General features: G+C 38.0%; 2 protein-coding genes across 4 annotated transcripts; both read left to right on the forward strand.

Moving 5' to 3' along the window:
* Positions 1 to 9473: 9473 nt before the first annotated feature.
* On the forward strand, positions 9474 to 17664 carry ZNF770 (zinc finger protein 770). 3 transcript variants are annotated; one of them, XM_061157629.1, is made up of 2 exons: positions 9474 to 9583; positions 13722 to 17664. In XM_061157629.1, the coding sequence occupies exon 2, from the start codon at positions 13778 to 13780 to the stop codon at positions 15854 to 15856; it is 2079 nt and encodes a 692-aa protein (XP_061013612.1). In that variant the 5' UTR covers positions 9474 to 9583; positions 13722 to 13777; the 3' UTR covers positions 15857 to 17664. The 3 variants fall into 3 exon arrangements, with proteins under 3 accessions (XP_061013612.1, XP_061013613.1, XP_061013614.1); XM_061157630.1 differs by having other exon boundaries at positions 9503 to 9611; XM_061157631.1 differs by having other exon boundaries at positions 9507 to 9639.
* Positions 17665 to 26088: 8424 nt separating this feature from the next.
* On the forward strand, positions 26089 to 106549 carry AQR (aquarius intron-binding spliceosomal factor). Its single transcript, XM_061157632.1, has 35 exons — positions 26089 to 26371; positions 29668 to 29724; positions 31815 to 31855; positions 34969 to 35004; positions 40460 to 40580; positions 42625 to 42765; positions 44448 to 44516; positions 45742 to 45842; positions 48560 to 48636; positions 51422 to 51486; positions 52649 to 52765; positions 54500 to 54613; positions 56150 to 56253; positions 58438 to 58540; positions 61029 to 61149; positions 63055 to 63196; positions 66342 to 66520; positions 69459 to 69626; positions 70694 to 70863; positions 71924 to 72165; positions 73967 to 74113; positions 74863 to 74932; positions 77222 to 77332; positions 79958 to 80067; positions 82697 to 82832; positions 84906 to 85115; positions 87213 to 87350; positions 89876 to 89947; positions 90926 to 91113; positions 91816 to 91987; positions 93244 to 93414; positions 95288 to 95373; positions 100024 to 100198; positions 100867 to 100980; positions 104214 to 106549. The coding sequence occupies exons 1-35, from the start codon at positions 26297 to 26299 to the stop codon at positions 104523 to 104525; spliced, it is 4455 nt and encodes a 1484-aa protein (XP_061013615.1). The 5' UTR covers positions 26089 to 26296; the 3' UTR covers positions 104526 to 106549.
* Positions 106550 to 144179: the final 37630 nt, after the last annotated feature.

A 144179-nucleotide genomic window follows, 5' to 3' on the forward strand; every position in this document is an offset into this window, starting at 1 on the left:
TCCTGTCACGGCTACAGTCCATTTTTTCAGTCTCTTCTCCTGCTTCCTAACTCCCAGCATACAAAATCTTCTAGTCATATGGAAATGTCTCCAGTTTCCTGTCTGTAAGTATTCACTTAATAGAAACCCCAGAGACCACAAGTGTTTCATAATTCATATTTTTTATATTTTCAACAGGTAATCCCATGCCTCTGTGTGTGTGTTACATAACACCCCAGGTTGTCTAAGGCATCAGCTCACTTCAAACACATGAATATTTCTGCAGCAAACCTAGAATATTCACATTAAGTGTATTAAGATCACAAGTGGCCTCAATCAGTTGGGTCTGGCTTTGCCACTGAGTTACTTCCCTTGGCTCCTCCATATTTTTTCCACTTGCTCTGTGCCTAGAAAACTAACCTATCTGGGCTTCAGGCCCATACCCCATTGCCCCAGGATTCTAGTAAGATACAGCCAATGAGTAGCCCTGCAGGCTATCTGGGAACCTGGGGTGTTTCCTTCTCCTGAAGCACAGTCCCCTGGAGGCAGCTGCTCTTGAGGCAGTCTTCTTCCCATGACTCCTTCCTTCTGGCCTCCAAGAACCACTCTCTCCTCTCGTCTCCTAGGACGTGTCTCTTGGCATCATCACAGCTCTGCTATCCCACTATCACATTCCCATCTCTTGTACCAGCACTCCACCCACACCTTTGAGGGAGTCTCTCTTTATTAAACCTTCTTTCAATGATTCCAATCTGAGAATATCATCTGTTTCCTGATGGATCTATGACAAATGCTACACACCAATGCATTCAGATTGAGGCAGGTTCTCCTGCCTAATGGATTAAGAAAAAGCTTTGAGCTTTTAAAACTTTCTGGACTTAATAATATAAGATATTGTAAACCCATCCATTTTATTGTTTCTTCTGTTTAATATATACTGCTACTTCTACCTGGAATGCCCTTTCCTCCTTGTCCAATTGGCTAACTTCAATTTAGTCTTTATACACCATGTGAACTTCCAGTGAACTTCAAGGGTGAACTAGCCATTGACCAATCCCCTGTAGACAACACCTCATCCAATAGTCCTGGACACGTGTAAAGTCCCTGGAATAGCCTTGGAAAACTTATTTGAGTTGGGGCTTGAAGGGAAAACCCCATTGAAGGAGGTGATGGCCTTACAAGTACTGTTACTGTTACATACATTAAACACATGATGAACAAAAGACTTAACATTTCTTAATATTACTGCATGATTCTAGAAACACTGGGTGAGTGCAGTCACAAACAATTAAAATTTACTGATTTTAAATTTCCATTATTCACCCTCTTGTGCCAAAGACTCATGCACAAAACACAAACAAATTTTTGAAAAATACTCTCCCTTAGCATGTGCAATGTACTCTGACATTTTCTAGCCTCTTGTAGTCAATATCGCTTTTCAAGAATATTGTTCAACCCTAGAAACATGTCATACAATGCACAGTGTGAAAGACACCAAAAGAAAAAAACAATACAAATGCTTCCAAACTTTGTCAAACAACCAAAAAACGTTAACTACAATTGGAACCACACTTTAGTTTTTTGCCATTTAAACTTTCAGGTTGTTACCCCCATTTTCAGAGTCCCTTGGACTGCAAGGAGATCAAACCAGTCCATCCCAAAGGAGATCAGCCCTGAATATTCACTGGAAGGACCGATGCTGAAGCTTCAGTACTTTGGCCACCTGATGCCAAGAACTGATTCATTGGAAAAGACCCTGATGCTGGGAAAGATTGAAGGTGGGAGGAGAAGGGGAAGACAGAGGATGAGATGGTTGGATGGCATCACCAACTAGACGGACATGAGCTTGAGCAAGCTCTGGGGGATGGTGATGGACAGGGAAGCCTGGCATGCTGCAGTCCATGGGGTCGCAAAGAGTCAGACATGACTGAGCGACTGAACTAAACTGACCCCCATTTTTAGTGATTTGCTCTCCTGAACAGAGCCCAGGGATTCCTGTCCTAAAGTTGGATGACATCTGGCTAGACCACATGACGTGTGCTGAGACAGAAACCAGACCAGCAGGCAATCTGGGAGTTAGGACTGTCTTAGCCAATTTTGGAAATTTGGTCACCTTATCTGAGATTACATGTAAACTTAATTTTTTCAGTCTCTCAGGCAGCTTTTATTGTGTAATTTTAAAAGAATTTTTTCCCTGTGTTGTTTAATGATTTGTATTAATTTTAAACAAGGGTTTAGGAAATGTGAGCTAGTGCCAAGAAAATGTGGATCAATTGTTGCTTCCCTAGAGAAAGTAGAGGTGCTTTTAATAATAGATTCTAGTAAAGTATCTATAATTCTTTTAGAACTTTAAAGGCAAAATATGGGTTGGTAGAGGGATTTTTTTTTTATGTGTGGGTGTGTATATAGACAATATACACAGGCTTGACCAAGAAAAAAAAATTGTTCTAATTAGACTATTGTTTGCACCAAGCAGGCATTCATTTAGATACCCTTGAAAAAAAAGGAGTTAATTATATGGACAGTGCTTTACTTAGGATTAACATTGGCTACATGTGATAGAAATAGAAAATAGTGGTGGATACTAATCTTGTATCAGATAAAATAGTTTTTAGCTCTCTTGTAAAAGACACGAAGTAGGAAGTCCAGAGCTGGCACAGCTTGATGACATCAATGGATCAGGATCCTTTCTGCTGCCTACTACCGAGATTGTCAACACATACAAATTCTAGACAGCCAGAATGAGGAAGGGAAGAGGAATGGCATGACCCATTCCTTTAAGGTCCATGCCCAGCAAATTACAGACAAAATGTTCCCGACAGCCCCACTAAATGAAATGTCATCACATGGCTATACTTAGCTGCATGGAAGGTAAGGAAGTGTAGACCAGATCTGAGGTCCAGATATTGTCCCAGGCCAGTAAGATGAGCCAGCAGATTACAGCAAAGTGGGTGCGTTGCAGTGGGGCCTTGTGCCCTGCTCTGACCTTTCAAGTGTAAAAGCAATAGGCTACTGCTTCCTTTCTGCCTTCCGAATAGCATCCTAAATGCTCCTTGTGAGGCTCAGCAACCCTGAGTCTCTCAGGGAGGGGAATTCTGGGAAACATCTTATCCTGGTGGCTCAGATGGCAAAGAATCTGCCTGCAATGCCGGAGACCCAGGTTTAATCCCTAGGTGGGGAAGATCCCCTGGAGAAGGGAATGGCAACACACTCCAGTATTCTTGCCTGGAGAATCCCATGGACAGATGAGCCTGGTGGGCCACAGCCCATGAGGTCGCAAAGAGTCAGACACGACTGAGAGACGAACACTTTTACTTTCTTTAACTCAGGATTAGCTAAACTGACATCATACATATTCTCCAAAACCCTTCACTTGACTCTAATGTAGCAGCAATAAATATCATTTAAAAATTCAAATCATACCATTTTTTCTTCCTAAAGCCTTCCAGATGCTTTCTCCTGCATCTAGAATAAAAACCAAACTCTTGACCATAGTTTACAAGGCTGCATTACATCTGATGCCTCCCATTCTCTGAGCTCATTTCATCTTGCCCTACTTCCTCCTTGAACACCATTCCTGAGCCACTAGCCTTCTACTTGCTCCTCAAATACATGGAGGTCTTTCCTGCCTTCATCTTCTCATGGCCTTCTTCTGTGTGTCTGTGTGTCTCTGTTCCCTTTCCTTAAAAGACCAATCATCACTGGATTTAGGGTTTACCTTAAACCCAAGATAGTTTCACATCAAAATCATTCATTACATCTGGAAAGACCCTATTTCCAAACAAAGTCCCGTTCACAGGTTCCCAGGGTTAGGACTTGAACATATCTTTTCAGGGAACACAATGCACCTTATCACAAGGCTAATGAAAGGTTCCTACTATGCCTGCTTCTTCTGGGACAGGATTCTTTGGAGATCAGAACCTGGGACTGATTAGTAGGACCCCAACTAAATGGTACATGCCACAAGAAATATAGACATTTTCAGGTTATGCAGAAAGGAGGATTTTTACATTCCCTGAACTATTAGAGGCATGACAGTTGGGATATGGACAATAATTAACTGAAAGTTTGCAGAATCCAGAATTAGAAATTTATGTGATTACAAAGTTTCCCATGCATCCCTTGGAGTACACTGGGTAGCTGAGTGCTTAACAATACTTTTGTTGTTTAGTCATTCCGTTTTGTCTGACTCTTTGCGACCCCATGGATGGTAGCCCACCAGGATCCTCTTCCATAAGATTTCCCAGTCAAAAATACTGGAGTGGGTTGCCAATTCCTTCTCCAAGGGACCTTCCCCACCCAGGGATGGAATCTGCGTCTCCTGTTTGGCAGAGGGATTCTTTACCCCTGACCCTCTGGCAAGCCCCCTAACAATATGTGACAATGTGGTAAACTATCTGGATTTGTAAGTTGGATTTTTTACAATTTAAGAGCTGAAAGGAGAAATGACCTTTGCAGTTGTGTTAAAACTTAAGCAGCTCTTGCCACAAAGCATCCATGTTGCTATTGGAAAGCAGTTTGGAACACTCAGGCTTATTGGAGAAAGTTGCTATCAGAGGATTTTAAAGCAAAACATTACAGGAGAAGCTCAGAACTTCCTGTGAAAATGTGAGCTACCCTTCCCACCCCTTGCTCTTAAAGAAGTTTTCCAAGGGGAAGAAGAGAAGGAATGTTCAGGTTTAGAAATAAGGGCACATATCCAGCCATATAGGTACACATCAGCCCCTCAAGTTCAGGTTTCTACCTTCCAAAGCCCCCTGACTATGGGATAAGTGACTTCCTCACTCTGGGTTAGAGAACACACTAGAAAAAAATCCCTGGGCCTTAAATCTGAACCACGACTACTGAATTTTTATCTAGTTGGGAAGCCAGATCCTAAACAAGAGATCAGTAATATCTCACATATTTGCCCCTGGAATCTAGCAGCCACTTCCCTGCTGCTTCCCTGGTGGCTCAGGCAGTAAAGAATCTGCCTGCAATGCAGGAGACCTGGGTTTGATCCCTGGGTTGGGAAGATCCCCTGGAGAAGGGAATAGCAACCCACTCCAGCATTCTTGCCTAGAGAATTCCATGGACAGAGGAGCCTGGCGGGCTATGGTCCATGGGGTTATGAAGAGCTGGACACAACTGAATGACTATTTATTATTATTATCTAGCAGCCACTGAAGACAACTTTAATATCCAGAGCACCCCTTGGGAGTGGAGACTAAGAAGAGAAATACCTCCATATGTTCCAATTCTTGTGGACATGGGCACTTTTTGGTGGAATGTGCTTGTGAGAAGAGGAGGACAGAGCAACTCGCTCCAGTATTCTTGCCCGGAAAATCCTCGTGAACAGAGGAGCCTGGCAGGCTACAATCCATAGCATCACAAAGAGTCGGACATGACTGAGCAACTTAGCATGCACACTTGTTAGAACTGTCCACCAGAAATTAAGATCCAGAGACAAGAGAAAGATCTCAGTGTTAAGCTCTCCTGACCCCATAAACAAAAAATCTTGGTAGATACCACACCCCTGCCTTCCCTCCTTGGTTAGCCTCCACCCTGGTATTAAAATAGTTGGAGGGATCTCCATAGTCATGAGGCTCCAATGGTCAGCCCTGACTTAAGGGTGAACAAATGTGATCAAAGTCCTACATTGAGAACCCTGCCTGCTTTATGGTAACCCTAGAACCCCTGTACTACTGAATTTAAACTATAGAGAGTGGGGTGGGATGATGCTACCTAACTAGATCCAGAAATCCAACAGGCATTATCAGCAATGGAGCTTTAGAGGAAAACTTCCAGCAACAATTAGGAAATTGATAACTAGCCTATGAGTTGGAGATTGTTCAACTACTTTAAGTAAAATACTGCTGTACTGCAATACTGCTGTATTTAAGTAAATACTATATTAAATACCAGAGAAGGCAATGGCACCCCACTCCAGTACTCTTGCCTGGAAAATCCCATGGACGGAGGAGCCTAGTGGGCTGCAGTCCATGGGGTGGCTACAAGTCGGACACAAATGAGCGACTTCACTTTCACTTTTCACTTTCATGCACTGGAGGAGGTAATGGCAACCCACTCCAGGGTTCTTGCATGGAGAATCCCAAGGACAGCAGAGCCTGGTGGGCTGCCATCTATGGGGTCACACAGAGTCAGACATGACTGAAAGACCTTAGCAGCAGCAGCAGCATATTTCATACCATACTGTACTTAATACCATATTTAAATACCGCATTTAATACTGTATTTAAATAAAATACTGCTGTACTGTAAAATACCTTCTGACCCCAACTGACCATTTCACAACCCCAGCATCAGCCACCCTTCCTTCAGAAATCATGTAGCAAAACATAAAGAGACTGCAAATATTTTTCTTGAGGAAATACAAAATGAGAAGGAGACTGTAGTCACCAAAAGTCTTAGAAAGGGAGAGCTGTCTTTATTAGAAAAATTCTTTGAAAAATACCATTTCAAAAGGACATATGCACCCAATGTTCATTGCACCATTGTTTATGGAAGCAACCCAAGCATACACCAAGAGATGAATGAATAAAGAAGATGTGGCATATGTATTCAATGGAATATTACTCAGCCATAAAAGAATGAAATTTTGCCATTGTGATAACATGGATGGACCTGGAGGGAACAATACCTAGTGAAATAATTCATACAGGGAGAGAATAAAACTATCTCTTCAGTGATATGTAAAATCTAAAAAATAAAACAAATGAACAGTTGTAACATAACAGAAACAGACTGACAGAAACAGAGAACAAATTAGTCATTACCAGAGGTGGGAGTGGTGGAAAGACAAGAGGTACAAACTACTAGGTATAAAATTAGTAAGTTACAAGGATGCAATATACAACACTGGGAATATAATCAATATTTTATAATAACTTTGTATGGAGTATAATCTTATCAAATTATTATGATACACACTGGAAACTAATAAAATATGGTAAATCAACTATACTTCAATAATAAAAACATTCTTTGATAATTGTTTGGGAGTAGTAACTGACACCTGAGGGATACAGATTTTGGTGGATTAGCTGCAGGTGGCAAGATGGTTTTATTGGTCACTCAACAGGAGGAGGAGGAAGAGGAGAGAGGCAAGTTACAAGGTGGAATGAAAGCAACAAATGCAAGCTCTCTGCTAGGCCAATCACTTGGGGGCAGGAGGAGGCTTTAAAAAGCATTAGAACTCAATGGGAAAAATATTTGCAAATAATGTGACCAACAAGGGGTTAATATCCAAAATATATAAATAGCTCATACTACTCAATATTAAAAAAAAAAACAACGACAAAAACAACCCAATCATAAAATGGGCGGAAGAGCTGAATAGACATTTTTCTGAAGAAAGACATACATATGGCTAACAATCACAGGAAAAGATGCTCAACATCACTGATTATTAAAGAAACACAAATCCTGCTTCCCATTCCTTCCCTGTACATATCCTCTCTTAACATATTGTACTTCTTTATATGTTGAGCTGAAAACTACATAGAAGTCAAGGGCCTAAGTTTCATTTAGGAATATTTAGAAGTGAGTCCTTTGTGTTTGGTACATGATATTCATTGAATAAATGAACAAATGATTATATCCTTACTTTAAAGATAAGGAAAATAAGGTTTAGAATGGTTAAGTCACTTCTAAGGACACACACTAGTAAGCTACAGAGGTAAGATACTAACTCAAAAGTATGCCGAGCTATTCCTTTGTTTTCCTCATCACTACTACAATCTCTCCCTACAACGTTCTATCTTGTCCCACATTTTCTATTATTCATATTGTACACATTGTGTCTCTGTTCAAATCTCGGCTATTCAATGAACTCTTCCAGATGACTCTTATACACAGTAATTTCTCCCTTTTTTATATGGATGTTTCCTGAAATAGTTCTCATGGTAAATGGGGGAGGTGATGAGACAAGGTATGTGACCTTGGAGAACAGCCCATCCACTTTTGTTCCACACTCCATATTTCTCAGGTTCTTGGTGCAAGGGCCTATCTATTTTTGCAGGTAATGCACCTTTCATTGGTCCCCAACCTCAGGTAATAGTCTTTCATGATCTTTACATCTCTCCTAAAGATTTATATGGCTGGTGATGGATGCAATTGTTTCCTTAATTTGACTGAACTGAGCTTCCAAAAGAAGCTGCAGAAGCAACCGAGTCTAGATAATCCACATCCCCACCCTGGGATCAGCACTCAGGACACATAAAGCTCTTCCTCTCTGCTTGAGCTGCAAGTTAAGGGCTTCAACCTTCTCAAATGTGACTCTTCCAAGGTTGCTTCCTGAGAAGCAAAAGCTTTTTCCTATTATCCATTTCCCCAAGTTACATCAAAAATAGAGACTTTTCATTGGCCCAATGTCTCCCTTTTTAAATACAGGCGCATATACCAATATCAGAAATAACAATTTTTGTTTGCAATGGCTCTTGAAAAGTAATGTAAAAAGATACTCACAGGTGAAAAATGCACTTGTTACTTGTTCTCATTTCCTCGCCTCTTAAGCTGAGACAGTTACAATCAGAACCTGCAAAAGTCACAACAAATTCTCCTCTGATGTCTTTTGTACTTAAAATCTTCAATAGATATTCAAGCATCTTAGTTAGTAATAATGTGCCACCCTAGTTTGCAACTACACTACAACACGTAGTCCTTAACTGTGCCTACATAATGTTGGGATGTCTACAATTTGGGGGCAGTAGTGAATTAAAAGGACTACCTCGTGTTCAAATCCCACTGCCATCATTTATCAGCTGTGCGAAATTCAGCTCCTTAACGTCTCGGTCTCATTTCTCTCATTTTACAATGGGATACTTTTACTTCATAAAGTTGTTGTCTTTAAAATAAAAATAGTAACTAATAAATGATCATAGTTATTTGGGGGTTTATTATGCACCGGGCATTCCAATGAGCACTTTACATCCATTTCATCTGTCAAATCTGAAGAAACTAACAGTCTGAGCATAGGTCTTCGTACACTGCAGACGACCCGAAATAACACTGAAGGAATGCTCAAAGAAGCTCAAAGAGCCCGCTGCTAGCAGGATGTTAGCAGAGCCGAGAGTGAAGCCCAGGTCCCTGACCGCTGCGCTATAGTCTGACGACGTGCAGAGTACTCAGCACAGTGGAGGCACAGAAAGTTCTGACTCAGGGCGTTTTATCACCGGCCCTTTTCTCTCGCATTAGAGAGGACTAGAAGAGTGGGCTTTGAACACGGGCTCACCAGCTTCCAGTAGAGCCTTGAGCCCACCGGTCAAGACTATGTAGTTTTCCTAGTCAAGCACTGAACTGAAACGGAGAATACACCCTTCTTTACTCTCTTCCCCCCGACAACTTCAGTGCCTGGTGAGCAGCGACGGGGTCAGAAACATCGCTGGAGCCGCATTTCACGCTGAAGACTTTCAGAAAAGCCCAAGCGACTGCGGCCCTGGGCTGGGGGGGAGCCTGTTTCCAGTCGGACCGCGTCCGGAGGCTCTCCCGAGTCCCGCGCTTGCGCACTCAGTCCATCGCCGCGCCGGCCCGGAGGACGTGCGCACGCTGCCTTTGCGGCTCCTGGCCCCGAGATGCGCGGCTCCCGGGCCCGTGCCAGCTGCAGGTGCGTGAGGAAGAATTCAGGAATTCAGGTGTGAGGTGGAGCGACCCACGGGAAAGGTCGGGCCTGCCTCAGTCCCTCCAAGGTGCCCGGGGACCCAGAATGGGGGAACCAGGAACTCAGCTCAATTGATTTTCTCGTTTCCCCAACTCCTGACTTCGTCTCCGGGGGAGCAGAAATCTCTGAAAGGAAAATGCAAAAAAGCATACTTTCCCCTGCAGTGAATCGTATCACGTGCGGCATTCCCTCCCCCTGCCCCACCGTGGCCAAAGCAGTTTTCACCCTTGGCTTGCCTTTCCTGCTGTGGGGTTTTGCAGTCTCTGGACTCTCGTTCGACTCCTAGCTGCTTACTGGTTGTGGACGATTAAGACGAGGGCCAGTTGTGAGGGCCATGTGTCCTGTGCACCCCCGCCCAACCCCCTTAGGAGGAAGAGGTGATGGTTCAAGGGCAAGAGAGTGGGCCAAGGGAAGTAGAGCAGAAGCTACAAAGAGGGAAAGGCTGTGATAAATGTCGCCAAAGATTATTCCCTAACTGAAAGTTCTCTAAGTTTTTCTCAGTTCTTGTGTTTTTTGTTCAATGATTTTTATGATATCCTCATTTCCTTTTAATGGTGTTGTTTGAGACTGGAAAGCCAGTCTTAAAGTTTCAGCCTTAAAGTTTCGTTGGAATTTTTTGAGATCAGTTTTTTCAGTCTTCCACCTGTAGGAGTATTTTGCTGTTGTCAGGATAATCTTGGGGTTGAACCATTGAGATTTGCCGTTTTTTAAATTTTTACTTGAGCGTAGGAAAAATTACACAATGTTGGTTTGTTTTTTAAAATATTATCGACCAAAAAAAAAAATCAGTTGAGAACACAAGATCCAGTTGAAGTGGGATTTGGAGTTCTATCAAATTAATGTGCATGTGCTTAAGTACATGTGGGACTGCACTTGGAGCTTGGGGATCCCTGAGCTGTCACTTATAAATAGCAGATGAGATCACTGCTTGCCACCAATGATTCTAACAATATAGAGCTTCCAGTCAGTGCTTTCCCACATGATGTGGACGAAAGTGACAGTAGTACCCAGGCTTAGGGCTAGTGTCAGATGATAATCCATGGTCTCTTTTTGGCACAGTAACTGTAGGTAGTCAATTCCTGTTATAATCAGAAATGGTTGTCATGTGTGTAGTTCTAGCGTGGCATTTTTTGCCAGCGTTCCAAAGAAACTATTAAAGGAAAGAAGAAATAGACAATAGGAGTGGAGGAACCTGGCTTCAGGCCAAAGTACTATGTGTGATCTTTCAGGCCCAACGGTAGACAATGGCATGGCTTTGCCTGGCCGGCCTCATCAGGGGAAGCTGCTCTCGCAACACTAGACCTTGTGCACTGCAGTTTTGTGGAGGGAGTTGCAGTCGAGGACTCACCACTTCCCTCCCACTAGCCATGCTCATATTTTTCTGCATTCCTGGTTCAGGTACCTCCATTCTGAGGCCCAGGTACTTCCCAACTGCCTCCACCCATACCTCCTTATTGCATAGGGAGGGAATGTGGAAGAGGCACCCTTGGCTGAGGTACTTTCCTCCATTTTGACTCAGGATCTTTCTACCTGTAGCCCTTCCTTCCTCCACCCCTGGCTCACAGGTCCATAAAGAGCCAGTAGCCTTTTTTTTCAGTCTCCTCCCCTGGGATATGACTGTGTGCACTGCATCTACCCAACCCTAACCTAGTGTTGTTCTGTTTAATTGACCACTGGGTGACCAGTACTTTTTCAGCCTCTTGCTTGCACTGTTGCATAAGTGAATAAAGATTTGTTAATTACTTGCAGTTTGGCTCATTGTCCTAATTGACACCTCAATACCTGACAGGAATTAAATAAGTTGCCAAATTTTGGCCAATTCACCTAATTGTAATCTTCATAACTGCTGCTGTGTTAGCATGTTAGGGATATGGAGGCTGTTCACCTGTAATTTCTCTAACTCAGTGTTGTGAAAATGCATACTAATAGTACCAACAGCTGATTGTTGCTAACATGGATATCTGGGTTATAGGGTGTAGTTTATAAATTTATAATGGAATGGCTTGCAGTCAGACTATTTTGTGTGCCATATTACCTTTGAACTCTAATTAAATTTTTTGGTAATATTTTGGGGTTTTTTGGGTCAATTGAAGAAAATTAGTAATCCTTAGAAACTCCTGTCTTGTCCTATGGGCCCCAGTCTTACCTAATGGATTACTTGGCCACTTTTGGATAAAGTGATTGATTTGTTGTGGGTTCCTCTGTCTCCTGTGTGAAGAAATATGCAAGGGAACAGGTTTCACAAAGTTTATCTCTTCCTATAGAAGTTTCACAAAACACTGTCCTTACCGTATGTTACGTAATCTGATATTTTCTAATCTATTTTATTAAACAAAAATGCAGATCATGACCCATTAAATTTATTTCACAATCCATTAATGGATAGTGACTTGGAGATTGGAGAACACTATGATAAAACAACTAGTAGAAGATAATTTGCTCAATAAATGATTTTTTTCCTATTTTTACATCATTGCTGAAGAGCACTACAGTGGGTGTGTTTGAGATTTTGTGTTTAAGGTGTTTTCTAGACATCTTAAACACAAAAACAGATAATAGCACACAGCACATATGCCAGATTGTCAGTAAAAGTGAAAGTGAAAGTTGCTTGGTCGTGTCAGACCCTTTGTGGCCCCATGGACTGTAGCTCACCAAGCTCCTCTGTCCATGGAATTCTCCAGGCAAAAATACTGGAGTGGGGTGCTAGTCCCTTCTCCAGGGGATCTTCCCAACCCAAGGATCAAACCCAAGTCTCCCGCATTGCAGGCAGATTCTTTACTATCTGAGCCACCAGGGAAGCTCAGATATTCCCTTAAGTCATCTGACAAAAAAAAAACAGTGAGTCTCTTATCTCAACTTTTAGGATGAGAGAGCTGGAACACCTTTTTATAATCTCTGGCTTCCTTATTTAAAGAAAAGGGATTAGTAGAAGAAGGATGAGAAGAAAATTGGCTTTTCAGATGGAATATATGGTATAAAATGGTTGTGAAAGTTCCTCATAAGCTTTTGCATGTGTCCCATAGAGGCATATTAGAGAAAGTGTTTTTATCTTTTTAATAACTCTTAAGATAAAAATGAACTTTTAATTATATTGCCTGAAAGTGAACTGTACTCAACATGCAATTACTGAGCCATAGATAAATATGTAAGTAGCCACTGTGTCAACCTTATTGCCTCTATACTTGTCTTTTAGGACTTCCACAACAAAGTGGAAAGGAGAAATAAAAAGAACTATACATTTAGTGTGTTTATCTCTTAGTTAGAAACCGTAAAAATATTAAGTAGATTAAGTTTTTAAGTTTGATTAGTGTCGAGCTAAATAATACCTTACATTTATATACTGCTTTAGTTTTCCAACACCTTCATATGCATCATCTCCATTAATTCTCACAACACCTTGATTGTGGTAGGCAGGCCAGGAGGCACTTTCCCTGACGTAGAGCTGAGGAGTCTATATATTTCCTTGCCACCAAGGTCATATGGTAGCAAATCCAGGACTAAAATTCAGGTTTCCTGGAACGTTTTTTTCCAGTTGTCTGTGTTATCTTTGTTGGTCCAAAGAAGTAATTTAGAGTAAATATACTAACAATGTGGCTAAGAATTTTGATAACTGAAACATTCAATTCTCAGATCATATCCAAGGAGTGCTATAATTGGATGCAGATATGTCTTGTCTAGTTTTTAGTATTATATTTCTTAAGAGTCTTTACCTTTCTAGTCCAGTTTTTTAAAATGGCAAGTCTACTTAATAGTGAACTAAGAAAATTGGAATTAAAAGGTCTATTTAATATTCAGAAATCCAACTCAGTCTCTTTACTGTATTATCTCAACTAATTAGAAATACAGCTTAAGATTATATACATTTTAAAGTATTTCTTTTGAAGACTCCTTATTTCTCTATATGTGTGAAACTAGTTTAATGATTCTAAAGTATCTAAAATGGTTATTAACTTACTGTTAAACACAGGAAAAGTTCATGTTCCTTATTTCCTTTAATATCTTTAGCCAAAGGACATTTTAAATTATCTCTTTTCACATGAATAAGTAGTTTTTAAATTAATACATTTTTATTTTTAATTTTTAGACATCTGTGGAGTTTAAGAACACTATGGAGCTCATCAGAGTTTATCACTGAAGAATATGATGGCTGAAAACAATTTTAAAATGCTAAAGATTCAGCAGTGTGTAGCAGCCAACAAGCTACCTAGAAACAGGCCATATATTTGCAATATTTGCTTCAAGCATTTTGAAACACCATCGAAATTAGCTAGGCATTATCTCATTCATACTGGTCAGAAGCCATTTGAATGTGATGTGTGTCATAAAACCTTTAGGCAACTAGTTCACCTGGAAAGACATCAACTAACTCATAATCTGCCTTTTAAATGTAGTATTTGTCAACGCCACTTTAAGAATCTGAAGACATTTGTGAAGCACCAACAGCTTCACGATGAAACGTACCAGAATGATGTTAAGCAGGTCAGAAGATTGTTGGAGGCCAAGCAAGAAAAGCCAGTGTATGGAATGTATCATACTTTTACCCCAGAGGAGAGATGGGCATTACACCCATGCTCCAAGTCTGATCCTACATACAGCCCTTCAAAGAAAAAAAAGGATATTCATGCATGTACAATCTGTGGCAAGATGTTTCCATCACAGTCAAAACTTGATAGGCATGCTCTCATTCATACTGGTCAGAGGCCTTTTAAATGTGTCCTGTGCAGTAAGTCTTTTCGACAGTCAACTCACTTAAAAATCCACCAACTCACACATTCAGAAGAAAGACCTTTTCAGTGTTGTTTCTGTCAAAAAGGATTTAAGATTCAAAGCAAACTTCTGAAGCATAAACAAATCCATACCAGGAATAAGACTTTTCAGACTCTTTCATTAAAGGTGAAGAGTTCAGAATCATGCTCCCTGCCTAATAAATTAAATGCAAAGCAGGATGGCTTTGAAAATGGTGATATAGGTAAATCTGAAGAGAATAATCAACTTGATGTCCACTCTGTTTATATTGTCCCTTTTCAGTGTCCTGAGTGTGAAGAATGTTTTGAATCAGAGCAGATTCTCAATGGACACAAGTGTTTTCCTGCCAGAAGTGGCAAAATTCCAAGCAAGCTCAAAAGAAGCTGCAACTATAAAACCATTGTTAAAAAAATCCTGGCTAAGCTTAAACGTGCTGGGGGTAAGAAATTAGATAATTTTCGATCTGATAAAAAAGTATTTAAAAACACTTTCATGAAAAATTGTGATCTTATTTCTGGTGAGCAGAGGCCTGAACAAACCCAGAGAACATGTCTGAGTTCTCTTGGCAAGCATGGAACATATAAGACAGTCGGCAATAAAAAGAAAACATTGACTTTGCCGTTTTCTTGGCCAAAGCACTGCCAGAGCCAACATATGGGGAAAAACGTAAAAGGTATTCTTACACCAGAAAACATGTTAACTATGGATAATCCTATGCATAAAAAAGACATATCTATCTATGGTTCATCAGGTGAGGAATTCTTTGAAAACTGTCAGATGCTCCGGTGTGGCTTTTCAGTTCCAAGTGGAAACATACATACTGGACATAAGATGTGTCCTTGTGACAAATGTGAGAAAGTGTTTCCTTCTGTATCTAAACTACAAAGACACTATTTAATTCATACTGGACAGAGGCCTTTTGGCTGTAATGTTTGTGGGAAATCTTTTAGACAGTCAGCTCACTTGAAAAGACATAAACTAACTCATATTGATAAGCTTCCCTGTAGAAAATCTCTTTGCCAAGTAGAATTGGAAGATTTTAACAAACTTTTCATTCACCAGGGTGATAATGTTAGCTACAGTGCTTCCCAACAATGTCAGACTCTTGGTTTTCAAAAATACAAGGTCTCAGAGTCAGATCAAATATCAGAAACAAAAGTTAAGGCAGAATCAGAGGATTTCATTCCTGGTGCCCCCTGTGGGAACAGAGAGCCCTGCCTCTCTAGCATACTTCTGGGATCAGAGCAGAGCCATCATAGTCATTACTGTCGTTATTCAGGGCGTGCCGAGAGGAGTGATGGCCTTCTTTACCAATGCAGTGTTTGTTCTAAAAGTTTTAGATCCCCGTCTAAACTGGAAAGACACTATCTAATCCATGCGGGGCAGAAACCATTTGAATGCTCAGTTTGTGGCAAAACATTCAGACAGGCTCCTCACTGGAAGAGACATCAACTTACTCACTTTAAGGAATGACCACAAGAGAAAATGGGTATCCTAAATTCAGTTATGAAACTGACAGAACCACTGATAGTTTGTGGTGTCTCTGGTGACCTTGTTCTTTAGCCTGTATCATTTAAAATGTATTTTTATCAAAAGGCCTGCATTAGATTGAATTATTTCATAAGCAGTTGCTTGTCCTGCATACAAAGAGGTAAGATACATAGACATTTAATACAGTGTTTTAGGAGCAGCTGAATTAATTTTTAGAGGGAAAAATATTTGATGTCATAAAGCAAGCATTTATTTTGACATATATTTTGGCTGTATTGAAAATGTTGTAAATCCATGGCATGGTACAAATAATTCAGCCTAATTTTTGAAGGAATTATTCCTTAAGACATATGATCTCTTTTTATATATACTCAAAAGACAGGCAAAAATTGGTTTTCAGCTGCAGCAGACAGCATGACTAGATTTCATTTATTTCATAGATTTTAGGTCTATGGTTCAAATTCAGTTGGGAAATTTTTTATTAAAAGCTAAAAAATATAAAGCCAATAAAAGTGAAGGTAGATGAGAAAATAATAACATTATTTTTGTTGGTCTTTTCCAAGCTGTTTTTTCATAGGACTCTGGTAACTTCACATCCTGTTCTATGGGTGATTGGGTTTTTGTTTGTTTGTTTTGCTCAGCCTGCTGTTGTCTCCCTCCAAAATTTAAAAGGAAGAAAGAGCCTAGTATGTACCTCTGTACATTTACCATGTTTACTCATTAAATAGTGTTCAAGTGCCATAATCATTTTGTTAATGTGAATGTAGTGTCATCTTTTCAGAGGAATGAATGTAAATCATCTACATACTTTTTCATAATTGATAGCAGTAGACTTAAGCTCACTTGTAGATTCCATCTCCACAAGACTTTTACATTTACTTTAGTAAACTTTCTTTTAATACCTCTTTAATTGAGTGATTCTATGACTTAACTAAATCTATTAAATTTAATCAAATGGCTGTGACTAGATCTAGTTTTTATTCCTGTTTTTTGCAAGGTTCTAATGCTAAACAATGTTATTTTGATCATTAGTGAATTGTTATTTTAATTGGTAAAGTAATCTTGTACAGAAATAAGATCTTTATGGAATTGAGAGTGTCATTCTAAGCAGTTCTGTCATGATTTGAGAAATATTTAATCAAACTGTGAAAGAGTTATAATCACACATTGTCCTTCATATTTGCCATTTTAAATGAAAATCCTTCAGTCCATTCAGTCGCTCAGTCATGTCCAACTCTTTGAGACCCCATGGACTGCAGCATGCCAGGCTTCCCTGTCCATCACCAACTCCTGGAGCTTGCTCAAACTCATGTCTGTTGAGTCAGTGATGCCATCCAACCATCTCATCCTCTGTTATCCCCTTCTGCCTTCAATGTCTCCCAGCATCAGGGTCTTTTCCAGTGAGTCAGTTCTTTGCATCAGGTGGCCAAAGTATTGGGGTTTCAGCTTCAGCATCAGTCCTTCCAAAGAATATTCAGGACTGATCTCCTTTAGGATGGACTGGTTTGATCTCCTTGCAGTCCAAGGGACTCTCAAGAGTCTTCTCCAACACCATGGTTCAAAAGCATCAATTCTTCAGCACTCAGTTTTCTTTATAGTCCAACTCTCACATCTGTACATGACTACTGGAAAAGCTGTAGCTCTGACTAGTTGGACTTTTGTTGGCAAAGTAATGTCTGCTTTTTAATACGCTCTCTAGGTTGGTCATAGTTTTTCTTCCAAGGAGCAAGCATCTTTTAATTTCAGGGCTGCAGTCACCATTTGCAGTGATTTTGGAACCCCCCCCCCCCCCCCAAAATAAAGTCTGTCACTGTTTCCATATCTATTTGCCATGAAGCTAATCTAAAAATCCTTAAGAATGACATTTCCTAGTAATAAGATAAAATAGCCATAATCTTTCTAAGGTGAAAAGAATGGGTGGGTATTTATCCTAACATACTCAGATATACTTGGTGACAGGCCCTCTATTAAAATAGACAAGTGAACAATTTTACATCCCACTGTAAGAACTCTCTTTGTGGGGTGGGGAGAAAAAGTTGGTCTGCTGCTTTTTACAAGTGAATTTTGAGAAACCTGGGTTTGATTCACAAGAGGTTAAACAACAGTACAGATAAAATCCCAACAATTTACAAACATACAGGAGAGTCATGTTTTAAAGAGTAATTTCTTTATTCTTGAGATATGTTCCTCAAGTGCAAGTAAGATGCTGGTTTATAGAATTTACTTTACACAAGAACATTTCTGTTAGGTAAAAGCAAAGGACAACCAGTTCATCTTTTCCAAGAATAAAAGTTCAAGGTTTTTTCTTTAATATGTCTGAAATTATCCATTTGGGGATTTTCCTAAGCTATTTATGTAATTTTATTTGAACTTAATGATTTATATACTCCTTTCCCAGCCCTAACAGAGAATCCTAACAGTGTTGTGTTTGTGTGATTATTAGATTTTGTTTGCCCAGATGATACTACTATACATTTTTTTTTTGCCCACGCCTTTTTAAGCTGTTTCATATTGAAAGTTGGAATATTGTAAAAATTTTGTCAAAGATGTACTGTGTAGTGCTATTTGAAGTACCTTTAATTAAATACATTTATTATCACTACACTCTTCTTGTGGGAACTTTATAGGGATGAAAATAAACTGTCTACATCATGATAAGAAGATTAAACATTAGATGTTAAATGATTTGCTGCATGCTCCAACTGTTATTATTGTTGAATCAATTACTTCAGTTTTCTGAAAAAAATAAAGTTTTAAATATCTTTAAACAAAAGTAGAAGAATTTTTCATTTAGACAGGAGCAGGCTGTAGCATGATTATTTACTGAGATAGTTTGACTGAGTTAGTGGAATTATTGTTTTGTACTGCCATAGGGCCTATGAGGAGCTTCCCTAGTGGCACGGTGGTAAAGAATCTGCCTGCCAATGCAGGAAATGTAAAAGACATGGGTTTGAGCCCTGGGTTGGGAAGATCCCCTGGAGTAGTAAATGACAACCCACTCCAGTATCCTTCCCTGGACGCTTCCATGGACAGAGGAGCCTGGTAGGCTATCGTGCATGGGGTCACATCTGTGACTGAGCACACACACGGGGCCTATTAGAAAATGTATGTGGAGGAAAAGATGAAGATTCTTGAAAAATTCAAATTTCAGAATATTTTTAACGTTTGAAATTGTACAGTTTGGACTTTTTTTTAAAAGGGAAGATCATATAGAATAGAAACAAGGTACTGATAGGCAAACACTCCTGGGCCCACTCCAATCTGCCTTTTCCACTGAACTTTCTAACATAGTTCATTGTTTGCTTCCTTCTTCATAATAAGTTTCTTTGACAGCTTCTTATCACTTGCAAAAGGATATGTTAACTGCCTTCCATGTCACATGATATCTTGTTCATTTATCCTCCTCACTGGCCTCCCTCTCCAGATTTGTACTGAAGGAACAAAGTTATTTCCCCCAATACATGTTCTTGTTACTCCTGATTCCATCTTACCTACATAAGAGCGGTGGCTGCACGGCGCTGGAGCGGCAGGTGGCTGAGGAGATACCCCACGTCCAAGGTCACAGAAACCCCAGTAAGACGGTAGGCGCCGAGAGAGGGCATCAGAGGGCAGACAGACTGAAACCACAATCACAGAAAACTAACCACTCTAATCACATGGACCACAGCCTTCTAACTCAGTGAAACTATGAGCCACACTGTGTAGGGCCACCCAGGACAGACTGGTCATGGTGGAGACTTCTGACAGGGTGTGGTCTGCTGGAGAAGGGAATTCTTGTCTTGAGAACCCCATGAACAGTATGAAAAGGCAAAAAGATAGGACACTGAATGATGAAGTTCCCAGGTAGGAAGGTGCCCAATGTGATACTGGCGATCTGTGGAGAAATAACTCCAGAAAGAATGAAGAGATGGAGCCAAAGCAAAAACAACACCCAGTTGTGGATGTGACTGGTGATGGAAGTAAGTCAGATGCGGTAAAGAGCAATATTGCATAGGAACCTGGAATGTTAGGTCAACCTTGATTCATGAATCAAGGCAAGCTGAAAGTGGTCAAACAGGAGATGGCAAGTGTGAACGTTGACATTTTAGGAATCAGCGAACTAGAATGGACTGGAATGGGTGAATTTGACTCAGATGACCATTGTATCTACTACTGTGGGCAAGAATCCCTTAGAAGAAATGGAGTAGCCATCATAATCAACAAGAGTCCAAAATGCAGTACTTGGATTCAATCTCAAAAATGACAGAATGATCTCTGTTCATTTCCAAGGCAAACCATTCAATATCATGGTAATCCAAGCCTATGCCCCTCATTGAAGAAGCTGAAATTGAACAGTTCTATGAAGACCTACAAGACCTTTTAGAACTAACACCCAAAAAAGATGTTCTTTTCATTATAGGGGACTGGAATGCAAAAGTAGGAAGTCAAGAGTACTCCAAGCCTGGAGTAACAGGCAAATTTGGCCTTGGAGTATGGAATGAAGCAGGGCAAAGGCTGATAGAGTTTTGCCAAGAGAGTGCACTGGTCATAGCAAACACCCCTTTCCAACAACAGAAGAGAAGACTCTACACATGGATATCAACAGATGGTCAACACTGAAATCTGATTGATTATATTCTTTGCAGTCAAAGATAGAGAAGCTCTATACAGTCAGCAAAAACAAGACCGGGATCTGACTGTGGCTCAGATCATGAACTCCATTATTGCCAAATTCAGACTTAAATGAAGAAAGTAGGGAACACCACTAGACCATGCAGTTATGACCTAAATCAAATCCCTTACGATTATACAGTGGAAGTGAGAAATAGATTCAAGGGACTAGATCTGATAGACAGAGTGCCTGATGAACTATGGACAGAGGTTCATAACATTGTACAGGAGACAGGGATCAAGACCATCCCCAAGAAAAAGAAATGCAAAAGAGCAAAATGGCTCTCTGAGGAGGACTTCAAATAGCTGTGAAAAGAAGAGAAGCAAAAAGCAAAAGAGAAAAGGAAAAATAAACCCATTTGAATGCAAAGTTCCAAAGAATAGCAAGGAGAGATAGGAAAGCCTTCCTCAGCGATCAGTGCAAAGAAATAGAGGAAAACAATAGAATGGGAAAGACTAGAGATCTCTTCAAGAAAGTGAGAGCTACCTAGGGAACATTTCATGCAAAGATGGGCTCAATAAAGGACAGAAATGGTATGGACCTAACAGAAGCAGAAGATATTAGAAAGAGGTGGCAAGAATACACCGAAGAACTGTACAAAAAAGATGTTCACAACCCAGATAATCACAATGGTGTGATCACTCACCTAGAGCCAGACATCCTGGAATGTGAAGTCAAGTGGGCCTTAGGAAGCATCAGTACGAACAAAGCTAATGGAGGAGATGGAATTTGAGCTATTTCAAATCCCGAAAGATGATGCTGTGAAAGTGCTGCATTCAACATGCCAGCAAATTTGGAAAACTCAGCAGTGGCCACAGGACTGGAAAAGATCAGTTTTCATTCCAATCCCAAGGAAAGGCAATGCCAAAGAATGCTCAAACTACCGCACAATTGCACTCATCTCACACTCTAGTAAAGTAATGCTCCAAATTCTCCAAGCCTTCAACAATACGTGAACCGTGAGCTTCCAGATGTTCAAGATGGTTTTAGAAGAGGCAGAGGAACCAGAGATCAAATTGCCAACATCAAAAAAGCAAGAGAGTTCCAGAAAAACATTTACTTCTGCTTTTGTGACTATGCCAAAGCATTTGACTGTGTGGCTCTCAAAGAACTGTGGAAAATTCTGAAAGAGATGGGAATACCAGACCACTGACCTGCCTCTTGAGAAATCTATATGCAGGTCAGGAAGCAACAGTTAAAAATGGACATGGAATAACAGACTGGTTCCAAATAGGAAAGGAGTACGTCAAGGCTGTATATTGTCACCCTGCTTATTTAACGTATATGCAGAGTACATCATGAGAAACACTGGGCAGGATGGAGCACACACAACCTGGAATCAAGATTTCCAGGAGAAATATCAACAACCTCAGATACGTAGATGACACTACCCTTATTGCAGAAAGTGAAGAAGAACTAAAGAGCCTCTTAATTAAAGAGGAGAGTGAAAAAGTTGGCTTAAAGCTCAACATTCAGAAAACTAAGTTCGTGGTATCCAGTCGCATCCCTTCATGGCAAATAGATGAGGAAACAGTGGCATATGTTATTTTGGGGGGCTCCAAAATCACTGCAGATGGTGACTGCAGCCCTGAAATTAAAAGACACCTGCTCCTTGGAAGAAAAGCTATGACCAACCTAGACGGCATATTAAAATGCAGAGACATTACTTTGCCAACAAAAGTCCATCTAGTCAGAGCTATGGTTTTTCCAGTAGTCATGTATGGATGTGAGAGTTGGACTATAAAGAAAGCTGAGAGCCAAAGAATTGATGCTTTTGAACTGTGGCGTTGGAGAAGACTCTTGAGAGTCCCTTGGACTGCAAGGAGATCCAACCAGTCCATCCTAAAGGAGATCAGTCCTGAGTGTTCACTGCAAGGACCGATGCTGAAGCTGAAACTCCAATACTTTGGCCACCTGATGCGAAGAGCTGACTCATTTGACCTGACCTCAAAGACCCTGATGATGGGAAAGATTAAAGGTGGGGGGAGAAGGGGACGACAGAGCATAAGATGGTTGGATGGCATCACCAACTCAAGGGACATGAGTTTGGGTAAACTCTGGGATTTGATGATGGACAGGGAGGCCTGGCATGCTGCAGTCCATGGGGTCGCAAAGAGTCAGACATAACTGAGTGACTGAACTGACTGAACTGACCTTACCTACATAATATGAATTTAAATTAGATACAAACTTTCATACTCTATTCAAAGTAGAGATTTATTTGAGCCAGGTTTAATTTGTTTTTATTCCATCATTATGCAAAGAAACTAAAGTTTAATGTGCAGAAATCAGATTTCAATTTACACTATGTAAGATAACCGATGATAATTGCACATTTTTTTAAGGGGATAGCACCATGTTTGAAGTCTGCCTGTCTTTTAAGAATCCTTTATTAGAAGTGATGTTGGCTAGGACTGTTTCACACAGAGAGCTGCTCTTCAGAAGCGGTGAAAGGACACACTAATTCCTTTCTTGTTGAGGTTTCTCTTATTGTCAGGTAGGAGGGTTAGAATTTCAGGGCTAACTGCTGGAATTCTATTAGCACTATTCCATTAGAGAAACAGAATTCTATTAGAGGAAAAAAGAGAACTAAACTGAAAAAGAAAAGTGGTACAATGGTGTTATTAAACAACATGGAACATGTAATATTTTACATCTGTATTGACTAACTTCTATTCATTCTCTGAAGTTTAAGCTTAAACACTTCTTCCTCTGGAAGGCTTTTTGATTTACCCTAGCACTCCATTTCCAGGGATCCCACTGCTTTTTGTTCTTAACTATGTTAATTGTCCCTGTTGATTAGTCGTTTTCAAACTTTAGTGTGCACTGGAATCTTCTAGAGGGCTTGTTAAAAGCGAGATTGATGAGCTGCACCCTCAGAGTTTCTGATTCAGTATTTGGGGCTGGGCCTGAAAATTTGCACTTAAACAAGTTATGTTATTGCTTTATTGAAACTACACTTTGCGAACCATTGAGTTAAAGTGTTGTTAGCAATACATGTTTCTGGAAACCAAGAGAAGGCATGATTTTATGTTTTATAAATAAAACAGTATCTAATGTTGGTACATTCTCAAATGTTTACTGAATATTTAATGAAAGAAATGAATGGAGTCATCATTACAAGCTCTTATATTATCTGTAAATCTCTATTTTCATTTAGAGCCTTTCATTCACTCTTGGAATGAGTTTGCCTTCTAATGTGTTGAGGTCCCTCCCTGATGTTTTTGATTGTCAAAATCTTATCTACCTTTCAACTCTCATCATAAAAGCTTTTCAGAAAATCTTATTTTACCTTTTGTTTTATACACTTTATTTGTAATTAAAGTGTAATTAGATACTTTATGTATTCAAAATCTGTTGCATTTAAAATTATGATCATGCAAATCATCTTTAGTTCTAAAAACAAACTTTATACCATATAAATTAGGAGAAGAAAAGGACTCCATATTTAATTTTCATATTTACAGACACTTTTGTTTTTCCTTCACAACTGTTTATTTTCAAACAAGGCTATAGATATTACAAAATTCAAATGTTTCAAAAGGGTGAAAAATGTAAAATAAGACTTCCCTTGCTCCTGTTCTTCCCTCCCCCAGTACTTCCTCCCTAGAGGCAACTGTGTTACCAGTTTCTTGCCTATGGTAATCCACGCAAGGTTTACTAGAGGCACATGTTTAATTTTTGAATGGATTTGTTAGTGGTAGAAGTATGCATCCAAACTCAATGATAAGATAAAACTAGCAATTCGATTAAAAATTGGGCAAACAACTTGAATAGAGGATTCCACAATCATAAATGTCAAAGAAGCACAGGGACACTCAACATCATTAGTCATTAGGGTAATACAAATTAAAGTTACAATGAGATATGCCACATAACTATTAAAATGGCAAAAATTAAAAAGACTATACCAACTGTGGATGAGAAAGAAGTGGAATTGGAACTCTCATACACTGCTGTTGTGAATATAAACTACTTAAGAAAATAGGCAGTTTCTTAAAAATTTAAGCATACACCTACCATATGACCCAACTATTCCACTCCTACGTATTTACTTGAGAAAGGGAAACACATGTCTACATTAAGAATGCTCTTAGTGCATTATTTGGAACAGTCAAGAACTGGAAACAATTGAAATGCTCATCCATAGATGTGTAGGTTAACAAACAGTGCTATGTCCATAAAATAGACTAGTACTCAGCAATAAAAAGGAATGAACTATTAATACATGCATCAACGTGGATGAACCTCAAGATCATTATGTTGGACTTCCCTGGTGGTACGATGGATGAGAATCCAGTTGCCAATTCAGGGGCCACTGGTTCAGTTCCTGGTCCGGGGAGATTCCCCGTGCTCTGGAGAAGCTAAGCCTACGCACCGCAACTACTGATCCCATACTCTAGGGCTTTCCAGTCACAACTACTGAGCCCAGACGCTACAACTACTGAAGCTCGTGTGCTTAGAGTCTGCGCTCTGAAACAAGAGAAGCTTCTACAAAGAGAAGCCTGTGCACTGCAAAAAAATAGCCTCTGCTTACCACAACTAGAGAAAGCCCAAGAACAGCAACAAAGACCCAGCTCAGCCAGTAAGATAAATAAATAATAAAAATCATTATGTTGAGTGAAAAAAAAGAAAGAAAAATGTACATACTATATTATTTCATATTTGTAAAATCTTATTAAAAGTATATTAATCTGTAGATTAATATACTTTAGATTAATAGATTAGACTGTAGATTAACATACATTAATATACATTATATATTAATCTGTAAGTTAATATACTTTTAATAGGATTTTACAAAAATGAAATAATATAGTATATACCTTTTTATTTAGTGACAGAGGGGCTTTCGAGGTTGCTCAGTGGTAAACAATCTACCTGCCAGTGCAGGAGATGCTGAGACACAGGTTTGATCCCTGGGTTGGGAAGATCCCCTGGAGAAGGAAATGGCAACCCACTCCAGTATTCTTGCCTGGGAAATCCCATGGACAGAGGAGCCTGGTGGGCTGCAGTCCATGGGGTCTCAAAGAGTTGGACATGACTGAAGTGGCTTAGCATGCATAGTGACAAAAAGATCAGTGCGAATGGATGGGTAGAAGAGGGATACGAGTGGATCGCAAAGGAGTAGTAGGAAACTTTTAGGGACACTGGATACGCTTATTATTATGACTTTGGTAATGGCTTCACAGATGTGTGCCTATGAAAAAAAGATCAAATTTCACACAAAATATGTGCAGTTCATTATAGACTAATTTATATTTCCATGAATCGGTTTAAAAAGTTAAAATCAAGCGTTGCCTCCAGGTCTAATTTTTTTTCACTACTACTTTTTTTTTTTCTTTCTTTTTTTTTTTTTTTTAGGGTTGAAAGAAATCCCAAGTCTCCCTCTTCCTCCCCAACGCTAACAACAAAACCTCCACCAACACCGTCTATCAGGCCACTGAGACATCAATCCAGTCTCGTTGGTGTTTTTCTGTCGGTTTCCCACTAGGGGGCAGAAGCGGGAGAGGCCGAAGCTCTTTTGCTTCTCTAGCTCAGAGCCGACACTTCGCATGCACTTCCGGCCTTGTTGTGTTCCGCTTCCCGAAGAATGTACAAGCTGCGGTACGCGTTCCCAGCGAGACTGTAAACCCTGAGGATCTTCAGCCCCGCCGAATTTTTGCATCTCGGAATCAGGCAGCTGCAATCGCCTCTTAGGGGAAGTTCATCGGATTCACCGCTGCTCGGAGCGGTCCTTTCTTTTCCACTGGAGCGGAGAGAGTGCTGCCATGACGGCCCCTGCTCAGCCCAAGAAAATCGTGGCCCCTACGGTGTCCCAGATCAACGCGGAGTTCGTGACCCAGGTGGGCTAGGGCGAGTCTGGTGTGTGTGAAGGGATGAGGACTCTGAGGCTGTGAGGCCAGGGGGTGGAATTTTCCTCGGGAGGGGAGCACCCAGGAGGCATTTGTTCATCAATTCATTAACTCAGGTCTTTTTACTAGAGTGTATGTGCTGTGTGCCAGCTACCGTACTAGCTCTTGGGGAAACAGTGGTTAAAGAGGCTCTGCCCTGAGGAGTTCACATTCCAGGGGATACAGAAACATGAAAAGAACGCTTTTATGCTAGAGTTTGTCGCTGGAGCGATGAATTCGCAGAAGGAACACCCCAGTCTACCTGAGACTGGCAAGATTTCGTAGCAGAGGTGATGCTGAAATGAGGGTTGAAGGAGGGATAGGCTTATTCTTCTCCTTAGAGTAACCTCGATCTTTGAGCGGGGTGATGAGAATCAGACAAGAGACTTGCTCCAAATAAATGCGTCTAGGAAGAGCAGTCTCCGATGCTAATGTGTGAGTGTTCCTCTAGAACCCATTACTGTGTTTTATTGTGAACCGCGGTTGGCTTTGAACAGGGAAATACAATCCCGGTAGCTCTTAGCAACATTCCTAATCCTTATTTGTTGTTTGGGGTATTGACTAACAGTGCAAGTAGCTCAAAGTAGAACTTACTACTCACCAACTTCTTTCTTCTCTGTGCCCTGTCTCAGCAGATTTGCCAAGGCAGAAGCATAGGAGTCACTTTGAGTCCTTCTTTTTCTAGCCTGCACTTTGCTACATTCTAAGTGTCTCTTAAATCTGTCTGCTTTCTGTGCCCTAAGCCAGGTTTCCATGGTTTTCTTCCTGGACCTAGGTATCCTAACCTGTGTTGCTGTCTTTCCACTTGCTCTCCTCAAGTTCATTTTTCATATTGCTGTCAGAGTTATTTTACCCAAGTACAGATCTGATCACCTCACTTATCTTCTTAAAATTTCTAATGAGTTCTAATTGCCCTTAGGATAATGACTGGAATCATCCCGTGTTTTATAATCTAGCCTGTGCTTATATCCAGTTTTGTCTGTTATTTCCCCGTTTCTAATTGTGTTTTAGCCATACTGAACTGCACTTAATTTGCTGTGTTATCTTTCACCTCCTGGCCTTTCAACATTGTTCCCTCTACTTAGAATCCTAATCCTCTCTGCCCCCCCCCCCCCCACCATTTTCTTATATGGTTAATTCATTGTCATTAATCTACATTAATTTGGAGAGGTTTTTGCGGACAACTTAGACTAGATGTTATGGTTGTTCAGTCGCTAAGTTCTGTCCAACTCTTTGCAACCCCGTGAACTGCAGCACACCAGGCTTCCCTGTCCTTCACTACCTCCCATTGGTTGAATTCATGTCCAGTGAGTTGCTGATGCCATCCAACCATCTCATCCTCTTGTTACCCCTTCTCCACCTGCCTTCAGTCTTTGGATCTTTGGAAGACTCATTAGAGTCTTCCAATGAGCTGGCTCTTCGCATCAGATGGCCAAAATATTGGAGCTTCAGCTTTAGCATCAGTCCTTCCAGTGAATATTCAAGATTGATTTCCTTTAGGATTGACTGGTTGGATCTCCTTGCTGTCCAAGGGATCTCAAGAGTCTTCTCCAGGACCACAATTCAAAAGCAACAGTTTTTAGGCTCTCAGCCTTCTTTATGGTCCCAACTCTCACTTCTATACATGACTGCTGGAAAAACCATAGCTTTGACTATACGGACCTTTGTCAGCAAAGTGATGTCTCTGCTTTTTAATATGCTGTTTGGTTTGTCATAGCTCCAGACTAGATTAGAACCCTCTTTTCACATATACTTGAAATTTTTGGTAGAAGTTATTAGTTTCCTTGCCTCAGGGAGCTTACAGTTTAGAGATGAGTCAGTAAATGAACAGGGTAGTTTCAGACAGTGATTATTGCTATCAGGAAAATGAAATGGCATTGTGACAGAGCAGATGGAGTGTATAAAAGCAGTCGGGAAAGTCCTCTCTGAGGTGATTTTGACCTGAGACCTGAATGCCAAAAAAGGAGCCAGTTGGGGAAGAGCAGGGAAACAGTCTGGGGAGGAGCAAGTGCAGATGCCTTATGGTGTGTATGTAAAGAACCCAGGAGAGCGAACTTGTGAAAGGAAGGATGGTAGAAGTGGAGACAGAGAGTATGTAGGCACAGTACCATTTCCCTGCCCCTCCTCCATGATTTCTGGGCACCTGGGGTACCTGACCAGAGAAGGTGCTTTCTAATGATTATTGAGTGAATGAGGTGTAGACGTTAAATTTTAGTTATAAAGAAGATCAGAGATCTGAATTCTGTGACCTCACTTTTTTAATGATAAGCATTTTTTAGCAATAAAGTATTCTTAAAGTATGTACATTGTTTCTTTTGAGACATAATGTTATCCTCTTAACAGACTACTGTTATTGTTATGTCTGACTCTTTTGTGACCCAGTGGACTGAGCCCGCCAGGTTCCTCTGTCCATGGGATTTCCCAGGCAAGAATACTGGAGTGGGTTGCCATTTCCTTCTCCAGGGGATCTTCCTGACGAAAGGATTGAAACCTAGTTTCCTGCATTGGAGCCTTTGGCCACCTGATTCGAAGAACTGACTTATTAGAAAAGACCCTGATGCTGGGAAAGATTGAGGGCAGGAGGAGAAGAGGACGACAGAGGATGAGATGGTTGGATGGTTATCACTGACTTGATGGACATGAGTTTGAGCAAGCTCTAGGAGTTGGTGATGGACACGGAGGCCTGGTGTGCTGCAGTCCATGTGTTCGCAAAGAGTTGGACATGACTAAGCGACTAAACTGACTGACTCCTGCATTGGCAGGCTGATTCTTTACCACTGAGCCACCAGGGAAACCCTCCTGAGTGTGTGCTAATCACTTAAAGATTTATTGTTTTGCAGATCAGCATTCCTGAGGACTTTGAATCTGGTGTTTAGTACTGGCTCACTTGTTAACATTTTATTGTGGGCAGCTTATTTAATTTTTCTAAACCTGGGTTTCCTTAGCTCTATGCTGAAGATGTTTGACTGTGGTTATTAACTTTCTCCTAGGGGTAATTAGAAAGGTATGTTTTGTTTTGTTTTTAAAATCACAGTAGCAGGGTGCCATGCAGGGCATTACTGACATTCAGTGGATTGTGGCCGAAGATGCTAACTGGTCTGCAAGCCCAGGTAGTCCCCTTAGTAAGTAAATGACTCTTATCCAACGTGGCCCTGTGCCAGAAGTGCTTGTTACTGAATGATCTTGGTCTTTTAGCTCTACAGCGGTATGTGTATATGACTTACTATTTATACTGTTTACTTTTGCAGTTAGCATGTAAATATTGGGCACCCCATATCAAGAAAAAGTCCCCCTTTGATATAAAGGTAAGTACTTTTGATTTGCAGCATCCTTTTCAAATAAGTATGCTCTTTGTGTCTCTTCTTCAAGAGCTGATTCATCGAAAGCTTTGCACTTTTTTTAAAAGTTAAAATGAATGGTTTTCTAAACTAATGATTACTCATAAGAGAAAATTTGAAAAATACAGAGGCTACACATAGGGGAATAAAAGATCATTACTCAGTGATCACCTCTACTATCATTTGTTGTGTTTCCTTTAAGCATTTTAAAAAGTGTGTGTGGATTTTCCTGTTCATAGATTCTTAGATTGTTTTTGATTTATCCTTATTAGATGACCATGTAATGAATATCTTTGTAAATATACAGCAGTTTTCCTACAGTTTTTTTTGACAGTTCACCTAGGATAGAATCTATTGTTTTCTGGTTGTTGAACTGCAATAAAGATCTGCAGTAATGGTGGAAGAGAGGTGACTTGTTTAGTGTATAGAATGGGCTTAGGATTCATGTGACACAGTTTAGAATAATTGAAAAGGAAAAAGCCTAAACGTAAGATTAATTCTTACTGAAATAGGTTCTTAAAAAGAGGTCCTTACATGAAATAGAGCTGACATATTGCATGCCACTTAACGTGTAGTAAAGACTGACATAAAGCTTTGCCATTATAAATCGAATTGTGGTACTTTAGGCACTCTTAGTAAAACTGAACCCCAAATTTCTTATTATTTGAGCTTAAACGTTTTATCTATAAATATATTTGTTTTGCCAGCAATCCCATTTTATTCATTAGGAAGATATTAAACTTGACATACATTAGTTACTCTTAATTATTGGCCAGGTTGCTTTATCTTACTTTATGTTGTCTGTATATGTTTATACTTGTATATGTTGGGTCTGGGGGTTCCTAGAGTCATTTTTCATTGATAACAAAATTATCTTGATGACGCTACTCGATTGAGTTGAACCTAATTAGATCAAGATTTTTAAAGATTAAATTTTAGTTAATCATTTAGATCGTTTTAGTTAATACTAGAGATAATTCTAGATAAAGCTATGTATGCCTGTTGAGAAAAATTTTATTTTAACTTGGTATTTAAAGATGATTATACCCTTCATTTTATTATTTTTTAATAAGTTAGATTTTGATAAAAAGAAAGCAGAAGGAAACAGAAATTTCATATAAATTCAAGATTTGCTTGCCTCATTGTCTTCCTGCCTTTACCACCCACAAACATTTATTTGACAGATACACTCTGAGCAATTAAAAGATATCATAGTTACCATAAAATTATATTATACCATGTTAAAGCACTTCCTAATTTTAGCTTTATTTTAAACTACTCTGTCACTAGCACTACTATTACTTCTGCTACTGTTAACTGTTATTAAAGGCTCACCATGTGCAAGGACCTGGGCTGAGTTCTTTATGTGTGTTGTCTTTTAGCAAACCCATGGGGTACTTACTCACTAGTATAATTAGATCCTTTTTGTATTCTGGGAAACAGCCTTAGTAGCAGTCATGCACTTGCAGAAGTTGTCGCCATCGGCAGTGAAGGTGACTGCTTTGAATCAGGCTTCCAACTCCGGAACCTGAATTCTTAGGGATCATACCATCTTACCCCACCTAACCCGAGTAAGTGGAAATCTGAGGTTTTATCATGCATCTGGAAAACGGAATGTAACGATTGGCCTTTGTTTCTGTTGTCTCTTTGTCCTTTCACTTTGCTTTCTGATTTTTGAAAACACATTGTTAAAACTCTGAGATGAAGCCCGGTAACATTTAGTATACTTTGTTAAAACTATGTTTTAAAAATTATCCTGATCTCGTGAATTTTTGTTTTCCCTAGAAATGAAATAAATACATCATTTTAATAATTATTTCTATGATTATTTTTATGTAGGCATATTTATTTTTTCTACTCCTTCGCTTTCTTGTTATTTTACATTTTGAGGAATATAATGGGATTATAAAAAGTATCTCTGAAGTATTATTTCACTAGCAGTAATATTTGTTAACTTTCCGAAGCAACTTGTTTTGTGTAATCTCAGTAACTGAAAACTCTCAGAGTCTGAAAAAAATTATTTGAGATATTAAACATTTTTATATTTTTAACAACAGGTGATTGAAGATATATATGAGAAAGAAATTGTCAAATCAAGGTAGGAACGAGTTTAATTTTTATACATAGGAATTAGATGGTTCTAACTTGGATCTCATCTGAGTTTCTAAACTAAATGTAATTATAAACTTGGAACTTTCTTTTCTTTCTTGATTTGGTCATCAAGGAGATGGTAGCTGGAAAAATTACGTCTAGCTGAAGAGTCAAGATATTTCTTTGCCTTGTTATTTTTAACTTAGATTAGAGAGATTACGTTCTTTAGGGTTTATTTTGTTTTTGAAGGATGTGAGGAAGATTAAACATGGAGATTTTAAATTTTCAGTTCAGTTAATACTAATTTTCTTACCATTTTCTGATATATCTTTTCAAAAGATTATTTAAAAATTGGGAAAGTAAATGTACATGATAATTGAATACCAAATATTGAAATACATATTTTGTACAAGCTATATATGTAACAAAAAATTATTTTGAACAATACACAGAAGGGGGTAAGTGTCAGTAAATCTTCTTCCCTGACCCTTAACCCTCAGTGTCTTTATTTATATATACATGTGTTCCAGTTCCCTACCCCTGTGATTTTTTTAAAACTGCGTCTTGGACGTTTTTCCATATTTGGGCCTGTAGACATATATGCCCAATCAGTATTTTAAAAGGTAATTGACTAACCGGTTTAGTATGAAATGGAAACATTCATGTTATGAATGTCATAGACCTTATAAAATGGCAGATTTTATTTTTTTCATGTATTCCATGAAATTAGGAGGTGAATTTTACTAAATATTGTAAACACAGTGTCAAAATAAGAGGCTACTTGTTTTGTTTTAATGATTGGTTCTTGAGCCTGATTGATTCTAGAGCCTTTGGTCCTAACAGGACCAAAGACCATGTTAAGGTTTGTTTGTTTTAAATTTGAAGAGCAGTAGGAAACCAGTGAAGCCTGATGGTGGTATTTGAAAAATGCCCCTGTTGGAGGGGGCCAGAGTCAGGTAGTTAGCTAGGTGAATATTGTTGTAGTCTGGTTAAAGATAATAATGGCATGGATTAGCATGGGAAGTTGAGATACAGAGGAGTTACCAATTTGAGAGAGAGGGAAGTGAAGAGATGGTTGGTGGCTGGATGTGATGAGTGTGGGAAGGGAGGAATCAAGGATGACTCCACAAAGTTTTTGGCCAAGGTAGTCAGGTGATTAGCTGCCATTCCTGCCTTTTGCTGTTGCTGGTGGTGGAATCGGGTATAGAAATGTTGAATTCTAGCTACTAAAGAGCCTTACAGATGTAAATAAGCAGTTAGGTATCTAGGTGTAGAGTTATGAACAGAGGACTCGGATGAGCCTACTTTGAGCACCAACCACCATTTTAGTGCTAAGGGTACATGAGTGAACATGGCAGGTGAAGTCTCATGTTAACTTACGAAGCTTATGATCTAATTCTTACGTGGACAGATAACATATGCAGATGTAGCGTCAGCAGGCTGTGAGTGCTATAAATTAAAGTGGGATCAGGGTACAGTGACAAAGACTGCTACTTTAGATTGAATGATCAGGCCATCCTCTCTTAAGGGGTATCACGTGTGAGCTGACACGTTAACTGTTCCCTTCCTTTTATGGATGAGAAAACTGAGGTACAGAGAGGTTAAGTAACTAGCCCAAGATATTTTACCATAGGTAGATAAAGAGGCTGCTCCAGTTATTAAATCCTTGTTCTCTGGCTCTTATCCAGTACTTTGTTCTTAAATAGGACAGGGTCCATTTGCTCTTTAGGACTCTCTTAACCCATACACTGTGATTTAATTGTTAATCCAATTATGAATCCATCTAAGTGAGTTTTATACTGAAGAAAAAGGGATAACTTACAGAGCAGTTTACTTTTGCCAGTGTTTAGATTTCTTTTCATTAAAAATGTTTAAGCCTCTTTACAATGAAATTAATAGATATTGCGTAAAATGTACAGAAATGTATAGCCTTCTGAATTTTACCACCACCGAGGTTAAAAAAAAAAACACACCAACATTGTCAGCATCCTAGATACCCTTGTATGCCCCTTTGCTTTACCATTTAAATATGTAAATATGCAAACATGAATACTGTAGTTTAATTTTGCTTGGTTTTAAACTGTAAAAAAAAAAAGGAACCACATAATATGTACTCTTTTATGGCTGGCTTCCTTTGTTCACAGATATTATTTGATTTTTTAATCTTCTGTTTAACAATCAATCTGGAGTAGATAGCTCAGAAGTTCATGTCAAGTCCTTGTCAACCTTTTAACAAACTTTGTATAAGTAATATTTGTCTTTATTACTTGTAACTTTTCATCCTTTAAAGATTTTTCTGGCATGTCTAATCTCTAGACCCATTTTTATATCTTTTATATATATATAAAACATTAGTTAAGCTCTTTACCTGTCTCAGCAAGTTTAATTTGCAAAGCTGGAAGCTTATATCCAGTGGCATGGATCTGGTCTGGCTACTTTATTTCTAATATACAAAATGATAAAGCTACATTAGTGGACATTTGGACTTATCTTTGCACAGATACCCTGTAACTGCAGGATCATTTATCCATATAAAACAAACACTTCTGTTTCTTAAAGTGTATACAGAAATATCTGATACTGCCTCTACAATTTTCTAATATTTTAGACTTAATATCAAGACTACATGACATGTCTGTAATACACATTTGTGTCCTTTATATAGGAAGGCAGGCATGACTTCAGCAGAACGTTTCCATTTGATTACTATTAAATGAAAGAAGATTAGTGCTTAAGAAATTGAGGCAGACTAGCTTTTGGCAATGGTGATCCAATAATATTGGTGATCCAATATTATGAATATTGATGAGAACTTGCGTTTTGATTAAATCTACTCGGCTTATTAGTTTGTGTGTTATATCCTTGTATGTCGTGGTGCTAATTGTGTTTGTTATATGAATAGGATATAATTCTTCTTAGATAGTTTTTAAAAATAAATAAAGTGAACAAAATAAAAATATATAAAAGCAAAATTTGCTTCCTTCAATGTTTTATTGGACATAATTATTCTGATATGTGAGGCAGTATTAAAACAAGATTCCAGAATACATCTGTATAAGTAACTCAGAAATGTTATATTCTCTATTTAAATATTTTTACTATTGACTTTTATATTTTTAGGTTTGCCATCAGAAAGATAATGCTCTTGGAATTTAGGTGAGTTAAAAGACTTTACTTTGATGATGTTAAAGATGACAATATGACTTAACTTTTAACTAGGTTTTCTGTACATTTCTGTGAGTTGGTAAGAAAATAATTACTATAGACTTTTGAAGTTTTATATTTTTGTGTTTGGCTTATTTTGGAATACGTGTACGATATCTTTTGTTTTCAAGGCTGTTGTTCCATTGTTAGAGTAACTGTATTTTGAAGTGTTTCTCACTAATTAAGATAGGGTGTGCTGAGCAATTTCTGAACGCTTATTTGGTTCCTCTAGTTACAATGGGAGTAAACTGGAATGCATTCTATAGCCACTTTTTTCCTTCCAAGCTTATTTATTATTACCAGACCAACCTTGTTCTGACCTAAACCATTTACAGATATTTCAGGCAGAAGAGGATATGCAATTTTTAGATTATAATTTAGATTATATTACAGCTAGGTATGGCTAGTAGACCTGGAAGTAAAAGTCAAGATTGTTGTTGATGATAGTAGTATTTGTCACTTATTGAACCTTGTGCTAGACATAGTGTTAAACATTTTATATAGAGAGCAATCATAGCAATCCTGCAAAAAGTCAGTATTATACTTTCCATATAGTGAAGGAAAAAAACTGAGATCAGAGCAGTTAAGTAATTTATTCAAGATAATGCATTTAAGTAATTGGTGGAGCTCAGATGCCAGTGTCTGATGCCAAAGCTCATGGTTTTTCCATTTCTCCACACTCCCTTGAGGTATAGTCTGCATCAGAAGTCAGTCTCTGTTTTAATGACTGTAACTCCAGGGGATAGTGAAAGACAGGGAAGCCTGATGTGCTGCAGTCCAAGGTTGCAGAGTCAGACATTACTTAGAGACTGAAAAACAACTCCCTTCATAAAGTGATTTGATCCTCACAAAAATGGCATAAGACTAGCGATCTCTTCAAGAAAATTAGATACCAAGGCAACATTTTAGGCAAAGATGGGCTCAATAAAGGATAGAAATGGTATGGGCCTAACAGAAGCAGAAGATATTAAGAAGAGGTGGCAAGAATACACAGGATAACTACACAAAACAGGTCTTCACGACCCAGATAATCACAATGGTGTGATCACTCACCTAGAGCCAGACATCCTGGAATGTGAAGTCAAGTGGGCCTTAGGAAGCATCACTGCAAACAAAGCTAGTGGAGGTGATGGAATTCCAGTTGAGCTATTTTCAAATCCTGAAAGATGATGCTGTGAAAGTGCTGCACTCAATGTGCCAGCAAATGTGGAAAACTCAGCAGTGGTCACAGGACTGGAAAAGCTCAGTTTTCATTCTAATCCCAAAGAAAGGCAATGCCAAAGAATGCTCAAACTACTGCACAATTGCACTCACCTCAAAATTAAGGTGAGTAAAGTAAGCTAGCAAATTATTGCTAAGCTAGCAAAGTAAGGCTAAAAATTCTCCAAGCCAGGCTTCAACCGTACGTGAACCATGCACTTCCAGATGTTCAAGTTGAATTTAGGAAAGGCAGAGGAACCAGAGATCAAATTGCCAACATCTGTTGGATCGTTGAAAAAGCAAGAGAGTTCCAGAAAAACATTGACTTCTGCTTTATTGACTATGCCAAAGCGTTTGACTGTGTGGATCACAACAAACTGTGAAAAATTCTTCAAGAGACAGGAATACCAGACCACCTGACCTGCCTCCCGAGAACTCTGTACACAGGTCAGGAAGCAACAGTTAGAACTGGACATGGAACAACAGACTTGTTCCAAATCGGGAAAGGAGTATGTCAAGGCTGTATTTTTTCACCCTGCTTATTTAACTTATATGCAGAGTACTTCATGAGAAATGCTGGACTGGATGAAGCACAAGCTAGAATCAAAAAGACTGCCGGGAGAAATCTCAATAACCTCAGATATGCAGATCACACCACCCTTATGGCAGAAAGTGAAGAGGAACTAAAAAGACTCTTGATGAAAGTGAAAGAGGAGAGTGAAAAAGCTGACTTAAAGCTCAACATTCAGAAAACTAAGATCATGGCATCCATTCCCATCACTTCATGGCAAATAGATGGAGAAACAGTGGAAATAGTGAGAGACTTTATTTTTTGGGGCTCCAAAATCACTGCAGATGGTGATTGCAGCTCTGAAATTAAAAGACGCTTACTCCTTGGGAGAAAAGTTATGACCAACCTAGACAGCATATTAAAAAGCAGAAACATTACTTTCCCAACAAAGGTCTGTGTAGTGAAGGCTATGGTTTTTCCAATAGTCATGTATGGATATGAGAGTTGGACTATAAAGAAAGCTGAATGCCAAAGAATTGATGCTTTTGAACTGTGGTGTTGGAGAAGACTCTTGAGAGTCCCTTGGACTGCAAGGAGATCCAACCAGTTCATCGTAAAGGACATCAGTCCTGAATATTCATTGGAAGGACTGATGCTGAAGCTAAAACTCCAGTACTTTGGCCACCTGATGAAAAGAACTGACTCATTTGAAAAGACCCTGATGCTGGGAAAGATTGAAAGTGGGAGAAGAAGGGGGCAACAGAGGATGAGATGGTTGGATGGCATCACCAACTCAATGGATATGAGTTTGGGTAAACTCTGGGAGTAGGTGATGGGCAGGGAGGTCTGGCGTGCTGCACCCCATGGGGTCGTAGAGAGTCAGACACAACTGAGCGACTGAACTGATCTGAACTGAGCTGAGGTGTTCTTATTATAATTGCAGAGAAAAATTGAAGTTTGTAGCTATGAATTAACTTGTAAGTGAAGTGACTGCTATATCTTAAGAACTGTATTGTTATTAAATACTTGATCTCATTTAACCCTCATAATAGTTCCAGTGAGATCTTCCTTATTTTATAGAGAGCACTTAGGCTAGAAATTGGATCCATATGACCCTTAGATTAATACACTTTTTCATCATACCATGCCATCTTTCAAGAAGAACAATAAAAGTCAAGTGGATGCTGATACACAGTTAGGATAAAACCAGACTTCTTTTGTCCTGGCAAATACCAGATACCAAGAGAATTGCAAGAACTAAAGGAGAAAGCAGCAGAACGTATTTAAGGCGCCAATGACAGTGAAAGATTTTTAATAACTGAAAAAGTGGGTTGTTATCTTCCAGGAACTTTTATGTAATTTCTGGGTGAAAATGCCATTTTCTCTGTGCCAGCCTCCAGACACAATAATTCTCGTTTGTAGTAGAGATGATTGATGGTCTCTTGCTAGAGTGGAAAGTTAGATGGCATGGAGAAGGTGTCTAGGTATAGGAGAGTGAACTGAATCTTGAGAAAACTCATTAGAGGGACATGTTATTATATAGGTTACATTTGCTGCAGTTGGCAAAGTAGAATCAGGGCATTAGTGAACAGTCCTTAAGTTTGGTTTAAAGAGATGTAGTTTGGAGTGTGGTCTGTATCATCTATTTATCACAGAGATAAGTGTGTCATCTTGGGCAGATCATTTACTCTCATAGTCTCAGATTCTTCATCTGAAAAATGTAAAGAATAGGTTTGGAGTTCACTGTGTAATCAGGTAATACCCATGATATTACTGTTAAAAACTGTGGCAAGCCAATGATATCTGTGGGGCATCTGGCTGAATCAAATATAAAGATACTCTGAAATGATATGTATTCCAACTAAACTGCAAAAAAAATGCTACAGCTAACACCTTGATGAATGTGAGTCCAGACTCACAAATTACAGGGCACGTTAGAGCAAGATTTAGTTGAAGCAGCAAAGAGCAGAATTAGATACTCCTCAGAAAACCACAGGTAATTAAATCATATACATACTGTCAAATCATGTTTAAAATTATTATGAGTATAAAAGAAGAAATAGAATGTGTGTAAGAAACAAGACACTAAAAATGGACAGGTTTGGGGGAAAATGAAAATAAAAGTCATTAAAATTAAAAAACTCAGTGGTTAAATTGAATAGATTAGACACAGCTAAAGAGGGAATTAGTTAATGGGGATTTACAGCTGAGAAAATTAACAAATAACAGAAAAGAGAAATAGAGATGTAAAGCATACAAGGCAATTAAGAGATATAGAGGCTAGAATGAGAAGGTCCATTAGAAGTTTCAGAAGAGATTTAGGGAAAATGAGGGAGTGGCGATTTAGAAGAGATGACGGTTAAGAATTTTCTACAGTTGAAACATGAGTCTGTAAGATTCAGGAAGTATATCTGTGAACAGAGCAACAGTGACAAAAATCTTAAAATCTGCTAGAGGAAAAACGATTACTCAGAGGAAGAACAAATTGATTGATTGTAGACTTCGCAATTGCAATAATAGAAAAGATAGTAGAATGAGTCTAGTAAATAGAAAAATAGAACTATCGACCAAGAAAGAATTCTGTCACCAGCTAAACTGCATGAAATAAACAGATTTCAGACAGATTCATACTAACAGACTTGCTAGCAAAAGTTCTGAAGGGCATAATTTAGGGAAAAGGAATTTAAACTTGTAAAAAAAGAATACGAAGTTTCATGCATTTACTATATGAAAGAGTAGTCTATAACTTGGAGCCTTTTGGCAGTTATTTAGGATAAAATACTATTTACCAGTTTCCTAGGCTCTTGTAAACTAAGTAAGAATGATTCCTAAAGATAGACCCATGGAAATATCAACATGAAGAGACCTTTGAAGCTTAAGAGGAAGTAGAAAAATTCTGTTATAGGGCAATCTGAAATGCACAACTGTGTGTGTGCACATGTGCATGCATGCATGTATACATGAAGACGTAAGTGAAAAGTTATACATGTGGAGTGATTTAAAATAGAAACAAAAAAGTTCTGTGTTCTTCATTAGTGCTTGAGAGGATTTTACAGCCCACAACAGTAATTGAAGTTTATAACTACTCTGAACAAGAAATGGTTAAGTTTTGTTTTGAAAATCAGAATTACTTAGTTTAGGAATGTCTTCACCAGTCTTAAAATAAGAATTTTGGCATTTTGAAAAGAAAATGCAAGTTACCTTGAAAACTGACTTATGTTAAATGCCTTGTAAATTAAGTAACAAATCCTCTTTTTTGAGTAGGTCTTTGTCTTAGTTTTCAGAAATCATTTGGTCTTGATAGGAGTTTGTGTTAATTTCTCAGTTACTTTTGTCTGTGAAGCTGTCCATCATATCATTTTAGAGCTGGCATTTGTCAGATATTTTTGTTTTCTACTCTGTGAAGCACCTTAGATAAGGAAATATCCAGTGCTCTAATGGTGATAATTATATATGTCAGTAATCTTTGATGTGTTCCTACTTTGAAAGTATAAGACTCTCATTCTCCAGAGCCATATTTGCTACACATGTTTGCAATAGTAGGACTGACCTACATTATAGATTAATTCGTGAAGGACTCTCAGCCTGTAAATACAGAGTTTCAAAAAGTTGTAAGTAATTAGACTTTTTCAGGGGAGTGATATAATGATATGGTAGTAACTAATGAAATATTCTATGCCTTTTTATTCTTCACAGCCAGTATCTTGAAAATTACCTCTGGATGAATTATTCTCCAGAAGTGTCCAGCAAAGCCTATTTAATGTCAATCTGCTGCATGGTGAATGAAAAATTCAGAGAAAATGTCCCTGCATGGGAGGTAACAGATTTAAATTACTTCATAGCTTTTTACTGTGCTCACTTAAGGTGTTACAAAGTAGCTTTTTTACTGATAATATTTTTAGAACAGAACTTTATCCAAAAATAAAGTAAATATTGAGAAAAAGAATGGATGTATGAAAAATATTGGGTTGGCCAAAACGCTTGTTCAGGTTTTCCCTAAGATGGTATGGAAAGGCCAAACAAACTTTTCGGCCAACTCAATGACATTTCTTTTGGTTTTAGTTCTTTAATATGTTGTGAATTGAAAAATTATTAATGTGAAATTATTTTTCTGCTTTGTACTTAAAACAAAGAATGGCATGGATTATAAAGACTTTTACATCAAATAAAGTAAATTTTATATTAAGTAGCTCAAAGAGTCAGACATGACTGAGAGATTGAACTGAACTGAGCTCAAATAGATAATGTTCAATGAGATAATATTTTTCAGTGCCTTGTTTCACAACAGAGAGTATGTGTTTATAGTTTTACCCGAGTAAAGTAGTATGTCTAAAGTCAAGACAGGTGCTTATATTGTAATTTCAGTCTTCTCTTTATCTGATTTGGGATCTGTTTTCTCTTTTGAAATTTATAATTGGCATTTTCTCTTTGAGCTACTGTAACAGAGCCTTGATCAGCCAACAAAGGTCCAAAATCTAGGTTTTCTTTGGCCATTATGACATGGTCAGCTCATCAAAAGAGTTCCTTCCCCTCAATCATACATCTTTAAATGAAGGAAAGCTGTGTATACTTGCCATCTCTTTTGAGGGGATGGTCACCAAAATGAAAAGGTGTTAACATTCTTTAAGATTAAAACCATGGAATCTCAAATATTCATTATTACCATCGTATAAGGGCCTTGTCTTATTGAGAAATCTTAGAGGTTTCTTAAAGTTGCTTCGAACCACCAGAGGAAGGGAGAGGGACACCAGAGAATGACTTCATCAGTTTTCATGCTGTAAAGACCACTTTGGTGATTAGAGTTGATACAGATAAAGAGAAGAGGTTACACTGATTTGGAAAGTAAAATTGATTGTATTTGATAATTGAAGTAGCTTGAGGGAGGGGATATTATTTTCAGTAACCTTCCAGGTTTGGGCAACTGAATGTAAAAGATGAGAGGTGCCTCTTCAAGATAGGTAGAAGAGGGTTGAGGAATACTTTGGCGGGTACAAAATTGTTGAATTGAGTTTTGGACTTTCTGAGTTTAAATTGCTTTTGGAATATCTAGATGAAATTGTAGTAGACAAAGCAATCTAAGGAGTGAAGAAATCTGGACTGAAGATATGTATTTAGAATCATTAGCGTATGGTAGTTGAAGTAATGGGAGAGGGAGAAGAAGAATGAGGCTAGATCCCCAGGGACACTGCCTTGTAAAGTGACAGAGAAACCTTCCCATCAAAAAGGAGTTGAGGGATGGTAAGCACCTTTAGGACTTGGCAGCTGTAACAGCTTCGGGGGAGTGCTGTACATGGAAACTTGTTTTAGAGAAGTAAGTGCAAACGGCTGGTGTAGGTCATACACTTGGAGCACTTGGCTATAAAAGAAAAGAGGTAACAAAGATGGGGAGGTAGATCACAGAGAAGCTTGAATATGTTTACGTTATTTGCCTTTTCTTTTTAAAACGTTATCTGTATATTAAGAGTAAAGAGATAAAGGAAAGGGTGTCTTTGAGATTAAATAGAATATGAAGACTTCAGTTTTTGCTCAAGATGTTTCTTTGTTTAAATTAAAAGTATTAAAACACTTCAGATTTTTAATAAAAAAACAAATCCTAAGCTAATTACCAGCCTAATACTTGAAGAAAAAATAAAGGAATCAAAGCCATTATTTTATTAAATGAAAATTTCTGCAACTCTCACATTTCCCTGCCAGAAGTCTATATTTGACTTGCCACAGTGAATTATAAGTAAGCAAGTAATCTTTTTATAATTATTACACTTGGTTAATAGACTCCTAAAAAGTCTGCCGGTGTCCGCTTACAGGAGAAAAAGAGGTGAGCAAGCCATTTCAAAATGAATTTTTATTCTTTCTCTTTTCAGACTTTTAAGAAGAAGCCAGATCACTTCCCATTCTTTTTCAAGTGCATCTTGAAAGCAGCATTAGCTGAAACTGATGGTGAATTTTCACTCCACGAACAGACAGTCTTACTGCTTTTTCTTGACCACTGCTTCAATAGTTTGGTAATTTTACTTTATCTTTTGGGAGAATGTTCAGATTTTCTTATTCTTTTAAGTTGACTGTAAATGAGATTAGCTGTACAGCCAGCTCCTCGTAGTTTAGTGAAGAATGAGGACAGTGCTAACATTTCAGCCCCTTCTTGGGAAAATCATCTTGTAGGATCTGTTTGCTTTTTAATAGATTTGGTCTTGATCCGTTCTTTTTTCTATCTAGCTTCTAAGTAAAATGATAAGAACTGAAATTCTTCAAATGTAGAGCAGCAAAGAGTCTGTTAACATGAACATTGAGTAATGAGATCAGTGTCATAAACTATACACAGGAACATAGCTTCCTCACCGCTCAGTCATACCTCACACATAACCTGGCAGGTCGGCAGAAGAGTTCCATTTTGAGTTGACTGTTGAGGGGTGATTATGGATGATCTTTCAAAATCTCTTGGGTTGCCTGTGATACATTTTTCATTCTTTGTAAGATTATGTTCTAAAAAATAAACATTTATAGTAATTAATATTTTATTTGTACTTCTCTCCTGTGGTTATCTGAAGGTATCTATCTTTAAATAAATAGGTATATACCTGTGTGTGTGTGTGTGTGTGTGTGTGTGTGTGTATAAAGGTGCTTCTGAATTGATAGTGCATTTAGACCCATGCAGGACAATGCATGAGATTCTTTCTTACCCTGAAAACAGTGTTGATAGATGAATGGTTATTATCTGTTTCCAAGTAGTACCTCACATGGGTCTTGCAAAGACCAGAAGAAGATTTATATTCAGTATTACCTCTTTAACATTTATTAAACAAAGCAAATATAAATAGATGTGATTCCTCATCAGAAATGGAACAAAACCAAGATTTAATTAGTATTGGTAGTTTGGTGCTAGTTTAATTAACTTAAAAGCTAGCTTATTGGTACTTTTTTTCAGTTTACCACCAGTATTCATTATTTGAGGTAGTTATGCTCTAAAAAATAGCTGTGAACACAGAATTAGCTTAAAACTGAACTACTGCTCTTAGGGAAAATACAGAGAGAGTTTCATGCAAGCCTCTGGTCACATTTTCATCAGGTGATCAATGTATAGCCTTGTTTTATGTGTTTCTGTTTAAAGTCACTTTGCTGTTGATCAACAACAACAACTATGTTGTTGATTTGTTAATGTTGAACTTAACTTATGTAACTCATGTTACATAAATGCTGTAACTTATGTCTGAACAAACTTACCTAACACACAGTGTTTTCTCTTTAAGGCACATCACAGCATTCTTCCCCCTGGGAACACTGAACAACACTGAAGCCCTGTGCTTGGGGCCACTGTAAATAGCAAAGTCACCAACAAAAATCACAATGTTGTGAGAAAGTAGCACTAAATAGGCCGAAAAGAGATGCTAGTGTAAGAGAGCTGAAGCAAGAAGGCAGAGCACACCTTGTCTAACCCCAGCTCAAAACATGTGTGTTGGGCAGTTCCCACTTTGCTCTGTGCTGTCACTGAATGACGGTGAAAGCCTTGGGAGTATTGAATTGAGGGCTACAAATAGATTTTGCAAGTTGATGAAATCACAAATATGGAATTTGCAAATCATGAGGCTTAGCTTTATCTTTTTAAAAATGGATTGGACTTCTTAATAATAAAAAATTGTTAATTTGAAAGAATTGACGGTGTATTTCCCCCCACGACTGTTTTAAACAGGAAGTAGACTTGATACGGAGTCAAGTACAGCAGCTCATCTCTCTCCCGATGTGGATGGGCTTACAGCCTGTGAGTATCTCAGTGCAGAAACTTACGTGTATTTGTAAGTGGAGCATGTGGTTTTAGATGGTGTAGCTTTAATATGAATATAAAATGACAGTTAAAAATCCCCCACCAAATTTGTCTAATTTACTATGTATTAACTAATCATAGGTGTAGTTTTTTTTTTCAGTTTTAAAGCTTTTGTGTGTAAGCCAGTAAATGTTTCTCCTAATGTCATTATTTTAAGGTGAAATAAGGTAGTATCTATTGAGCTCATAAAGGGAGTTAATTTAGTAAAATATTATTATTCATAGATACGTCTTTGGATGAGACTAAATACAGACTTGAATTTTTAATTTTACTTGAATGGAATGTACATATAGCTATAGGAGAACATCAGAATTATGTTGAATATTAACAACTTCATTTTTTCCATCAAAGTCTTATTGGATAATATGGGTGAGTGTCAAAGCCAAATTAACAGATTTTAGGGAGTTAAGTTAAAATTCAGATTTCTGTATAATACTGTATTGAGAATTTCATTTCCTGCACGTGGGTCGTTTTGCAGACATTCAGATATACAGGCTCATTCATAGATACCAGTTGATGAAGGTTAAAACAGGCACCTATAAATAATTATTACCAGTGGGCTTCCTTGGTGGCTCAGAGGTTAAAGCGTCTGCCTTCAATGCGGGAGACCCAGGTTCGATCCCTGGGTTGGGAAGATCCCCTGGAGAAGGAAATGGTAACCCACTCCAGTACTCTTGCCTGGAGAATCCCATGGATGGAGGAGCCTGGTAGGCTACAGTCCATGGGGTCACAAAGAGTCAGACACGACTGAGTGACTTCACTTCACTTAAAAATGGATAAGTGCCATGAGAAAGAGGGGTGGTAGGACATTTCCGTATTATGATAGCTGTTTTATGTGCATTGTTTCAGACTGACTTTTTGAACTTTAAATGTTAACGCTCGTGTTTTTCAAACTGAAGTCCTGAATTTTAGAAATAAGAGAGAAAATTTAGAAATATGAAAGAAAATTTATTACTGAGCTTAAAATCTTAATGAGAAATTTTTTTTGTCTTATTTTTTTTCTACTGACAGGTAATGGAATTGAATTAGTTTTTTAAAGTGTAGGGTATTAGTTTCTTAGATTCCAGCTTTTGTCACGTTCCTATCTGGTTTTATCCCATTGCTCTATATTATATTCTTGCATTGGGGTTATGGCTGATTTAATGCCATATCATTCTTTCAGGCACGATTGGAATTAGAATTAAAAAAGACACCTAAGCTAAGAAAATTCTGGAACTTGATTAAAAAGAATGATGAAAAGATGGATCCAGAAGCAAGAGAACAGTATGTTGCCAAAGCTTTGTTCCATGTTGGTTTGTTATGTGAGTTGTGGGTCTCAGATGTTGCTGACTTGTTTTGTTTTTCCCTTTATGTAGTGCTGAACCAAATAAACGATTAAGAAGTGCTTTTACCTAGAGCATCATAGAAATACTATTTACAAAGTTTCAGTGGAGAAGCCACACATCATCATTTCTCCTTTCCCTTATCTCTGCCCCAGTCACAAGTGTTATCAGCGGTCTTCCCTTTCCCTGTTGTCCATCATAGTTTGTTCATCATGGATGGGTCTCAATTTTCTCCACAGTCTTCAGGCTGTCAGTCCAATTTTTCTTTCTTTTTCCCATCCCTTTATTCTTAACAATGACTTACACACTCCACTTTATACACTTCATTTACTCAATAATCTAAGTGTTTATTATTTTACTGGGTACTATTATAGGTATAGGCAATATGGCATAGAACAAAATAAAAAGTAATTCCTGCTCTTGTGGAGTTTACATTCTAGTTGAGGGAAGCAGCTAATAACAGATGGATTTTATGATATATTATCCAGTGGTTCATGCTAAGGAGGAAAATAAATGAAGTATACAATGAGTAAGGAAGCAGATGAGGGTGTGGGTTATTTTAATAGTAATTATTATCAATTGGATTAAAGTCTGGCAGCAAGCATTTATGTCATCAAACAAAGTTCTGTTAGTAGGAAGGAGGGGAAGAATCTGTATACTCTTAAGACAGCAGTCCTCAGACTTTTTGGCACCAGGGACCGGTTCATGGAAGACAGTTTTTCCACAGACCGGGGCAGGGAGTGGGAATGATTTCAGGGATGATTCTCATAAGGAATTTACAACCTAGATCACAAGGTTTGCGCTTCCGTGAGAATCTAAGGCTGCTGCTCATCTGACAGGAGGCAGCGCTCAGGCAGGTGATGGGGAGTGGCTGTAAATACAGATAAAGCTTCACTTGCTTTCCTCCTGCTGGGCAGCCCAGTTCCTCATAGGGCTGGGGACCCTTGCTCCAAGAGGTTTGTTCCTCCCCCCGCCCTGTCTTTCTCTGTCTCTCTCTGTCTCTGTCTGTCTGTCTCTCTCTCTCTCTCTCAAGCTATCTGGTCTACCTGTGATCTTGCTTTATTTACTCCATGACTCTTCTAGCAATGATCCTTTTTTCTTTCTTCATCCTCAAATATTCTTTCCACTCATTTTTTTCCTCCCTCTGCTTATGTATATATGCTTAGGACTCACTTCTTGAACCTATGATAACTTCTTCTGACTTATTTTTTCATCCACTTAGGATAATACTCTGTTCACCCATAGATAGCAGTTGAAGTCATAGGTATGAGTAAGATTATGTAATGAAGTATATAGACTGTGAAAAGAGGGTTGAGGATAGAAGGGAAGCTTGGAGTTGTGCTGGTGATCACTGAAAACGAGAGAAACTGAAAAAAGCTGGATGTCAGAGAAACGAGTTTGGGAGTAAGGAAATGAGAGGTATGAGGACAGGAGAACAGGGTCAGAATAGGAATATCCTTTCTTTAACTTCAGACTCCAGTCTCATCTCTTCCATGATATCTTTCTAACCAATAACCTCTTAATCGGGCTACTTACATGATATCTTTGTGTTATTTGACTACTTTTTAAAAATTTAAACCCTCTCTTCCCATTACCTCAGTATGATTTAATTCCAAATCAATAAACTGTTCATCGTTTCTTAAACATTCCTTTCCTAACCACCTTTGCCCCTCTACTTGACTTAATTGAGGCTGACCTTTTAAGCAGTCTTCCCAGACCAAGTACTAAGCCTGCAGTGCTTGCTTCTGAACTGAAACACACAGTGTTTTTCATTGAAGCATCAGCTCTTTTTGTAATGATTAGACTGTGTATAGTTGTTTAGAGTGTAAGTTCTATGATCAGACTTACCTAGGTTTCACACTCACCTGCTGTGTAAGTTTGGGCAAGTTACTGCGCCTCTTTGAGCCTCAGTGTGAAGTCAGGACAGAATAGTACCTGTTTTGTAGGAGTGCTGTCAGCATTAGATTATTTTGTATCATGTCCCTAACACAGCTCAGATCCTAGTGCAGTAGGTGCTCAGATAATGTCAGGCAGTTTGACTAATTAATGTTGGCTTGTGTTACTGATTATATTTTATGATGTCGTCATTTTAAGTATATTTTAGTCATTTCCCTGCTTGTTATTCCCAACAGGGCTGGCATAATCATTTGTAGCTGTCCAATACGTGCTGATTGGTTTTTGAATAGTTGGTACATGATGCATCTTAAATTAGTAATGAATAAAAAGTTGTTTTTTAAACTAACATTTAATTTTTATACATTGTAATACTCTTTAATAATTTAAGCATATTAAAGTATGAAATTGCTCATTTCAACTACATGCTTAAGTATTAGATTTTTAATGTTGAAGGCAGACTATAAATGAAATTTTGAAAACTCCTTTCTAGTCCTGACCTTTAAATCACAAGTGAAAACTTTTATAATAAGACAGAGATGCTTTCTTGGCTGGTTATTAGGCCAGTAATGAGGCTCCTGTTTTCTTCATGTAATGCTGTATTTCTCTCAAGGAAGAAGCTGCTTAAATTATGGTCCTGATTTCAGAGAGAAATGAAACAATTTGAGCAGTGTAAGAAAGGCTGTTCAACATTTAAGTTTTACTTTTGAAATAATTATTTCTCAAAAATAACTTGCTCCCTGTTTGTTATCTCTCTGATTTTAGAGCCTATCAAGAAAGAAGATTTCTTTCACAACTCATCCAGAAGTTTATCTCTGTGCTGAAATCAGTCCCACTTTCTGGTAACGATCTTTCTTTTCTCAGCTCATTTGTGAAGTTACCATTCAGATGCCCATCTGGTATTTATATTTAGTCTAAAAACTATGCTCTCCAAATGATTTTAAATTACATTGACAAGGGATTATGTCCTTCCCTTTTCAAGTATGCTACCTGTCTGAGTATTGTGACTGCCTTAGAAATTCATATCATTTAAGCGCACCAGCATGGTTATTGAAATGTTCATTTATGTAGCAGTTATTTTTGGAGCTTCCTTACAACACACAGGTTTAGATCAAGGTTTCTGGGACATGGTAAACAAGATAGTCACAGACCCTATCCACGTGGCATTTATAATTTGGTACTGAATAATGTTTTCAAACCATATCAAATACTGTTTAGGAGGGGAAGAGGAGAATTATTTTGAGATATGAGCTATAAGATGAAATGGGAAGTATTTTCCTCCATCGTGATCCCCATGTGGAGTATAAACTTCAAAATATATCACGATTACCCACTGTATATAGATACATATATGTGTGTGTTTATGAGTATGCGCTTGATGTACCAAGAGGATCTAACTACATTCTGCTGGGTTGGCAAGATTGACATAAGCATCTAGTGAGTGCAAATAGGGTATTGTTTACTTAATAAAAGTATGTGTATGCTATGTATGATGTATCATTGGTTGTTAATATTTTATTTTCTAACTGAAATATAATCTAAGAACAGTTCAATAGGTGTACCATATTTATATGCACCAGAGGTTATACCATACATATGGATCAGAGATTGTAGCTTTGTTTAAACTAAAATACAACAATAGTGTACTTAGAAATGTTGACTTTCCCCAAGTAATAGTTTACAACTGAAAATCACACCTGTAATTCAGTGAGGAATAGATAACAATGCTACAGATGCTAATTTACGGTACCAGATTTGGAGTGTAATATTACTACCAGTATTAGTATAAAGAAAAAATTGTCATATGCTTATAATCTGTCACCTAATGTTTATATATTTAAATCTTTCAGTTAAGCACTTTGAACCTGGAAAGAGGACTTAGATTTGGTTTCCTTGACACAAATATTAATAGCGAGAGCCACTAATGTATAATAATTAGTGCCAGGTTGGGAATTCCCTGGTCCACATTATAGGTCTTGGCACTTTCACTCCCTTGGGCCCAGCTTCAGTCCCTGCTCAGGGAACTAAGACCCTACAAGCCATGAAGTGAGGCAGCACCCCACCACCTCGCACCCTCAAAAAATTGATGTCATCTAGAAAGGTTTGAAAGTCAAGTAAATATAACAGTATAGGGCCTGCAGAAATTTTAATGACTAACAAAGCACTAAATGTTGCCATCGTCATAATATATTGTCAGAAAACAAAATTTCTTAGATTGATCTTGAGCTTTAATCAGAATTTATTAACTTGCCTGCAAAGGAAACAACAGGGATGAAAATAGTGTGCCAGCTTAGAAAGGGCATAAAACCAGATGGATTATATAGTTAGAAAACAGAAAACTAATTTTTAAAAGACTGTCTGTAGTTCCATTTTGCAAGGTTATTGCAAACAACTGTCCACATCAGTTGTTATAAAGGAAATCTGTGTAGGATGATTTGAAATGTCAGGGCTGCTATCAAAAGAAGGAAAAAACACACGGTACACATAAAAAGCAAGTGATAAGAATTTATTGGTGTCCAAAATTGGAATAACAGGGCTTCAGCTCGAACAACATGCCTCGTAGGGCCAATTAGTGTAAAAATATGCAGCTTTATCCACCAGAACTCAGAAATTGAGTGCCAAGCATCATGTTCTAATTTTAAATAGGCCATTTCCAGTAATTTTCTCAAACTATAAATAAAAATATGGAATACAGATTTTGCTCATTTTTAAATTTTGGACAAAATTATTTTCCTTTGCCAGTAATAAGAACAGAAGATACAGCAGAGGACCAGTTTGAATGGATTTAATTTAAAAGTCACTCGTTTAAATTCTTTACTTTTAGCAACTGTATGACCTAGGCTGTGTCTCAGAAACCTGGATTCCAGTTCTAACCAGCCAAAAATCAAATGATTTTCTGCTGGTCCTCAGTTCTCACCTATAAGATGAAAGGCTAGTAAGATGTTCTCTGAGGTCTTTTCTAGCCGTGAAATTCTATAGTTATGTTATTTTAGGGTTTGAACTATGGGCATGTGTTACTTACAAAAGTATTCATAGTCTTTCTTCACATAAACCCTTCTACTTTCCTATGTACAACAAATGAATAAGTAGATTTAAATAAATTCAAATAAAGCATTTGTAGGACACCTTCTGTAGGTCTAGCACTGGGTTATTCACTGCTGGGAGTCTTTAGACTAGGGACCCTAAATTTTTCTCCTTTTCAGTCGGAACAATCTTGCCAGGATGATTTTAGCTGGTAAAATAGCAGAACATTTTCTGACATTAGGAAAAAATAGAGATTTGTAGTCTGAAAGTATATCATGTCACAGAGTTGTACTTATTTTGAAAACAAAAATGGCCTTAAAAATAAACACTTTAAAAATAGTTTTGCAGGTCTCATTTTTAAAATGTGTCTCTGATGCAAACTATATTTTTCATTTTCTCCTACTTATAGAGCTTAATGTAAGGGTAAGGCCTGCCCTTTCTGAAAATATGTGAGGTCTGTACTCTGAATCATAGTTAGTCCAATTCTGATGAATAAGATAAATAACCTTATTTAAATAACTAAATAACTGCCAGTTTTAGGATATAGAACCATAGAATGACCTAAGTAAGAAAGTTTTAACATGTTTTCTCTCTTATGTCTAGATCCTGTCACTATGGACAAAGTTCATTACTGTGAAAGATTTATTGAACTTATGATTGATCTAGAGGTAAGAAGTGTACAGTGATTTTTCTTTTTCTTTTTTTCTTTTTCTGTTACATACTCATTAAGGAAGCTAATGATTATATATGCAAGATTAAACCCATGACTATATATGAAATATTTCTTTATCACCTCAAGCTGGCCTTAGTTTGTACCTGTTTCAAGTATCTTATAGAGAAGAAAGTCAAAAGTGATTGACTCTTGAAGTTTCAGGTGACTGTCAAAGGGCTGTGTTTCTATTAAAAACATTATTTAGTAAATCAACATGAGTCCAGCAAGGGCAATTTATTTTCTGTCATGTTTAATTACCCCTTCATAGAGTTTTAGAAAGAGCTGAAGTCATCGGTTTATGGCCATCTTTTTAATCATCTCACTTTTCTAAGTGTGCCTAATATTGTTGTTGAAGAAAGATGTAGCTGCTTGCTATTGTCAATTTTTAAAATTAAAATTCTTAAAAAAAATTTCATGCTACTAGGTGTAAGATTTTGATGCAAAGTTCAGATGCAGAGCTGGCGTAGTTGGGATTGAATTCATTTCCTTTCATTTCCTCTCCCTTTTTAATGCAGGAAGTTGAAAGAAAATCCTTTTTGTTCATCTCTTATTGGGAGAGCTAGGGTGGTTTCTAGACATGAGGATTAGAGTATTAGACTAGCTGTCATTCATGAGATCTTCATTCAGATGCAAGCTCTGCAACTATAATCTCTGAGGATCTCAATAACCTCCCCTTTAACATGAGGATATTTGACTAGATTAGTGGTTTCAGAACCATGTTTGTCATAGTTTCTCAGTATTGTCTTGCTGACTGTCATAGGATGATGTGGGAAGGAGAAACTGAGAAAGGAATCTCCAGTTAGGGATTTTCACTCCCTTTTCTCCATTTCTAAACCTACACACAGTATATATTGGGATTTCACACAGGATTTTGTTTGAAAACTACCGGCCAAGATAGAATCTGAGATTTTTTTTTTTCTCCAGTGCTGTATTTTGTTTAGAAACATTACCACTGAGTTTATTTGTAGCATAGACTAGACCCTTTGCTTCGTGCAGTGTCTTTTGAGGGGCTGAAGGTACTCTGTATGTGATTAACACTTCTGCGCTGAGTATCAGTGGACTTTGCCTCTAGCTGGGAGAGCATGCATACTTACTGCTGTGGTGATTACTTTCTCTAGGCCCTACTCCCCACAAGACGCTGGTTTAATACCATCCTGGATGACTCCCACCTTTTGGTTCACTGTTACCTTTCCAATCTTGTTCGTAGAGAAGAGGATGGCCATCTGTTTTCCCAGGTAAGCATTTGTGTATCTGAATATACTTACTGTTTTCATTTCTAAGTTGATTTTTTCTTCCTTCGCCATGCAACTGGGAGTACCAGGGCATGGCACAAAGTAAATTTTTGCTAAATATTTAGTTGAATGATGTAGATTACAAATTAGTCATTTTAAAGTGAAGCCAAGTCTTAACATACAAAGTGGATGCCTCCTCATGTAGGTGGCCTCTACTAATGTTATATCATCATCTTTTTTTCTCTTCTAAATACTCATTTTATTAAAACAGTAAAACAATTCAGCATTATTAAAATTGAGGGGGATAGTTAATTCTAATAAAACTTTTGTTAACATGTGATGTTATCATTGGGCTAAATTATGCATGATATAGTTCCATGTGCTCATATATTTTGATTCTGTGTCAGTGACTACTGTGGACTGTAAATAAATGATAAGCATTAATTTCAAGGGAAGTTATTTAATGTCATTAAGTATTAGCAAAGAGCCTAATATCTTGGCTCTCTTTCCATGAGCTGATAGTGACGGCGGTTGGTACAGCGGAAGTGTGTATATACTTGGTCTTCTGCCTTGACTTGAAGGGCAAGTGCGCTTGGTTTCCTGCTTTGTGTAGGAAGGCAGAGTAGTCGGGTTTCCCGTTTCCTACAGTGTCATCCAGAGGAAGAGTCTTCTAACAAACTTCTAACACTTGGCTTTGGTGTGATCACAGCTGGAGATAACATTTTTGTATATATTTACATACTCTCCTAAAAACTCTTCTCTTGTGTCTGTGAGCATTCCTTTCTTTCCTATTCTCTTACTAAATTTTACCCAGTGATTGGTCGCATGTATTAAAATACATTAAAATCCTAATATCGGGGAGGGGGGATAAATTGGGAGATTGGGGTTGACATATACACACCACTGGGTATAACTAATAAGAACTTAAAACTCTACTTAGTACTCTGTTATGACCTATTTGAGAAAAGAATCTAAAGAAGAGTGAATATATGTGTATGTATAACTGATTCACTTTGCTATTCAGCCAAAACTAACACAACATTGTAAATCAACCATACTCCGAAAAATCTTGATTTAAAAAATCCTAATATCTGATCTGCTATAGGTTAGAATTAAGAATAATAAAAATTGGGAGCAAATGCAGCCCCAGATTCTGTTGATGCTGCCGTCACAGGGGGAAAGGAGGCCTTCAGCAGTCGCAGGAACTAAGCCAAAGAAAGGGCTTGATGGCCATGGAGACTCAAGAGAGGAATGAATAACTTAGCTTTTCCTCCTACCTTGCTATTTTTTTTTCTCAATATAGAGAAGAGTATCGCTAATTGAGAATTGCAAAATTCTGAGTGGCATAAACCCTCAGGAGTTCCCTCTAATTGTATGGGTCTATATATTTACAGTGATGTAGAGAGATTTTCTTTTTTTCCGTTAAAGTGATTGACTTCCTTTGATTAGTTCCTTAATATTTCTTTAGTATTGGGATTGCAGTTTTAAGTTCTTCCTTGTAGAAGTAGACCAAGTATATGAGATAGACTTAACAATTTATTCACAGTGTGTACTTTATTCTCACCTAAATAAAACATTTGTACATGTTCTGAAATGCTTGTAGTAGTGTTTACATTCCAGGGCTTTTTGGTACCTCTAAGAAGGTTTCTGGACTTATTTATTATTTTTAATAGTGTCTGTTTTTGCCTTTTTGCTCTCATGTTTGCACAGTTTGTTAATTTAAATGTATCCTTTCAGCTTTTGGACATGCTTAAGTTCTATACTGGTTTTGAGATTAATGACCAGACTGGAAACGCTCTGACAGAGAATGAGATGACAACTATTCACTATGACAGAATTACTTCTCTCCAGGTAAGGGAAATGCATTATAGCCTTTGCATCTGTTCCATGAAGTTGTGTCTTAAATAATTTAGGTTTTATGTAGTACAAATAGGAAAAGTACTTATTTAATAGTATGCTCATCTTGAATTTTTAAAATATTGCTAATTCTGATGGATTTATGAAAGAGAAAGGTTTCTTTTATAGTCCTCAGTCTTGAGAATCAGTATATTGATATTTGACACTCAAAAAATATTAGTTATTGGGCAAATTTGATGCATTTAAATATCAACTTTATTTTATGAAAGAGTATTTCAACTTGACAAAGTATGTGTGCATACTTCATACATTTTGAAGATAAAGACATGTAATGGGGCTGAAATTTACCAGTGCAGCTCAGATATGCCCCCAAAGTACCTTTGTTTTTATTACTGAGCTCATTGTGCTCTTGAACTCCATTTCCTCTAGTGGAAGAAAAAGACTTATATTTCTTAATTTAAAGTAATTAAGATCCTAAGCTTTTTAAGAATCTTTTGCGGGGAGGGGCTGGGAAACATGTAAAGACACAGCCCAACCTAAGTTCAGATTATCTTTCACCGTCAGGCCCACTATCTCTCAAGGCCATTGCTCTTCTGCACGCAGTCCCAGCTCAGATGTCTTTCCCGCTTTTCTCAGAGCGTCAGTGCTTTTGTTCCTCTGCCTCCGCCCTTGAAGTGACCGTGGCTGGTGTGGTGTGGGCTGTTCCCTCGGCACCGGCAAGGCGCAGCGATTGGTCTCTTGGAGGCTGGTTGTCCGCCTACTGACGGGGTCCCTGTGCTTGACCTTGACGGTGCCGGCGCCCTCCTGCGAGCCGACTCCTTCGTCGTCTGGCTCGGGGAGCTCACTCGCAGGCTTGACGCAGGCTCATTCTGCCGTTGTCTGTGGTGATCGCATGGCAGGCCTTACCCGTGACCTTGGCAACCTCTGAGCAGTCCTCTATGGCGGACTTAAAAACCTGTGGGTCTTTTCCCTTGGCATCAAGGAGGACTGGAGATGTTACCTCTCACACACTGAATCAACTCAGCATGACGCTGCTCCTTCTGTTTTCTTGCAGCTTGCCCCATGCTGGTTGGAGGTGTTACCCTGAGAGGCCTCTCCTCCCTGAGAGCCAGAGTCCAGCAGGGTGCATGCGCACTTCGCTGTAGGCCCCCCTCAGACACCTCTTCAGTGGGAATTGCCCTTGAGACTTCCTTTTAGTTTTGTTAAGCCAGTTCTTAATAATAAAGTGTTTTGTTTTGTTTTGTTTTCTGTCTTTGTCAGTGAAGCTGGCCTTCCTGGCTCTTATCATGTATATTCAAAATGTGACTTTAGAAATCAAAAACTGTACATTGACTCTGGTTTTACACCCTTGCTAGAACAATTCTGTTTTCTTTTCCCATTGTATCTAGTGCTTTTGAACAAGGCAGAGATCACATTTGAGAAGCATATAAGAAAGAGAAGTGCATTAATATTTTTTAAAAAATTTTTTCTGTTAGGCAGTAAGTTGTTATATGTAAGCATTAATTTTTTTTTTTTCGTGTTCTTTTCTAGAGAGCTGCTTTTGCACATTTCCCTGAACTCTATGATTTTGCTCTCTCAAATGTGGCAGAAGTAGATACTCGGGAATCCTTGGTCAAGTTTTTCGGACCTCTTAGGTAAGGCAGTATGAAAGGACGACTGGATTTTAATTTTCTTTATTTGCTTTTAGTTATTTTTGTACTGTTTTAGGTGATATTATTTGTTGCACTACTATTTATTGACAGTTAAAACTAGCTTTTCTCTAGCTTTTCTTATCTTTGGGTTACTTAACTATAATTACACATCTCTCTTTTTTGTAAAATTTATATCTTTATCTTTTAAAAAAAATTTTTTCTTTGTCGTAGCTTTCTTTTTTATATTTTTTTATAACTTATACAGTTTTCCTAGGTTATAGGGTTTGAACCTAGGTAGTTGGTTGCCTGATTTCTGAGCCCTAATTTTTTTTTTTTTGAGGAGTAATTGACATAAAATATTATATTAGCATCATATGCATAATGTAATGATTTAATATTTATATTTATTGTGAAATTGATCACTGCAAGTCTAGATAGCATTCATCTTCAAGCATGTAGAACTTTATTGGTCTTGTAATGAGGACTCTGTTAAGATATGAATTCTGCCCAAATTGGTCTATAGATGTAAGCATATTCCAGTCAAAATCTCAGCAGAAAATTTTATAGAAATTGCCAAGCTTACTCTAAAACTAATATGGAAAGGCAAAGGAGCTAAGAGAGTCAAAACCATCTTTGAAAAAAACAAAGAGGATTTCCACTGCCTAACTTCAAAACTTACTATAAAGTCACAGTAATCAAGACATTGTGGTGTTGAAAACAGGGTAGACATAGATCACTGGAATAGAGTCGAGTGAAATAGACCACACATGTATAATTAGTTGGTTTTTGACTCAGGTGACAAGTCAACTCAATGGGAAAAGGCTAATTTCAACAGTGGTGCCAGAACAATTGGACATCCATATGCAAACTATGAAACTTGACCAATCCCTCATATCGTATACACAGATTAACTCTATAAATCATAGGCATAAATATCACAATGAAAACTTACAAGACGTAGAGGAGAGAATCTTTGTCACTGTGCTTTGTGCAAAGTTTTCCACAGATAACCAAAGCACAGTCCATAAAGGAAAAAGACTGATAAATTGGACTTGGTCAAAATTTGAAATTTCCACTTGAAAGACATTGTTAAGAGGATGAAAAGAGAAGCCCCATAGTGGGAGAAAATACTGGCTAAATTCATATCTGATAATGGACTAGTATCCAGACAGCTTAGAACTCAGTAACAAGAGAAAACTTAATGGCTGTAGATATGAACAGATACTTCACCAAAGAAAATATATAGATTTCAGTGAGTCTATAGAAAGGTACTAGTATCATTTGGCATTATTAGTTATTCAGGAAAAGCAAACTTAAATCAAAATGAGATACCACTATAGACCTATTAGAATCCTTTATAAAAGCAACAAGGTATTGACTCTTAACAAAGATGTGGAACAATTGCAGTTCTTATGTATTGCTGATGAGAATTCAAAGTGCCACTTTGGAAAAAATTTGATAGTTTCTTACACAGTTTAGCATGCACTGACTGTGTGATCTGGTGTTCTCAGACATACCCACGAGAAATGGAAACTTAGATTCACAGAAAAATCTGTCCAGAGATTTATATAGTAGCTTTATTAATAGTTGTCAAAACTGTTATTTTCATTGAAGCGACAGGTTTATTATTGTTCAGATTTTTTGCTCTTATTCAAATCTGAATAACCATAGGTTGTCAGTCATTCATTCAAGTAAAACATGTGTGCAAAGGATATACCTCCCGTTCTGTCACACAGCATTTCTAAAAAACAGACACTCAAGTCCAAATTTAATAACATTAGTAAATCTTTGCTGTTTCATCATGGACATTTTAAAAATAGACTTTTTAAGAAAAAAAAACGACTGTGGCAGCAGGAATGCCATGACCACTTACAGCACTGGATGGTGCCACTTCCTTGATTCAGGCCACCAGCTTTACCCACTGTCACATTTTCCTGTCACTGTACATGTAAAGACAGTGGGAAAAAGCCTGAATAATGTCTTGGTATTAATATGAAAAAATGTCCTTGAAGCCTCCCTGAAAAGATCTAAGGACTATGAGAGGTTTACAGAAGACTTTGAGAAGTCTGTATTATAAGTTTAATATTCATATCTGATTTCATATATTTGTTGCCTGTAAAATTACTTTTCAAAAGTGAAGTTGTAATTGTAAGACAATATTCTGATCTCAATATTTTTATTCTGCAGTTCCAATACCCTCCACCAGGTGGCATCATACCTCTGCTTGTTACCAACCCTTCCTAAAGCTGAAGACACGACTTTTGATAAAGGATTTCTTCTAGAATTGTTGGTAAATATTAGTGTTCCTTGAATTATGCGTGTTTTTCCTACTTTTTTGAATCATCCTTAAAGATGTAGCTTGGTAGAGATATTTTTTTCTGGGCTAAAAAATTGGTAGATTCTTTTACCTGGTTTGGATCATATCAGCATTTGATTTTGTCAGATTTCTTTTTAATCTCTTAGATTGCTTTTTTCAAGTCTTTTACCTCTTAAAACTGCTTTCTGGTGTGGATTCATTCCATGCAGACATTTGTGAGCAACATCTGTGTCAAGCACCAGATTAAAGACCCTGGGGATACAGAGATGACTGACAGCATTTCTGCCTTTAAGTGATCACAGTTACATTCACACACACACATACATGGATAATACACATATATATTCATATCATTTATCTGTTTATTTTTCATTTTATTACTTAGATATAGCACCTTGAATATTAAACCATACCTTTATCACTAGAGAATTCATGAATGTTTAGAAATAGAGAAAATTATCACTTCCTCAGTCATTTTGGGAAATGAGTCTTAGTTTGAGCATTAACTCAAGCTTTTTGTGAAGTTTTATTTTTTTTAGTGCAGTTTTAGGTTCACAGCAAATTTGAGGGAAATGGATATACTTTACTTTTTAAACTTCCATAAAATATTTCCGAAAGAGGATGATTATTTAACCATACCCTACCATGAGTATCTAGGTTGTTTGCAATGTTCACTCTTACAAATAATAATGCAGTCCTAATACAGGCCTCTTTGTGCTCAGATGTGGACCTTTAGGAAAGGTATCTAGAAGTGAAATTATTTGATTGAAGCATGTGCTTATTTAGAAGGTAAAAGATGCAGCCTGACTGTCCTTCAGAAGCTGTATGTTCCCATCAATGGTGTGTCAGAGTCTGTCTCCTTCAGCTCTTTTCAGCATTGGGTGTTATGAGTGTCCCAGTTTTGCCAATCTCATGGGTTTTTTAAAAAAAAGCTTGTTTTAATTCTTTGTTTCCTGATTACTATAAGATTGGGTTGTCTTTTGTATGTTTCAAACATATTTTTATACCTATATAAACTTACACTGCATGGAGGTGTGTTGTACATATCTTTTTTTTACACATAATAATAGGCAAATGGTTTTGAGATATACTTCAAGTTAATATAAGGTTTAAAACACAGTTCCTAACTGTAAAGAGGAAGATGATATGCTTGTTTTTGGGTAGTAACAGGAAGCTATTTGTAGCAGGTGTTTTAAGCCTGGTGACAGGTGTTTAATGCCATTTGGAGAGAAATTCTTGGGAAGGGTTTTAAATTAACCAAGTATGGAGAATACTTTTTATCCATATATTCACTTGGATGAATTGTGTGTCTTGGGTCACTTGCTTTGCCTTCCTTCTTACAAGTCACTTTTCATTGTCTCTGACTGAAAGTCCTTTCTAAAAATTCCTTGTCCTATTTTCTGACAATATAAAATCTTCTCTGGTAAGTCAGGTTTTGGAGATTAATAATAAATCCTTACTATAGAAAGAAATGAGGATTTTTCCAGGAACCTTTCTAATGGAAAATTGGTTTGAGTATAAAATTGATCCTGTCTATGCTTTTTAGGGTCTTACAGCTAAAATTTCATCCTTAAAATTTAAATAGTTAAGTGAAAAGAAAACAGTTTTAAAAATTTATAGTGCTATATCATTATCTTTCATTTTCTCCCTCTCTTAAAACATTTTCACAGGCTTTGAATTCTGCTTATATCCAACCAAATTATAATTAAAAAGTTAGGATATGCATATTCTTTACATGATAGTACGGTATCTTCTTTTCTACAACAATAATATCTTTACTGAAAAGAATGTGACACGCGTTTCAAATATTGTTTTAGCATCTCTTAACTAGGTAACAAACTTATTTCTATATTTGAGATAGATCTCTGAAATACTAACAATGGAGGGGTACATAGAGGTCATTAAGTCCAGCTCTCTCTTTCTCATTTTACAAAGAATACTGAAGCCAAGTTATTAATAAACTTACCCAGATTGTTTAACCAGTTAGTACAAGAATGAAAACCATAGCCTAGGACTTAGGGCTCCCATTTTGTTCTTGTATTAATGAGTGCTGTGTGCTATAGCATTATCTTTTTTAAGGTCTCAGCATGTGCCAAGCTCTTTGACACTGTTTTACAGGATTCCATTTCATTTTTATAGGAAACCTAAGAGGGGAGTTAATCTGTTTTATTGAAAAGGGAATTAAAATCAGGGAGTTTGCAGTAACTTGCCCAGCATCTACAAAGCCCGTAAGTAGAGGTGCTGGGAGTTAAACTCAGATCTGAATTCCAAAGTTCATCATAATCAGTACCTCTTTCATATTTGATTTGTGGAGAACATGGAAAAAGGAAAAAACATCTCTTGTTAAGTTTTATGAACATTGTTAAACTTCTCATTCCATACGTCATGGTGAATTTTTTAATAAGTTATTTTGATTAAAAAAAGATGTTTCTGACTTTGATCCTAAACTTGATTCTTTTAGGTATCTCGTCATGAGCGTCGAATTTCTCAGATTCAGCAGTTGAACCAGATGCCTTTGTATCCAACTGAGAAGATCATATGGGATGAAAATATTGTCCCAACTGAATACTATTCTGGGGAAGGTATGATAATGAAGTACAGCATTCAGATGTAACGTGAAAGTTAGTGTGGAAGTCATCATATGTACCTGAACATACTTCTATTTGCTGTATCAGTCAGTGCAGTTCAGTCGCTCAGTCGTGTCCAACTCTTTGCGACCCCATGGACTGCAGCATGTCAGGCCTCCCTGTCCATCACCAACTCCCAGAGTTTACTCAAACTCATGTCCATTGAGTCAGTGATGCCATCCAACCATCTCATCCTCTGTTGTCCCCTTCTCCTGCCTTCAGTCTTTCCCAGCATCAGGATCTTTTCAAATGAGTCAGTTCTTTGCATTAGAGGACCAAAGCATTGGAGTTTCAGCTTCAGCTAATATGAATGAATTCCAGTGAATATTCAGGACTGATTTCCTTTAGGATGGACTGGTTGGATCTCCTTTCAGTCCAAGGGACCCTCAAGAGTCTTCTCCAACACCACAGTTGAAAAGCATCAATTCTTTGGTGCTCAGCTTTCTTTATAGTCCAATTCTCACATCCATACATGACTACTGGAAAAACCATAGCTTTGACTAGACGGACTATTTGACTATTACTTTGTTGGCAAAGTAATATCTCTGCATTTTAATATGCTATCTAGGTTGGTCATAATTTTTCTTCCAAAGAACAAGTGTCTTTTAATTTCAGGGCTGCAGTCACCATCTGCGATGATTTTGGAGCTCAAAAAAATAGTTTGTCACTGTTTCCACTGTTTCCCTACCTATTTGCCATGAAGTGATGGGACCAGATGCCGTGATCTTCATTTTGTAAATGTTGAGTTTTAAGCCAACTTTTTCACTCTCCTCTTTCATTTTCATCAAGAGGCTCTTTAGTTCTTTTTCGCTCTCTGCCATAAGGGTGGTGCCATCTGCATACCTGAGGTTATTGATATTTCTCTCAGCAATCTTGATTTCAGCTTGTGCTTCATCCAGCCCAGCGTTTCTCATGATTTACTCTTCATACATTAGGGTAATTTTCTGGTACCCTCAGTTGCAACTGTAGAAGCTAGAAACTATTCAGTGTTTTGAATGCTTAGCATTAAGAATTTTTATTAAACTTAAGCGTTCCCTGATGAATAGTGGTATGTGTGTGTGTGTGTGTGTGTGTTTGTGTGTGTGCACATCATGCTGTATAAAATGTGCCCATAAAGCTGTGTTTTAAGGAGACCTAGTAATGCTATAAATGTAACTTTAGTTATGTCACTGGAAATGTATTTTGGGGTTCTTCTTTTTTGACCTTTTGATGTAGGTGCTGAGTGCTTGGTTATTTATTATCCAAGGTAAATAGTGTTACATGAGGGTAATAGAAAGAATGTTATTCACTAATATTGTCAGAGAAGGGAAAGAACTCCAGGAATAACATAAAGTCAATGCCTTATCCTTAAAGTCTATCAGAAAGGCAAAGGTTCAGAACACAGTGAAGATAAAGTTATGTAATATAATATGCTGAAGATAAAGTTATGTAATATAATATGCTAATTCAGTTTCCTTGGTAAATTTGGTCATGGGCTGTGTTTATAGTAGCATTATTTACTTTGAGATTTGCCAAATGTAAATTAGGTGGTAAGGAAAGAATTTTTTAGAACCCTTGTGTCAGTTCTTTTAAGTATCTTTAAGCACTATTTAGAAGCACTGTTTGCATATGAGTCATAGATGTACCGATTACGTGTATTAATGAAATTCATCCTTTATTCCCAATCTTAATATATGGCATTTGTTAACTTGGTTTCAGTTTCTGTATGGAAAAAAAATAAGACCTTTTCAAATATGCTGTATTTTAAACACTGTTAAATTAGGTTCTTAACAAATTTGTGGTGCCTTTTTTTTATATATATAAGGCAGATGTCTGATTAAGAAAAAAAAAATTCAGTATGGATGTTATTTTCCTTTTCAGGTTGTCTTGCTCTTCCCAAGTTGAATTTGCAGTTTTTGACTCTTCATGACTACCTTCTAAGGAACTTCAATCTCTTCCGCCTAGAATCAACTTATGAAATTAGGCAGGACATCGAGGATAGTGTCAGCAGAATGAAGCCATGGTTAGTAAATTGGTTCCACTCGCAACAAAGAGACGCAAACAGTGGCTGACATACTTCTATCAGAAACCTCACACATATTTAGAAATAATACATCTGGCGTGAAGATGCACTTTAAAATATGAAATTTTTACTCTTTGAGAAATTCTTCAATGTGAATTAGATATATCCAAAATACTAAAATAGAAAATATGTTTCTGGGTACTTGGGAGTGAGACTGAGGGAAAAGCAGGAGAGATCATTGCTCTGGGAGGTGGGGTGGGAGTGGGAATAAGTCGGGCGATAGTTAAAGGGTAAAGAGGGAAGGGGATGGGCTGGCCAGCGGGCGTGTACTCGGCAGGGCAGTTTACGTCCTGCGAGAAGCTTATGATAAAGGGGTATTCTGTTACCCCAACTGCTCTTGCGGCTGTCACCACTAGTCTCGGTCAGCCTCTCTAAAGGACCTGGCAGGAGATGAGGGGCATAGCTGAACATGGCACAGAGCGGAATATTGGAACGTCTTCCCTGGCCCTCCCTCCATAGGTTGCCCTGAAGAAACGGAATTGTCAGCCTTCACTTTTAGGGCCTGTTGAGTAGGTTCCGTTATTTGAGGAACTTTTCTGGCCCAAACTCGACTTTCCACCTGCTAGCTTACGTCTGGAACTTCTTTAGCTTAAGAAAAGCCTTTCATTCTGTTGTAGGCAGTTCTGCATTATAAGATCTGTGAAGATTAGTTTTGCTTTTCAGACTTGACTGACTTTGGGTAAATGCCTTTCATTCACTGTTTCTTTTGAAGTATGAAATTATTACTGGCCATAAGTTACATATCACAAATGACTGAAAATGAGTAAAAGAATTCTGTAAAATGAATTTTCATCACATTAGTGTCACACCATGCAGACATATATATAATTATGCTGCATTCTTTGTGAAAAGCTTAATGTGTTTTAAATGTGAACTGATTCAGGTATCTTCCAGGCCTCTCTCCTGACTAATTACAGAGAGCTGCATGGACTCTGTGATTATGATCCATTTTTTTTCACTTCCATATTTTATTTCATACACAGTTCTATTTTTTAATTAATTATTATGTGGAAAGTTATTCTGGGTGAGACTATAAAACACAGCATAAAATATTTTTGACTTAATAATCAGTTGAGTCAGTGGGCAGGCCAGCACTGTGAAATTTGTATACCCTCTGGCTGATCATCTCTGCCCACAGCTTTGCTGAAATCACTGCCCATTGTTTGGACCCCGGGGGAGTGCTTGATCAGAAAGCTGCCTTACAATTTATGGCTACCTTGCACTTAATATGTTCAGATTCTGGACCAAATTTTGATCATTTTGCAAAGTAGGGACTTCATAGCTAGCAGTTCATCAAGCAGAATGCACTTACACTTTACTTAAACGCCAAATAAAGCAATAATACTTAGAGTTCTTATGGTCTTTTAATAAAGTAATTTTTTTAGCTTACATTATTTTCTGCGAGTAGAACATATGCCTTTTGGAGATAACTTCTGATAATAAGTTTTTCTAAATTTTGAAAAATTTATTTTTCTGCCCATCATTGAAAACTGTTAAAACCAATGAGGTCTAAAAGGGTGGGTCTTCTTTCTGTTTCATGTCTTGAAGGAGGAAAAGTAGTAGAAGCATTTTTACTCATTGCACAGCTCTAGTCATCTTTTCAGCCTGTTGAAACTGCTGAGCAGCGTAAGAGGATGTGCTTACGAGGGTCGGAAAGCTGTACTTTTTTTTTTAATACCTCATGTTGCAGGTAGATTTTATAAAGAGGGAAGGAATTGGAGAGAGTAGATTAGTGGTTGCTTGGGAGTAGGAACAGGATTGACTGCAAGTGGGTGAGGGATATCTTTTAAAGCATGATGAAAATGTTCTATAATTGAATTGTGGTGATGGATGAACAACTTTATAAATCTACTGAAAATTACTGAATTACACATTTACAATGAATGAATTTTATGGTCTGTCAGCTATATTAAAGTAAAGTTGTAAAGAATGGAGAAGGTGATAGAAAATTATTACAGAAGCTTTTATGCTCAAGGTAATGCCTTTTTAGGGGGCTTCCTTGGTGGCTCATATGGTAAAGAATCTGCCTAAAATGCAGGAGACCCAGGTTCAGTTCCTGAGTCTGGAAGATCCCCTGGAGAAGGGAATGGTGATCTGCTCTGATATTCTTGCCTGGAGAATTCCACGGACAGGAGCCTGGAGGGCTAGTCCATGAGATCGCCAAGTCGAACATGCCTGAGCAACTAACACACACACACATTGCCTTTTAGAAATTGTGTCAGTACTAACCAAGTCATTGGAATAGCAAACTTTATTAAATTAGTTTCACTCTGATATCATGTAGTTTTGCAGTTTTTTGTTATTTACAAAAGCCTTAGGATATTGATTTTCTTTGTCTTGGTAAGCATGTTATTTTAGGCAGTACTTTCCAATTTTAGAGTGTTGCTGCAGTTTTTAATATTACAAAGTTCCCAAATACACCATTTAGTGTAAAAGCTAAAGCACTAATATAAGAAGAAATAATGAGTATTTGCATGTTAGTGGTTCTCATTATTAGACCTAGCTTGATTATTCCCCACACTCCCGTTCATGGCAATATCTTTTCAATATCTTACATATTGTCCCCTAAAGAAAGCTTTTGCGTAGATATCATTTGCTTATCTTTAGTTTTTTTAAGTCTAATTTGTTCTAAAACATTTTGAAACAGCTTTTAGAAATATTCCCTGGTGGCTCAGATGGTAAAGAATCTGCCTGCAGTGCGAGAGACCTGGGTTCAATCCCTGGATCAGGAAGATCCCTTAGAGAAGGAAATGGCTACCCACTCCAGTATCCTTGCCTGGAGAATTCCATGGACAGAGGAGCCTGGCAGGCTACAGTCCATGGGCTCACAGAGTTGGATACAACTGAGCAACTATCTAAAGAGGGGGAGAGGGCAAAAATATAAAACTGAATGCTGGATAATTTTATTCTTTAACAAAATGGCTCAGCTCTTACGTATATAAATTACATGTTTTTCTTAAGATTTCCATATTATTGTTAGGGCTTAAATACTAGCTAAACATGTAATTTAGTTACTAGTTTAACTTGTCCAAAAGTTGGGCAAAGTTATTTCTTGTTTGAGTAATCATCTGCTTCTGCTTTTTAGGCAATCAGAGTACGGCGGTGTGGTGTTTGGTGGCTGGGCACGGATGGCCCAGCCCATTGTGGCATTCACTGTGGTTGAGGTTGCTAAACCCAACATAGGTGAAAACTGGCCAACCCGAGTTCGTGCGGATGTTACCATCAATCTGAATGTCAGAGATCACATCAAAGATGAATGGGAAGGTAATTTTGTATTTCAAGAAGTGGTTACCTTTTGTCTTTTACTTTATAGACTTTTGCTCAGAGCATTAGCAAAAACACATATACTAAATATTGCCCTTTTAAGTGTACTAAATTTTATCTTTTAAGTTTGGCTTAAAAAATGGCAATTGCTTTATAATTATTACTAGTAAAAACACGAAGGATCATACAGAATAATAAATACCTTAATACTTTACTAAAAAGCATAAAATAGCATACATATCAGAGTGTTTTAAAAATTGCAGTTGGCAGAGCTGAGAGGAGAGCATTTTAAATGTTAAAATGTGTCAGAAATGGCTTGTAAACTGATTTAAATTAGCATTTTTCTATTCCCAGCCGTCCGTGACAGCTCTCACTACCCTGTTGTGAGAAACCGGAGCTGGTGGGCTTTATCTCCTTCTACCTTTGTGGCATGCCAGAAGGAAAGGGATAGTCCCTTAATGGATCAGTTTTCAGAAATTACTGCTCTCGATACCGCTATTTGTAACTTCAGGGACTGTATGATACATTTGTCAAATAATTTTGAAGGAATCCAGCAACAAAGCTGGCCAGGTGTTTAACAAATGGCCACAGTAGTGGGTAGAGTTTGTGATAGATTGTTTTTATGACTCCTGTATCCCTCAAAACTGTTCCAATCTGGCACATTTCACATCTAAAATAATGTATACTTTTGTTATTGCTGAACTGTGAGAGAGGCGTTCAGTTGCTGATGAAGGTCTTATATTTATTCTCCTTAGAGCTTGAGGAGGTATTAAGATAAATACTGTTTTACATAGTGGGTAATGAACTGAAGTAACTTACTGGCTACCCCTAGAAGTACTAGTGATGCCTGGAAATAAAACTTGGGGGGAAACAAAGACCCTTTGTAGAGATATATAGACAAGCTCTCATTATGATGTTAAAGGGGAAAGGGGGTTCTTTACCCCAAACCCCTTGGGAACCCCTTACTTCCATTACTTTGGAGACTGCTAATCAGAAGGCCATCAAGTCATCTTATTTTTTTTTTTTTTAATGGACCTCTGGCAGATGAGAAATAGAATGGGTAAATTTTGATGGGCAAGATAGGAAACATTAGGGTATTGTGGGATGAGTGATTTATTTGGGGCAGTGGTCCCCAGTCTTTTTGGCACCAGAGACAGGTTTCGTGGAAGACAGTATTCCATGAATGGTAGTAGGGGGATGGTTTGGGGATGATTCAAGTGATAACATTTATTGTGTACTTTGTTTCTATTATTATTACACTCTGGTATATAATGAAATAATTATACTACTCACCATTATGCAGAATCAGATCGTCAGGCATTAGATTCTCGTAAGGAGCATTCACCATAGTGAGGTTCACACTCCTATGAGAGTCCAATGCTGATCTGGCAGGAGGCGGAGCTCAAGTGGTGCCTGGGAGTTGGGACCCCAACAGGGGCATGGTGGGTAGAAGAGTATTTTCTGGGAAGCCAGAGCCAAAATGCAGGCCCTTTATTGGTTCCAGATAGAGCAACCAAATAAAAAATGAGAGAGAAGTTCCATAAACAGTAATGGGCATTGTCCTATAAAAAACAAAAGTTTTGCGGAAATGAAGCTAAATACTATAAAAGATCGTTGTCTCTTCAAGAAAGGATGAAGCTCAGGTCATTCTCTTCTCCATTACTCCATTTAAAATTACAGAAACAGAATTAATGAAACTGAAATATCTAGAAGACAGAGCCAGGATGGAGTAAATGCAAATGGTTGAAAGAGTTGAGATTATTGTAATACAAGTATTTTTAATGTGGACTGAGACATCCCACAGTATCCCTTTGTGAAGCAAAAAAGTGACATTGGTAGAGACAAAATTACTTCTCAGGCCCAACTGTTTGACTCTAAGACTTGGAGGTTTCAATGAGTTGTGTGCATCAGAAGTTATATAGGCAGTACAACTCACATAGTAGATCATTTCCCCTTTGTTTTCGTTGTTCTCCTGCTTCATTGCCTAGAAATTGTTGGGAAATAAGCAATCAATTCATTATTATGAGTCAGTTATTATTTCTAGCACACTTGAACCATATTCCATATTGAAGCCACCAGAATGGTGCTAATAGTATTAGCCACACTCACATTTGCTGATTTGATTGAGTTGTTTATCTTGTTACCAAGGTTATGAGCAAGCAAAATGTTTATATTTGCATTCATACTATACAATAACTAATAAAAAATGAATGAGAAAAAAAATGACATGTAGCATTACATGCTGTGTAGTCTAAATAAAAATCACTCATCTTCCAGTATGTTTGCTTTTAATAGAGCTGGGAATCTTATTTAAAATCCATTATTTGAGCTAATGAATGGGAAACTATGGACTTTGGCACAAGTCGCCTGTTTCTTGACATTTGCTTATGAAAATTTCAGTATTTGCCAACTGAAGCAACATATATATTTGGCTGTCTCCTCAAGATGCTGTCTGTAAACAATGCTTTCATGCCTTGATGAATTATTCTAGGGTTGACCTATTCTGGTGAAATGCAGTTAGACCATTGTTGAAATGACACTGATGGATAGTTTAAACTGATGTTAGAAACCTGCTAAATATGATATAGATGCCAGCCATATTTTTGGTTACTTATTAAGAATGTTAGAAATAAGAAAGATGACAAACATCTAATTTTGGAGTTGTAACATGATCTAGAGGACTTATCCAGTAACGTATATATGGCATAAATTTTCTCATTTTAATATAAAGAGAAACTTTAATTATTGCTGTCAAACATTGAGTATTAAAGGTATAGGAAATCTATAATTGTGTTACAAAGTAAATATAATCATTGATCATCTCTGCTATTTTAAATGTTTTTTATATCTCCCAAAGATAAAAGGAAGAGAATTTACCAATGGAAGACAGAAAGCAGCAGCATTCTAATAAGTGAAAATGTGTTTGCTGTTTTCCTAGGCCTTCGGAAGCATGATGTATGCTTTTTAATTACTGTGCGTCCCACAAAACCTTACGGCACCAAGTTTGACCGAAGAAGACCTTTTATTGAGCAGGTTGGCCTAGTTTACGTCAGAGGCTGTGAAATCCAGGGCATGCTAGATGATAAAGGGCGTGTCATTGAAGACGGTATGAGGATTTTTATTTTTGAAAGTGTATGTGTACATAATGATAAATTTCTTTGCCTTTTTGCATCCTAGGTAATTTTTTAGTTGTTTATATACTAAATCAGCACAAAGGATTATATATATAGAAATGTGTAGGGTACCTACCACCCAGTTTTAGAGATAAATAATATGGTTTCTGGACTTCTGTATTAGATTTTGGGCAGGCTTTTTTGAAATTGCCTATATTTAAAACTCTTCCTTCTATGATACTTTATTGCTTTTAAAGACCTCTGAATACCTCCTATAGTTGTTCACTGATATATTTTCCTAATTTTTCCTTTTTAAGTTTCACTGATCTGATTCATGATAGCAGTGGCTCATAAATGGAAACAACACTGTCCTGTGATTTAAAATACATGGTGGTATCTATGATGTCGTATGACTGGGGTAGGGAAGCAATGGTCAGCTATTAATGTTTAATGGATGGCCAGGGATGTTAAGTACCTAAGCAAAACTGTCTTCTAGAAGGAATTATCTTGCCCAAGATGCCAGCATAACCCTATTTAGAAACATCTTGGGGATTCCTTGGTGGCTTAGTCAGTAAAGAATCTGCCTGCAGTGGAGGAAACCCAGATTCAATCACTGGGTCAGGAAGATCCCCTGGAGAAGGAAATGGCAACCCACTCCCATATTCTTGCCTGCAAGAGGAGCCTCATGGGCTACAGTCCATGGGGTCGCAAGAAGAGTTGGACACAACTGAGCAACTAACATATTCACACACACACAGAAGGAGCTATGAGTAACTGACTCAAGTAAAGTTCTCTGACTTGTAAGGTGCCTATTCTAGTTGAGGGCATCAACATCACAGGATTGTTCTGGGAAGAAATAGTAACAATTTAGAGAAAGGAGAAAATCTTTTCAGCTTGGAATATGAGATGGATGAGTGGAAGTCATTCTAGTTGGAGGAATGGCTTGCAGTTAAGTCTCAATACTTTACTCATCATTTCTAGAAAAGGAACACTGCTAACTTACTTTGATATTTGAAACGTGTGTATTTCATTTAACAAACTTTAAAAAAAATATGTCTAGGACCTGAACCCAGACCCAGTCTTAGAGGAGAATCAAGGACTTTTAGAGTGTTTTTGGATCCAAATCAGTATCAACAAGATATGACCAATACTATACAAAATGGAGCAGAAGATGTGTATGAAACTTTCAATGTAATAATGAGAAGAAAACCAAAGGAAAATAACTTTAAGGTAATTTGTGGGCTATATAATGAAAAGTACTGTGTTTTCATTTGAATAACTTTTAAGACATAACTACACAGATACTAGGTTTAAAAAGATTTAAAATCATGATCACTGCTTTTGTTTTGATTTTAAACAAATCTCTTAAATTCTTAACTTATAGATTAAATCTGAAATAAATTTATTTGCTAAATCTTATTTTGTCTTTTGATGAGACAGAATTTTAGGTAGAGGTTAGTGCAAGAAAATAAGATAAGTGTGATTAACATACACTATCTTATTATTTCATTATCTTGTATGTATAGCATTTATAATATAAAAATATCTGGTTTTGTTATTCTTTGAAATTAATTGCCTTACCTTCTGATTTTTGTATGTTGCATAGATCACTTTGTTGAAATAATTATTGGAAAGTCTAAGAATCTGCCTTGACTTTTAGTAATTACTTTTGACAATGTATGTATTAACTATTACAGGGACCTCTTATTGTAGTCCTAATTGTTTCATTCTGAAATTTAGACATTTCATTTTTATCATTGTTTATTTATTTTTTATTTCTTATCTCTAGCAGTGCTGATTTTAGTATTTCTCAATTGTGGTGTGTTTCACCATCAAGGCGCACATTAATGTGCTTCTGGTTGTGTGTGGTCTCAGTAATGAGGAACTATAGGCTATAAGGTAGACGAAAAGCCAGTAATTTCTAATAGGAAACATTTTTTTTCAAGGGTTTGTTCTATAATGTTTTCTTGCCATTGTGTAGAACTGATCAGATTTTCATCCTACTCAAGAGAAGTCAAGCGATAAACTCATTTATGACATTCTGTCTAAATGATCTCCTAGTGGATAAACTGTTCTTGCTAAGTTTGGTCTTTTGTTTAACTCAGTGTGTGGTATCAGCTGGAAATATAGCTGTTGATTCAGTCTAGCCAAGCACCTGTCAGCAGAAAATAGCTTCTTGCCTTGAAACACTTGGGAATTCTGGATTAGTGCAGCCAGCTCTACATTCCACTGAAGTACAAATGTTTGAGATGTCTTCTTGACAAATCCGTTTTTGTCCTCCTACTGACAGGCTGTGCTGGAGACGATCCGGAACCTGATGAACACTGATTGTGTGGTCCCTGACTGGCTGCACGACATCATTTTAGGTTACGGGGATCCGAGTAGTGCACATTATTCCAAAATGCCCAATCAGATTGCCACCCTTGATTTCAATGATACATTTCTCTCCATTGAACATTTAAAAACCAGCTTCCCTGGTCATAATGTTAAAGTGACTGTGGATGACCCAGCTCTTCAGATACCCCCCTTCAGGTAAAGTCAAAACTGGACGTGCTCCTTTCCAAGCTTTCTGTAGTCACTCTCAGTGAGACCGTCAGGACTGTAGCTAAAATAAGTTTTAAGTATCATATCTAGATTTTGTTTGGGTAGTTTTCACCTTCCCCATATAATCACTGGGATAAATTTATTTTATTTGACTCTATTTCTAATTCTTTGTGTAGTAGCTATTTTAAGACCACAGTAAAAGTAGCCTTTGTCTTACAAGCGATCAGTTTGAAGAGTATTATATTGATATATTTGTAGCGTTTGACTGAAGAAATAAGTCCTAATTAATATAAAGAGCCATGTGATTCTGAACTCGTGCTTTTTAGGAAAAAATTCTTTTTTTCTTTTAACCCTATTTGCTTTCACAATTTTAAATATTAATAATATTGTTATACTCAGAATTAAAGGAGCTTTGGATTAGTTTAAGTAAAAAAAAGAACAGAGTACCTGAAGTACTGAACGCTTCATGAATTCCACCATATGAGCTAGTGGCGAAGCACTCGGTATACCTGGGATGTTAGCAAAGGACTTAATTACTTTCTTAGTTGCGAATTAGAACATACCGGTTTTAATTAACCATTAAATATAAATAGAATAGTCATACATATTAAAAACATGTACCCTTTTAAATTCTCAAACCGAGTCTCCCTCCATACTTCCCTAACCTCTAAACCCTCAGCACCTTCAGCCTTTGTAATGGTAGTGTCTTTCCTGCCTCTTGTCGCCTCTCTTAAATCCATTATATGATGCCTACTGCCAGAGTCATTCCATTGTCTGACTAGAAACTGACCTCTTAGCTTCTTTGGTCTTAGCTTTTTTTAATCTGTTTTTTTCAGAATGTGAACAAAGACTGGAAAAAGTACAAATAGAGAATTAATTTTTTAGTTTAATCTAAAGAGTTTTCATTGACTTTCCACCAGGTACCTATGGGGAGTTGCTTCCTGGGATATCCTTGACCCCAGGCTAAGAACTTCTGCCTTAAAGGCTTGATATTCCAGAGGTGTCATAACAAGGGGCCACTCTTTCTCTCTAGCCTTATTTTCTCTACTGAATCCTACACTTCTGTAGAACTGGCTATTTGTTTCTTCCTGGAATGTCTTTTGAAATTTATTTTAGATGCTAGCTTTCCCATAAAGCCTTTTCTGATTAAATGAAGGACAATGTGTAAAGCACTTTACAGGGAATATGCTCTAAGTATATAAATTTTCTTTTGTAAACATTATGCTAAGTGAAGAAGCTAGACAGAAGAGAACAAACATTATATGATTCTCTTTACACAAAACGACCGGAATAGTCTGATATAAAGACAGAAAGTAGACTGATTGCCAGAGGCTAGGTTTGAGTTGGAATACAGAGTGACTGCTTAATTGACAGGGAGTTTCCTTTGGCGTGATGAAAATATTCTGGCATTAGAGAGCAGTGATGACTGTACAACATTGTGAATGTACTAAAACCCATTGAATTGAACCTTTTAAAATGGTGAGTTTTGTATGAATATTATCCCAGTTAAAAAAACGTTATTTCCTATAGAGAAAAAAATGAGATAAATGTCTCTTCTTTGATTCTCCCTTAATCAGATGGCTTTTTTCTTAATCTAAATACCCTTAACCGCATTTCAGTGCTTTTAAGTCTCCTTTTTTGAAATTTATATGCAGAGAGAGTAAGTTCCTTTCAGCCATAAATGATTCTTGCTCATGATTGTCCTTTGTACAATGTCATGAATGAGACAGGCAGGTACTTGGCAAAGTGTTGTTAATTGTGAAAATAAACGAAGGTTTTGGTCTTGTAGGATAACTTTTCCAGTAAGAAGTGGAAAGGGGAAGAAGCGGAAAGATGTTGATGGAGAAGATGAAGACACCGAGGAGGCAAAAACTTTGATTGTTGAACCTCATGTTATTCCTAATAGAGGCCCTTATCCTTACAACCAACCCAAACGGTAATTTCATTGCCTCTGCTAATTATAATGTTAGATAATAGTTTGCTATTTCACATGGATTAGTAATATTTGAAAGTTTTTCTGATTCTTTGAAAATGTTAAGAAACTTCTGATTCTGGACCCTCTTTACTTTTCTTCTGTTAGTTGACTCAGTAATTGAGACATTTTTGACCATTGTGTAATAATATTTCAAAAAGAAACATTTTCAGGTACTATGGAAAAGAAATGTTAGCAGTCTTCCTGAACGTGACCGCAGGTTCTTGCTTCATGACCGTGTGTTACATTTAGCAGCTACCCTTGTGCATGTGTGTCATGAGTAATAAAGTGGCATTGTGTTTGGTATTAGATGGGAAACCAGTACTTTGACACTACAGATAAGATCTGGGCTAACCATATTGAAAAATGACTGTAGTCTTTTTTTTCCCACAAGATTCATTCAGTTTTAATTGGTCTGGGGAGGGGCAGAGGTAAAGAAAGTCATTCAGAATAGACTGGGTCAGTCACGTGATCTGCTTATGCTTATAGCTAGCAATATTGTACTGTACATTTAAAATTTTTTAAAAGAGTATGTCTTTATGTACTTTCTGCTGCACACGCATAGCCACAAAAAGGGGTCAGATGGGAGGAAGAAGAGATTGGGAGACCAGGGACAAATACAGAGCAAATGTTCAGACATCTCGTTGTGTAAATTCTTACTAGCATCATCCACCTTTATGTTTAACCAATTTCTTATCAACTCCTATTTGCAGTAATACAATTCAGTTCACTCATACACAGATAGAGGCCATCCGTGCTGGAATGCAGCCTGGGCTGACTATGGTAAGAGAATTACTGTTCTACTAGTTCTTAAATGGATTCAGACTAGAAGTAGGCATCAAATTTTCAGAGTATATTCCATTTTTAAGCACAGAAACCCAATTGAATTAAGTGTGTATAAGTAATTGTGGCATCTTAAGTCGTTGGATACTACTCATTTCAATGTTCATAAAAAATGTTTCATTAGAACCGAGCTATGGCCGTTTATGTACTGCCATTTTTATCCTGCTACAATGCATAAAGTGTTTATTTGCTGACCGTTTGCAGAAAAGTTCTGTTGACACTGATTTAGAAGTGTGTTTAATTTCCAGGTATTTGGAGATTTTCCTGTTGTCTTCTAGTTATTGGTTTCCTGGTCTAAGTCCATTATGGTCAGAGAGCATATTGAATACTTTCTAATTTTTTTTAACTTATTAAGGTTTGTTTTATGGCCCAGGACATGACCTGTTGGTGAATATTCCGTGTGCACTTGAATATGTGCTCTGTTGTCTTGAGTGGAGTGTCCTATGTACGCCATTTGGTTGTTGCCATTGTTCACTACTTCTCTTCCTTGAGAGAGGATTGTTGAAGTGTCCAGCTGCAATTGTGAATTTGCTTCTCCATTCAGTTCTGTCAGTCTTTGCTTCATGTATCTTAAAGCGTTATGGAGATGTACGTACCCTTCCAGGGTTGTTGTGTCTTATTGGTGAATTAATGCTTTTGTCATGTATAATGTCTGTCTTCATCACTGGTAACTTTCTTTGCTCTAAAGCCTACTATGATATTAATATAGCCAGTGCAATTTTCTTTTGATTAGTGTTTACATGACACGTCTTTTACTGTCCTTTCACTTCTAACCTACCTGTTACATTTGAAGTGAGTTTCTTGTAGACAGCATATGTTTGGGCATGGTGTTTTCCCTCTATTCTGAAGTCTCTGCTTTTAATTGGTGTGTTCAGTCCATTTACATTTAATGTTCTCATTGATGTGTTTGGATTTAGGCCTCCCGTTTTATTATTTCTTTTTTACGATTGCTCCCTTTTTGTGTGTTCCTGTTTCCCTTTTCCTGCCTTTTTCTGAGTTATTTCGATAGTTTTTAGTGTTTCATTTCTACTTATCTATTTTGTTTATATCTCCTTTATAATTTTTCTTAATGGCTACTCTAGAGAACTATAATATACATACTTACCTTTTCACAGCCTACTTAGAATCAATATTTTGTCTCTTAAATTGAATGGAGGATCCTTGCTTCCATATAAGTCCCTTTACCTTCCCATTTTATGTTGTAGCTGTCATATATTTTACCTGTAAATACATTGAAAATACTATCACACAATATTAAAATTTTTTATTACAGACATCATACATATTTTAAAGAACTCCAGAGGAGAAGAGTCGTCTACTACATTTACCATTTATCCTTTATTCCTGATATCTCAAGTATCCTCTGGTATCATTTCCTTTTTTTTTTCCCACTGTGTAGCATGCGGGATCTTACTTCCCTGACCAGGGATTGAACCCAGGCCCCCAGTAGCAGAAGCACAGAGTCCTAAACACTGAACCACCATGGAATTCCCTGGTGTCATTTCCCTTGTCTGAAGAATTTCTTTTACCAATATGAAGAACAGATCAGCTAACAATGAATTAACCTTTGTATTCCTTCATCTGAGAGTCTCTCTAATTCATTTGCATTCTTTAAAATGTTTTTCACTGGACATAGAATTTTCATTGATAGTTTTCTCTTTTCAGCCCTTTAAAAATGTGATTCCACTTCCTTTTGGTTTCCGTGGTTCTAATGAGAAGTACACAGTCATCTGAAATGTCTTTTTGCTATATGTAATATATCATTTTTCTCTAGTTACTATTAAGATTTTTTCTTTGTCTTTAGATTCCAACCATTTAATTATTGTATGTCTGGTCTTAGATTTCTTTGGTATTATTCTGTTTATGCTTCAGTGAGCTTCTTGAATCTGTTGATTTATGTCTTTTGCCAGATTTGAGAAATTTCCAGCCATCATTTCTTTAAATACTTTTCTACACTGTTTACTTTTCCCTCGCTAGAACTTCAAGGATATCAGACCTTTTAATATTGCTCCATGAATTCATGAGGTCATGAATCTTTTTTTCTGCTTTTTATTCAGGATGGCTGATTTCTATTGATTCATCTTCAAGTGCACTAACTCTTACCTTCTTCATGTTGCATTGAACTTACCTAGCAAATTTTTTAACTTGTTTCATCTTTCAGGTTTAAAATTTTCTTTTTCTAACAATGTGGTAATTCAGTAGTTTGCTATGTGTTCATCTGCTTTTTAGGTTGTGGGCCCACCAGGGACAGGAAAAACAGATGTGGCAGTTCAGATTATATCCAACATCTACCACAATTTCCCAGAGCAGAGGACTCTGATTGTTACTCATTCCAATCAGGTAAGAAAAAGGGAATGTGTGTGTACATGTGCGCTCATGGGTGCATGTGCTTGTGTGAAGTGGATGTGCGTGTATGGAACAGGAGATGCGTGGAAGCACAATGTAGATTTCTGCTTATACGATAACCTGGTTATGGGCACACAGCATATCAGGAAAGGATGATGAGCATAGTGTCTGTTGTTGAGTTAATCTTGGAGTATCACTGGTCATGACCAGACCATTCCAATAGAGGCAGTCCACATGCGGAAAAGCTGAGAGGAATATTTGGATACGTGGTAATTGACTTTTTCCCCCATCTTCCATTCTTAGCTAGAGCTTTTGCTTTAAAAGCATTACCCCTTACTAGTAGTATTTTTCTGCTACTAGAATGGGTATTCCTAAAAGACTAAACCTATATCATATTGACACTGGATTGAATTTTAAGTTCTTATGAAGTGTACATATGAATATGGGTGGACTGTTTTAGGTTGCTGGTCCAATACATAAAACATTTATAAATAGCTGGGGCTTCCTGGTGGCTCAGATGGTAAAGAATCTGCCTGCAATGTGGGAGACCCAGCTGCAATCCCCGGGTCAGGAGGATCCCCTAGGGAAGGGAATGGCAACCCACTCCAGTATTCTTGCCTGGAGAATCCCATGGACAGACAAGCCTGGCAGGCTACTGTCCATGGGGTCGCAAAGAGTTGGACACGACTGAACAAATGACCCTTTATAAATAGCTAAAACAAGAAAAACAAACTCCTTTCTTGTAAATAATGGATGAAAAATGATCTTTACATCTATATGTGTGCCAGGGTATTTATTCTAAAGCTGTCATAGAAATAAGGAAGAACAAGTAATATTTATTAATTCTCATGTAAAATGTGACAAGCAACTCTCAGAATCTTCTGAAACATGTTGTGAAACTTGCACGGTACTCTGTGCCCAAGGTACTTGTTTTCTCTGAATACATATTAAAAACAGTGCTTTCAGTTCACTAGTTTTTTTAAAAAACTGGTCTGTGAAGAAGCACTGGGTTTTTAAAATGCTCAGTGTTATTAATTCTGTTATTCATCAACTTTTAATCCCAGAATTTTAAAACTATTAACTGTCCATCCAATTCATTCCCTCTGTTTTCTTATCTTTAGTGTTTGTAAGTTACTGGCATGGTATACTAAAATTGTGCAGGGGAGAGTGTAATCAGGCTTTATCTTGATAAAAGAAGCAAACTATGACTTTTTCTTTCTTCTGTTTAATGAAATTTAGTCTGTAATAGTTTTACCTATTTTCAACTTCTTAGAATGAGTAAGATATTATTCATGTGTTGTTTTAACATACTGGTTTTTTTTTAAACAAATTTTGTCATAACTGGAAAATGACTTTCTGTAGTATCCTCTACTTACGACTGACTTATGTAGCACTGTTTTAGAGATGATGTTATTTTGCAAAAGTAGCCAAAGACATCCTTGATCCTTTGATAATCAAATCATCCTCTTTAATGCAAATTGTTTATTTTTCAGAGTTTGTATACCAGATCTTGGTTTGAATATGTGATTCAAGCCATTCTCCAACATCGCTTTAATTTATGATGAAACCTTACAGTTTTTTCTGAGATTGCCATGTGCGAGTATTTTTTGCCCTCTAAATCTATGTGGTTCATAAGTTTAGATAGAGAAGGTTTAAATAGTGACTAATGCCATGTGGTCTGATCTATTGTATCTCAAGTTTTAGCTGGAGACTATTAAGAGTTTGGATAGTGTGAATTATTTTTTTGGATAATTTTGTTTATCTCATCAGTTTCTGAGCTCTAATTGCTAGAATTTTGGTAGTAAAAGATAGCTGTATACTTTATAGCTTGGATGTTTACAAGACTGGATATTGACTTCATGGTCAGGGCTAGACTAGTGTTAAATTCAGAGAATTTGAGTGGGGGCTAATCTTTAAATGTCATTTTTATTAATATTTCTTTACATGCAATGAAACACTTGCCTTTCTACAAAACCTTGTGACTACAGATGTTCAGATAATAAGTACTAGGATTTCAGGAAGCCCCAAAGATGAACATCTCCTGGGTATGTCTTTCATCAGAACAGTTTGCAAATAGTGCTGTGCTCCCTACTGTGTCAAGAGCTAATTTAGACTCTCAGCCTAAGATTTGAGTGTTGTACTTTGGTTTCCTCTCTGTGGTCCTCCTGATGCCTTCTGTCAACACACCTCCTGGGAGGCCTTCTCTAACCAGAGAACCCTTCCAGTTTTCTGCAACTCATAGAAATTTTGTTGAGTAAAGTAAAATTTGATGTTATTGTTAATTATTTTAGTAATTATTACTACTTGAGGGAAATAGAAACTGAGCCAAAGCCTTCTCTTTTCATAAATTATCAGAGATGTAATAGATAGATGACTTTTTATGATTTCCAGTTATTATTTGACTACACATACATATATTGCATTATCACAAATCAATAAAAACACTATTTTGTTTAAATTATAAATGGCCTAGTATGTTTCCTTCTGTGTTTAGACTTTGATTCTTATCTGACTGGGCAATACTCATTCATTTCTACTCTTGTGATTGTTAGTTTTTGTTACTTTTAAAGGAGCCTACTGATTCTTTAAAACTCACTCATTCTTTTTGTTATTCTCCAGGCCCTGAACCAGTTGTTTGAGAAAATCATGGCTTTAGACATTGACGAGCGCCACCTCCTACGTCTTGGTCATGGAGAAGAAGAGCTGGAGACCGAGAAAGATTTCAGCAGGTGAGCAAATGGGGATGAGTTTTGAAACAGCATATGAAGAATTTTTAACCTTCTCCTCTTTTTCTTTAATAAAGAAAAAAACAACAGGAAAGAGAGCAGTGAATAACCCAACTGAATTCTGAAGGGTTTTAGCGTAACCTACATAGGACGGAGGAGCCTGGTGGGCTATAGTCCATGGGGTCGTTAGGAGTCGGACATGACTGAGCACTTCACTTCCACTTTTCACTTTCATGCATCGGAGAAGGAACTGGCAACCCACTCCAGCGTTCTTGCCTGGAGAGTCCGAGGGACGGGGGAGCCTGGTGGGCTGCCGTCTTTGGGGTCGCACAGGGTCGGACATGATTGAAGCGACTTAGCAGCAGCAGCATAGGTATACTAGGTTGACCCCAAAGTCCGGTCATGATCTCCCTCTGCTCCAGTTCTACATGTTTATGTCATTTTCCCCCTCAAACATATGGTTATTTCAGTGAAAAGAGTTATCTTGTTCATCTTTTTTAAATTGCAGATTTCCATTTGCTTTAGTTTACTGAAGTCAACATTGCCAAACCCAAACTGTACAACTTTACACAATTCCATTTTACATTTTATTTAGACATTTAATTTCACATAATCTGGGCATCTATTAGGTAGATTCACTTAACAAAATGCAACTGGAGATTACTGATAGTATAAGCTTTGGGGCTGTAAGTATTATTTCAGGAATTTATTGCCAGTTTAGCTGGACTTTATGTTAATGTGACATAAAGTGACTAAATTTTACAAGTCAGATTTCTTCTGCTTTTAGTATTTTGATTTTTCCTTCAAAGCTGCTGTATAAAAAACAGCTTGTTTTATTTATAATTAAACTAGTTTTTAAAGCCTGATTTCTGACATAGACATAATTAACAGCTGTACATAATTAATACAGCCTTTGGCTATTGAACATTACTTTTGTAATCATTACTAAATTGATTATAGACATCAGAAGAACTAAAAGAGTATTAAATTACCACATTGCATTTATTTTGAGTTCTTATATTAAAGAACTCACCAAATATTTTTTAGCTTCTAAAAAGTCAAAGGGCAAGATCAACGCACATTAAGTTACATGGAGCTCTGGATTCTTAATTTTTGAACAGCTGGTAATGCTTCTGAATTCTTCCCGTGGGTATTTCTTCTTGTTAAACCTAACTTACACAAGTGGACTCAACTCTAAAAATCTGCTAATTCAGATTTCAGTGAATGTATACAGGCTGATGAAGTGCTAAGTACAGTAATTATAAGTGTATTGCAGCATAATTTATAGTTTTTAGAGAATATTATAATAGAAAAGAAGTGGAATTTTTAAAGTGATTTCTGGTGCTACCAGTTTTCTTGAGGAAAAACTCTTTTTGCTTTCTGATGGGAAAGTCAAGCTCCAGGCCTTATTAGTAATGTGTGTGCTTATTTGATTGTGGAATTATTTCATTTTTCTCTTTGTCATAATTAAAAAGATGGGGGAATAACCAGTTGATGGGGCAGAACACGTAGTCAGAACATGCTCATTCATCAGTTAAGTTTGCCATCTTACATGGGTATGATTTGTGGCACCCCAAAGTGGTTACAATGATAATATCAGAGATCACAGAACACAGATAACAAATATAATAATACTGAAAATGTTTGAAATAGTTCAAGAATCTCCAAATTTGATACAGACAGCAAATGCTGTTGGAAAAAAATGACAGTGATAGACTTGTTAAATGCAGTGTTGCCACAAACCTTCAATTTGTAAAAAATATAGTATCTGCAAAGTACAGTAAAGTGAAGCCCAATAAAATAAAGTATTCCTGTACATTGCTTTCCCTTTTTAAAATTAGTTTAAACTTTTTAAGATAGTTTTAGATTTACAGAATGCTTGAGCAAATATTACATAGGATTCCATTGTATACTGCTGCTGCTTTTTTTTTTTTTTTTTGGTGGTGAGGAATCGTAGCAGGCACTTTGTTATGGTAGAAAGAATTTGCACAGGCTTTGGGATCTAGTTCTGGTTCCACTTTTTTTTTCTTAACTACCTGTCTTTGGGCCAGGTACTCTCCAAATTTCAGTTTTCTTACACATTCAGCAAATATTTATGAACCTATCTTGTCCAGATGCCAAGCTGTGTTCAATGCCAAAGAATAAGCAAATAAATTTTGAAATTACATTTCAGAAGTTTTAGAGCTAACTTACTTTTATGATAGTGATATTCAGAGTAGCCAGTTTGTAAACTATATTCTGGTTTGTTATGAGATAAACTAGCACTTGAATCTACTCTAGTGTTTTCTTCTTTGTGACGGTCTTTTTATGAAGAAAAAAGAAAAGATAGCAGAACTAAAGGTGTTTAGTAATAGAGTTAATTTTCCTTTCTCACAGACCACCAACACATTTGCACATCATCCTTGATCCATCGGTAGATTTTAAGTAACTTTGGCATAAAATAACTAAAGACCTACCACTTGAGTTATTTTATGCCAACGCTACTTAGTAAATATAAATGATGTTTTCTACTTTTTATTTTCTTTGCTCATTTATTATTTCTGTTATGATTTTCTTAAATATTTTGCTGACAGTTTCCTTGAAAGTCTCGTTATAATATAATTTTGCTTTTTTGCTTAATCGAAATTTTTAGGTATGGAAGAGTTAATTATGTCCTAGCTCGAAGAATAGAACTTTTAGAAGAAGTCAAACGATTGCAGAAGAGTCTGGGGGTTCCAGGAGATGCTTCATACACTTGTGAAACTGCGGGCTATTTCTTCTTGTATCAGGTATAAGAGATTAAAGATATTTAAATCATACTTTATTGGAATATACTCTTTATTTAGAAACTGGGATGGGTTCTGGAAATCCTTTCTTGAAAATTATTTTTTTGAGTAGATTAAAATATATACTGTTACCAGAGTTATATTTGTGGATGTTAAATGTTTTGTCTCCTATTGTCTTCAGTTTTCTTTGCTAAATAACTTTACTTGATGACTCATTCAGTGAAAGGCCAGTGTTGCTACTTTTAAATTTTTTTCTTCTCCTTTTTTGTTATTGACAAAGTTTCTAGTCTCTCTTTTTTATTTTTTCATTTTTTTTCATTACTGTAGAAATATAACTAAATAGTCTAGCTACCCAGTGGTAACAGATGCAGTTTTTTTAACTTACTTTTAATAGGCGTATTAATCAAGGAATAAAGAAAAGCATATTTTCTGTTTAAATTTCCAAAAATACATTTTGTTATAGAATTGATTTCAAAGTAAGGAGTTTAAGTTAAAAATTCTTTGACTTCAATTTAGAGGTATGTTTTTGCTTTTGTTAGGGTTAATTTTGGGGGTTGAAAATTAATGAGAAATAGACAGCCAAATAAAATGAATAAAAATAAGATTTTAATACTTACTTGGTTTACTAGCAATTTTAAATGGATTGAACATCAAGTGAAGATTTTTGTATAACTCTATTTGTTCTGTTTATACTAATGCTACTTATATATTTTAGGTATAAATCACAGTGTTGAAATTTTTAAACAGTTTATGCTCATTATAAACTGATAAACCAGTTGAGTCCATTCAAAATGAGTGTATTTCATGGTTCCTTATGAAACATGGGACATATGCATGATGTTGCAAAGTTATCTTCATTTTAGACTCTTAAGAACTTTGAATAATGGAGTAATGATCATGTTTAAGTGCATGTTTGTCACAAGATAAAAGTCACCAGGCTCTTAGTGAAAACTACTTTTAATAGTGGTAGAAATAACATATAAATTATTGAGGCCTAAGTAATAAATTTGAAAAATATGAACTGGAGGCCTCACAGTGTACATCAACAATTTTCAACACACAATAATCACATTAGGAAAATTGTTGAAAAGGAAAATTCTCAAGCTCTGTCCCCAGAGACTTTCTTTTAATATGACATGATATCCAGGAATCTACATTTTTATTTAGCTTCTCAGATATTCTGCCTAAGGACCACAGTTTGAGAAACACTGAAGTTATAACAGAAAAACTGAGAGAATTACAAAAATTAAGTAGGAACTGAGTAGGGCCATAGTTAACATTTACTCCAGCATATATTTAAACTATATCCAAAAAGTCATAAAATGAGCTTTCAAATACATAGTCAGCTTAATCAGAAGTTTTTTATATGTATACTAAAGAGAATTCAAAAAATTTTGAAGGTCTCGGAGAAGGATTGACAAGTGCTAAATTGATTAAAAAGCTACTAGAGCTGGACTTAACCATATATGGAAAGAAACTGAGATAGTGAAAAAATAAGGAATTTCTTTGTTCAGAGAGGGCTTTTTGGATCATCGATCATAAACTGTTTTGAATATGCATGGGAAATCTGAAACATCTGAGATAAAAAGTCCCATGAGATAATTCTAGGGTTCTTTCCCATCTGTACATGTTTTATTTAAGGATTTTTTACCCTACAGTCTTAAAGTTTACTTTTATAAAAGAAGAGCAGTTTGTGCAGTGACTTGGGTAAGAAACAGTCTGATTGAGTGAAAGATTGCTTTTCTTTTCCTTTTCCGACTGGACCACCAGAGAAGACCAAACTAGATGCATTTTTTATTTTATTTAAAACGTTGTTGTTTAGTCACTCAGTCGTTTGGACATCAACTCTTTGCAACCCAGTGGACGGTAGCCTGCCAGGCTCCTCTGTCCATGGGATTTTCCAGGCAAGAATACTGGAGTGGGTTGTCATTTCCTTCTCCAAGGGATCCTCCCGACTTAGGGATCAATCCAAGTCTCCTGCATTGGCAGGCAAATTCTCTCCCACTGCGCCACCAGGGAAGTCCATCTAAAACATAAACGCTGGCCAATTTAACCTCAAGTCTCTTTTTCTTACAGGTGATGTCTCGTTGGGAAGAGTATATCAGCAAAGTGAAAAATAAAAGTAACACGATGCCAGATATTACTGAAGTCTCCACTTTCTTCCCATTTCATGAGTACTTTGCAAATGCCCCACAACCCATTTTTAAAGGCCGATCTTATGAAGAAGACATGGAAATTGCTGAAGGATGTTTCAGGCATATTAAGAAAATCTTTACTCAGCTTGAGGTAAGGATTCTCAAGTTCTTCTTAATTTCTTTTAAAGGTTTTAAGCTTTGCTGGTTTTTTTTCTTTTTAAGTAAGTAGAATATTCAAATCTATCAAACAAGATTATTACTTTTAAGTGGAATTATTAGAAGCGTGTATTGTTCTAGTTGAAGAAATAAGTAAAAATTATGATATGAATTGAATCGCCATTTTTTTTTTCTGGTGTGAAAGTCTTAGTATTTAAGAAAGGAATGCTTTCTTTAGGAGATTTAACAATAGCTCCTTCATTTAGAATTTGGCCATTCTAAATTCTTTATGCCTTTGACTTGTGGGCAAAAAGTGAGGTTGCTGTGTTATCCAAGATGTTCCTGATTATTAAGGTGAAATAAGAATCACGACTATACATAGGGGACAGAGAAGAATGTTTGGAACCCAGGGCCCCTGGGATGCTTCCTAGTTTTCTTATTCCTTATTGGAAACATCCCTGGAAGACTACAGCAAAGTGTAAAAGGACCACATTTCAGACTCACGTTCCTCTCACACGGTTTAGGATTACTTCAGATTAAAAGGGCAAAGATCGTCTCTTTTTAAAAGTCTTCGTACCTTTTAGATATGATTTTATCCCTACTTCTACGGCAATATCCGGCAGATGGTAAGTATTCAGTAAACACTGACGCATGGTGTGAGTAGGTGGATAGAAATGGATGAATGGTCGGTACAGAATAATAAATATATAATGTATACACATATGTAGTATATATGTAATATGATAATGATAAATAAAATTGTAAAACCTGCAGAACAGTGTTGTGGTATGCTTAAGATTACATAAATAGCATATAAAAGGATAAAAGCATATAATTTATAATAATAGCTGTCTGGGGAGACAGTAGGAAGAAGGAAATATAGGGTACCTCCACCTGTGCCTGTGATGCTTTAATTATTTAAAAATAAATAAACCAAAGCAAATGTTTAAAAGTCTGACATAAGTATGACATAATGTTCAGACTTGATAAAACTTGATATTAGGTACTCTGCATGACTCGTTTACTCCTTACATCCATCTATTGTTGATTCCCCTGCTCTGCTCTGGGATCCTCTGCCATGGTCTGGGCTGGGACTGGTCCTTGGAGTCTTGATTTCGCAGCCTCTCATGTCAGCTGACTTCTGGCTGGGTTTAGCCAATGAGAAATGTGGCAAAAATAGAGGAAAGAAGGAAGCCAGTATTTTTCACCACCAGCTCTCTCTGCCTGGGGTTTCATCCCTTACATGACTCCAGTTTCTGCTGACCTGGTCCACTGCTGTTCCAGCTTTATGTTGATACCTCAGTGTTCGGGGCTTAGGTAACACTTCTTCCTTTTTATCCTTCCTGCCCTACGGATGGTCATAATATTCCACTGTTGCCAGTCTCTGGGTTACGTCACCATTCGTTGGTTGGCTTTTCTACTCCTCCATCACCTGCATAAACGGGTTCCTTGCAATAAATTCCTTTCATTATGAATGCTTGACATAGTGTCTATTTTCCTGGAGGTACAGGGTGATCAGTATGCAGTATTCTTGACACAGTAACTATTTTACCTTATATAAAAAAAACAGTCCAAATTGTAGCTTTAATATCAGTTATTATTTGAACTTAATTAGTAACTGATTAATCATGGACAGAATTGTTGTTCTATCAGTTCAGTTCAGTCACTCAGTTGTGTCCGACTCTTTGCGACCCCATGGACTGCAGCACGCCAGGCTTCCCTGTCCTTCACCAACTCCCAGAGCTTGCTCAAACTCACGTTCATCAAGTGGATGATAGGCTTAGTTTATGCTGCTGCTGCTAAGTTGTGTCTGACTCTGTAAGCCTAAGGACTGCAGCCCACTAGGCTCCTCTGTCCATGGGGTTCTCCAGGCAAGAATACTGGAGTGGGTTGCCATGTCCTCCTCCAGGGGATCTTCCCAACCCAGGGATCAAACATCTCATGTCTTACCTGCATTGGCAGGCAGGTTCTTTACACTGGCACCACCGAGATATTTATATTAAGCTTGCAGATAAAGTCTCATAAACTGGGTTATTGAACGTATGCATGATTTTCCTAAAACAAGTATCTCATTGTTTCCCCACTGCCATAGGAATTCAGAGCCTCTGAACTGCTTCGAAGTGGACTAGACAGATCTAAATACCTTTTGGTGAAAGAAGCCAAAATCATTGCTATGACCTGTACTCATGCTGCCCTAAAACGACATGATTTAGTCAAGTTAGGTTTCAAGGTAAAGACTTATATTTTAGTTCCTTAATTCATCTGTGCAGCTGTTAGTTCCTTTCTTGTCTCTTCTCTCCTTAATACTAAGCCCTTTCCCTTGAATGTTTGCTTCTTACTGAGGTTTGCATTTATAATTACTTTAAAATGGCTTTAAAGTGATAATAATCTCCCATGTTTATATGATTAGTAAACTCAAATAAATAATTTTTCTAAATTTAGTTATTAGATGTATTAATATGTGTTTTAAGTAACATTATAGCCATATGACTGTCTAAATAACTTCTAATACTTTTTAAGGTAAATTAATTTACTTTCACTGTGTTAAAAGAATCTCCAAACAGAACTAAAAACTTTATAAAAACATTTGACAGTATTTTTCACCTATTAGAAATCTGTATGCTTGCCTTATTTACCTTTTAAGCACACATCCACTGCAGTTATTTGTTCATTCAGTAAATGAAAAGCGTTCTGTGTGAGGATATGGAATATACTTTAATTTAGACTGTCAAATAAAATATTTAAATGACTCCATCTCAGGATAAGGACTGGAGAGCCAAAAGGTAAAGACAGCCTGTTACTTGCTACTCAGCTGAAATGTAATGTAATAATTGACCAGTAAATTTGAGTTTGCAGACACTTTGTGACTTTGCTAGTGGTACTGACTAATCTCTGATCTTAATGCAAATCATTTAACTTCCCTCCAACTGGTTTATCTGATGTTATTAGTGTTTCATGTACTGGTTTGAATTCAAAGTTAGTAAAACATTTGTTGTTGATGAAAATAGCTGACATTTTTTAAGTGTTATGAGGTCACTGGAAGATAGGTGCTAAATAATTTCAAGGTGATAGAATTGTTGAGATCTTGGATTAAAGTTTCCTCAGCTATAATGTAGGACAAATATGATAATTTATTAAAAGGTAGTGTGAACTTAACCTAGTGGTGTGAACTTACCTTTTGCAAATTAGTGAAAAGTTTTTACCTAAATATTTTGTTCTTGCTTTGGGCTGACACATAAAATATACTTTGGATTTGCTGTTAAATCGTGTTAGTTTTAACAACACAGGGAAATGATACAATCTAAACTGAGCATTTTATGCTTTCTTGCGGCTGTTCACGTGCATAAACTACAAAACATTACTCGTAGCTTATCATATTTTCATTAATCATTTTCTTACATTGTGCTAGTAAGATAGTTACCGTGAGTGCTCAGGGTATCCCTTCACATTACTCCCCACTCCCCAATTATCTAGTCTTTCAACTCTTTTCATATTTCCTGTGTCCTTTTCATTTATATCAATAAAAAATGCTAAATTCCCATTTTAGGCACTGTCTTTTGATTCTGTGCTGTCTCCAAGGAGACATGCAAGCACTTTTGTGTACTCTTTTTCCTTCCTTAATACATCCAGTATAGTTGTGGCATAATTTTGCTTTGCAATTAAAATCTCCTTTTTAACAGGAGCTATAGATATATTTTTATAAGTTAAATCACATTAGATTTTCAGAGTTGTTTCTCAGGAAGGAGTCTCTTTAAGCTGTCATCTTTGAGCTTTTCCCATTCTGTTCTCCATATTGTGTCTAGCACCTTGAGACCCCACGTGGGAACTTCTGAGAAAATATGGCTCTTTGAACCCTTCCTCCTAGGTTCCCACCAGGATGACCTAACTAATCATTGTAATAGGGAAATTTAGCATCAGATAAAGTTAGAGAAGATACCCATCCACATGCCTAAAACTTAAGGTAATTTCAGTAGAAAACAGTACAGAATTGAACCTTAAATTTCATCATGTCCAATAGAAACCCAGCTACCAGACTTGAATAAATACAAGCATATTTTGGTAAAAATGAGTAGCACAGAAACTGCTGCTGCTAAGTTGCTTCAGTCATGTGACTCTGTACGACCCCATAGACGGCAGCCCACCAGGCTCCTCTGTCCCTGGGATTCTCCAGGCAAGAACACTGGAGTGGGTTGCCATTTCCTTCTCCAGTGCAGAAACTAGAGGACACATAAACAATTAGCTTAAAAGAAAAAAGTCAATTAAGCATTAAGAGTAAATATACTCCCCCTACCTTCCACTTCCTTGAAAAAAAATCAGGGGAGAAAACTTTGAAAAAAGAAAACAAAAGAACTCTGCTTTGTGCTTAGTTAAGAGCCTCAAAGAAGGAATTTTACGAGGTATAGGATATCATACTATAAATGGCAATCAGAATTAGAAGAGGAAGGGAAAGATAAAACCTGATGAGAATAAATCTAGAAGAAATTGGGCAGATAGAAGATTCACAAAGAATGAAATTTCCTTCGGTTGGAGCAAGACTTGATTTTTCATTATTTTATAGATGTGCAGTGCCTAACATTCCTGGAAACTAGGGTTCAGGCACGGTGGTAAAGAAGATCATAAACTTTCTGTTTGAATAATTTGTATGTTATTTTTATCTGAATTATTTGAGAGAGTTTTGGATGCTTATTACAGTCATGGTGGTAGCTGTTTGGGTTTCAAACTGTTTCACAAGCTTTCTTTTTCTCCATTTCTCAGTATGACAACATTTTAATGGAGGAAGCTGCTCAGATTCTGGAGATAGAAACTTTTATACCTCTTCTTCTACAGGTAAGATACTGAAATTGAGACAAAGTAGAGGTTTAAGAATTCTGGAGGGTGGAGTCAGAAAACTAGAGTTTGGGGGTGCTAATTGCTATGATTATGTATTCTCCTAAACTTCATTATGTTCAGTATTCTGTTTTAAACATGTAAACTTCCTTTATTCCCTGGTTATTGAGTAGTTTGTATTATTTGGGAGTACTATTTAAAAATTCATAATTTGTCTCTTAGTTTTGAAAAGACAGTGGTTTTTCTCAAGAAAATTACATTTTTATGCAGTCTGGGGGGAAGATGAGCTCTTTTTTCATTTCTTTTAGAGTTGTTTCTGGAATTATTTTTGATCCCTGGGTACATTATTTTTCATTTTATGCCCGAAATTTTTTAGTTCAATGATGATGTTTAAGAATGTTTTCTTATTGTATAATAGTCTTTACTATGGAAGCATAAAAAAAAATGTGGAATTCCAGATTGAAGAACAGAGAGTCCTCTAATTTATAGATAATTGGGTTTCAAAAGTTGTTTTATAAAGCCAAATTATCTGGTATTTTTATTTTATCAAAATATGTTTCAAAAAATAAGGAGACATGTAGAGTAGGAAATTAAAGAAGGTGTAATTTCTGCTGCCTGTAATTGTGATACAATTTTACATCTTTCCATTTCCCTGCTTGGGCATCTGTTTCTTTCTGTGCGCCCTTTGCCTGATTAGGACCTAAGCCTCCCAGACCTCTTTGGGTTACCCTGTGTAGGGTGAGTCCATGCCTGCCTTCTCAGTCCCTCCAGCCTTTCTCACACACTGTCAGCTGGTGGTACCCATACAAGTCATTCTATAAATTTGCCAGATTCTTCCCTGTGAAACTGGTGAATGGCAAGAATTAGTAACCTGTTAAAGCCATCATGTGAATAGCAAGACTCTTGTGCCATGAATTGGAGATTAACAGGGTAATACATTATAGAGTATGTTGCCATTTCCCCACTTTTTATTCCTAGAATCCTCAGGATGGTTTTAGCCGACTAAAACGTTGGATTATGATTGGTGATCATCACCAGTTACCTCCAGTCATTAAGAACATGGCCTTTCAGAAGTATTCAAACATGGAGCAGTCCCTCTTCACTCGCTTTGTCAGGGTTGGAGTTCCAACTGTGGACCTCGATGCCCAGGGGAGGGCCAGAGCAAGGTAAAGGAGACGGGAGCAGGGGACTGGATACTAGGGATCCTACTCCTGTTTAAGGACATCAGTTCTATGATCCACCTACTCAATAGCATCTTCTGTATAGACTCTTAAGCACTCTCTGCTATCTAGGAACTTGCCTGGATACACATCTACAAATTGGAAAATACCTTTATTGCTTTCAGCATGGGTTGTGAACTGAACAAATGAGTTCCTTCATTTTATTCATTGAGATTAATTTAAGTGACTTATAAACTAAGGGCTTCCTTTCATTGTTACCTCCTTTTTCTTCATGCCCCCAAAAGATATATGATTAATATCATTTTGAAATCTAAATCTAGAGATGAATAAGAAAAGAACACACTAATTCTTATTCATATAGGTTCCCTCTCATAGAGTTACTTGTAGTTTTTTTTCACTGTACAGACTCTTCCTTGATTTTCTTATTTAAGGAATAAAGATAGCATTTACCTTAGGGAACATGATAGAGTTATCATTTCTGTAATACCATCAGTCTCCTGATTTGCTTGATGGTAGGGAGACAAAGGTTGCAAAAGCATTATTGCTAAAACAATGAGCACAAAGTAGGTAACATGAAAATTAACAGGAAGAACCCAGTTCCTTAGAAACCCCCTTAGGTATATTAAAAGGAAATGTACATCTCTAACTTTTCCTTTTCGGGGGCGGGGGGGGATTTGTCTTTGAAAGCTTGTGCAACCTCTACAACTGGCGATACAAGAATCTAGGAAACCTACCCCATGTGCAGCTCTTGCCGGAGTTTAGTACAGCCAATGCTGGCTTGCTCTATGACTTCCAGCTCATTAATGTTGAAGATTTTCAGGGAGTTGGAGAATCTGAGCCTAATCCTTACTTTTATCAGGTAAGAAAAAACAAGAAACTTTTAAGCTCATTTTGTATTTTCCTGGCTTACTTACTATCTGAATTAATATTACGGAACCATTTAGCCAGCCACTGAGTAAAGGAAAGTTAGGTTTCCACCTCAGAGACAGCACACACTTTTCTATTTCAAATGGATTAAAGATATATATATCAAAGAAAAGAAACAGTAAACATACTAGAAAGAAGAAAGTGTTGATGAATATATAATATTGGGATTAGAAAGGTTTTTTAAGCTTACAAAATCCAAAATCATAAAGAAAAATATTGATTTGAGAACAGAGTTTATTTTCATCATTTAACAGGCAAGAATTAACAGCCAATAGAAAAATACAATAAGGACAAGAATATACAGTTCACAAAGATACATGTATAGCGAGTATAATTCACTGGAGCATATTTTCACCTCTGTTGGGTTAGGTTCGGGAAATTCTGTACTCATGCAATGCTGGTAGGAAAGTTATTTGGTGGACATATTGTTAGTACTTATTAAAAGCAATATTCTTCTCTGAATTTATCCTTTAAAAAATAGACAAACTTGCAAAGACTTATATGGTAAAATGTTTATCACATCTGTTACTGCAAATTATTTTTGAAAAGAAAAACAACCTAAATGTTATCAATAGGGATTAATTGCACTTTTACCTATTCCATATAATACTGAATAGCCACTAAGAATAATATTATAACTTGGTTTACTGACAGGGAGAATTATGCTATACTAGTGAAAAAATCAGATTTCAAAGTGTATCTATAGTATCCCACTTTGTTTTTTAAAAACAAGACATACATATAGAAATTCGGACAGATAATTACCACATATGCTATTTTCATGTATCATTGTTAATTTAGGGTTAGTTAATTGCTCAGTTTTATATGAGAGGTATTCACTTGTCCAAGATAGTAACTTGTCACTTCTTGAGGTGTGATGAATGAGCAAATTGTCCTAGTTAACTGTTTTCTCTACCCGTGCTGCATACTTAAGTCACTTCAGTCGTGTCCAGCTCTTTGTGATACTCTGGGCTGCCAGGCTCCTCTGTCCAGGGGATTCTTCAGGCAAGATTACCGGCATGGGTTGCCCGGCCCCTCTCCAGGCGATCTTCCCAGCCCAGGGATCAAACACGCACCTCTTATGCCTCCTGTACTGTCAAGCAGATTCCTTACCGCTAGCCTGGAAAGCCCTGATTTTTCTCTATAAAGGGAAACAAATGCACAATCTGACTAATGTTTTCATTACAGAATCTTGGAGAGGCAGAATACGTGGTGGCACTCTTTATGTACATGTGCTTACTCGGCTACCCTGCTGACAAGATCAGCATTCTGACAACGTATAATGGACAAAAACATCTTATTCGTGACATCATCAACAGACGATGTGGAAGCAATCCATTGATTGGAAGACCCAATAAGGTAATTTTATAATATGTTCTCTTATTCATGTTGTTGGCAAGATAGAAAGGTTTATATTTATTTTGAGTTATATTGTTCTACTTTGCTATCTCCTTTTAAAATATGTGAGGAAATGAAATAAAAAGAACTCTGTAAGTTATGCTGTGACACTTCTGACAGTGTTATTGATTTACTGTGAATGTCTGTCTCACCTCTCACAGTGAAGATTTTTATTGATAGTAGCCAGAGATAACTGTTTCTAAAACTTTTTGTTGGTAAATGATATCTAATTATATATTTCCTTTACAATAGAAATAGAAATTGTAGCATTTTTTATCTTGTTTTACAAAGGTATAATTCACACTGCTTCTTAGTGTGTGTGTCTCTGTGTGCATGTATACACACATAGGAAAGTGTTTTTCTTGGGGTTAAAGGAAAATCAAGTATATTCAGACCCTAGGGTTTTTTTTATTACTTTTTTTGTTTTTTATGTGATATGATAGTGATATCAAATAAAAATGAAGATACTTGATTTTATCAGTAAAAGTTTGAAAAATTAGAATAACAAAACATAAATATAGTATTAATAATGAAGAAATTAGGACTTTGGTTGTGAACGTAGCTGTATAAAGCTCTTTCATCTTTCCTTGGAAATCATCCACAAGTAAGAGGAAAATGGGAGTGGGAGAAAACAAATTACACCTTTAGTGAGATGACATGCGACTAAGATCAGGAAGAAAATGTAGGGAGAAGAGAATTTAGGGGATCAGTCTTGAAAGTGACAGCAAAAACACACTTTCTGAAAGTGAGTGGCATACTTTGAAGTCTAAGATCCACATTCCTACCCAACAGTGGATGTGGGTATTGGGGTGAGCAGAAGCCTTTCAGGTCCCAGATTGGTTCAAAGGAAACTACATGTGAACAATATCTGGGGGAAGAAAATACTGTCTCTGTAGTAGCAGTGAAAAAGAGGACCATCTGTTGTGAAAATCACTGAGCCTTTAGGAAACAGTTCTGCTCACCCCAGCCTATCTTCTTTGTTAATACATAGCTCATCTAAGAAACCCACTTAATCAGTGGTGAAATAGAGAGGGAAAAGAAACTAGCACAAGCTAGTATAAATGTATAAATGAGGGAAAGAACATCAGAACACACTAATTGATAAGGTAACGTACTCCAGAAAGCATGTTGGCCTAGAACAGATGGAAATTTTGAATGCATATTTGGGTATGAATTTTAAAATGCTTAATGAAGTAGCCACTTCTCTAAGGGAAGGCTACAAAACAAAGAAATTGAAGAACCCAGAAAGAGATAAAATGAGAACTAGCAGAAAGTTAAACAAAATCAAAGAGATGGAGACAAAAGGAATGGGGAGGAACAGACATTGTGGAACTTTCCATAAGGGATATAGAGAGTGAAAATGAGAAACGAATAACTTTGAAATATAAAAAGTTTAGAAATATAAGAATCTCTATCTCTGTCCTTTTACTTATAAATAACAAAAAAAACTTCATAAGGAAAGGTACTCTCTCTTGTATCAAGAAGGTAAAAGGGACACTAGGTATATGATTAACAAAAATGGTCCCTGGTTTCATGGGCTGAGTAGTCTAGTAGAGGGAAGACTATTAATACCACAGATAGTTACTTTGTTATCCACAGAGTTAAAAATGAGTGCTGTAAGTGTGAGTAACATAGGGACATAGCCTCATCTGGTTACCATGGTTTATTTCATAGGGTTCATTTACTTGTTCTTTCAGTTCCAACTATATAGTTATGTTCTTTTGGGATTGATTATTTTAAGGATAAGATTTTTATTTCTAGCATATCATTTTAATGATCTCTCAAGAGTTTTTGCTTTTGAAAATATACCACATTCCCCTTTTTTTCGTCCCAGGTGACAACTGTTGACAGATTTCAAGGTCAACAGAACGACTACATTCTTCTGTCTCTAGTACGAACCAGGGCAGTGGGCCATCTGAGGTATGCAAGGAAGCAGTTTCTTAATAGTGTTGAATCTCACTATCTGCTTCAATTTTGAGCTTTCATATCTAAGTAGTTTTCAGGTTTAAAGTATAGTTAATTGTTATAGCAACTGTTGGTGCTTTTTGTTGGAATGTAACGGTATCATATTCTTTGTGTAATCATTGCCATTGCTTCTGAATTTTTTGAATCTTAAATATTTTAGTCATTTTAACTTTTTTTCTCTTCAGGAACATTCAGAGATAGCATTTGATCATAAAATGTTATACACACACACATATATGTATGTATATATGTATCCTATATCTGTTTGAAATTTAATGTAAGAAATTAAAGGAGGTAAAGTGGTAAAAAGTCTCTTAAGTAAATTTTTCATTGAATGGGATTTCTGACGTTACCGACACAGTCTTTTAGCTTAGTGTTAGAGAGGATAAAGGAACCATTTGTTCTCTCAGGATTAAGAATTGTCAAAACAAACAGTAACCTATTTTTATCATTTATTGTGATGTATTTATGTGCTAGAGATTTTGTGGGAATAGTATCTCCTTATTACAAAGCAGCCATTTAGTTTTATATAAACCTTCATCTCATATGACTTACTAGCAAAACTGTAAGGAGAGTTCATTTTATTATTTTATTTAGTGGATATAAAAAGAAAATTCTGCATGCTCTCTTAATGTTGTCATTAAGTCAAGATCTATTTGGTATTTAACCCAGAGTGATCAGGTTCCACTAAGCCAATAACTTTTATGTAGGAGTAAACAAAGATGTAATGTTTCAAGAAGTAATTTCAAGACTATAGCATTCTAAAATGCAGTTCATTTTTACTTAAGTGTCAAACGTGTTTTTAGAGACTAACTTTTCTAAAAAGCAGTTCCATTTCCACATTGAAATTTATAGCTGCTGCTAAATAGGGCATCATTATGATTTACCTAATTAAAATATCTTATCCATGCTCACAGTATGAATACGAGAATACTGCTTCCTCCTCTCCCCACCTTTCCTCTTACTCTGTAGTACTTTTGTCTTTGTCACATTCCCATGACTTTATTTCTACGCTGTTCTTTACCTGACTTTTCTGAAAACTCAACTAAATAAAGAGAAAGATGATGATAATAAAATGCTTATAAATGAGGACTTAAAAAAGAACCTGATTTCATTATCATCTCACATATCCAGCTTTTCTTTATCCAAATAAATTTATCTTCTTTATATTTGCCAAACTTTTGTTTTGGAAGTTCAGCTTTTTCGGTGGCTGCTGGTGATAGTGATGGTAGTTTTATTAAAGCACAGAGGGGGGAAAAACTTAATTTACCAATTACCTGTAATTCAACTATCCAGATAGTTTAGGTATCTTAGTGAGAATTTTATCAAGCTCCTCATAGGATTTTTTGGTTTGTAGATGCAGTCTTTCATGTCTTTGTTTTTCTAAGAAGCAGTGAAATATTTTGTCTTTCAAATTTCAAGATACCAAGGAAATCTTCCATCTTCCATATTTTTCTTTTTAGTAGCATCTTTATTGAGATATAATACACATGCTGTAAAATCCAGTGTGTAAATAAACTGTATTTTTAAGTGTATGATTCAATGACTTTTTGTGTACAAATAAACTGTATTTTAAGTGTACAGTTCAATGATTTTTTAGTATATTCATAGAGTTATACAACTATATTCACAATTTCAGAACATTTTCTAAAATAGCAAGAGACCCTATACCTGTCAGCAGTTACTCCCTTCCTCTCCCCCTCAAGTCCTTGGCAACCACTGTTCCACTTTGCCTGTAGATTTGCCTGTTCTGGACACTTCATGTAAATGATGTTACTTAACATAACGTGTTCAGGATTCATCCATGTTGTAGCATGTGTCAGTACTTCATTCCTTTTAATTGCTAAATAACATTTTGTTTGTGAATATTTTACTTTCTGTTTACCCATTCATCAGTTGATGGACACCAGGGTGGTTTCCACTTTGTGACTGTTTGGACTGCTGTGAACATGCATGTACAAGTTATTGTGAGAAAGTATGTTTTCCTTTCTCTTGGTTGTAGACCTAGGAGTAGAATTGCTGGGTCTCTTGGTAACTCTGTCTAGTGACTTAAGAGACTCCTAAGCAGTTTTCCCAAGTGCCTGCCATATTTCTTTTACCATCCAGGATAGACTAAGCAGGTGATTGTGTAGGAGCCACACCATTCAGCTTTGGTTCCAGAGACCTGCTTTAGGACACTGTGGAGCTGTTCAGAAGCTAGACTAGTAAGACATTTCTGGTCCCTTTTCCAGCATTCATTGTTCTTGTCCCTGCTGACTTGAATAGCCCAGCTACAAATAGAAATGCTTGTGACTCGTTTCAGAGCAAGTCAGTGAAACTGCCCCCAGCCATCCTCTGGAGATCATGAAAGAAGGTAGTAGTTCCCTTTGCCCTAGTTTCAAGATACAGCTCCAAGGAACCCTGTCTCTTCATGCTGCCACCCTGTACTTTTTTTGCCTGGTAGTTTGTTATGTTTGTGGTGTTTGATCATTCTTTTAACAGATATTCTCAGACGCTTCTATTATTTGGCAGTAGGCTAGGTTCTTGATATATAGTGGTAAATCTAGCATTCATTATCTCTGCCCCCATGAAGCTTAGAATCCAGTGGGGGAGACATTAAATCTGTCTTTGGGAAATACCTACACTTGATTCTGCAGAAGATTTTAGTCTGTACAGTGGAGATGAGCTTAGTAGAGCCACTTAAGTGCTCTGCAGTGCGGGGGACTAAAGGGAAGAGTTCCTCAGGGGAACAGGTTTGTTGTCACTGCAGTAGCGCTGTGGCTATGCTCCGCCTAGAGACGGAGCCTTCTGGATGAGAAGAGAAGAACTGAATAAAGTTTTAATACTTATCTGAGAGCTCATGCTAAGTATTTCTAGCGTTGTACCTCTAGTTAATAGTTTTGGAACCATCCACCTATGGCATGACCCCTCGGGCCTCTAAGGAAAGTGGAGGAAGTGAAAAATAATTTGACTTGCAGTAACCTAAAGAAAACATTTACTTCAGGAATCCAATGTGTCACAAATGTAGAAGTTCATCAGAACTACTGTAAAAGGGTATGCTTCTCCTTCCACCTAAATGAACTTCTCTTAGTTTGGGTTGGTGGGATATAGGGATTGTACACCCCCCAACATAACTGCTATTATATACTGATGTTGTATAGTTCCTTCTGATAAGGGAAACTAGATCCTTATCAAGGCCATAAAACACAACAGAAAATGAGACTGAATTAGAGATATTCCCCAAATATCTCACATTATGCAGAGACAAAGAAAAGCCATTTGATAAATATTTCACTTACCAATTCTCTGTCTGGTTATTATATGATCTTTGTAACATTTGGTCCCTATAACACTCTTTTAACACTTTCTTTCAGGTATTAGGGATGCTTATACCAGATTTTGTTATTATTCGTAAATATCTTCTCTTTTGTAGAATACTCACAAATTTAAATAGCCATCTAATAGCATCTTAGGAAAACAAACTGTCCTCCATATTGGAAACTAAAACTATATTTTCTTACAAAAAAAATTGTAACTAATGTGAAATAATGAAGTGAAATCAGGCTTACATAACTACTCTTTTTTTTTTTTTCTTTTTACAGTAGATCTTTGTTGGTTATCTGTTTAAATATAGCAGTCTATACTTGTCAATCCTAAACTCCCAGTCTATCCCTCCCCACCACCCTTTTCCCCAGGGAACCAACCATGAGTTCATAATCTAAGTCTGTTTCTGTTTTGTAAATTAGTTCATTTGATTCAGGTAAATTCAGTAAAGTTTTAAGAACATATTCTTTCTAAAAGATAAAGGAAACAGCCATCATTCATCAGATACCCATCTACCTGTGTAGCTGAAGCATGCATTTTGGCATTTTTATCTCTATTTATGTGAACACTGAGACCTATTATAAACCAGGGATTGGGCGTAGGTACTAGAGTTAAATGCATGAATAAGACATGGTATTATTGTATCATATCATCATATTGTATTTGTTTGTATTGTAATTATTATTATTATAAATAAGTATAAAGCAGTGTGATTAGAGTTATCCAGGAAGTAAAATTTGACCTATTAACCTTGACAGAGCATGGGAATTTGGTAAGTGAAGTAGAGGAAGGACTGGTTTGGATTGACTTAATGGTGGTGACACAGTAAATTGGTAACTAACAAGTGAACTATTATTGCTACTTAAACCTTTTTTTAACTTCTTACTTTATATTGGAGTATAGTCAATTAACAGTGTTATGATAGTTTCAGGTGGACAGCAGAGGAGTTCAGCCATCCATATACACGTATCCATTCTTCCCCAAACTCCCCTCCCATCCAGGCTGTCACGTAACTTTGTATTTAAACCTTTTAAATCAGTGCATTGGTTATTTTGTGATTTCCCCCCTACTCTCGCCACTCAAAAACACTTAGAAGTTGGTAATAAAGCATTAACTTCTTACTTGGTTAACTAGTTACATAGCACTGATTAACTTAATGTTTATCCTGTTAAGTTTTTGAAAAACTTAACTCTTTATTGCTACAGCTTAACAGTAATAATTAGTAGAATGTTATAAAAGGCTGCATAAATATATTTTTAATCTTGATATATTTTAATTATTAATTTTGTTTGTTTTTCAAAGGGATGTCCGTCGCTTAGTGGTCGCCATGTCTAGAGCCAGACTTGGACTTTATATCTTCGCCAGAGTATCCCTCTTCCAAAACTGTTTTGAACTAACTCCAGCTTTCAGCCAGCTCACAGCCCGCCCACTTCATTTGCATATAATTCCAACAGAACCTTTCCCAACCAGTAGAAAGGTAAGACTTTCTTCATTGTGTGGGGCAGCATTTCTTGCAGGTGACTCTATTGTTTGAGAGTACCACATAGGTCATCTGATATCTGGTTTAGAGTAACTGAATTAGATCTTCTATGTAAAAATAATACCACCAGCTATCATAATAAGGAAATCCTTATTGGACTCTTAACTTTTACATCTTAATGTCCTCTTACTGTTCTTATGTCCTCCAAACCCTAACAGTGTTCATACATAAGTTAGAGACATGAACTTCTATTGAAGTGTTATCTTTCAGTGTTTTTCACTATATACTTAACTTTCTTTTTCTGTTTTTTAAAATTTATTTTACGGAAGTATAGTTGATTAAAATGTTGTGTTAGTTTGTGGTGTACAGCAGAGTGATTGAGATATACATATATATACATTCTTTATACTTTTTTCCATTATGGTTCATCATGGGATATTAAATACAGTTCCCTATGCTATACAGTATGTTGTTTATCCATTCAGTATATAATAGTTTGCATCTGCTAATCCCAAACTCCCAGTCCATACCTCCCTCACCCACTCCCTTGACAACCACAAGTGTGTTTTCTGTGTCTGTTTCTTTCATAGATAAGTTCATATGTGTTGTATTTTAGATTCTACATATAAGGGATTGTACTTAACTGTCTTTTGGCCTTCTTCTAGAATGGAGAGAGACCATCTCATGAAGTACAGATAATAAAGAATATGCCCCAGATGGCAAACTTTGTATACAACATGTATATGCATTTGATACAGACCACACATCATTATCATCAGGTGAGTTTTCTCAGAATTGACTTATTGTTCTTGCTGTAGAATCTTCTCTGTTGGCAAATAAATCTTTAAAGTACTTGATTATTCCCTGTGAGACACCAGCTAAACCAAAGTAGATTACTATTCATATAACATCCATATTTTAAAAACATCTTTTATAGATATAATCTGGCATATAATAAATTCCACATATCTAAAGTATACAGTATGATATGTTCTGGTATTTGTATGTACCCATGTCTATAATCAAGATAATGAACATATACGTTATTCCCCCCCAAAGTTTTCCATGTACACCTGGATAATCCCTCTCATCCCTCACCAGTTCCTATTTCTTCTTCTCCAGGAAACTGAGAATCTACATTCTGTCACAATAATTAGTCCCCATATTTTAGATATTTATGTAAATAGACTCAAATAATATGTATTCTTTTCCCCTACATGTTATTGCTCAGCATTATTTTAATATTCATTTGTACTTCAGAATGTATCAGTAGTCCTTTTCCTTTTATTGTTGAATAATCCATTATACAGATGTACTAAGTTTACCCTTTCATCATTGATGGACATTTGGGTTTGCCTCCAGTATTGGCTCTTACAAATAAAACTACTGTGAACATTCTCCTACAAGTCTTTGTACCCTCTCTTTGGTAAATTTCTAGGAGTGGAATGGTTGGGTAGTATGGGAAGTATGTATTCAACTTTTTTGAGAAACTGCCCACCTGTCTTACAAAGTTGTCCTTGGTCAGTTGCTAGGTTGTACCCATCTCTGCAACACTGTAGACTGCAGCTCGCCAGGCTTCCCTGTCCTTCACTGTCTTCTGGAGTTTGCTCAAACTCATGTCTGTTGAGTCATTGATGCCATGCAACCATCTCATCCTCTGTCACCCTATTCTCCTCATGCCCTCAGTCTTCCCCAGCATCAGGATCTTTTCCAATGAGTGGCTCTTCGCATCAGGTGGCCAAAGTATTGGAGCTTCAGCATCAGAACTTCCAGTGAATATTCAGGGTTGATTTCCTTTAGAATTGACTGGTTTGATTTCCTTGCTATCCAAGGGACTCTCAAGAGTCTTCTGTAGCACCACAGTTCAATTCTTTGGCAATCAACCTTCTTTATGGTCCAACTCACATCCATACATGACTACTGGAAAAACCATAGCTTTGACTATAGTCTTACAAAATTGTACCATTTTATATAGGTTGTGCTCATTTATATAGACTGTGCTCACATATACTTATGCTTGGTCTTTTTTATTTTAGCATTCCAGTAGGTTTGTAGTGGTCTCATTGTGGTTTTAATTGGCATTTCTCTAATAACTCTTGATGAACATCTTTTCATGTGGTTATTTGCCTTCTGTATATCTTCTGTGAGGGTGTGTCTGTTTAGATCTCTCACTCTTTGGGTTATTATTAGTGAATTTTGAGAGTTTTAAATTTTAATCTGACTACAAGTTCCTCATCAGATATTTGTTTTTACAAATATTTCCTAGTCTGTGACTTTTTTTTTTTTTTTTCATTTTTAGGTGTCTTTCAAGTCCCAGTGTATCAAGTTGTTTCTTTGTGATTCATGCTTTTTATGTCCTAAAAGCATTTAGCATTACCCAAAGTTACAGTTGTATTCCAATGTTTCATTCTAGAAGTTTTATAGTTTTTTTTTTAATAAGTATGATACATTGTGAGTTAATTTCTTTATTTGGTGCAAGGGTTGAATTTTACTCATTTGCATGTGAATATCCAGTTGTTTCAGCACCATTTCCTGAGGAGGCTGTTTTTTCCCTCTGTTGACCTGACTTTTTTTTTTTTTTTTTTGAGATTAAAAAAGCAATTTTTCAAATTAAGATCTAATTGATACATAATTTTATATTAGTTTCAGGTGTATAAAATAATGATTCGATATTTCTATATATTGCAAAACAATCACCACAATAAATCTAGTTAATATCCTTTGCCACACAAAGTTACACGTTTTTTTCCCCTAATGTTGAGAATTTTTAAGATCTTACCTTGTGGTCTTAGTAAAAAAAAAACCCATTGACTGTGTATGTGAGAGTCTTATTTTTGGGTTTTCTGTCTTGCTCTGTTGATCTTTGTATCTTTCCTTTTGCCACTACACTATCTTTCTTAGAGTTTCTTTGTAGTAAATATTGAAATTAGATAATGTGAGTCCTGAAAATTCCCTTGGTGGTCCGGTGGTTAGGAAGGACCCCACGCTTTCACTGCCAAGGGCACAGGTTCAATCGCTGGTCAGGGAACTAAGATGTTGCATGTCACACGTTACAGCCTAAATGATAATAATAATAATGTGAGTCCTTCAGCTTTGTTGTTCTTTTTCAAAATGTTTTGACCTATTCTAGTTCCTTTGCTTTTCTCTTTACATTTTAGGATCAGCCTATCTCTTTCAATCCCTAGAAAAAAGCGTGCTGAGGTTTTAATTAGGATTTTTGAGTGTTATTGCTTAGGATCAATTTGGGAGAAATTAACATAACAATATTGAGTCTTCCTGTCCATGAGTATGATATCCCTCTCCACTATATTTAGGTCTTCTTTGAATCCTCTCATCAGTGTTTGGCAGCTTTCCGCCTACAGCCTTCATACATATGTTGTTAGTTTTATCGCTAAGTAGTTCACATTTTGTGCTGCCATTGTGAATACTGCTTTAATTTTTTTTCAGTTTCCAACAAGAGAAACAAAATTCCTAAAGAAAGAAGCCAAGCCTTAGCTCCAGAAAGGGCAGCCGGGTGTTCAGGGCCGCTCCAGTGCTCTGGTTAAGTGGGGCAGAAGCCCTGTGCCTGCTGCTCGCCCCCTGCCTGTCTCAAGGCGTGGATCCTCCTCACCCTCACAGCGCTCCTTGATTGAAGTCGGCCTTTTCTTGAGCTGGTGTGCCAGTCAGTCCTAATCAGCCACTCTTTTCCAGTGTTTGTAATAAGTTCCTTCATGAAAAAATTTAATAGCTTTTGATATTGGTTTTTCTCCCCAGAGATTTAATACGTATTCTCATCTTCTTATCTGATATCTGTGTAAGCATATTCCATGGAAATCGGCAAAACCTAGGCCATTATCATCAGAGTTGTTACCTCTGCAATATAAAACAGCCCTCAGTGTTTTGGAGCTTTCTAGAGTGACAGTATGTATTAGAAAGATAATGCAAGAGCCTAACTTTATAAGCCAGGTGGTTTTCTTTTCTTTTTTTTTTTTTTTATTCATTAATGTTTTCCCTCTTTTTTTTTCTTCATCAGACTTTATTACAGCTACCACCCGCTATGGTAGAAGAAAGTGAGGAAGTTCAAAGTCAGGAAACAGAGTTGGAAACAGAAGAAGAGGCCATGCCTGCTCAAGCTGACACTGTACCTGATGAAACAACAGATGCCAGCTCTAGTCAGGAAACCTCAGCCTCTGAGACTGAAACCACCCCCAATCAGACAGGAGCCAGCTCCAGTCCAGAGGCTACCCCTGCTGACTCTGAGATCACTGGGACAGGACCAGTAACTGTACCAGTGGAGAATAACACCACTCATGATGTCACATCCACCCCCGGAGAAACCAAGTAGCCAAGCTGTAGCCCTTCTTAGAGAGGACATTTCATTAACAAAGTCGTAGGTAAAGTTACTTCTTGTATTTTATATATGCTTCTGCCATTATAATGGCACTAGTTAATATTAGTCCTTATTTTTGTTAGCTGATTGTCAATGTTTGTCTTCTTGGATATATTAAAAAAGAATGTATGTGTGTGAACAACTCCAATTTTATTTGTTCAATCAGAAAAGTAAATAACCATTCCTTTGCTATTTTGATCATTAACTATGTCTGTAATCATACCCACATTAAAAGAATTTTGTATGGAATAATAGTTCACATTTTTAGTGAACGTCTCTAAAAAAAAGGATAAAATATACTGGAATTAACCATAAATGACCTTAAGCAAGTGTCCAAATTGGGGAGGAAATCATTTCTTCTATCATAGTGTGAGATGCTCAGGTCATGTTTCTTTCTGTCCTTCATTTCTTTGCTGTCTTCCTTGATGGAAAGGCATTAACACCATAGGATATAGGTTACTCCAGTCCATCAAAAAGGACATGCATTTCCTTCTCCCAGATCTCAGAATGTATTAGAATCACCTAGAATGTGTATTTATTCTTGAGGCTGCTCCAGATCTAATGAATCAGAGTCTCAGGGTTAGAGCCCAGGAGCCTGCATTTTTATGTTTACAGGTGCTACACCATTAACATTTGAATTGCTGACTGAATGGCATTGGACTAGTCTGGTGAGGCTGAGCCAAAATTCATCATTCAGTTAAGCAAGAAGAACCTGGCAAATCCATCTGGACAGAAGCCAAGGTCCAGGGTCCAGGCAGTGAAAATCAGTGAACTTAATTAACTCCTGTATTCATGATGGATTTCTCCCAACACAGAGGTTCTGAGTTTTCTGTCTTGTTTAGTTCTCTTGATAGATAACCAGCTACAAGGAGACCTCAAGGTAAAATGTGCTTCAGATTTGGGAAAGCAACTGTCCTAGGACCTTGCTACTCAGGTGTGGTTTGCAAATCAGCAGCATCAGTGTTTCACTGAAATTTGTTAGAAATGCAAAAGTTTGGGCTGTAGCCCAGGTCTACCAAATCTCAGTCCACATTACCACGAAGTCCCTTGGTGATTCATCTGCACTTTGTCGTTTGAGAAACACTGTACTGAGATTGCTATGCTGTCCTCACGAGCCAGAGGGAGAATAGTGATTCTGTGATGATAGAATTTACAGTGAGTGTGACTTACGTTTTCTGACAATGAACCTCTACTTACAAGGTCCCTGGGCATGGTGACCAGAGCAGAGATGAATATGTATATATGGGGAAGGTGAAATTGCCCACTGGTTCTCTTCCCCCGCTTTCCACATCACTGGAGTGGCTAAGGGACACATTTCCCCAAAGTTCTCCTCCAGTGCATCTACCTTGAGGCCTGACCATGTCCAACAAAGCTTAGAAGAATTAAGCAGGAATTGGCACAGCGCCAGTGAAATGCTTCTCTGGTCTTGACATTTCGAAGGAATGATGAATTCATCAGGAAATTGAACCCAAAGTCAAGTCCCTGATATTTCTGAGTAACTAGTGTTTACTTAACTTTACCGGTCTATGGTGGGTATAATTTAGACTCTCATCTTGAAGCTTCCCTCAGCATCAACAATTGTGTAAAGATTGGATGGGGAAGGGAAAAATGAAAGTGATAGGATAATGAGGAGAGTGAAATGCCAAGGAAACTAAACTCAGAAACCCACCTCTGTTTGTTAGCAGAGCCAGGATGTCACCAAATGGTCTGTTACATAATTTCTCTGGGTATAAGAATTTGAAAGCAGGTGTTGTGGGCCTCACCTGGTCTGAGGACTGCTCTCAGAATTATTTTCATTTGTGAATATATAGTATCAGGCTAAGCAAGAGGGAAAGTAGCTTTACCGTATTACTGTCTTTCCTAGAAAAGATTGATTTTTCCCTCTAGCCTTTAGAGGATATGAATCATGGTACCTAAAACCAAAATAAGCAAACTGTTGTGCTGTCTTTGCTTAAATAAACCTTTTCCCTAAGACTGTATATCACTCTGTCTAACTCGGTGACTGAACTTTTTTATCTGCCGCCTGATTTTATCATTAAAAAGAAAATTTTAACTGGAAGGTAAATAATTTCTTTGCCTTTGTCAAATTAAGAACAGGATGATGAAAGTGGGACTTAAATTATTTTAAATTGTTTATTCACTAGAAAGGCAAGTGAATTGCGGTTGACTATAAAATTGTGGAATTTTTAAAGGAACTTAAGAGAGCTTTTCTTATTTTAAATAATGAGGAAACTGAATCAAAGGTTCTTAACCAGGATCACAACCATAGGAGACTGGGGTAGAATCCAGTTTATAGACTAGAGCAGTTTTTTGCTTTTATTTTTTTTAAGTCAACCACACATGAGTACTTGCTTCATAAATTTAAAAATTTTCTATTTAACTTGGAGTTACTACAGACACAGGTATTCTCACCAGGTGACCATTTCAGATTAATGTTCCCATCGCTCTACATCCTGTTTTTCATATCTGAATATGTCATAATTCTGGAGTTTATTTTTAAAAGCAAACCAAAAAGACACGTGCCAAGAGAAACAGCATGAAATGAAGCAATTCAAGTATTTAGACTTTTTTCCACAAAATGCTGAGTTAAGAAAGTTCATTACCAGCAGTTGAAAATAAATACCAGCAGTTGAAAATAAATAGCTGTATTGATTTGGGCAAGTGAGTGGAAAGATCTAAATATTATCAGTTCCCTTGAAGTTAGTGTGAGGATAAAAGATATTTTGCTAGATACTGAGAGAAATAGTACAAATGGACCATTTGTGCTCCTATAAAAAATGAAGTTTTTTATGATCAGGAGACAGCATGATATTGTAAAACAGACTTTGGATTCATCCAGTCCTGACTTAAATTTTACTTCATTTGCTCATCAGCATTTGGTTTGACCTTGACGAGTATTATAACCTAAGTCCCAGTTTTGTTATCTACAAAATGGGGGAAAGATCTGTTTGTTTGTTTGTTAATAGGGTAATTCTTACGAAAATATCTGGCACCTGGCTGCTCAGTAAATACCAGTACTCACCCCTACCCCGACCTCCATTTCCCTCCAAATCTTTGAGACAGGATATTACCAAATAATTCTTTGACTCGAGCACTTAGCTATGCTCCTATCCAGGGAGCAGGGAGGATGATGAAGAAGGCCAAATGTGGTGGCAGTTGACATTTGAGATCAAGGATCAAATTTACTGACTCAGAACCTCGAAATCAGCCCATAACAACACTGAGGAAGGTCTCTGCTGAAATTAAAATATCTGGCAGATGAAGACACTAGGTATCATTGTGCATGGGATGTACTGATAACATCATTTCTGTATCCTGTATCCCCCACCCCAAGATCATCTATATTATTGCACTTATCTAGCTTGAATATGCTTTTTCCTTTTCATCTTGCAGTCACTCATATGGTGTTTTAGAGATGTTTCTTCAATTAAAATAAGATTAAACAGATTGAAAGAAAAACCAACCCTTTTGCACACGCTAGAAGAGCTGTTAAAAACAGTGCTTTGCGTTCTGTGAAAAATGCTGGGCAGTTAGCCTTTGTAATTACGAACCAGTCATGTGAATAGATGTTTAAGAATGATAACAACTGGAGCTGTGCTGAGCCAATGATGGAAATGAGCGTGTGAGACTGTTTTTTCTTTTTCCATTGCTACTCTTCAGTGCCCAAGAAAGGTTTCTAATTCAGTAGTATCCAAAAGCTTTGGACATTCTTGTCTTCCGTCATAGAGACAAACCCCAGCTCAGTCCTCGGGAGCTTGACTCAGAATGCAGCACAGTTACTGCACAGACAGACAGCTTTATTGCTGGTTCTACCTTTTGGTTTCCATTTAACTTCACTGCCTGCTTAAACTTTTGCACTTACACATAAAGATGGCTAATCCCAGTATTTCTCAACATATGTTACAAAAACCATTCATCTGAAAGAATACTTGGAAAAAAACATGTTCCGTGGTCAAATAAGTTTGAAGAACATAATTAATTATTATTCTGCATTTATAGAAATGTAAAACTTGCATTGTTAGTTAACGAAAGGTTATTTCCTGCTGGAAAAAATCAAGTTAACTTTATTTAATCTGCATTTCTCAAACTTATTTGACATTGGAACTCTTTCTTTTTCTTTTTCAAAGTAAGGCATTATAGGGAACTGGTTCTGAGGTTTGATATTTTTACATTAGCAAATGAACTTTGATTCCCCCTTAGAAAATTAGGGGGATAAGAATATACAAGCCCGAAATATGCTGCTTTGGCAAAAGGAATATTTTGAGCTGAAGGCAATTGAGAAGACGCAGATACAGGAAGTTTTCTCGGTCCTTTTGCTTCTGCCTGAAAGCAGGGCATGAATTTCCCTTTGTAAAGATGTCCCCTCTCTCCTGAACTAGGAAGAAAACACCACTTATTACTATCCACAGAGATGATGCTGAAATGAGTCTGCATAAACCTTACTAAAATAACTCACCCTTATCTTCCATTAACTTCCCCATATATTTACTTTCCCACAATTTAACACCCCTAAAATCCCGAACTCCTTTTTTTGCCTTATTTACTTTTCCATAATTTATTATCTTTTGTTAAAATGGTATATAAGCTTAGAAGCCTAATAGTCTGGAGGGAATTTTTGCTTCTTTTTTGTGCAGCTCCATGGAAGTAAAGTTAAAAACATCAATTAAATTTGTATGCCGTTTCTCCTATCAATTTCTTTTATTAGCTTAATTCATAGGTCCCAGTTACAGACCTAAGACGGCAGAGGAAAAGTTTTCTCTCCCCTACAAAAATAAGACTTTAATAATTGTTTTTCCGCAAGTAACCAGAGGCTCAAGTAACAGCAGAAGAATCTAGAGATGAAGTGATTTGTACAAAATGTCATAGTGTAATTTGTTGAGTGTCATGTGGTATTAATAGCAACATCCCGAAAATGCAAATGAGTAAAAGTTTGATCAGTGTACCATGACATTTGTTCATGTGAGCCTTCGAAGAAAAGGTCACTGAGCATTTTCTGTTTACATTTTAATTTTAGGCTCCAGGATTTCACACCAACTTTTTCTCATTTTTTTACTCTGCAGTAAAAGAAGAGTCTGTATTTCCAATGTCTGTTGTTTTCTCAGTTCTCTAAATGTTTGTTTTCTTTAAAAGTTTGTTTCAAAAAGGGAGAAGATTTAACGTGGGCAATGGGGGTGGACCAGAAATAATAGAAGAAAATTTAGACAAATATAAAACATGAAAAAAATTTCCTTTCAGAAAAATGTAAGAGAGAAGACCCCAAAACTTACCTTGCATCAGACATGTTGAATTCTTAGTTGATCTCCAGAGATGACTGCCCACTTCTCTCTCTCCATCTTTGACTTACATGGTACATTCACCTGAGACCTCTTCTTACAATAAATCCAAGGGCAAGAACTTCAGTTGTAGCTGTGCTTGGGAGATGCCTGGTTTAATATGAATAACTGTTTTGAGACACTGATTTTATCGACCTTTTTTTAAAAAAAGTCAAGAGTTCTTGGTAGAAGGTGGTCATATAAAATATTACCTTTTTCTTCTCCGGTCACTCATTCATTCTGAGGGGAGTTTTCTTCTGGTGTTTAGTTCAGTTGTTCACAGTAAATGTGGTTCTGTGTTATGGTATTTTCATGACCCCCCTGCTTCTAGTAGCGCTTTCCAGTGCTGGGTTTCCTCTAATCCCAGACTTCCCCAAGAATAGTAGTGGAGCAAGAATAGACGGAGTTAATTTACATCTTACTTTGCTGGTTGACAGCTTTTCACAGAAGTGAATTAAGTTATACATAATAAACTGTTGGAAGATATCTTTGAAACTGTCTAATTCTTGCGTATTCCTAGACTGAGTCTCTATTGTGTGACCAGCAACAGATGAGAAACACCGAGGCATTGGCTGGTTTGCCTCGGACACGTGGTTCATTTAACTGGGACAAGAACCACCATCTGATATGCAGGCAGATCCCTTACCTCACAGATGAGTAAGGCAAACCTACCAAACCTACCAAAGAGTTCCTCTCAGGGGAATTCCCTGGTGGTCTGGGGGTTAGGACTCCACATTTTCACTGCCAAGGACCCGGAGTCCGATGCCGGGTCAGGGAGCTGAGATCCCATAAGCCATGCAGTGTGGCCAGAAAAGAAAAGAATTCCTCCCAGGCTTAGAATACCAAAGAGAAGACTAGGTTGCCAGAATCAGGATAGAAAATAAGAGGTCTATAAGAAAAGATACGCTTTGATGTTTACAGTGTTTATACTTAAGGGTGAAAGCCAAATTAATATTTGTTTTGGGTTGAAAAAAGTATGAGAAACATATAATGTGTAGGGACTATAGTAAGTCATGTTTAATTGTCAAAATGTTAGTTAATTATCCTAAAGCTATTTTTTATTTTTAAGCAAAGCGAAAGGAGGTTGAATAGCAATTTTGAAAGAATGTAACAAATGATAAGGGAAAAGTTAAAATGTACCAAGACCTGCACTTTTCAGTTACTATTATAGGCATACCTCAGAGATACTCTGTGTGTGTTCCAAACCACTACAGTATGTTGAATATTACAATAAAATGAGTCACACTTAATATTTCAGTTCCCTAGTACATATAAAAGTTGTTTACACTAAAATGTAGTCTATTAAGTATGCTAAATAGCATTATGTCTAATAAGATGTACACACCTTCGTTTAATGTTACCAAAAAAAAATCTCTAACCATCATCTTAACATTTAGCGAGTCATAATCTTTTTGCAGTAATAACATGCAGGATCACAGATCACCATAATAAATGTAACAATAATGAAAACAGTATGAAATATTATGACAGTTACTAAAATGTAGCACAGAGACACAAAGTGAGCAAATGCTGTTGGAAAAGTGACACTAATGGACGCCACAAACCTTCAATTTGTTAAAAAGTAGGATCCATGAAAATGTTGTATCCTCTGTGCACTGTTCTATGGTCTTTGTCACAAATCAAATAATTGTATATGTGTGGGTCTGTTTCTGAAAGTTTCATTGGTTTATTTTTCTTTTCTTGTGCCAGCATTTCACTGGTTTAATTACTGCAGCTCTATGTTAAATCTTGACATCTGGTTGTGTATTCTCCCTTAGCTAATATTCTTCAAGATACTGGCCACTCTTTAGTAATCTATTTTATAGATAGTATATATATTTATGTCGATTCCAATCTCCCAATTGAAAATCCATAAAAGAGGGGATTATATATATATACATATATATGTGTGTGTATATATATATACACATACATATATATATAATATATATATATGGCTGATTCACTCAGCGTACAACAGAAAGTAACCCAACATTGTAAAGCAATAATATGCCAATAAAAAAGTTTTTTTAGGATATTGACTACTCTTAATCTCTGTATACACTTTAGAATCATTTTGTCAATTCTAAAAAAAAAAAACTTGCTTGAATTTTTTTGGGGATTGCATTGATTCTATAGACCAATTTGGAGGAAAGCTGACATCTTTATCATCTAGGAATGTGTCATCTCTTTCCATTTACTTAAGCCTTCTTTAATCTCACTAATGTTTTGTAAGTTTTCTAGATTAAGGTTTTGGCCATCTTTTGTTAAATTTATACTATAAATGGTACTTTAAAACCTATGTTTTATCATTATGTTTTGTCATTGTTTGTTACTGGTATATAGAAATACAGTTTATTTCTTGTATGTTGACCTGATATGTAACAATCTTGTTGGGTTCACTTATTTCTTATAGTTTGACTGTAGATTATTTTGAATTATCTACATATATAATTACATCACCTGTATAAATAATGGTAGTTTTATTTCTTCTTTAATCATTGTACTTCTTATTTCCCTTTTAATCTCTGTGCCTTATTGACCTATTGAAGACTTCCAGTATAGTGTTGAATGGAAGCAATCAAAGTGAGTATCTGTGTCTCCTCCCAGTCTTAGAAACAAAGCTTTCAGTATTTAACCATTAAGTATAGTGTTTGCCACAGTTCTTTGTAACACTCAGATTTTAATAGTTTCCTTCTATCCCTAGTTTACCAAGTATTTTTCTTCTTAATATGAACAGATGTTGAAATCTCACAAATACTTTTTCTGTATCCATCAACATGATTATGTGCTTTTTCTCCTTTATTGGATTAATGTGGTGAATTGCACTGGTTTATTTTTCTATTGATTTTTTTTTTCTTCAGGTCATGGGCCAAAATTACTATTCTTCAGGTGCTTGATAACTTTAGTTGAATACTAGAAATTACAAATGCTGTGTTTTTTAATGTTTAGGTTTTGTTGTCTTTCTGTAAAGACTGTTGAAGTCTGTTTTAGCAGGCAGTTAATTGTGGGTATTAGGTTGATTTTTGTTTTTTGTTTTGTTTGGTTTTGGTTTTGGGGGGTGGGCACAATACACGGCCTGCAGGATCTCAGTTACCTGACGAAGGATTGAACCCTCACCCCCAGCAGTGGAAGTGTGGAGTCTTAACCACTGGTCCATCAGGGAGGTCCCTAGGTTGATCTTTTTTGTTTTTGTTTTTAAACTTTGTTACGCAAGTATAGTAGAGCTTCCCTGCTGGCTGAGATGGTAAAGAACCTGCCTGCAATGCAGAAGACCCAGGTATGATCCCTGGGTTGGGAAGATTCCCTGGAGGAGGGCCTGACAACCCACTCCAGTATTCTTGCCTGGAGAATTCCAAGGACAGAGGAGCCTGGCAGGTACAGTCCATTGGGTCACATAGAGTCGGACACGACAGCAACATAGCAGAGCTCACAGGTATAGAGTACTTTACTTTTAGCTCTGTCACTAAATTGTAACCTTTCTGTGGCCATTGCCCCAGGTGTTCAGCTGAGGTGTCTGTGCTCGAGCTGGTAGAAATTTAAACCTTGATTTTCGTGTGAGCTCTGGGAAATATTTAGCTTATAGTGCCCAGATTCTTTGATTGACTTCATGGAGTTTCACCCTGTATATGTACAGATGAGTATTCAGCCAAAGACTCGAGGGGACCCCTGTTCAAACTTCTGAACTTCTTTCTATGCATAATTCTCTCCTTTCATAGACTCTGCCCCCAAAGTCCACCCAGCTCAGCCTCCTCAGGTTTTAGTTCCTAAAGTCAGTGAGACTGCCGGGCTTCTACTCAGGTTCTTCTTCCATGTGCTGCTGTTTGGGAAGTTGTCTTTTAGCAAATAGCCAAGGCAATCACAGGTCTCACTTTATTTTATTTCCTTCAGGGATCACAGATCTTTGCTGCCTATTGTTCAATGTCTGAAAATAGTTACTTTGTATATTTTGTCTGGTTTCCTAGTTGATTATAGTGAGATGATGAGTTAGTATGAGTAAAAGCAGAGGTTCTTACATTGATTGGTTTTTCAAATATTAAAGCGACCTCATATTTCTATACTTTGGCCTCCTAATGCAAAGAACTGACTCAATGGAAAAGACCCTGATGCTAGGAAAGATTGAAGGCAAGAGCAGAAGGGGACAACAGAGGAACAGAGGATGAGATGGTTGGATGGCATCACTGACTCGATGGACATGAGTTTGAGCAAGCTCTAGGAAACAGTGAAGAACAGGGAAGCCCAGCATGCTGCAGTCCATGGGATTACAAAGAGTCAGACATGACTGAGCGACTGAAGTGAACATATTCCTAATATTTAAAAACTAATTGCTATATCAAGTTTGCTAATGCTTTTATTAGGACTCTTGCATCTGTGTTTATGTGAGGTGGTTCTATAATTATGGTGATGATGATATTAGTTTATCAGCTTGAGTATCAAGATTATTTTGACTTCATAAATTTAGTTGAATTTTCTGTTTCTTTTACTGGAAGTGATTTTGTAAAAGTGGTGTCATTTTTTTTTTTTTTTTTTAGCATTTGGAACATTTTACCAGTGATGTCATCTAAGCCTGGAGATTTCTTTGTGAGAAGGTTTTAAATTTCAGATTAATTTATTTAATGGTATAGGACTATTCTGCTTCTTGTTGCGTGTTTGTTTTGGTTAGTTGTTTTTCTGTAGGGATTTGTCCATTTAAGCTGAATTCTCAAATTTATGTGGGCAAAAGTAATGTATAATATCAATTTTTTAGCACAGCTCTAGCTGTATTGCACACATCCCATATGTTTCCATTAACATCCATTTCAAGATGTTTTCTAATTTCCATTGGGACTTTTTTAAACACATTTTTTTCATATTCTTTGAAAATGTTTTGGAACCTAATAGATACGGTAGTTACACAACACTGTGAATGCACTAAATACTACTTAATTGTTCCCCTTAAAATAGTTAACTTTATGTTACATGAATTTCACCTCAGTTTTTAAAAAAACACCTTTTAAGAAGTGAGTCTCTTAATTTCTAAGCATTTGGGCATCTTTCTTATCTTTCTGTTATTTCTGGCTTTGTTCCACCATGGTCAGAGAACATACGTTGCATGATAATAATCCCTTGAAATCGTCAGGACTTTTATGGTACATGTTTCATGTGTCCTTGAGAAGATTGTGTATTTTGTAGTAGTTAGGTACCATTAGGTCAAGTTTGTTAATTATTTTGTTCACATCCTTATTCTCACTTTTTTTGTCTGCTTGTTTTATCAGTTACTGAGAGGTGTGTTTTTAAAAAAAAATCTGAGTGTGTTATAGACTTGTTTATTTCCTCTTTGAATTCTCAAGTTTTGCTTTTGTGTATTTTAAGACCATGTTATTAAAGGCATACAAACAATTATTATGCCTTCTTGATGGATGGATTTTTAATTATTTAGAAATGTCTCTCTTTAAATATACTTCTTGCCTTAAAGACTACCTTGTCTAACATTTATTATAGCTATACCAGCTTTCATTTTTTTGCTCTTTACATGGCATTTTTTTCCCATTCTCTTACTCAAACTTTCTAGGTCCTTTATATTTAGGGTTTCCTGTTTTAGGTTTTCCTGGGTTTAGGATTTGATTGTACATATTTTTAAATAATAAGTTGAAGATGCAAAAGTTCTGGGTGGGAAGAAAAAGACTACATCACTTGCAGAAGATCAAGCAACATGGACATGTTTGTTTGTATCAGATCCTCTTGCTCTCCAAGTCCCACCGTGGTGACCTGGTGGAGGCCCTGAAGGGTGCCTGTGTAGTCACAGGTTATGTTATAGGAGAGGAACAGTGGGGAACCCCCTACTTTTACAGTAAGCAGCAAGCAAACCTGTTCGTAGTCCCAGAGGGAGACGTGTCCTTATCCCTCAAGGTGTTTTTGCTGCACACTCAACCCTCTTGGGAAATGGCCTGAGTGAAGTGCAGCCTGGCATTCTTGACACACCCCCTGAGAGCGGGCTGGGATACTCTGTGAGCTTATTTATTTCTCCTTGGATTCTGTCAGCTGTTCCTTGGTGTATTGTCCCCTTCATGGATCACAGCATTGTCGTGGCAAAGGGGCTTGCGTAACTCAAATGAAGCTTTGCCATTCAGGGCCACCCAAGATGGATGGGTCACAGCGAAGAGTTCTGACAAAATGTGGTCCACTGGAAGAGGAAGTGACATCCCACTCCAGTAGCATAGCCGTAAGAACCCAGTGAACAGTTTGAAAAGGCAAAAAGGTACACTTGCCCCTTGGAAGGAAAGCTGTGGAGGACAAAGGAGCCTGGTGTGCTGCAGTCGGGACGGACACAGAGTCAGACACGACTTAATGACTGAACAGCAACGGTCAAAATCTTATACCTTCTTGATCAACCCTGTGTTATCATGCGAAAATGCCCCTCTAACTCTAGTAATGCTTCTTGCCCTTAAGTCTACCTTGTCATATTAATTTAATAACACCAGTTTACCTCAGATTAGATTTCCCACTCCATATCTTTTTAAAAAACCATCCTCCTTCTCAATCTTTCTGTGTCTTTAATTTTTTCTTTTGTAAGCAACTATATAATTATTTAATTTTATATAATTGATGATATATTGGGCTTTATTTTAACCATTTTACTCTCCTGTGTTTTTAGTTCACTTTTCATCTTTCTTTGGGTATATAAAGTATTTTTTATTATTTAATTTTTCCCATGCTATTAATTTGTTAAGAATACATTCTCTTATGGCCTGACACTGCGTGTGAAACATCCCACAGGCCTTGGATGATGCTTTTGCCTGCAGGGAGGGTTCCCCCTCTCCGCTCACAGGCAGCCTGGAGGCAGATCACCTCCATCCAGAAGGGCCACACCTGTCCCAGACTGGAGTGCCATCTTTGGAAAGGTCAGCTCTGACTCACTCTCATTCCTAGGATATAGCCATGTAGAGGTTCCAGCTGAGAGTCTGAGATTTTCTGGGGAACCAGTCCTTTTGGGTGGGTTCTGAATTCAGTATTGGTCTCCATAGCATTATGAAATGGTCAAAAAATTCAGCTTTGCTTTTCCACCCACTTTCTATTTGGCTCTAAGCCTGTTGCCTACACACCTTAATCAGTAAATAACTCGAAGAAAACTCATGCTGATGTTGGGGTCACACTTGTACCCCTATTCTCTGGGATCTTGATTCTGCATGTCCTGGGCAGCTTCAAACTTGACTTTTTATCTCCCACCCCCATCACATTACTGCTAACTTCTCAGCCATTTGCCCTGCACTGAGAGTTGCCAAATGCCCTGTCTTTTTCCATTTGGGTTGCTTTAACAAAAATACCACAAACTGGGTGGCATAAGCAACAAACATTTCTCAGTTCTTGAGTCTGAGGAGTCTAAGATAAAGGTGCTGGCAGATTCAGGTCGGTGAGAGCCTGCTTCCTGGTTTGTAAAGGACTATCTTTTCTCTGACCTCACACATTGGAAAGAGGGTAAGAATGTTCTCTGGAGTCCCCTTTAAAAGGGCAGTAATCCCATCCGTTGGTTTTCCAGATAGCTCAGTGGTCAAGAATCCGCCTGCCAATGCAGGAAACACAAGTTTGATCCCTGGGTCGGGAAGATCCCCTAGAAAAGGAAATGGCAACCCACTCCAGTCTTCTTGCCTGGAAAATCCCATGGACCGAGGAGCCTGGTGAGCTACAATCCATGGGGTCGCACGAGTCAGACAGGACTGAGCGATTAAACAACAACAAAAATCCCATCCATAAAGGATCCACCCTCATAATTTAGTTATTTTCCAAAGGCCACACATCCAAATAACCATCACAATGCAAGTTAGGATTTCAACCTAAGAATTTGGAGAGAATACCCATTCAGGAGCAGTGTGCAGAAACTTGGAAATCACCTCAGTAAGTACCTTTCCCTCAAGTCCTGGCTATGTCAGCAGGTTTCTAGTGCCTCAAGAGTTTTTTTTCCCCTCTATTTTTTTCTAGCTTTTTCAATTGTTCTTGATGAGTGTTGGTCAGCCGATCCCATCAGAGCTGGACTGGACCACCTTTGAACAACACTGATTAAATGCCTTAGCATACCTATTTTATAATGTCTCATTTCCCTTACTGGACTCTTAAGTCTCTGCAGAATTACCATTAATTCTCAGCTTGATCAGACTAGGCCTCCTTCCTGAAAAGACCGATTGGCTCTTCTTTTCATTAAGGAATGTCTTGACCCTACCTGCAGGTGTAGTTTTAACCCTGTTTTTCAGTCGCTCAGTTGTGTCCAACTCTTTGCAACCTCATGGACTGTAGCATACCAGGCTTCCCTGTCCATCATCATCTGGAGCTTGATCAAACTCATGTCCATCAAGTCACTGATGCCATCCAACCATCTCATCCTCTGTCACCCCTTTCTCCTTCTGCTTCAGTCTTTCCCAGGATCAGGGTCTTTTCTAATGAATCAGCTTTTTGCATCAGAGGGCCGAACTATTGGAGCTTCAGCATCAGTCCTTCCAATGAATATTCAGGACTGATTTCCTTAAGGATTGACTGGTTTGAACTTCTTGCAGTCCAAGGGATTCTCAAGTCTTCTCCAACACCACAGTTCAAAGGCCTCAGTTCTTCAGCGCTCAGCCTTCTTTATGGTCCAACTCTCACATCCATACATGACTACTGACAAAACCATAGCTTTGACTATATTGACCTTTGTCGGCAAAGACCTTTGTCTCTGCTTTTTAATACGCTGTCTAGGTTTGTCATAGCCTTTCTTCCAAGGAACAAGCCTTAACCCTGATCTCTAACCAATCCTGGGACTCACTAGGAAAAGATGAAAGAAAGGCATGCATCACAGACTAGCCCCGTGATCCGCAGCTTCAGGTCACCCCTACCATCAGATGGGCTCAGAGCATATTCATTAGCCACAGGCAGTTCCAGGTTTCAGTGGGCCCAAAGTGTATACACATTTAAGAGCCTTGTTTAAGAAAAAGGATTCAAAATTATGATCACAAAATAAAGTATAAGGTTTTAGAAGAGGTCATACACAAGAGGAGTCTTGAAACTTAACTTTCATTAGCCTCATACTAACTCTGTGTCTGGTATGGGTTTAACTTTTTGGTCCTAGCTTTCTTTCTCCACCCTTTTGAAACTCCTATTTTAAGGAGTAGCTCCTCTAGAAGTCTCCTTCACACAAGGTTTGGATTCTAATGCTGTACCTGGCCTAACTGTATCCCTAAAAGTGGCTGGCAGGAAAGAATGTCCTAAGGTCCTCCAGAAGGGACTATGGAGTCAGGAGAAGGAAGCTCAGAATCAATGAGAGACAAAAGATGTTTACTGACTACACTATTTGTCAAATACTGTGCTTTTACTTGCCTTCTCTCATTTAATCGTCTCAGTGACCCTGAGACTTAGGTATTACTTTAAAATCCCTACTGTACAGATGAAAAAACTCTAAGCCTTATTTGTCCAAAGTAATCAAATGTATAAGTGAGAGAACTCGGATTTGAACTTTGACTCCAAAGTCTATCTTTCTCTACACTGCTTCAAAATATAACCATTTCATTATATTTACCTACAGAAGCCTGGCCCATAGGTGGGTTATAGTGTCTGCGATGACATTGGAAATGTTACTTTATGATGTTGCAATCATGATGTGTCACAAATCTACTTTTCTTATTAACTGGAGATAATAATATTTTGCTTATGACAGCCACAGAATTTGCTTCAGGCAGGTTGTCTTTGGTTCAGTCACCATGGTTATGAATTTATTTACATCATTTGTATTTAAGCATTTTTTAGTTTCTTGTGAATCAAGTGTCAGAGAACTCTCCATTGCCATTATTCCTAGTTTGTACCATAGTGCATTTAAAGTATCATAGGGAGGGGCTTCCCTGGTAGCTCCGTGGTAAAGAATCCACCTGCCAATGCAGGGGACATGGGTCTATTCCCTAGTCCAGGAAGATCCCACATGCTGCAAAGCAGCTGGGCCTGGGCACCACAACTCCTGAGCCTGTGCTCCAGAGCCTGCTAGCTACAACTACTGAAGCCCACGCACCTGCAGCCTGTGCTCTGCAACAAGAGAAACCACTACAAGAAGAAATCCACACAGCAACGGAGACCCAGCCCAGCCAAAAAGAAACATAAATAAATAAAGATTTTAAAAATTATCATAGGGATACAAACTCTTGATCATTTCATTGTTTATTACAAGAAGAGTCAGTATTCCTCCAGGACCAGAAGAGAAACCAAACAGACACTGTTTCATCTTAGCAGGATCTGTAGTTTTGTCAGCTCTGCTTATGTAATTCCGAAGAAGAGCACTTAGCACTGTTTAACAGACTTTTTCTCAGAAAGGGCCTGGGTGTGCAGCACCCTGCCAAGTCTCCCATTAGTTATAGAGAAAAGCCATTTGTATTCTGAAATTGCAAATCAGCCAGGCAATCACCACACAGAAATAGCCCCCATGAAAATAAAGCAGTGCTATATTTGAAACCTTAATCATGTATATTTATAGACCTGAGTTTAGTTCTATTTGGAAATTTTCACATTATACAGTAACGTCGTGATTACCAACATGCTCAGAGGGTGAGGGAGATGGGACATTTGATCCACTTATATTTTCTGAGTAATGGGGACTTAGTCACAAAGAATTTTTCTGTCCATCCTTTGCTGAATGCCTTTCAAAAATCGCTTTGGTCACCTCACAAGAAGCTCAGAAAGCCGCCTGTGAAGTATTGGAGGTGGGAGGAGTAAGGAAGTGTGTCACTCACCAGATTTGTCATTTGACACATGAAAAATCCGCCATTAGAGAGTTTTATGGCTTAGGACCTTGTTCCCATATTAAGACAAAAATTACTCGGGTTGGCTAACGCATTGCACATATTAGTGTTTCAGGACTCAGTACGTTTATTAGGAGATCTCCTGAGAGAAGATTCAAAAATACGTAGGAGGCTGGAGGAGAGTGTGGCAACCCACCTCAGGATTCTTGCCTAGAGAATCCCCATGGACGGAGGAGCCTGGCGGGCTGCAGTCCATGGGGTCGCAGAGAGTCCTACATGACTGAGTTACTAACCACAGTACAGGGCACCTGAGGGCCTTTGGTACCTGGCGTTAGAGAGCAGGTCACCTGTTTCCAAATGCCGCCCAGGGCCAGGCCTCTGGGCAACAGTCTGCCCCACTTCAGGGGTATTCATCACCTATCTTCGTGGCTCACCTCTCGTTGGTCTCTCAGACTCACATGCAAATAACTTATGAGCTTCCACACTCTCACCCCTGTTTTGTGACATTCACTCTCTCCCTGTCTCCTAGTCATTCAGGATGGTGAGGAAAAGCCCAGCTGAGCAAACACTGCAAGGAGGTGAGGCAGAGAGACATTTAATATCTAGAGGAAGAATATTGCAGGCAGGGAGAACAGTAGTGGAAGGTTCTGACCCAGGACGTGGCCCAAGGGTTTAAGACAGATGAGGTGGTGCATTTTGGAGCCAAGTGGACCTAAACTAGAGCTCTCCAAAGGAACTCTGCTGCTTGCTCACTGGGTAACCCTGAATCACATGGCTTTGGTTTTCTCATCTGCATAATTGGGGTAGTAATACTTTCCTTGAAGAGTTGTTATAACGATCAAGTATTTTGAGATACAGTATTGAATAATATAATGCCAGACACAGCAGAAACTCAGTAAATGGTAGCTGTCATCACCATGATGATTATCTACTAGTCCATGGCCTATTAGAACTGGGATGCACCCCCAGGAGGTGAACAGTGGGCAAACGAGTGAAGCTTCATCTGTGTTTACGGCTGCTCCCCACACTTTGGGTGTCACTGTCTCCCCTCCCATTCAGATGGGACTGTCCAGGTGCAGGAAAACAAGCAACCCATTCAAGAAATTATGAAACCCATTCAAGGTTTCCACAGCCAGTAAGTGGTGGAGCAAGAATCTGAACCAGGAAAATAAGCTCAGGGTTCCCACTGATTCTGCATTATGGTGAGTTGTATAATTATTTCATTATATATCACCATGTGATACTAATAGAAATAAAGTGCACAGTGAATGTGTATATTGGAATCATCTCCAAACCATTGCCACTCACACTCTCTGGTCCATGGAAAAACTGTCTACCACAAAACCAGTCCCTGATGCCAAAAATGTTGGGGACCGCTGACGCACCTGAATGGTGGGTTTACCACATGATGCTACAGTTACTAGCTTATGGATCTTCTCTCCCACATTAGACTGGATTCCAGAGTGGTCTTCCTATTTCAAGCAGGTTAGAAGCCTCCTGATATAAAGAAGGAATATGTGCCTTGGTTTGCTAGAAAGAAAATTTCCAGGAATCATTAGTTTGTCTAAAAATGTTTAGAGCACTCTTACTATGTAGCTGCATCCTTCCATCAGACAGACCAATAGTATGACAAACATGTATTAATACATCCAAACCTGCTTTGCATGGTTTTAAACATTTGCAAAGATCTGGTCAAGAAGATTCCTTCTTAGCCCTGACAGCTTCCAAATCCTTCTCTGTGATACCTTGGTTTAGCAGAACAGTCAGAGGGTGGCATATGAGATGCTGCTGCTGTTGTCTGGCCCTGACACAGAGTAGGCATAATCTGAGTTGGGGAAAGACCTGAGACAATGACAGTGATGATGTTGATGGTGTTAATTAAGCATTTATACTTCAGATACTGTGGTATGTGTTTTACACAGATGGTTACATTTGACTCTCACAAGGACCCTAGGGTAATAGGTTTCCTGTTTTATACATGAGGACATTGAAGCCTAACAAAATTAAGATTCCCATGCAAGGTTTACACAGCCAGTAGTGGAAGAGCCAGGATCTGAACTAGAATATTTGAGTGCAGCCTGGCGTGCTGCAGTCCATGGGGTCGTAAAGATTCGGACACGACTGAGCAACTGAACCACAATAACAATTTGAGTACAGGTTTGTACCTGTGATTGGTTCAGGCGTGGAGGTGCTACCCAGAAGGGTGGACCCAGGCTTTGGGAAGGGGGAGAGAGTGGCAGGTGTGTGTTCATGCCACCAGGATGCAAGGTGGGGTGTGGAGAGGGGCCGACTGAGACAAAGCGGGTGCAGAGTCCATTTTCGTCTGCTCCTGAAATAAGTGTAATAGGTGAGCAGACTCGCTGTGCTGGGCTGTGCTTCTGCTTAGACGCTCAGACGTGTCTGACTCTTTGCGACCCCATGGACTGTAGCCCACCAGACTCCTCTGTCCATGGGGATTCTCCAGGCAAGAATACTGGAGAGGGAGACATTCTTTTCTCCAGGGGATCTTCCCAACCCAAGGATCGAATCCAGGTCTCCCACATTGCAGGCAGATTCTTTACCATCTGAGCCACCAGGAAAGCCCAAGAATACTCGAGTGGGTAGTATATCCCTTCTCCAGGGGATCATCCCGACCCAGAAATCAAACCAGGGTCTCCTATATTGCAGACAGATTCTTAGCCAGCTGAGCTACCAGGGAAGCTGAGAAGACTCACTCTGGCCTCTCAAATGAGTGTAAGTGCTACTTGGCTTTCTGGAGTGAATTTCTGGTGGTGGTGATCTGCAGACAGAGTCCCACGGGTCGCTGCTGGTCACACACGACATTCCCCTTGGCACCATGGGCAGTAGCATCGCTGATGGACAGAATGTGTTCAAGGAGCATTCATTCTCCAACATCACACTGCTCTGAAGATGGGACTGCTTTTATTAGTAAAACACATAATGGGTTCGCTCACATCCGTTCTGAAGGGAAAAAATCAGCTCCTCCTCAATCATTTTTCTTTTTTCAGAAATGACTAGAGACTTGGCTTCAAAAAAGGATGCATGACTGCTGGGTGCTGACTCACCATTCAGCTGCGACTGCCCAGCCAAGGGCAGAGGCGGGGCGGTGCCCTGGGGCATCAGTGCAGAAGCCGTGTCCTGCCCAGGTGGTGCATGCTGGGGACGGCAGCTCAAAGCCTTCTCTTCTGTTCTGGCTCACAGCCCAGCCTCTTCCCTGGGTCGCTTTCTGCTCCTCCTCATCAACATGTGCTGTGACCTCCCAGTGGCAGAGATCTTGAACACCTCGCTGCACTCCCCAGACCCATTCCAGTCTCTGTCCTCACTGGCTCATTTTCACGTCCACTGGAGCATCCTCTCCTGCATTCCTGCATGGGGCACAGAGCATCGCTCACCTCCTTTCCCTCCCACTCCCACCTTGGCCCTTCAAAATGTTTTCTTCCTCCTTCCTTCGCTGTGATAGAGAAGCTGTCCAACAGCGTTAAGTTGGAAGCGACCAAGAGGGCACACCTAATCCCAGCAGCCGTGCTCTGAGCAGACCTCAGGGCCATTCCAGCCCGAGCTGCTCTGGCTAAACCCTGCCTGGAGCTTTGAACAAAGAAGACCTTTGCCATCACAGACAAACTAAATCTTTGCACATTTGACCACTGAGGGGAAAGTGGTCCACATACTATGAGAGATGTTCGCATCAGGAAAGGAGCTGGGAGAAAAACGCATCAGCTAAGGTCACCTGTTCAGCATATGGCCAGAACTTTGTGAGGATGTGGTCGCCTGAATTTTTTTTCAAGCCTGAGAGGGTAGCACAGCCCCATTTAACAACTCAACAGGAGCAGTTTTCTGCTCATGTGCCCGTGTATTTAGAGCTTCTGAAGGATACTGGCCATGCTTCAGCTTTATAGTCGCTCAGGCTCAGCACCGTTACCTGCGGTGTGTGCTCTGCTCACTCGCTCAGTCGTGTCCGACTCTTTGCACCCTGTGGACTGTAGCCCACCAGGCTCCTCTGTCCATGGGATTCTCCAGGCAAGAATACTGGAGTGGGTTGCCATGCCTTCTTCAGGGGATTTACCCAACCCAGGGACCCAACCCGAGTCTCTTAACGTCTCTTGCATTGGCAGGTAGGTCGTTTACCACTAGCACCACCTGGGAAACCCCTAAATCATTACCTAGAAAGCTCTAAATGCTCACTCAGTGACATGTAGTGATGTACTTACAAAATCTTGAAGTGGTGGAATTTATGTCTGGGTGTCTTAGCTTCTCCCCAGGTAGTAAAAAAAAAAAAAATCACTCATTCGCATACCTGGAGAGCCAAAGAAATGTCATAATATTTCTCAACCACTATCATCACCACCACTTTACAAAGAGTGAGAGGAAACCAGTCAAGGGTCCTTTTCACAGCCCCTCACTACCCCAGACTGCTTGCAGTGTATGTAATCCCTTCAATTTTAGAAGTAAATTAAATAGAAGTTCTGTGATGTCGATTATTGACTGGAGGAAGCATCAAGGTGTTACACAAAAGTTTCTTCAAACAGAAAGAGACTTTTATGAGGAAACTAGATATGAAGGCCTTCCCATATCTTTGTCCCAGGAAAACAGGTGAAACCTGCCTTGTCCCCAGCAGCAGAGAAATTGAAGACCCATCATGCCTATGCCGTGGGCTTTCCAGGTGGCTCAGTGGTAAAGAATCTGCCAGCCAATGCAGGAGATGCGGGTTCGATCCCTAGGTCAGGAAGATCCCCTGGAGAAGGAAATGGCAACCCACTCCAGTATTCTTGCCTGGAAAATCCCATGGACAGAGGAGTCTAGTGGGCTATAGTCCATGGGGTCGCAGGGTCAAACACGACTGAGCATGCACACATGTGCACAAACCCATGTTAGAAACTTGAAGCTGTAGAACTACTCAGCTTAAGAAAATAATAATGACTCAGTGCTGGAAGACAGTCTATAAATAAGTGCATCCTGTGAGGACCAAATTGGAAACTATGATCCTTGAAGAAAAAGTCAGACTCTACACACAGATCCATACCTGTGTGACATAAATAATTTGCACCTTAAAGATGGGACCAAACAGACAACATTCCCCATCCACACTGGTTAAGAGTTACCAGCAGCTTCTTAATGATATTGATACCAGAATCCTCTGTATTGTCTTTACAATATACACTGGAGTGCGGGTTGAAATTCTCAAAAATCCCCCTTGTCATCATCATTATTTTTTTGTCAGAGATAAATGACCTTTTGGGGCACAGTTATTTGTAGATAGCTAGATCTTCCTATCCCATTGCTGAAAGAAGACTTACATAAAAGAATATATAAATTATTCAATTTATATAAAATTCAAAAGCATGGTCACAGGAATCTATGGTGAGAGGAATCAGAACAATAATTGCTTGTGAATATAGAGATTGACTGGAAGGGGGCCTAAGAAAACTCTGGGGTGATGGAGGTGCTCTGCATCTTGACTAGAGGTGTTGGTCACACGAGTGTATACATATTTTAAATTCATCAAGCTACACACTTAAATATGTGCACATCAGGTTTGCAATTCTAAGGTAAAATTTATAGAATTTTAAGTCAATCTAAAAGAAAAAAAATTACCTAAGCCCTTAGGTTTTTATAATGGATAGCACTTTCTAGGATAGCCCTTTCATCAGAACATATTCTAACCTCTCAGGGTCTCAAATCCCTCTTCCTTTCTAGTATCTGGAGAGTTTCTTTTTATACAGACTTCTACACACTTACAAAAAATTTATTTTTACTCAGCATTTCTAATTGTTTGTCCTAGGCTAAAGATTATCCTGGTCCACTATCTGCTGAAACCAGAAGCCTCTACATTTTGTAATAACTTTGCAGTACATTTTGCCTTGCCTTTGAAATGTATAAATATATACACATTTCTCTGTGTGTGTGTAAATATACACATGTAGTCATACACATATGTAGAGAAGTCTATCTTTTCTTTAGTAGCTTTCAGATTCTTATCTTGGATTAAAACATGTGCTTTAAAACCATTGTTCAAAATCTGCTAGTGGACAAGCAAGGTTATATGTCAGGAATACCTCGAGGCAGTTACCTGTTATCAGTAGCGTCTCTCTCAGTCCTATCTATACCTGAACGTTGCTCACCAAGCCGGATGCTGCTGGGTAAAGCATTGAAAAAGGAAACAGAAAACACCATCATGAAAGCCAAGAGGTCCTTTGGGAGCTGACAGATGGCTATGTCATCTTCTATTCCTGTTTATCTTTTCTCATTTACCTTATATTTTTCTCCTGTGGTTAGGAGCCATGTTTAACCTCCCCCACAAATGTCACATCTAACCTCTTTATTGAATTTTAGAAAGTGATTGGTCCTAAATAATTAGAATTATATAAATCAACATAAAAAATAACCCATTTCCTTTTGTGATATGATTTAAATGCTTCGGAGCACAATGAAAATCAATGTTGGGATCACCACTGCTATTTATACGTAGCCGTGTTCACATGTGATGTTTAGAAGTTATTCATCTAATTTGGGAATTTCCTGACTGCAGTAAATTTAAACTAAGCATGATATCATCACACTGAAATTCTCATTTTCACTGTAATACCTAAAGAGGAGAGAATGGCACCCGACCTGTGAAAACTGCCTCATTTATGTGAGAAGAGTGTTTCTGCTGATGGCATGTGTTAATCAGCGCTTGAGGTTGACATAGATTTACTGTGATGTTGGAGGTTTTCCCACATAGGTAATGATGATGGTGTGTGTGTTTGAGAGAGATGTTTTTATCTATTGAAAATACATGCTTATGAGAAAAAAATGCACATTATATATGTATGTCCTTATAAAAACATTAAGGGACTTCCCTGGCAGTCTAGTGGTTGAGACTCTGCCTTCCAGCAGGGGATGCAGCCTTGATTCCTGGTCAGGGGGCTCAAATCCCACACATCTCATGGCCAAAAACACCAAAATATAAAAGAGAAGCAATATTGTAAGAAATCCAATAAAGAGTATGAAAATGGTCCACATAAAAAAAAAATCTTAAAAAAAAAGAACATTATATATTACCTAGATTCTAAGATGTACCTTTCTCTCTACTTTAACATTTATAATCACCTTTTTTAGGGACTTCCCTGGTGGCTCAGACGTTAAAGCGTCCGCCTACAATGCAGAAGACCCGGGTTCGATCCCTGGGTCAGGAAAATCCTCTGGAGAAGGAAATGGCAACCCACTCCAGTACTCTTGCTTGGAAAACCCCATGGATGGAGGAGCCTGGTGGGCTACAGTCCATGGGGTTGCAAAGAGTCAGACACGACTGAGCGACTTCACATACCTTTTATAACTTTTATAGAATGACTTCCTTTTTCCCAAACATCTGTTGTTGAACTGATGGCACGCTTACAGTCAATAACCTCCTAGTCATGGGGATATTGCGCACACCCATGGAGAACTGAGAATTTTGATGGAAGGGGTAGCATCCGAACATGCGTTTCCTCACCACGCAGATGCTCATACCTACTAAACCATCTGGTTTAGTACTTCACAGAACTTCACAGAATCGACATTTTCTGTTCGTCAGGTTGTACTTTCTGGGGACACTTTGAACATACTTTTCAGAAAACCCAAGCCTCCCAAAATACCACATTTGAGAAATATTTATTTTAATTAAAAGAAAACTGGTTTGGCCAACATTTCTTCAAAGAAGTTAGGTTAAATGAACAAATGTGTAACCGTTTTTATGGCATTCTAAGATATATAGATTGGATGCCACCAGGAGAAACATTGATAGGTAGAAATAAGGAAATACATTTTAAAACTTAAGAAACTTGGCGAATAAATCTTCCACCTTTTGGCCTGTTTGATAGTAGCAAGCACAGTGTCTGGCAAGTGCTTATTTAATGATTGTAAATATTTATTTAGTGACTTATATTTACCTGTCAAAAAAAAGAATAATTTCAATCTTTCAATGAAAAATAATCAGTCTGCAATGCTAATACTTTGCTTGATGCAGATATGATCTGAGATGCTCTTTCTCAATATCTTCTCTTCATGCTATTGGCTGTTACATTCAAATGTAGATATAGTTGAAAATTCTGGAATGCATGCAAGCTAAGAAGTGCATTTGGAAGCCCTAAAACTTGGCCCCTTGTCTCGAGATTCATTCCTTTCACTCTAGTTAGGAAGGACTGACTACTGAGCTGTTGAAATCATGAGCAATATTGTTTTAATACAAACTTCCTAAGTTGATTCAGTAAAGTAATAATAGGACAATAGAAAATAAAAGTTAATTAAAATGAAGTATGGGCAATATGAAAACACTAACTCTAAGTGGAAAATATAACTGTAGTAGAATGTAGGTGGTAGCTTTTCTTATTTCAATTTTAGTGCTAACTGCCTAAAATATCTACCAATATTTGTATATCAGAAATAAGACCATATGCTAAAATAACATAACTTCAGAACTCATTGCTTTATAGGTAAATGTGGGGACTTTTAGCTGTAAGGCTGAATAGAATTAAAAGAAGGATAATAAATTTCCAACCATAATCCAACTGTTATAACACTTTAAAAACTCTGCAAGGTCCAGCTGTCGTTCCTAGTCTGTTGCTTGTAGAGCTGTGCATTCTCCAGTTCATTCAATTAGATTCATTCCGTCCCTCCGATATTTTCAAAACTTTCTGGTTAGATTGCTATCTTTGATTCTTCCTCTACTTCCACATAATCTTTTGGGTCTGTGGTTTTGTTTTATTCCTGAAATATTAAAGCAAGTCAGAAATGCATCTGATTCTCTGTTTTGGAAAGAACAAACATTAGATTTTTAGCAAACATTTCATAGTCACATCTTTTACTGGAATTTTCTCTTTTGCCAGTTTTATAGTCTATTTCATGAAAACATTACCTTTATCTTTATTCTGGCTTGATGGTCTGTAGCATATCCTGTAGAAACAGCATATCTGTCTCTTCTTTTTTGCCCAGCCAAGTATCCTCTGTTTATGGCTATCCATGACTATATAATTTAAGATTTCCATATAATTTAAATATAGTTTAAAGATGCATTTCTATACAATGTAATAGCAAAACAAAAATCTGATTTAAAAATGGTCAGAGGAACTGAATAGACATTTTCCAAAGAAGACATACAAATGGCCAACAGGTATGTAAAGGTACTCAACACCACTAATCATCAAGGAAATGCAAATCAAAACTACAATGAGATATCATCTCACATCTGGTAAGATAACTGTCATCAGAAAGACAAGAAATAGTTTTGGCAAAGACATGGAGGAAAGGGAATCCTTGTGTACCATTGGTGGGAATGTAAATTTGTATAGCTGCTGTGGAAAACATTATGGAGTTTCCTCAAAAAATTAAAAATAGAATGACTATATGACCCATCAATTCCACTTCTGGGTATACATATGAAGGAAACAAAATCACAACCACTATCTTGAAGAAATATCTGCACCCCCATGTTCATGGCAGCATTATTTACAATAACCAAGACCTGGAAATGGATGAACGGACCGAGAGGATGTGGTGTATACATATATGGAGTGCTATTCAGCCACAAAAAAATAAGGAAATCCTGCCATTTGCAACAACATGGGTGTGCCTTGAAGGTATTATGCTAAGTGAAATAAATCAGATAAAGACAAATGATGCATGATATCATTTATACATGAAGACCAAGAGAAAATGAATTCACAGAAGCAGAAAACAGATCAGTCATTACCAGAGATAAGGGGCAGGGGGTTAGTGAAATGGGGGAAGGCAGTCAAAAGATATAAATTTCCAGTTACATGATAATTAAGTTCTGTTGATATAATGTACAGCATGTAAATTACTTAAAAATATACAATATTTAACTATACTATTGTATACACGTATATTTAACAATACTCTATTATACATTTGAACATTGCTAAGAGAACAGATCTTAAAAGTTGTCATCACAAGAAAAAAAGTTGTAACTATGTGAGGTGATGGATGTAAATAAACTTGAATATTATTTCACAATATTAAATAACTAGGCTATGCCTTAAACTAATTAAATATTTACATCAATTATAACTCAATAAAACTGAGAAAATCATAAAAATGCAATTCTATTCCCCTCAGGTTATTTTCAACATGTCCTAATCATGAGTTTTATTTCACCAAGTCCATGATACCTAGGAGATAATTCCAAGTTAATTTATTGTCCATGGATGTGTGAAAATATATAAAGAACTTCCAAATGAGATCGGTGGCTATTTTTTCAGAGCTGTCTATAGTAAGGGACTCACCACCTCCACTGGTGTTTAGCAGAGACTCAAAAGTAGATAGGCAGTGGAAAAGTTTGATAGTACAGAAAGGAGAAGGCCTGAGGTATGCTCTGATTGAAGACTGTTGACCCGAGGAAGCTGGAGGTAGGCTAACTAGAAGCAGGGCATCTCACATGACTGGTTTGGGGAGCATATTTGACTTTCTCTGACTGGTCCTGCATTGGAAGCAGGGATTAAACATAGGAAACCTGGTAGTCATTGTCTAAGTTCTTACCATTCTAGGCTCATTGCTACAGGGGTTGAGGTTTGGCCTCCTGGATTGGTTGCTGTAGACCTGTGGGTCAGAATTTTATGGTCATATATACTGTCTAACTTTACTGTTGTCTGTTTACATACTCATTCTCTTGTTTTGACTTTGACTCATGTCAAAGTTTTGGCTTAGTAGCTGTTTGAATCAGACCCGAGAATGGCTGGTAACCAAGACAGGGAAATAACCTAAGTGTCTATCAGTGCATGAACAGACCAAGAAGAAATGGTGTACACATATACAAAGGAGTACTATTGGCCATAAAAAATGAGGAAATATGAGGTGGGTTCACTTGGACATGGCATAGGAGTTGGGACAGCTAAAGGAGCATCCTGACATCTGACAAACCAAATTCTGCATAGTAGACTCTGGGTAAATAGCATGGATGGGAAACACATGTAAGGACTCCAAAGACTTCCTTTAATGCTAAGAATCTCAAGATTCTATGAGACAGTTGTTGAGAAATGTAGTTTTCAGTTCCTGCTCTGCTACATAAAAATGGGCCTTGGCCCTGAAAACCTTAAGAAAATAAAGAGCACATCCTGTGCTGAGTTTATTGACCTGTGTTTAAATATCTTTTCCTATTTTAGACTCAAGTGTACTCCTTTTGTTCTGTGTAAGCCTGTGTGTCATATGGCACTTGGCTGACCCCACTACTATATCCATTACTGATGAGGAGGGAACCAGGTCCCTCTCTTGCAGTACGAGAGGGATGATGCAGACCATCACCCTGAATCAGCTGCAGGGTGAGACCCACTGGCTGTGGGGGAACCAACACCCACCCTTGAAGCTGATATTGCTCTGTCTCATCTCTGTTTGAGTGAAATGTTTTTCCATCCAGTGCCTGTGTGCATTATATCCTTCTTGGTGACCTTGAACCATGGAGTGGATTGACATCTAAGGACTGCCACTCCTGGGGGACTGGGACTTTTCCCCTTGAGGTGATGGTGGGTGTCACTTGCCTGATAGTTGTCATCAAGGAAATCTGGCTGTAGAAAGAGGGAACTCAGACACAAGACTAGGATTCCAGAGGAAGATTTAAGCCCTAGGTTCTAGGGTACTACCAGGTCCCTTGCAGGTAGATGAATGGAGGACGGAGAAGAAAACACAACCTTATCCAGCAACTTACGACAATGAAAAATGGTGCTAGATCTGGACAGTAAGGTTCTCTGCCAGAAGCCAGGCACTATTAATAGAACAAGGACATAAGGTCCTGCTTGATGCTGAGTTACTAGAAATTGCTCATGATTAGAAATTAAATGGGCCCCAAACAACTTTATGTGAAATGGCAGCTGCCTTCCAGGCAACAGCACAAGCCGTGGGTCTCCTTTAACCCAGGGCTGAGCTGACTGCAGCAGACTGTTGCCTGGACTGTTCATGTTGTTCCTCTGAGCACACACCCTCTCTCCTTGCCTCCTTTCCAGAGTATTCCTGTGGCTCCAAAGCACCCACCAGATCCCCAGCTCCCTCAGACCTCTGATTGAGGACTTCCCTGGTGGTCCAGTGGTTAAGACTGTGCTTCCACTGCAGGGGCATGGGTTCAATCCCTTGTCAGGTAAGTTTCACATGCGGCACAGTGAGGCAAAAAAAAAAAAAAAAAAAAAAACCCCACAAAACTCTTTTTCAAGCCTCTCATCCTTCCACCTCCTCAGGCTTCTCTCTGAGGTCTTTGGCCACCAGCTCATCAGAAGGGCCCCTAACCCTGCTTTCAAGCTCCTCCGAGTCCTCTTTTTCCACTTGTTACCATTGTTACTGTCTTTTGTAACCAGCATCCTTCTTTGAAGCTATAGTATCCTGTTCCTTCCTCTAAGTCTATCATTTCACTGTTTAAATCCTTTGGATACCTTTTGATTTCTCTTAAGATAAAGACCAATATCCTTAATAAGGCCATGGAAGGCGCTAAGTAAGCTGTTCGTTGCCAACAGCATGATGAATAAGTTACCACAGGCATGTGGATTTATGTAGTAGAGAGTTTAACCTAAATGAACATGCTCCCTACCTCCAGGTACAGACTTCACCTCAGATTCTTGAGCATTACGCTCATCCAACAAGTGTTTAAGTCGTACGTGGCACAAGGCACTGAGGCAGACACTGAGCACCAAAACAAAACAAAACAAAAAAACAGCAGATGTGATCCCTGCCCCTCAGGGAGTTAAGACTCTCTCCATTGGCTCTCAGACTTCAGAATCACCCTGGGGGCTGGTTAAAACCTGAAATGCTGGGCCCCGCCCACAGAGTTTCTGACTCAGTAGGTCTGGAGTGGGGCTGGATGATTTGCATTCCTAACAAGTTACCAGGTGATGCTGTTGGTCCACAGCATACACTTTGCAAACTCCTGCTCTAGCAAGGCATAAAAATAAAACAGTTAATTACACAATACTTTACTTACTATGTATGCCAAGGAGAAGTATGGGGTACTATAATCTAGGTTAGCCAAGGCCTCCTTGAGAAATCATTGAGCAGAACCCTGGGAATGAACTCAAACGGGATGGATGAACGAGGAAAGGGAGGAAGAGCCTTCTAGGCAGAGGGCCTTTGGGAAGGTTTGATGCATTTGGAGGAATGAAAGAGGGCCTTGGTTGGAGGTCAGAACAACAGAGAAGGCATGCTTTCAGATGAAGCTGGACTCATCTCCCTTTACTTAACAGGTGGTGTTTACTGTTGATTAACTAAAAGAGCATGTCTCCACCCAGGGTGCACATTGGAATCACGAGGGGGAACTTATAAAACTACTAATGCCCAGAAATTCTAATTTACCCAGTCTAGGATGGGACCTGGATTTTAATAATTTAAAAATTTCCCTAAGTGATTCTACTTTGCAGACAGGGTTGAGAATCTAAGAAGATTGCAATTTCCATTTTTCCTCTCACTTCTCCAAAGGACTTGTTTCATTGTTTTCTTCTTTTCCAGTGGGTTAGCATTCCTATAGTCTAATTCTCCACCCTCTCCTTTAAAATATATCCTCTGGACATGGAAGCAACCTAGATGCCCATCAGCAGATGAATGGATAAGGAAGCTATGGTACATATACACCACGGAATATTACTCAGCCATTAAAAAGAATTCATTTGAACCAGTCCTAATGAGATGGATGAAACTGGAGCCCCTTATACAGAGTGAAGTAAGCCAGAAAGATAAAGAACATTACAGCATACTAACACATATATATGGAATTTAGAAAGATGGTAACGATAACCCTATATGCAAAACAGAAAAAGAGACACAGAAATACAGAACAGACTTTTGAACTCTGTGGGAGAATGTGAGGGTGGGATATTTCAAAAGAACAGCATGTATACTATCTATGGTGAAACAGATCACCAGCCCAGGTGGGATGCATGAGACAAGTGCTCGGGCCTGGTGCACTGGGAAGACCCAGAGGAATCGGGTGGAGAGGGAGGTGGGAGGGGGGATCGGGATGGGGAATACGTGTAAATCTATGGCTGATTCATATCAATGTATGACAAAACCCACTGAAATGTTGTGAAGTAATTAGCCTCCAACTAATAAAAAATAAAATAAAATAAAATATGTCCTCTGGGATTCACTGTAAGATGAGAGAAACCAACACAAAATTCACCAGTAGTCTCTTCTTTTAAGCAATAATTAAAGTAAAAATTGAAACAGGAAAGAAAATGACTGATTTTAATCAGCTAGGAATCTTAAGTTGGGCTCATTGACTTTTAGGTGATAGAATTTCTGTTTGAAGCTGAATTTTTCACCATGTAATTTTATATTCTAAGTAAAGTGGAGTTTGTTTTCATTCATATATGTAGAGTTATAAACATCTAGGTAGAAGGATTATGTCTTATATAGTGAGACATTTCCCACAGAACCTGGTTTGCAATGACTAAATAAAGAGCTAAAGAATTAGTCATTATTTTGCATTTTATCCCCATCTACCTACGGGCTCAGGCCTCCCTGATGGCTCAGGGACAAAGAATCCTCCTGCTAAGGCAGGAGACTTGGGTCTGATCTCTGGGTCGGATTTGGTCCCTGGGGTTTGGTCCCTGGAGAAGAAAAGAGCAACCTACTCCAGTTTTCTTGCCTGGAGAATCTCATGGACAGAGGAGACTGGCAGGCTACAGTCCATGGGGTCCCAAAAGTATCGGACACGATTTAGCGACTAAACCACCACCACCACCTAAGGGCTCATGATTTTTCCCCATTACTCTCCTTTAAAGGAAACCAATATTCTTCCACTCAGTATATGTTTGTCTGATTCATTTTGCTGTCCAGTTGAAACTAACAGCACATTGTAAAGCAACTAAACCCCAATAAAAGTTAAGTTAAAAAACTATTCCACTCACCTGGTCACTCTCGTCAATGAATATTTATTAAGGGGAAAGACAGAAGGAAGGAAGCCTGAGAGAATGGGCGCTGGAGGAGGAGAGAAAAAACACCAAGATCAAGACTGACCTCAGGAGTCTGCCCACATAGCAGAAAAGGAGAAGCAAGGGGTCCACGTGGTGTGCACTCCACACACACTGCTTCATTTTATCCTCCCAAATACCCTGGACCATGGTACTATCATTCTTATTTTGCTCACAAGGAGCCAAGACTGAGAGATTTTAAGCTCACAGATTTTTTTACTCCATGCTAGACACACTGTTAAGTATTTTCTGTGAATTATTTTTTCAAACACTCACAACTACTTGAGTTTGGCACCATGATCCCCATTTCACAAAGAAACCACTGGGGAGAGACAAAATCGCCTGCCTGGTCATACACACCTAATCAGAGGTGCAAGTGGGACCTGAACTCAGGCAGGACCTTCTCACCCCAATTCTGGACTGTTCACACAAGGCTGCTTCACAGACTGAAGCAGGGAAGGATGTGGTTCTCCATGACCCCAAGTCCCTGGCTTTCTCAGTGATCCCACACTGCCAAGGAAAAAGGATATGTCTGCAGCATAGAAAAAGGAGAGTCAGAATGGACTTAGGAACGGGGAGATGAGACACTAGAAGACATTGGTTGAGGGACTTCCCTGGTGGGCCAGTGGTTAAGACTACACACTTCCACTGCAGGGAGCGCAGGTTCAGTCCTTTGTTGGGGAACTAAGATACTGCATGCTGTGCTATGTGGTCAAAAGTAAAATAGAAGACACTTGTTGATGCTTATTTATGTTGTCTTCCTAGGATGACCTGCGTGGAACTCCATACCTGTATCTGGGCAGAGGACAAAAAGGGAGAAAAGTCATGACTTCTGTTCTTAAAGACTGAAGAGAGGATGTAAACAGATATTATGAGCATGAGGACACAAATGGAAAAGTGACGCTGTGTAAATAGACCCAATTAAAAATACACATGTGCTAGGGGCTCTGCTAAAACTGGACCAAGGATCTGGAGCCAGGGAGGGTCAATCAGGGCAGCAAGTGTGAGCTGGAATGGAGAGGTGAGTTGGTGGGAAAGAAGGGGTGGGCAGGAGAAATGCTTTGAAGGTGACTGTGTGAGGAGCGGAGGATGTGGGCTTTGCCAGGATGGGACTGAGAATTGAGCCAAAATGTGGCAAAAGATGAGGGCAGTGGGGTCACAGAGTTGAAGGGTTGGCAGACCTTGCTAGAGTTTTTAGACCTGCTGAGTGTCAATGAAGAGTCCTACAAAACAGGCCAAGCAAAATTCTCCAGCCAGAGCTGGATAGGACCTTAGAGGTCATTAGGTCTGATGCTACTCAAAGGTGGTCTGGAGAGCTTATTGGGCTGCCCTGGTGGCTCAGATGGTAAAGAATCTGCCCGGAATGCAGGAAACCTGGGTTCGATCCCTGGGTCAGAAAGATCCCCTGGAGAAGGAAATGGCAACCCCCTCCTGTATTTTTGCCTGGAGAATTCCATGGAGAGAGGATCCTGGAGAGCTACAGTCCATGGGGTGGCAAAGAGTCGGACACAAGTGAGTGACTAACACACACACACACACACACACACACACAGCTCATTAACATGTGAACTCTCAACCCCTCCCCTCTCCTGAATTAAGATCTACATTTTAACAAGACCATCCAGTAATTGTATGCATACTGAAGTTTATCCAGCACTGAAGGAGAATGCATAAGGGATTAAGAGTCCTTGCCTCTTGTCAATGTTGAAAAGAACTAGGTCCAGAATGCTAAGAAATGATCATTTTCTAGAAGAGGAAAGTAGCTTTTTAAAGCTTCTTATCATTTAATGCTTCCCTGGCCCTGCAAGAATATTGAACTTTTTGACAGGATAAAAGGTTAGCCCTCACCCCTTGGAACAATAGAAGATGTGGTTTGGCCTCCTGCAGGTCTAAGTCAGTAATTTCAGAATGCTTCGGCCAGCTGATCCTAGTTGCTGCAACCCTATTATCAGGCGCAAAACCCCTACAAAGTCCAGAGAGTCAAGGCCCCTGCGAAGAGTGGTCTGAGGAATGAGAAGGGAGCTTGGTGCGACGCAGGAGATCCAGAGAGCCAGAAGAGGTTCCCAGATTCTCGGTGGCTGTCAAATATTTCAAGCTGGTGGTAGCTTGAAATCAGATGTGGCAGGCATCTTTATATCACAGAAGTCAACAAACAGTACAAATCCAGGCTTTAATTTTTTTCAGAGAGCCAGTTTAGCAGCACATGGCTATAGAAGTACAGGTGGGAAGAGAGAAAGCTCAGGAGTCAGTATGTGTAAAGTGTGGAGGGAGAAATTCAGGGAAGAAGACAAGTGAAATCCTAGGAAATGATGCTACTAGAGGTCCCTCATTTCAAACTTGTCATAGTGACTGGGATTCATCAACAGTCTCACTTCTAAAAGCCCTTCTCAGAGGGCTGTCTTAAGAGTGGGAATTCACTGAAGCTTTGACAAACATGAAAAAGTGTGAACTAATGTGGAGAATAACACCATGAACTGACTAGAGAAACATATAGAGATGACCGGGCAGCTGCTGCCCTATGGGGTGAAATGGCCTGATAAGTTTTCACCTACTAGGGTATAAGCCTAGAGAAAGTGCCTGGTAGGTTTATCTGGGCTGGGGGCTTTTTGTCAATCACCTGGATATGTGTTTAATTCTTATCATGTTTGCACCCAAAGCAATCTTTTCTGTGACTTGCATTTATCTTTGTGCTTCTGATATTATCAGTAATTCTGGTTAAAAAAACAAGTGTCTGGGAAAGAAGCATGTCATAAGAGTGCGTATCTCTCTCTTTTTTAACTAAATTGTAAAATGCATTTAATAAACTATATCCCCCAACATCTCTGCTTCAGTCAGGCCATTTTCCTTAGTTTCCATTGAAAATGTCTTGAACTTTTCCACTTCTATGGTTTTGTTTTTTGTGTGTCTCATGTTTGGGATGCTATTCCTTTTCCTGTCCTCCTGGTCAACTCTACTCGAAACTTAAGACCAAATGCTACCTCCTCCAGGGAGTCTTCTTGGATCACTCCAGCCTGTAGTAACCTCTCATGTGGACCATGAACCTCTTTTTCCATTCAATGCTGATTGTCTGGACAATGTCCTTGGAACTGTGTCTTGTACTTTCCCAAGTGAATTTTAGGAGGTATGGTCTATCCAGGCTTCTGCAGTAGCTCAACTAGTAAAGAATCTGCCTGCAATGCAGGTGACCCTGGTTTGATTCCTGGGTAAGGAATAACCCCTGGAGAAGGGATAGCTACCCACTCCAATGTTCTTGAGCTTCCCTGCTGGCTCAGTCAGTAAAGAATCTGCCTGTAGTGCAAGAGATCTGGGACCCCTGGGTTGGGAAGATCCCCTGGAGGGGGGATGGCAACCCACTCCAGTCCTTGCCTGGAGAATCCCCATGGACAGAGGAGCCTGGTGGGCTGCAGTCCATGGCGTCACAAAGAGTTAGATGCACCTGAATGACTAAGCACAGCATAGCACATAGTCTATCCTTTGCAGAGTTCCAGCTATGGAGACTTATGACAGTCAGCAGTGGCCTGTGGTAGGGCACTTGATAAAAATAATACACATTTTTCTTCTTCATATATCTTCTCTCCACTCTCAAATTCCACAGTAGTCTAAGCATGCCACGCTGTGCTAGTTAGCATTCTTCTCGGTCTCTTTGTTCTAAAACTAGACATTGTGACAATACCAATGGCCCCACTGCCCCTCCTTCCATCCTACCAGCCAGCTCAAATCAGTAAAAAGGATCAACTGACTTTGGTTCTGATCTAAATCTTTGCTTTGAGATGATCAAATTGCATAAAACCTAATTTAAGTAAATAAGAATAAGTGCATTAATAATACAATAGGCTTACCCTTACTGGGGCAAAGGGAAAAAATAGATATCTTGAAAAAATAGATATCTTGAAAATATTCCCAGCCTTCCTCCCTGGCATCGCAGGAGACCCGTGGCAGCACAGTTGGGTATTAGGGTGGCCTGAGCATGTGGGCACCTTTCTTACACATACACAGTATTTTCCTTGAAAAGAGGATTTTTTTTTTCTTTTTTCTTTTTTTTTTTGCCTCCTGGTGCCTCATGAAGAGCTTAGACTAGCTCGTGTCACACAGAGACGTGACCAGATCTCTACAAGAGCTTCTAATTATAAACATGTTGTTTATTTTCCTGGCTTCATGTCATCTGATTTTCTTTTCATTTATATGAAATAGGAGACATCAGCTTTGAAGACTTGCTGACACTTTAATGAAAAGAACTTTGGTTGTGAGTTGGGTGTTTTTATTTGCTTCCATGTAGTCCCTAAACTGAATATCTCAAATTCACTTTGGAGCTGAGATTCACATCCTACTTTCTACTAGAGAAAATCCATAAATTAGCACAAGATAGGAATCTGGCCCTGACTCCCAGTTATTATATTTTTTGGTTTTACAATTTCATGTGATCCTTTTCCACAGGTTCCAAACTTTTGGTGAAATTCTCTATTTTGCCGTTTATTTTCTTGAACATATTCATCAGGTTTTAAAAAATATATCTCACATCCTTGTCAGATAACTTCAGTGTCTGGATCTCCTGGTGCTCTCTTTCCATTGTCTATGAGTTTTTCTCACAGATTTTTAGTTATTTGGTCTTGCCAAGTATTCCTTTATTACATACTAGACAGTATTCATGAAAAAATGTAGACAATTTAAAGCTCTGTAGGATATCTTTGGGCTTCCCAGGTGGCACAGTAGTAATGAATCCACCTACCAATGCAGGAGACCCGGGTCTGATCCCTGGGTAGGAAAGATCCGCTGGAGAAGGAGATGGCAACCCACTCCACTATTCCTGCCTGGAGGATCCTACGGACAGAGAAGCCTTGGGGGATACAGTCCATGGGGTTGCAAAGAGTCCGACATGACTGAGCACACATGCACGCAAGATATATTCCTCCAGAGGCAATTTACTTTTGATTTTGACAAATTTTAGGGTAAGGCCAATTACTCTAAATTATCCTGGGATTGAGCTGATTCAAATCCTGTTTACTGTCAGACTGTCTTTACTCATGGGGTGTAACCCACTTCAAACAAATGTTTTTATATAAATAAATGTTTCAAAAATACACCTTCAAATAAATTCCTTTTTTAAATGCTTGGGACTTCCCTGATAGTCCAGTGGTTAAGACTTTGCCTTCCAATGTAGGGAGTGAGGTTCAATCCCTGGTTGGGAAGCTAAAATCCCACATGCCTCATGGCCCAAAAACCAAAACAGACAACAGAAGCAATATTGTAACAAATTCAATAAAGAATTTTTAAAATGGCCCTTGATGTACTCCTTTTCCTATTTGGAACCAGTCTGTTGTTCCATGTCCAGTTTTAACTGTTGCTTCCTGACCTGCATACAGATTTCTCAGGAGGCAGGTCAGGTGGTCTGTTATTCACATCTCTTTCAGAATTTTCCACAGTTTGTTGAGATCCACTCAGTCAAATGCTTTGGCATAGTCAATAAAGCAGAAGTAGATGTTTTTCTGGAACTCTCTTGCTTTTTTGATGATCCAACAGATGTTGGCAATTTGATCTCTGGTTCCTCTGCCTTTTCTAAATTCAGCTTGAACATCTGGAAGTTCATGGTCCACATATTGTTGAAGCCTGGCTTGGAGAATTTTGAGCATTTCTTTACTAGCATGTGAGATGAGTGCAACTGTGTGATAGTTTGAGCATTCTTTGGCATTGCCTTTCTTTGGGATTGGAATGAAAACTGATCTTTTCCAGTCCTTTGGCCACTGCTGAGTTTTCCAAATTTGCTGGCATATGAATGCAGCACTTTCACAGCATCATCTTTTAGGATTTGAAATAGCTCAACTGGAATTCCATCACCTCCACTAGCTTTGTTCGTAGTGACGTGCTTCCTAAGGCCCACTTGACTTCACATTTCAGGATGTCTGACTCTACATGAGTGATCACACCATTGTGATTATCTGGGTTGTGAAGATCTAGTTCTTCTGTGTATTCTTGCCACCTCTTCTTAATATCTTCTGCTTCTGTTAGGTCCATACCATTTCTGTCCTTTATTGTGCCCATCTTTGCATGAAATGTTCCCTTGGTATCTCTGATTTTCTTGAAGAGATCTCTAGTCTTTCCCATTCTATTGTTTTCCTCTATTTCTTTGCATTGATCGCTGAGGAAGGCTTTCTTATCTTTTCTTGCTATTCTTTGGAACTCTGCATTCAAATAGGTATATCTTTCCTTTTCTCCTTTGCCTTTCTATTCTCTTCTTTTCACAGCTATTTGTAAGGCCTCCTCAGACAACCATTTTGCCTTTTTGCATTTCTTTTTCTTGGGAATGATCTTAATTCCTGCCTCCTGTACAACGTCATGAACCTCCGTGCATAGTTCTTCAGCCACTCTGTCTATCAGATCTAATCCCTTGAATCAATTTCTCACTTCCACTGTATAATTTGATTTATTTATTTATCAAATCCCACTGTAAGGGATTTGATTTAGGTCATACCTGAATGGTCTAGTGGTTTTCCCTACTTTCTTCAATTTAAGTCTGAATTTGACAATAAGGAGTTCCTGATATAAGCCATAGTCAGCTCCTGGTCTTATTTTTTTCTGACTGTATAGAGCTTTTCCATCTTTGGCTGCAAAGAATATAATCAATCTGATTTCAGTATTGACCATCTGGTGATATCCATGTGTAGAGTCTTCTCTTGTGTTGTTGAAAGAGGGTGTTTACAGATGTACAGAACACACTTTTGGACTCTGTGGGAGAAGGCGAGGGTGGGATGTTTCGAGAGAACAGCATCGAAACATGTATATTATCTATGGTGAAACAGATCACCAGCCCAGGTTGGATGCATGAGACAAGTGCTCAGGCCTGGTGCACTGGGAAGACCCAGGGGGATCGGGTAGAGAGGGAGGTGGGAGGGGGGATCAGGATGGGGAATACATGTAAATCCATGACTGATTCATGTCAATGTATGACAAAACCCACTACAATATTGTAAAGTAATTAGCCTCCAACTAATAAAAATAAATGGGAAAAAAATATATTATTTCACACAGAAAAAAAAAAAAAGAAAGAAAGAAAGAGGGTGTTTACTATGACCAGTGCATTCTCTTGACAAAACTCTATTGGCCTTTGCCCTGCTTCATTCTGTACTCAAAGGCCAAATTTGCCTGTTACTCCAGGTATTTCTTGACTTCCTACTTCTGCATTCCAGTCCCCTACAATGAAAAGGACATCTTTTTTGGATGTTAGTTCTAGAAGGTCTTGTAGGTCTTCATAGAACCTTTCAACTTCAGCTTCTTCAGCATTACTGGTCAGGGCATAGACTTGGATTACTGTGATATTGAATGGTTTGCCTTGGAAATGAACAGAGACCATTCTGTCATTTTTGAGATTGAATCCAAGTACTGCACTTTGGACTCTTTTGTTGACTATGATAACTACTCCATTTCTTCTAAGGATTCTTTCCCACAGTAGTAGATATAATGGTCAGCTGAGTTAAATTCACCCATTCCAGTCCATTTTAGTTCACCGATTCCTAAAATGTCGATGTTCACTCTTGCCATCTCCTGTTTGACCACTTCCAATTTGCCTTGTTTCATAGACCTAACATTCCAGGTTTCTATGCAATATTGCTCTTTATAGCATCGGACTTTACTTCCATCACCAGTCACATCCACAACTGGGTGTTGTTTTTGCTTTGGCTCTCTCTCTTCATTCTTTGTGGAGTTATTTCTCCACTGATCTCCAGTAGCATATTGGTCAACTACCGACCTGGGGAGTTCATCTTTCAGTGTCCTATCTTTTTGCCTTTTCATACTGTTCATGTAGTTCTCAAGGCAAGAATACTGAAGTGTTTTGCCACTCCCTTCTCCAATGGACCACATTTTGTCAGAACTCTCCACCATGACCCATCTGTCTTGGGTGACCCTACATGGCACGGCTCATAGTTTCGTTGAGTCAGACAAGGCTGTGGTCCATGTGATCAGATTGGTTAGTTTCCTGTGATTATGGTTTTCAATCTGTCTGCCCTCTGATGGAGAAGGATAAGAGGCTTATGGAGGCTTCCTGATTGCAGAGACTGACTGAGGGGAAAGCTGGGTCTGATAGGGCCATAACTCCTGCGGTAGAGGCAGTCCATGTCCCTGCACACTTGGCACCACCAGGGTCACTGCAAGCCCAGCAGCTGTGCCACCGTCATGCTCAACTCTCACTGGGGCAGAGCTGCCACAGGCAAAACATGTCTTGCACCTATGTGCTCAGGGTTGCTTCAGTAGTGTCTGACTCTTTGTGACCCTGTAAACTGTGGCCTGCCAGGCTTCTCTGTCAGGGAGGGGGTTTCTCCAGGCAAGAATACTGGAGCGCATTGGCCAATTCTAGTTGCCATACCCTTCTAGAGCTCTATATTTCTTTCTGCCCTAGCTGCCAACTCCCCAAGTACCTGGTGCTGCCAGAATCCCTGAGACCCAAGCAGCTGCACCACCTCCACACCTGGCCCTCACAGGGGCAAACCCAAGTCCTCCGGGGCAGTCTCAGGAGCAAACCCCAGTGGATGATCCACTTGCAGAGATGGAAATAAAACCACATTTGAAACCCAGGGGCAGAGTGGCTAAGGAAGAAAATCCAAAACATTCCCACCAGCTTTTGAGCTTTTCTCTCAGTCACATTTTTTTTACTGTCAT

This window comes from Dama dama, chromosome 12, assembly GCF_033118175.1.
Source record: "Dama dama isolate Ldn47 chromosome 12, ASM3311817v1, whole genome shotgun sequence".
NCBI lineage: Eukaryota > Metazoa > Chordata > Mammalia > Artiodactyla > Cervidae > Dama > Dama dama.

Excerpts from the sequence above, each read along its gene's own strand:
- AQR (XM_061157632.1), top strand. The coding sequence starts at position 26,297 with ATGACGGCCCCTGCTCAGCCCAAGAAAATCGTGGCCCCTACGGTGTCC. Across the intron at positions 61,150-63,054 it reads TGAATACTATTCTGGGGAAG|GTTGTCTTGCTCTTCCCAAG; the intron begins GTATGATAATGA and ends TTTCCTTTTCAG. Across the intron at positions 100,199-100,866 it reads CTTTCCCAACCAGTAGAAAG|AATGGAGAGAGACCATCTCA; the intron begins GTAAGACTTTCT and ends GCCTTCTTCTAG.
- ZNF770 (XM_061157629.1), top strand. The coding sequence starts at position 13,778 with ATGATGGCTGAAAACAATTTTAAAATGCTAAAGATTCAGCAGTGTGTA.